We start from the raw sequence: 144,179 nt of genomic DNA on the forward strand, positions 1-144,179 counted from the left end.
TATGTGTGGGAATTATAAGATTCGGTGCTGTGTGGTTACTGTAGATGTGATATGTGTAGGAATGATAAGATTTGGTGCCGTGTGGTGTCTGTAGATGTGATATGTGTATGAATGAGAAGATTCGGTGCCGTGTGGTTACTGTAGATGTGATATGTGTATGAATGAGAAGATTCAGTGCCGTGTGGTTACTGTAGATGTGATATGTGTATGAATGATAAGATTCGGTGCCGTGTGGTTACTGTAGATGTGATATGTGTATGAATGAGAAGATTCGGTGCCGTATGGTTACTGTAGATGTGATATGTGTATGAATTATAAGATTCGGTGCTGTATGGTTACTGTAGATGTGATATGTGTAGGAATAAGAAGATTCAGTGCTGTGTGGTTACTGTAGATGTGATATGTGTATGAATGATAAGATTCGGTGCTGTGTGGTTACTGTAGATGTGATATGTGTATGAATGAGAAGATTCGGTGCCGTGTAATTACTGTAGATGTGATATGTGTATGAATGATAAGATTCGGTGCTGTGTGGTTACTGTAGCTGTGATATGTGTAGTAATAAGAAGATTCGGTGCCGTGTGGTTACTGTAGATGTGATATGTGTATGAATGATAAGATTCGGTGCTGTGTGGTTACTGTAGATGTGATATGTGTATGAATGATAAGATTCGGTGCCGTGTGGTTACTGTAGATGTGATATGTGTAGGAATAAGAAGATTCGGTGCTGTGTGGTTACTGTAGATGTGATATGTGTAGGAATAAGAAGATTCGGTGCCGTGTGGTTACTGTAGATGTGATATATGTATGAATGATAAGATTCGGTGCTGTGTGGTTACTGTAGATGTGATAAGTGTATGAATGATAAGATTCGGTGCCGTGTGGTTACTGTAGATGTGATATGTGTAGGGATGATAAGATTTGGTGCTGTGTGGTAACTGTAGATGTGATGTTTATGAATGAGAAGATTCGGTGCCGTGTGGTTACTGTAGATGTGATATGTGTGGGAATTATAAGATTCGGTGCTGTGTGGTTACTGTAGATGTGATATGTGTAGGAATGATAAGATTTGGTGCCGTGTGGTGTCTGTAGATGTGATATGTGTATGAATGAGAAGATTCGGTGCTGTGTGGTTACTGTAGATGTGATATGTGTATAAATCAGAAGATTTGGTGCCGTGTGGTTACTGTAGATGTGATATGTGTATGAAAGATAAGATTCGGTGCTGTGTGGTTACTGTAGATGTGATATGTGTATGAATGATAAGATTCGGTGCTGTGTGGTTACTGTAGATGTGATATGTGTATGAATGATAAGATTCGGTGCTGTGTGGTTACTGTAGATGTGATAAGTGTATGAATGATAAGATTCGGTGCTGTGTGGTTACTGTAGATGTGATATGTGTAGGAATGATAAGATTTGGTGCCGTGTGGTGTCTGTAGATGTGATATGTGTATGAATGAGAAGATTCGGTGCCGTGTGGTTACTGTAGATGTGATATGTGTATAAATCAGAAGATTCGGTGCCGTGTGGTTACTGTAGATGTGATATGTGTATGAAAGATAAGATTCGGTGCTGTGTTGTTACTGTAGATGTGATATGTGTATGAATGATAAGATTCGGTGCTGTGTGGTTACTGTAGATGTGATATGTGTATGAATGATAAGATTCGGTGCTGTGTGGTTACTGTAGATGTGATATGTGTATGAATGATAAGATTCGGTGCTGTGTGGTTACTGTAGATGTTATGTGTGTATGTATGATAAGATTCGGTGCTGTGTGGTTACTGTAGATGTGATATGTGTATGAATGATAAGATTCGGTGCTGTGTGGTTACTGTAGATGTGATATGTGTATGAATGATAAGATTCGGTGCCGTGTGGTTACTGTAGATGTGATATGTGTAGGAATAAGAAGATTCGGTGCTGTGTGGTTACTGTAGATGTGATATGTGTATGAATGATAAGATTCGGTGCTGTGTGGTTACTGTAGATGTGATATGTGTAGGAATGATAAGATTCGGTGCTGTGTGGTTACTGTAGATGTTATGTGTGTATGTATGATAAGATTCGGTGCTGTGTGGTTACTGTAGATGTGATATGTGTATGAATGATAAGATTCGGTGCTGTGTGGTTACTGTAGATGTGATATGTGTATGAATGATAAGATTCGGTGCCGTGTGGTTACTGTAGATGTGATATGTGTAGGAATAAGAAGATTCGGTGCTGTGTGGTTACTGTAGATGTGATATGTGTAGGAATAAGAAGATTCGGTGCCGTGTGGTTACTGTAGATGTGATATGTGTATGAATGATAAGATTCGGTGCTGTGTGGTTACTGTAGATGTGATAAGTGTATGAATGATAAGATTCGGTGCCGTGTGGTTACTGTAGATGTGATATGTGTAGGGATGATAAGATTTGGTGCTGTGTGGTAACTGTAGATGTGATGTTTATGAATGAGAAGATTCGGTGCCGTGTGGTTACTGTAGATGTGATATGTGTGGGAATTATAAGATTCGGTGCTGTGTGGTTACTGTAGATGTGATATGTGTAGGAATGATAAGATTTGGTGCCGTGTGGTGTCTGTAGATGTGATATGTGTATGAATGAGAAGATTCGGTGCCGTGTGGTTACTGTAGATGTGATATGTGTATGAATGAGAAGATTCAGTGCCGTGTGGTTACTGTAGATGTGATATGTGTATGAATGATAAGATTCGGTGCCGTGTGGTTACTGTAGATGTGATATGTGTATGAATGAGAAGATTCGGTGCCGTATGGTTACTGTAGATGTGATATGTGTATGAATTATAAGATTCGGTGCTGTATGGTTACTGTAGATGTGATATGTGTAGGAATAAGAAGATTCAGTGCTGTGTGGTTACTGTAGATGTGATATGTGTATGAATGATAAGATTCGGTGCCGTGTGGTTACTGTAGATGTGATATGTGTATGAATGAGAAGATTCGGTGCTGTGTGGTTACTGTAGATGTGATAGGTGGATGAATGAGAAGATTCGGTGCTGTGTGGTTACTGTAGCTGTGATATGTGTATGAATGATAAGATTCGGTGCTGTTTGGTTACTGTAGATGTGATAAGTGTAGGAATGATAAGATTCGGTGCTGTGTGGTTACTGTAGATGTGATATGTGTATGAATAATAAGATTCGGTGCTGTGTGGTTACTGTAGATGTGATAAGTGTAGGGATGATAAGATTCTGTGCTGTGTGGTTACTGTAGTTGTGATAAGTGTATGAATGATAAGATTCGGTGCTGTGTGGTTACTGTAGATGTGATAAGTGTAGGAATGATAAGATTCGGTGCTGTGTGGTTACTGTAGATGTGATATGTGTAGGGATGATAAGATTCTGTGCTGTGTGGTTACTGTAGTTGTGATAAGTGTATGAATGATAAGATTCGGTGCTGTGTGGTTACTGTAGATGTAATAAGTGTATGAATGATAAGATTCGGTGCTGTGTGGTTACTGTAGATGTGATATGTGTATGAATGATAAGATTCGGTGCTGTGTGGTTACTGTAGATGTAATAAGTGTATGAATGATAAGATTCGGTGCCGTGTGGTTACTGTAGATGTAATAAGTGTATGAATGATAAGATTCGGTGCTGTGTTGTTACTGTAGATGTGATATGTGTAGGAATAAGAAGATTCAGTGCCGTGTGGTTACTGTAGATGTAATAAGTGTATGAATGATAAGATTCGGTGCTGTGTGGTTACTGTAGATGTGATAAGTGTATGAATGATAAGATTCGGTGCTGTGTGGTTACTGTAGATGTGATATGTGTATGAATGATAAGATTCGGTGCTGTGTGGTTACTGTAGATGTGATATGTGTAGGGATGATAAGATTCGGTGCCGTGTGGTTATTGTAGATGTGATATGTGTATGAATGTTAAGATTCGGTGCTGTGTGGTTACTGTATATGTGATATGTGTATGAATGATAAGATTCGGTGCTGTGTGGTTACTGTAGATGTGATATGTGTAGGAATGATAAGATTCGGTGCTGTGTGGTTACTGTAGATGTGAATAGTGTAGGAATGATAAGTTTCGGTGCTGTGTGGTTACTGTAGATGTGATATGTGTGGGAATGATAAGATTCGGTGCTGTGTGGTTACTGTAGATGTGATATGTGTAGGGATGATAAGATTCGGTGCTGTGTGGTTACTGTAGATGTGATATGTGTAGGAATTATAAGATTCGGTGCCGTGTGGTTACTGTAGATGTGATAAGTGTAGGAATGATAAGATTTGGTGCCGTGTGGTTACTGTAGATGTGATATGTGTATGAATGATAAGATTCGGTGCTGTGTGGTTACTGTAGATGTGATATGTTTGAATGATAAGATTCGGTGCCGTGTGGTTACTGTAGATGTGATATGTGTATGAATGATAAGATTCGGTGCCGTGTGGTTACTGTAGATTTGATATGTGTATGAATGAGAAGATTCGGTGCTGTGTGGTTACTGTAGATGTGATGTGTGTAGGAATGATAAGATTCGGTGCTGTGTGGTTACTGTAGATGTGATATGTGTAGGAATGATAAGATTCGGTGCTGTGTGGTTACTGTAGATGTGAATAGTGTAGGAATGATAATATTCGGTGCTGTGTGGTTACTGTAGATGTGATATGTGTAGGAATGATAAGATTCGGTGCTGTGTGGTTACTGTAGATGTGATATGTGTATGAATGAGAAGATTCGGTGCTGTGTGGTTACTGTAGATGTGATATGTGTAGGAATGATAAGATTCGGTGCTGTGTGGTTACTGTAGATGTGATGTGTGTATGTATGATAAGATTCGGTGCTGTGTGGTTACTGTAGATGTGATGTGTGTAGGAATGATAAGATTCGGTGCTGTGTGGTTACTGTAGATGTGATGTGTGTATGTATGATAAGATTCGGTGCCGTGTGGTTACTGTATATGTGATGTGTGTATGTATGATAAGATTCGGTGCTGTGTGGTTACTGTAGATGTGATATGTGTAGGAATGATAAGATTCGGTGCTGTGTGGTTACTGTAGATGTGATGTGTGTAGGAATGATAAGATTCGGTGCTGTGTGGTTACTGTAGATGTGATATGTGTAGGAATGATACGATTCGGTGCTGTGTGGTTACTGTAGATGTGAATAGTGTAGGAATGATAAGATTCGGTGCTGTGTGGTTACTGTAGATGTGATATGTGTAGGAATGATAAGATTCGGTGCTGTGTGGTTACTGTAGATGTGATATGTGTATGAATGATAAGATTCGGTGCTGTGTGGTTACTGTAGATGTGATATGTGTATGAATGATAAGATTCGGTGCTGTGTGGTTACTGTAGATGTGATGTGTGTATGTATGATAAGATTCGGTGCTGTGTGGTTACTGTAGATGTGATGTGTGTATGAATGATAAGATTCGGTGCTGTGTGGTTACTGTATATGTGATGTGTGTATGTATGATAAGATTCGGTGTTGTGTGGTTACTGTATATGTGATGTGTGTATGTATGATAAGATTCGGTGCTGTGTGGTTACTGTAGATGTGATATGTGTATGAATGATAAGATTCAGTGCTGTGTGGTTACTGTAGATGTGATATGTGTAGGAATGATAAGATTCGGTGCTGTGTGGTTACTGTAGATGTGAATAGTGTAGGAATGATAAGATTCGGTGCTGTGTGGTTACTGTAGATGTGATATGTGTAGGAATGATAAGATTCGGTGCTGTGTGGTTACTGTAGATGTGATATGTGTATGAATGATAAGATTCGGTGCTGTGTGGTTACTGTAGATGTGATATGTGTAGGAATGATAAGATTCGGTGCTGTGTGGTTACTGTAGATGTGATGTGTGTATGTATGATAAGATTTGGTGCTGTGTGGTTACTGTAGATGTGATGTGTGTATGAATGATAAGATTCGGTGCTGTGTGGTTACTGTATATGTGATGTGTGTATGTATGATAAGATTCGGTGCCGTGTGGTTACTGTGTATGTGATGTGTGTATGTATGATAAGATTCGGTGCTGTGTGGTTACTGTAGATGTGATGTGTGTAGGAATGATAAGATTCGGTGCTGTGTGGTTACTGTAGATGTGATGTGTGTATGTATGATAAGATTCGGTGCCGTGTGGTTACTGTATATGTGATGTGTGTATGTATGATAAGATTCGGTGCTGTGTGGTTACTGTAGATGTGATATGTGTAGGAATGATAAGATTCGGTGCTGTGTGGTTACTGTAGATGTGATGTGTGTAGGAATGATAAGATTCGGTGCTGTGTGGTTACTGTTGATGTGATATGTGTAGGAATGATACGATTCGGTGCTGTGTGGTTACTGTAGATGTGAATAGTGTAGGAATGATAAGATTCGGTGCTGTGTGGTTACTGTAGATGTGATATGTGTAGGAATGATAAGATTCGGTGCTGTGTGGTTACTGTAGATGTGATATGTGTATGAATGATAAGATTCGGTGCTGTGTGGTTACTGTAGATGTGATATGTGTATGAATGATAAGATTCGGTGCTGTGTGGTTACTGTAGATGTGATGTGTGTATGTATGATAAGATTCGGTGCTGTGTGGTTACTGTAGATGTGATGTGTGTATGAATGATAAGATTCGGTGCTGTGTGGTTACTGTATATGTGATGTGTGTATGTATGATAAGATTCGGTGTTGTGTGGTTACTGTATATGTGATGTGTGTATGTATGATAAGATTCGGTGCTGTGTGGTTACTGTAGATGTGATATGTGTATGAATGATAAGATTCGGTGCTGTGTGGTTACTGTAGATGTTATGTGTGTATGTATGATAAGATTCGGTGCTGTGTGGTTACTGTAGATGTGATATGTGTATGAATGATAAGATTCGGTGCTGTGTGGTTACTGTAGCTGCTGCTGGGTGGCAGCGTGTGGGTGCCAGTCCCGGTGTTTTTGTTGAGGTCCCGTCCTGTACGTTTAACCCAGCGATGTCGCTCTTACGTAACGATCTGGAGGTACGACCTCGACTAGAGCGCCACGGGGTGCCCGATAAAAGAACACGGTAACCATGGCAACGGGAGTTCTGGCTCGTTGCTCATAAAGGCTTTTCCTGTGACGCCACGGTGCGGCCCTGCCTAAACGTGAGCGCGTTATCCAGCTCCCCCGCTGTGCTCTTCTGTATGGGGTGGGGGGGGGGCAGCTAATTTACCAAGCTTCACCCGCTGCATGCTTCACAGTAATAAACATCTATCGTTACAGAACCGCCGAGCTGCGATCAGAGCTGATCAGACTTCAGGAGACACAGTCTTCTCTTCACTTCTCTTCACTTCTCCTCTGTTTCTTTTCTTCTCTTCACTTCTTTTCATCTTTGTTATCTTCTCTTTACTTCTCTTCTCTTTACTCCACCTCACTTCTCTTTACTTTACTTCTCTTCTCTTTACTTCTCTTCTCTTTACTTCACCTCACTTCTATTTACTTCTCTTCTCTTTACTTCACCTCACTTTTCTTTACTTCTCTTCTTTTTACTCCACCTCAGTTCTCTTCTCTTTACTTCACCTCACTTCTCTTTACTTCACTTCTCTTCTCCTCACTTGTCTTTACTTCTCTTCACTTCTCCTCTGTTTCTTTTCTTTTCTTCACTTCTCTTCATCTATGTTATCTTCTCTTCTCTTTACTTCACTTCTCTTCACTTCACCTCACTTTACTTCTCTTCACTTCTCTTTACTTCTCTTCTCTTTACTTCTCTTCTCTTCACTTCTCTTTATTTCTTTTCACTTCTCTTTACTTCTTCACTTCTCGTCTCAGAACTGTTGTACACTGTGGTCAGAAGTAATCAGTCTTCAGGAGTTTTAGACATACCCAGTGCTGACAGGTTTATAAAATCAGGTATATATCAGGTCTCATCTCAACCCTGCTAACACCCTTGGGATGCATTGGAATGATCTGCTGCACTCTATTGTTACACCATGTGTTTTTTTTACACTGACAACATGTGGGAAGTTGTAGCCTAGTGGTTAAGATATTGGACTATTAATCAAAAGTTTGCTGGTTCAAGTCCCATCACTGCCAGGTTGGCACTGTGGGGCCATACAAACATTTTACAAAACGAAGCTTAACGTGACGTATTGTAGTAAAACAGCGAGTGAGGAATGTGATTAGTGGAGGAACTTATGAGCAGTAATAATGAAGAGAAGTTTAGTGCTCCTGTCTCCTTCTTTTACTACATTAAACCACGTTAAGCTTTATTTTGAAGCAGAAGCGTTTTAGACTCTGGGAGAAGCTGATTCTAATTCTCACCATTTCTCAGAAGCTGGAGCTGTAACACAAGTTTAAAAGTGAAACAGGGAGGAAAATCCAGATAAACACAGATACATGTGGAGCTGTAACACTGGATCTGACGCTTATTCCACACTAATGCAGATCGTAACTAGAGGAGCGTCTGTACTGTAAAACCTTACTAACAACTCGGTCCTAAAGTGTAAGGTCAGGACCACCACCTTCACTTCATGGGGCAGCTGTAGCCGAGTGGGTAAGGTACTGGTCCAGTAATTAGAAGGTTGCCGGTTCAAGCCTTACCACTGCTAGGTTGCCACTGTTGGACTCTTGAGCAAGGCCCTTAACCCTCAATTAATTAGATTGTATATTGTCACAGTACTGTAAGTTGCTTTGGATAAAGGCATCCGCTAAATGCTGAAAATGTAAATGAAATGTGAATGGGTGAGAAAAGACGGGAGTGTGTACGAGTGTCACTGATTACGTTTCAATCTCAGCAAACATGAATAATTGAAGCGCCCGGAGATGTTGGTTTGTTTGTATGTTTGTTTGTTTTGCTCGGTAAACAAAACACCTTCAGGATTCGTTAAACACATTCAGGGTTTAAATGAGAAAGAGGAAACGAGAGTGAAAATATGCAGCTCGGAATTACAGCCTGGGACCGAGCGCTGGTTCTCCTCCTTATCTCCTCCATCCATAAGCTTCTCCTAAACCCTCAGATCGGATTTGCTGTTGGGCGTGAGCGCTCCAGTGCCGAGTCGGAGATGTGAGAACGGAGTGGCTTCATCATATCCAGGACGATTCTGTCCTACACGATGAGCTCTCCAGGTTTTTATCAGCGTGGTTCATCAGCCGGGATTAAAAATGAGTTCAGGGTGGAAAGAATGAAATCTACATTCAGTACATGACCAAAAGTATAAATACACCACTGATAATTGTTGAGTTTGGTTGTCTCAACTTAAATCCTCAGCAGAGAGGATTCTAATGAGACATGGAGCTCATAAGGCAGATTATTTAGACGCACTACTTAGACAGAGCTAGCATGCCAGCTAGCGTCTCCCTCCGTGTACCGAAAACGGTTAAACTGTCCCTGACGCCCCAATTTACAAATAAACGACACTCGTATAATTACACCTTTATACAGATTAAACATCAATGAGAATTTATTTACATGTGAAAAGAACTTCGTTGGTTGCTCCACATTTCATTCGTCCGCCACGTTTGTAGTTTTCGTGAGAAAAGTCGTGCCGCACTGGCGCTCCTTCGTCATTCGTTCAGATCATCACTCAGAATTAAGGCGCCTCAGTAGGAGCATTTTAAGGGATCTAGACACGCCCTCTTCTCGGGAGGGTAGGATGACGTATAATGTGTCTGTGTAGAGAGAGAGCTAGGCTTTCAGACAGACCCTGTTAACTCAAATTCAGAGTGGACAGACTCCAGATTCCTGATGAAGGCCAGGCCTTCTCGTCCACCACCTGAAACGTTCTTTTGACATGCGCACAAGTTCCCACAGACACACTACATCTTCTTGTGGAAGATGGCTGATATGCGTTATTATGCCAATAGTTGGAATGAGAAGTCTAACAAGGTCACGGTCGGCTGTCCACATACTTTTGGTCACATAGTGTAGCTAGCACTAGGTGCCAAACATGACAACTTCATCTTTTCAGGTTCGATTCTGATATTATAATAATTGTACAGTTTTTATTGTGGTGTGGGGCTGAAATTTGAATGGCATATATCGGGCATGACATAGATTCTACCACGTCTCTATGTTATAACGTGTGGCCATGTATGAGGGAGGGAAGGTCGGACAGAGACTTCTCCCTCTGCCTCCAGGATATGTGATCCCTGGGACTGGTCTTGGCACTGTAAGTCAAGTCGTCAACTTTATTTATATAGTGCTTTTTACAATAGACATTGTCTCAAAGCAACTTTACAGAATCCAGGACCAACAGATACAAAACCCCCTGTTGAGCAAGCCGAGGGCGACTGTGGCAAGGAAAAACTCCCTGCAAATTACAGGAAGAAACCTTGAGAGGAACCAGACTCAGCAGGGCCCATCCTTCTTGGGTGGTCTGGAGGAAACTTTAAATAAATACACGATTTACACAAAGCATATAAACACAGAATTAAATGAACTAAAAGTTATAACTGGCAATAAATATATAAATAATAATAGAGTTATTAATAATTATTATTTTTCAGTTCAAAATGTAATAAAGTCTGTAGTGAGTTCTTGGTGCAAATACTCCAGGCTCGTCACATCCGGCAGGAGCAGCATCGTTTGCATGGTCGTCTCGACTTCAATCCTTAACCTCGGGCGGGTAAACAGGTTTCCATCAGAACCACCTCGGGGTAAAACAACAGAAACTGTAGTTAAAAATGTACAATGCTAGTTGAAAGAATCTAAGTTTTACAGAGAGTTTTAGTGTGTGTGGGGGGGGTTTACATGGAGCTTAGCGTGACTCTCCGTTCACTGTACCGCTTAGTGTGAGAAACCCAACACTGGCGGGTGATAAGTAGCGCAGATTGGACATGTGTTGGAGGGGCTGAGTGTTGATCCGGCTCTCCTGGGTCAGATCAGGTCATGTGCAAATGGTAGCGGATTTACTATCTGGGAACTGGAGATGACTAGAGGGGAAAATACTAGTAATATTAGTAATACTAGTAATTATGATGTTTTTAGGGCTTGAACGAGCAGTTTTGAGGCACTAAAAGGGTTTTAAAATAAAATTGTTGCTAAATTGAAGCCTTCGCTAGCCAGAGCTGCGATAGTCGTGACGGACGCAGGAATAAACTTCACCTCTCCGAGTCCCCGCGGAGAGAAAACAGAGAGAACCAGACAAATCGACAGCTAGATGAAGGTGACGGAAGTCTGGCCGTCTGATTACACTAGCTCATGCTGTTAGCATTTAGCCGTGTCGATACAGACGCTACAGGATAAGAAAGCAAAACAGCTAGCAGCGCTGGCAGTGCTAATCACCTCAGAGTCTCCAGATAGCGCCACATTCTGGTGAAACAGCTCCACTGATGAACTATATTATTTGTTGTTATTATTGTTTAGGACCGAACGCTCAGCTGAAAGTAATAAGATCATCTGACCATAAATGCATTTATTTAGTTAGTTCTCTTGTTAGAAAGTTGTTTGGTTATTGATGCATTTGTCCAATATTTAAACCTCTATCTTATACACATTACCATGGTGCAACCCCCCCCCCCCCCCCCAAATGTCCTCCAAAATATTCTCACCCTAATTTACCTGTTTTTAAGTGTTTGAATTTTTATTTAAAGATGAAACGTGAGCAAAATGTTTCTAAGACTCTTAGTGCTAAATGGATGGAAGTGGGTGGATATGAATGGATGATTGGATGGTTGGATAGTTAGATGGATGAAAGGATGGATGGGACGGACAAACAGATATATGGATGGATGGATGAATATGGACGGACTGATGGATGGATGGATGAGCAGACAAACAGACAGATGGATGGAAAGATGAACAGACGGATGGATGTATAGATGGATGTATGGATGGATGGATGGTTGGACAATGGGATGGATGGATGAACAGACAAACAGACGGATGGATGGATGGAAAGATGAACAGATGGATGTATGGAGGGATGGTTGGACAATGGGATGAATGGATGGATGAATGGATGAACGATTGGATGGATGGATGGAAAGATGAACGAACAAACAGATAGATGGACAAATGAAAAGATTAACAGACGGATGTGTGGATGGATGGATGGATGAACGATTGGATGGATGGATGGATGGATGGATGAACGATTGGATGGAGGGATGGATGGATGGATGGATGACAGATAGATGGACAAATGAAAAGATTAACAGACGGATGTGTGGATGGACAGATGGACAGATTTATAGATGGATGAATGGACAAACAGTCGGACAGAATGACAGTCGGATGAATATGGGTGGATGGATAGATGGATGAACGATTGGATGGATGGATGGACGGATGGATGGTTGGACAATGGGATGGATGGATGAACAGACAAACAGACGGACAGATGGATGGATGGAAAGATGAACAGATGGATGTATGAGGGATGGTTGGACAATGGGATGGATGGATGGATGGATGGATGGATGGATGAACGATTGGATGGATGGATGGATGGATGGATGAACGATTGGATGGATGGATGGAAAGATGAACGAACAAACAGATAGATGGACAAATGAAAAGATTAACAGACGGATGTGTGGATGGATGGATGAATGAACGATTGGATGGATGGATGGATGGATGAATGTTTGGATGGATGGATGGATGGATGAACGATTGGATGGATGGATGGATGGATGGATGGATGGATGAACGTTTGGATGGATGAATGGATGGATGGATGACAGTCCATGGACAGATAGATGGACAAATGAAAAGACTAACAGACGGATGTGTGGATGGATGGTTGGACGGATGGACAGATTTATAGATGGATGAATGGACAAACAGTCGGACAGATGGATGAATATGGGTGGATGGATAGATGGATGAACGATTGGATGGATGGACGGATGGAAGGACGGATGGATCGCTGGACAATGGGATGGATGGCTGAACGTACAAACTGACGGACAGATGGATGGATGGAAAGATGAACAGATGGACGGATGGATGAAAGGATGGATGGAGGAATGGATGGATGGATGGATGGATGGATGTATGGACGGATGTGTTTGAATGTTTATGTAAAGATGGTAAAGGCAGACGTCTGTCTAGGAGTGTGTTGCTCATTTAAAATAATAGCAGTAAACAAGGGTGACCATATATTGGTTGGATGGCAGCATGGGGCAGACGGATACCTGCACTGGGTGGAAATTAATTTCATATAATTGGTGGCACCATGGTAATGTGTATGGGTAGAGGTTTAAATACGACAAATGCATCAATAATTACACGACTATGTTTTTAAACTGTCATTAATAAGCAGCTACTTTTAAACATGACTAATAAATGCATTTATGGTCAGATCATCTTATTACTTTAGCTTTTAGTCCTGAACAATAATAATAACAAATAAAATAGTTAATCAGTGGAGCTGTTTCACCAAAATGTGGCGCTATCCCGGCGTGGACAAGAACCTCTATATTAGTACGAGCATGTGGACTTATTTTTAATTAACGGGCCGAGTCTAAGTTAGGCTAGGTTAGATGGCGTTTCTCAGTTTCTCCATTGCTGGCGCAACAGCGACTCCTGCTGGCTGGTCGAGGTAGTATCACAAGTAGTGGCGGAACATATGGAGTATAATGTGACTCTCCAAATTGAGAATCCACCACTGACTGGTGTAAAGAAGCAGCCAAGGACTTGAAACTAGGTGCTAGCAGCAGACAGTTTTAATAGGGAAGTGGAAATGACTAAATTGAGGGGGGAAAAAACAAGAAAAACCAACATGTGTCCAGTTAAACATGATATATATAAAATATTCTGGATGTTTCTGGATAAAGTGCTTCGTCTATTCTTCCCACTTTCAACAAACATCAAAGCTAAACATGCTAACATGACAAAAACGAAACACTAGCGTTTTATAAACTGCTAGCGTAGTGTTATTAGCTTTTATTTAAAGACATTTTCTACCATAAACTTTCCTTAATTTCTGTTTTTAGAAATGCTAGCTTAGCTTCTTTCAGTGCACCACCGTCTCTGAGGCTCTAATTATTAACGATTGATAAAGATTAGCGTAAGATGGCGCTAATTAAACGATCAGCTTGCACCTGAGCTTTTCTGGCTTTTTATAGAAAGGTCAAGTGCTCTATTATTCCGTCCACACGCCCTGGGGAACGTTTAATCCAAACAAGCTAACGTCGCTTAAAACAGACGAGAGCTGTTGTGCAAATGCAATTCGCTCCTGCTAACGTTTATTCCTCGCTGTTTAAAATTTTCTATATATTAGCAAGTTCAGAAATGCTAACTTGGTGCTAAACCTCTTGTCTGTGCCAGCGTTGGGTGTTTATGAAAGCAGCATCAAACGTGTGGTACCGCTAATTATGTTTTGGGCCAAAATGACGTTCCCCAATGTTCACAGGAACACTAGATATGCTAACATTGCTAATAACAAGCGATAGCTCATTTGTAAACATAGTAGCCCCTGCTGATGTGTGTTATTAGTCAGCACTGTTCACATGAAGTCACTTTTGTAAAAACGGTTGGTTATTAGTTTCTGATCTTCTGTTAGCGATCTCAGGGCCGTTAGCTTTGTTCTAGCGCAAGAGCCAGAAGGTAAATTGATGTTTCCTCTTTACTCTGCTACTCTCTAAGCCGGAGCCAAAAACTGAACCTGGGAGGCATGTTTTGGGTCAGTTGGGATGTTCCTGAACCCAGTAGTTAGCTCTTACTATCCTGTATTCATGTTTAGTGATTTGGAAATAAGCTCCAAATGAGCCATGATTAGCTTAAAATCCCATACCGACTTTTTGATTTATTGTGTTTTCATTCATTCACTTTATTTTAATCAGGGACTTTTTATTTAAATATTTTCTTTTAATTCTTTTATTGGAATTGTTGTATTTGTTCTGTTCCCATAAAAAAGCACTTTGAACTCCTGCTGTATGAAGGGTGCCATATAAATAAGGATGATTATTTTTATTATTACTTTTATTACTGTTATTTTTATTAATATTATTATTAATGTTATTATTAATACTATTATTAATATTATTATTATTATTATAGCTGTAATTATATATGTCTTTATTATATTATATGTTTATTGTTTTTTTTGTTTTACAATTATTTATTATTATTATTATTGTTATTAATTTTATTATTATATTATTAGTAGTAGTATTAGTATTATTAGTAGTATTATTATTATTGTTTTTTATTTATTATTATTTTTATTATTTATCTTTTTTTATTATTTAGTTATTAGTATTTTTATTATTTTTTATCATTTTTTAAATATTTATTATTAGTATTAATATTAGTTTTATTATTATATTATAAGTATTATTATTTTTATTTTTTATCTATTGCTGTTATTATTGATATTATCACTGTTATTATTATTATTATTATTATTTTATTATTGTTAGTAGTAGTAGTAATATTATTATAGTATTATTATTACTACTATTATTATTATTACTATTAATTATTAATATTACTATTAATTATTAATATTATTATTATTATTATTAATATTATTATTATTACTATTATTAATAATAATATTAATATTATTATTATTATTATTATTATTATTATTATTATTATTATCATTAAAGGGCACAAATTTCCATACACAGACGTACTTCAAAGTCTTGTGAGAAACCGTTTTAAAAGAGGAAGTTGAAAAAGTGTCACACAGAGATCACTCTGTGAAATGGGACAACCGACAAGCTCATGGTCAGGTGTTCGAATACTTCTGGTTTGATAGTGGACGTTCTTGCTGACATTTTTAGTCGATGTTTTATCAGCACTGTTTAAAAGAAATAAATATGGAGTTACAGATTCAGCTCTGGATTTTTGGCCGTGACCCTTACACCCTTCTCCTGGTGAGCCTCTCACTGATGCCTGCTAGCTGACTGGGCGCTCCAGGATGGAGACTTGATCTTCTAATAACCCGTCATCGCACCACGTCTGTAATATTTTGTCTGAAGAAGCGGGTCCATGAGCGCTCAGGCGCCGCTGGACACGAGCGCTTTATCTACTAAGCCGGACTTAAATCCAATCATGTGTTCCGGCCGCCGGTGCTTCCCCGCAGGCTCGGGGGGCGCGGTTCACCCGCTTTGATTCTGTAATAAAGGTTTCTCTGGGAGAGCGGCGCTTAACCTTTAGGGAGGACAATAATCAACCCTCGTTATTGATCCATTTGTTTACTGAACACGATGGTTGTGAGTTTGGACAAAGCTGAGGTCAGAAGAACATACACTGGACTACTTGACCAGAACTGGTAGAATTTACTGGTTTTCTGGGACAGACTCGACCATTCAGGGTTCTTTGGCTGCTCCTGTATATAGGTGAACAGATGGATGGATAAATGGATATACAGACGGACAGACAGATGGATGGATAGAAAGATAAATGGATAAACAGATGGACGGATGGATAGAGGGATGGATGGATGAATGAACAAATAAATGAATAAATAGATACATGGATATTGGACAGACCAGATGGATATGGGTGGATGGATGAATGAATAAATGAATAGATATGAATAGATGAATGGACCAAAGGCTATAAGGATGGGTGGATGTAAGCGGATGACAAATGAACAGATGGATGATGGACGGACGCATGGGCGGTTGGATGAATGCATGGACGGATGGATGGATGGATAAACGGATAAACGGATGGATGGATGAACTGATGTATGGATAAACAAATAGATGGATGAGTAGCTAGGTAAATGTATAGATAGATTGGATGCTGAGTGGATGGGTGTATGGATGAATGGATGGACGGATGGACGGACGAACGAATATATGGATAGACAGATATACAGATGAATGGACTGATGTACAGATGGACTGATGGATGGATGGATGTATGGACTGATGGATGGATGGACGCATGTACAGATGGATGGATGGATGTACAGATGGATGGATGGACTGATGGATGGATGGATGGACTGATGGATGGATGGACGCATGTACAGATGGATGGATGGATGTACAGATGGATGGATGGATGGATGGATGGACGCATGTACAGATGGATGGATGAATGGATGAATAGACAGATTTATGGATAGACAGATGGGTGGATGGACAGATGCTCGGGTGGTTGGATGGATGGATGGACTAATGGATGAAATGATGGATGGACAGATAGCTGGATGAATGGATGGACAGATGAATAGATGGACGGATGGACAGATAAACGAATAGATGAATGGACTGATATACAGATGAATGAACAGATGGATACTTTATTGATCCTGAAGGAAATTAAGGATAAAATCTCACCACCACTGACAGTTTTTATTTTTTTGGAGCCCGATTTGCTGAATTCAGTGTTTGTATTATTATGTACCTCATGATTTTGTCTCCTGGCTGGAGCTTCACATGAAATGATGCGTCACATTAATTCAGAAGAAGACTTTTGCATGGTGGAAGATCTCCCAGATAACAGAGAGGATCCAGATAAAGAAGCTGACGTCTCAGCATGATTCAGATCTGCTGTTGTTCAAGCTTCATCTCTGTCCTGATTTCCTCCTGCTGCTGCTTCTGGTTCTGCTTCTGCAGATGCTTATCAGGGCAGAAAAACACAAACAGATCCACAAACCTTCTGAGATCTTAAACCATCAGCAAATCCAGGTTCTGCAGACGCTGAGGGTTCTATTATTGAGCTCTGAAAGCAGCTCTCAGCTTAATTATCTATAAACTTTAGTTTGGAAGTCCTGTAATGTGGGAGGAGTTTGGGTTATGATGTAATATAGTGGGAGGGGTTTGGTTTATGATGCAATATAGTGGGAGGAGTTTGGGTTATGATGTAATGTAATGGGAGGAGTTTGGGTTATGATGTGATATAGTGGGAGGAGTTTGGGTTATGATGTTATATAGTGGGAGGAGTTTGGGTTATGATGTGATATAGTGGGAGGGGTTTGGGTTATGATGTGATATAGTGGGAGGGGTTTGGGTTATGATGTAATATAGTGGGAGGAGTTTGGGTTATCTTGTAATGTAGTGGGAGGAGTTTGGGTTATGATGTAATGTAATGGGAGGAGTTTGGGTTATGATGTGATATAGTGGGAGGAGTTTGGGTTATGATGTTATATAGTGGGAGGAGTTTGGGTTATCTTGTAATGTAGTGGGAGGAGTTTGGGTTATGATGTAATGTAATGGGAGGAGTTTGGGTTATGATGTGATATAGTGGGAGGAATTTGGGTTATGATGTTATATAGTGGGAGGAGTTTGGGTTATGATGTTATATAGTGGGAGGAGTTTATTAATAATTACATGTGCAGTATCGTGGTTAGAATTGAGATCTTGATGTTTCGTGACAGACTCTGACTTCAGCTGCTCTTCTTCACTCGGTCTGAAGCATCTGAAGCATCTGAAGCATGACAGGTGAAGCGTGACGGGTGAAGCGGACGCATGATAAGACACGCGACAGCAGCTACGTTTCCTCTCTATTAAGTTACAGCTCTGTCCCCGCGCCCGTCCCTGCGCCCGTCCTCGCCGAACGCAGTTTTAATCTCACAGCGACTCCTCTGAAGGACGGATCCTGCCGTTCCTCAGACGTCCTCCGCCGGCCGCGGCTCTGACAGATGGGACAGCGACGAGGAAATGATAGGCTATTATTTTACTTTGCATCGGGTAAATGGAAACACTAACCGCTAGTGATTCCCCCACCTGCCTCACAGAGAGGAGATTACATCACAGTGGGTCATTATAGAATGTCGTTTTTTTGCTTGTTAGGATTCGAACCCCTGACCATAAGCTTGTCTGACATCTCTGAGAGGGTTAACGGCCTTGCTTAAGTTGTGGACCTTCCAGTTGTGGGTTCGAATCTGGCGGCAATAACTACGTGACCAATCTGAGCTGTTATTTACATTAAAACCACCTCCTTGTTTCTACACTCACTGTCCATTTGATCAATTACTGACTGTAGTCCATCTGTTTCTCTGCATGCTTTGTTAGCCTTCTTTCATGCTGTTCTTCAATGGTCAGGACCCCCACAGGACCACCACAGAGCAGGTATTATTTAGGTGGTGGATGATTCTCACCACTGCAGTGACACTGACATGGTGGTGGTGTGTTAGTGTGTGTTGTGCTGGTATGAGTGGATCAGACACAGCAGCACTGCTGGAGATTTTAAACACTGTGTCCACTCTATTAGACACTCCTACATAGTTGGTCCACCTTGTAGATGTAAAGTCAGAGACGATCGCTCATCTATTGCTGCTGTTTGAGTCGGTCATCTTCTAGACCTTCATCATGTCGGCTGGATATTTTTGGTTGGTGGACTATTCTCAGTCCAGCAGTGACAGTGAGGTGTTTAAAAACTCCAGCAGCGCTGCTGTGTCTGATCCACTCATACCAGCACAACACACACTAACACACCACCACCATGTCAGTGTCACTGCAGTGCTGAGAATCATCCACCACCTAAATAATACCTGCTCTGTGGTGGTCCTGTGGGGGTAGAACTACAAAGTGCTTCTATATGGTAAGTGGAGCTGATAAAATGGATTTTAATGTTATGGCTGATCCATATTGTGGTTATAAGCGGTGAGGGTGTAGTAGAGAATAATCGGTCGTGTCTGAGAGATCGGGAGAAGCTTATAGCTCCATCTGATTTCCACCTTTTTGATCGCTCAAGGAAGCTTTAAGGGGAAGAAGATTCTCATGTGATGATGATGTGGTAGCAGCAGCATTTTTTGCTTAAAGAAGGTGACGATGTAGTAAAGTGATGTTGTTTGTTTTTGATATTCTCAATAACCCGCGTATTCGGACTGTAAACGACGGCTTTGAATCATCACTTCAAAATATGTAATATTTAATCATCATGTTGCCCCTAACACTAGCAAACGGAATTATCTAGCGTATCATCATGTTTCCCCGGAGCCCACTTTGCGAAGGCTTCTCTTATAAAATCCCACCTTGTGCTTTAATCTGACTGAAGCAGGACGATTAAACTCTGCAGGTATTCGATTCCAGAATGCCCCCGGACGCCTGATGGATCTAATTAGCTGTGCGGCGGTTAGCAAATATAAATAATAAAGTCCGGGACGATGCTGACACTCCGTCTTTGTCGCTTCTTGTCTTCCACAGACCAGCTGTATTCATGGTCCCCCGTCCAGTACGTCGATGAAGACAGCTGCCCCTCCCCTCCCAGGAATATGAAAGGACTATCGGGCGGCCGTCCCCAGCTAAACATCACGACCGGACACTCGTACGGCCTGGCGGACTGCGACCACTCCCTCGACCACCTGCAGCATGGCGCTCCGGAGTCCCGCTCGCCGTCCTACCTTCTCAGCCCAACGGAGAGTTGCCCCCTGGACCACCACCGCTGCTCCCCACGAAGCTCCATCCACTCGGAGTGCATGGTGATGCCCGTCTCCATGGCCTCCGACCACGTCTCCAGCAGCACTTTTCCCAGGATGCACTACAGCTCACATCACGAGAGTTCTCGGGAAGACGGGACCACCGGACACCCCGGCGGCGTCGGCGTCTGCATGGGCGGAGGCATGGGGGGCGGAGGATCCGGCTCGGGAAGCGTTTCCGGTTCGGGAAAGATGAACCGAATCCCCGCCAACCTCCTGGATCAGTTCGAGAAGCAGCTGCCCATCCATCGAGATGGTTTCCACACGCTGCAGTACCAGCGGACGTCCACGGCCACCACCACCAGCGAGCAGCGGAACGAGAGTCCGGGCCGGATACGCCACCTGGTGCATTCGGTGCAGAAGCTCTTCACCAAGTCGCATTCTCTGGAAGGTTCGTCCAAGATGAACGGAACCAAGGGAGACTCGCGCTCGGAGAGCGGGCACCATCATCACGGACACCATCACGGCCACCACAAACACAGCAAGAGAAGCAAGAGCAAGGAGCGCAAGGCCGACTCCAAACACCGCTCAGGGATCGCCGGATGGTGGAGCTCCGATGACAACCTAGACAGCGACAGCACTTACCGGACTCCCAGCGTCATGAGTCGCCACCACATCGACCACATAAGCCACTGCTACCCGGAATCGGTCCCGAGCCACTTCGGAGATCTTTCGCTCAAGACCTCCAAGAGCAACAACGACGTCAAGTGCTCCGCTTGCGAGGGCATGGCCATGGCTCCTGAGGGCAAGTTCATGAAACGGAGCTCTTGGTCCACGCTGACTGTTAGCCAGGCCAAGGAGGCTTATCGCAAGTCTTCGCTCAACCTGGAGAAGCCCATGATGCCTCAAGATCTGAAGTCCCCCATGAGGCCATGTCATTTTCTCCAGGTAAGTCCTGCAGCATGTTTCATGGCCTCTTATCAAGGGATTTTTTCTGTTGTGGGGTTTTTCATGGATGGACCTTCAAAGGAACCTTTTGAAGGACGTTGTGGTTAGTTGAGTGGATGTTTGTCCTGTTTACTTTGATTTGAGACCTTAATACAACAACAACGACGTCTTGAAGGCAGCACATGTTGCTCTAAAATCTCAGTGTACTTTCCTACATTAATGCTGCATCACAGAGTGTAAATGACCTTTACCAAGGGTACTGACACTCCTCCATACCATGACAGACCCTGGTACTGACACACCCCCATACCATGACAGACCCTGGTACTGACACACCCCCATACCATGACAGACCCTGGTACTGACACACCCCCATACCATGACAGACCCTGGCACTGACACACCCCCATACCATGACAGACCCTGGTACTGACACACCCCCATACCATGACAGACCCTGGTACTGACACACCCCCATACCATGACAGACCCTGGTACTGACACTCCCCCATACCATGACAGACCCTGGTACTGACACTCCCCCATACCATGACAGACCCTGGTACTGACACACCCCCATACCATGACAGACCCTGGTACTGACACTCCCCCATACCATGACAGACCCTGGTACTGACACTCCCCCATACCATGACAGACCCTGGTACTGACACACCCCATACCATGACAGACCCTGGTACTGACACACCCCTTACCATGACAGACCCTGGTACTGACACTCCCCCATACCATGACAGACCCTGGTACTGACACTCCCCCATACCATGACAGACCCTGGTACTGACACTCCCCCATACCATGACAGACCCTGGTACTGACACGCCCCATACCATGACAGACCCTGGTACTGACACTCCCCCATACCATGACAGACCCTGGTACTGACACTCCCCCATACCATGACAGACCCTGGTACTGACACACCCCATACCATGACAGACCCTGGTACTGACACACCCCCATACCATGACACACCCTGGTACTGACACCCCCCCATACCATGATACACCCTGGTACTGACACACCCCATACCATGACAGACCCTGGTACTGACACACCCCCATACCATGACAGACCCTGGTACTGACACACCCCATACCATGACAGACCCTGGTACTGACACACTCCCATACCATGAAAGACCCTGGTACTGACACGCCCCCATACCATGACAGACCCTGGTACTGACACACCCCATACCATGACACACCCTGGTACTGACACGCCCCCATACCATGACAGACCCTGGTACTGACACACCCCATACCATGACAGACCCTGGTACTGACACGCCCCCATACCATGACAGACCCTGGTACTGACACGCCCTCATACCATGACAGACCCTAGTACTGACACACCCCATACCATGACACACCCTGGTACTGACACCCCCCATACCATGACAGACCCTGGTACTGACACGCCCCCATACCATGACAGACCCTGGTACTGACACACCCCATACCATGACAGACCCTGGTACTGACACACCCCATACCATGATACACCCTGGTACTGACACACCCCCATACCATGACAGACCCTGGTACTGACACACCCCATACCATGACAGACCCTGGTACTGACACACCCCCATACCATGACACACCCTGGTACTGACACACCCCATACCATGACACACCCTGGTACTGACACACCCCCATACCATGACAGACCCTGGTACTGACACACCCCATACCATGACAGACCCTGGTACTGACACACCCCCATACCATGACAGACCCTGGTACTGACACACCCCATACCATGACAGACCCTGGTACTGACACACCCCCATACCATGACACACCCTGGTACTGACACGCCCCCATACCATGACACACCCTGGTACTGACACACCCCATACCATGACACACCCTGGTACTGACACACCCCCATACCATGACAGACCCTGGTACTGACACACCCCATACCATGACAGACCCTGGTACTGACACACCCCCATACCATGACAGACCCTGGTACTGACACACCCCATACCATGACAGACCCTGGTACTGACACACCCCCATACCATGACACACCCTGGTACTGACACACCCCATACCATGACACACCCTGGTACTGACACACCCCCATACCATGACAGACCCTGGTACTGACACACCCCATACCATGACAGACCCTGGTACTGACACACCCCCATACCATGACAGACCCTGGTACTGACACTCCCCCATACCATGACAGACCCTGGTACTGACACTCCCCCATACCATGACAGACCCTGGTACTGACACACCCCATACCATGACAGACCCTGGTACTGACACACCCCTTACCATGACAGACCCTGGTACTGACACACCCCATACCATGACAGACCCTGGTACTGACACTCCCCCATACCATGACAGACCCTGGTACTGACACTCCCCCATACCATGACAGACCCTGGTACTGACACTCCCCCATACCATGACAGACCCTGGTACTGACACTCCCCCATACCATGACAGACCCTGGTACTGACACTCCCCCATACCATGACAGACCCTGGTACTGACACTCCCCCATACCATGACAGACCCTGGTACTGACACACCCCCATACCATGACAGACCCTGGTACTGACACACCCCCATACCATGACAGACCCTGGTACTGACACTCCCCCATACCATGACAGACCCTGGTACTGACACTCCCCCATACCATGACAGACCCTGGTACTGACACTCCCCCATACCATGACAGACCCTGGTACTGACACTCCCCCATACCATGACAGACCCTGGTACTGACACTCCCCCATACCATGACAGACCCTGGTACTGACACGCCCCATACCATGACAGACCCTGGTACTGACACTCCCCCATACCATGACAGACCCTGGTACTGACACTCCCCCATACCATGACAGACCCTGGTACTGACACACCCCATACCATGACAGACCCTGGTACTGACACACCCCCATACCATGACACACCCTGGTACTGACACCCCCCCATACCATGATACACCCTGGTACTGACACACCCCATACCATGACAGACCCTGGTACTGACACACCCCCATACCATGACAGACCCTGGTACTGACACACCCCATACCATGACAGACCCTGGTACTGACACACTCCCATGGAAGATCACGAGCGTTCAGATTAAGCTTGCACCCTCGACCTTTATGCACTGAAATTCCTCCTGATTCCTTGAATGGTTTAATGATATTCTGCACTGTAGAATCCCTTCATTGTTTTTAAACATTTCAATCATTTTCTCACACATTTGTGGACAAACTGTATCCTCTGATCATCTTCACTCATCAGAGACTCTCAGCCTTTCCTGGATGCTGCTTTTGTACCAAACCATGATCACAATCACCTGTTCAGATCACATCATTATTTATTTTTTTCACCTCATTACTCGCCCTAAATTGCCTCCGTCCCAACTTTTTTTGGAATGTGTTGCAGGCCTGAAATGCAGGAATGGATGTTTATTAATAAATGAAATTTTATCTGCATTTTCCATGCTGTCCCAACTTTTTCTGATTTGGGGTTGTAAATAAAGAACCCTGGAACAGGAAAGACTCCAGGTTGAAGCTGTTGAAATGCTGTTTTGTGGCTGCATTGACCACTGGAGAAGCAAAGAACATCTGTAGGTGTAAATTCTTCTCCTTTGGACCATCATCTTTTCAGACAAGGTTGGTTGAAGTTTTAGTTGGTTACCAACCTCTGCTGGGTGGCTGGTTAAGCTGGTCAGACTGGTCTGGTTTGATGGTTTTCCAAGAGTTTTGGATGCTGGACACCAAGCTGGACCATCAAATATTAAAGCAGGTTCTTGTCGGTCCTGCTGTTCTGCTGTTTATATGAAGGATTAAAGTTTTACACGTTTTTCTTCAGACTGGAACTTCGGGGCTGAATTTGGATGGAACGATTTATTAGCATCAGCAGAACTCGAGGGCTGGAGACCCTGAGGAGCTTTGTTAATGTTTAGCAATATTGCTAACAGAGAGTAATGTTGATTAGCATCGATTGTGCTAAAATGCGCTAATGCATCACTGTTGACGTGTCATTATTCAGCCGGCGCTCGAGACGGACGGTTGGAGGCCTGGCGTTGTGGCTGGTAGGAAGCTACCAGGGTGTCACCGGGGTGCTAGGCTCATCATGACCTTATATACAGCCCTAATAACCACAAGTGAGGAGAAACCAGGATTCAGCCATGTTTGTTGTTGTTGTTTAAACCTTTAGTGTGTATTACTGTATTCCAAAAGTATATAGACACTCTAATCCCAAACTATTGGCATTAGTATACCCCCCCTTACTTAAAGTCACAATTTGTGACTTTAACAGACTCCATTCTTCTGGAATCTAATTATTAAAATGGATGTCAACATACTTTTGGCCAGACATAGGCTATTACTATCACTTAAATAATAATAATAAAAATAAAATAATTATAATTCTAATAATAATAATAGTAATAGTAATAATAATAACAATAATAATAATAACAATAAAATAATAATAATGAAATAATAATATAATAATGATAATAATAATAATAATAATAACAATAAAATAATAATAATAATAACAATAATAACAATAATAATAATAATAACAATAAAATGTATAATAATAATAACAAAAAAATAATATTAACAATACAATTAAATAAAAATAATAATAATAACAGTTATAATGATAATAATAATAAAAATAGTAATAATAATAATAAAATAAGAATAAGAAAAGAATAATGTTTATAATGATAATAATATTATTAGTAATAATAATAATAATAGTAATAGTAATAATAATAATGATAATTATAATAATAGTAATAATAATAATAATAAAATAACAATAAAATAATAATAACAACAATAATAATAATAATGAATAATAATAATAATAATAACAACAACAAAAATAATAATAACAATAAAAAAATTAAAAATAATAAAAATAATAATAATAATAAAATACAAATGATAATAATAATAATAATGATAATAATGACAATAATAATAATAGTAATAATTTAATAGTAATTAATAATAATAATAATGATAATTATAATAATAGTAATAATAATAATAATAACAAAAAACTAATAATAATAATAATAACAATAAATTAATAATAATAATAATAACAATACAATAATAATAATAATAATAATAATAATGATAGTAATAATAATAATAATTATTATTATAACAATAAAATAATAATAATAATAACAAAACATTAATAATAATAATATTCATTGTAATTCTAAAAATATACTTAAAAAATACAGATATAAAAATCCCATGGATGTTCTGAGCATAATTTGAAGCTTTTATCTCGGCCGCTCTTGAGGAACCAAACGCAGTAAAAAATGAAAGTCGTGATTCAGCATTTTCTGCGATGTTGCGAGGACGAGAAGCTGAACTTTATCAAGTGTTTTTTATGTGCAGCTCAAAGCTAAGCTAGGTGATGGTTGGAATAACCTCGACGTTATGAACTTAACAATCACACCGTTAACATCCAGACCACGATTCTCACGGCTTCTCACAGATGATTGATTATTTTTGATCGGCCGGACACGGTCCTCGAGGAGAAAGACTTGGGTGGCATGGCAGAAGGATGCCCTCTGTCTGGGGGGCGATTATTGGCGGGATCGGTACAAACCAGAGCCAGAGGAGCGGGAGATTAACGCCGTAACGTCGGCCGCTGGCAGGCGTGAGCTCCGTCCCCGGGACCTTCGGTTGAACTGCTGAGTCGGAGGAAAACTCGCCAGCTCATGACCCGCGGTTATTTAGTGTCCGGCGCGGGCAGAGGTGGGGGAGTAGATCCGCTCCATCAATCTTAAGTGCAGCCGCAGGATGGATGAGGGCCACTCGAGGGGAGCTGTTAATTAGTGGGGTGCGTGGTGCAGCCGGGACGGGCGGCGCTGAGGTCAGATCTGTTTTGTCTGAGCGGAGATGAACGGCGGTTAGAAATGTTACAGAAGGCGACACGAATGATTAGTTCACGGACCTGTGAGGACCTGTGAGGACCTGTGGGCCAGACGTTCTCAACATATTTTCCACCCACACTCCCAATTGGAAAACTGGTGGGAAGCACGACACCTAAATGAAGTGGGTTTGTTTCCGAAGGCGACACGAATGATTAGTTCACAGACCTGTGAGGACCTGTGAGGACCTGTGAGGACCCGTGGGCCAGACGTTCTCAACATTTCTTCCACCAACGCTCCCAGTTGTGAAACTGGTGGAAAACACGACACCTGAATAAATTGGGTTTGTTTCCAAAGGCTGATTATTTTACAGACCTGCAAGGACCTGTGAGGACCTGTGGGCCAGACATTTCTCCCACCAACGCTCCCAGTTGGGAAACTGGTGGGAACCATGACACCTAAATGAAGTGGGTTTGTTTCCAATGGTGACACGAATGATTAGTTAGCGGACTTGCAAGGACCTGCACGGACCTGTGAGGACCTGCGAGGACCTGTGAGGACCTGTGGGCCAGTTGTTCTCAACATTTCTTCCACCAACGCTCCCAGTTGGGAAACTGGTGGAAAACACGACACCTGAATGAAGTGGGTTTGTTTCCGAAGGCATCACAAATGATTAGTTCACGGACCTGAGAGGACCTGCAAGGACCTGTGAGGACCTGTGATGACTTGTGATGACCTGTGAGGACCTGTGGGGACCTGTGAGGCCCTATCAACATTTCTTCCACCAACGCTCCCAGTTGGGAAACTGGTGGGAAACACGACACCTGCAGTGGGTTTGTTTCCGAAGGCGACACGAATGACCTCGGCTGTCTGTTTGCGGTGTAGACAGGAGGAACGCAGGGACTAGTGCTACTCTCTGTACGCGGTGCGGCTCTCTGAGTTTAAACTGGAGCAGCTTGTTTGTTTACATTGCTGTAATGTTTACAGTTTCAAAATCCTCAGCTCAACGTTCCATCTGGAACTGAATAATTAACGTGTGTTACGTCACAGCAACATTCATTCATTCATTCATAGTCCGTTTACCAACACTTTATCCTGGTCAGGGTCACAGTGGGTCTGAAACACTAGGCTAAATGCAGGAAACACCCCAGATAGGTCGCCAGTCTATCACAAAGAAGACACACACAATTAATCTGACTGCACATCCTTGGTCTGTGGGAGGAAACCGGAGCACCTGGAGGAAACCTCACACAGACAGGGGGAGAACGTGCAAACCACACAGAAAGGATCCTAATTGCTCCACCTGGGAATCGAACCCAGGACCTTCTGTTCACTCATTTGATTACCTGGATCAGCTCGTTATCGTTCCGATGAACTGTCGGGACGCGTCGCCGTGACCCGGTCCGCCCGTGTATTTTGGGGCGTGACAGCCTCCTTCACACGCCGCCCGAAAATAGAACACTCATCCATCCGGCTGCTGTTTGTGGCAGCAGTTGTGAACGCGGACCCGGGGGACGCGCCCCGCCCGGGGGGATTTATGTCCCTATGTTGTGAAACAAATCGAGCGAAAGGTCGCGGCCGCTTCACCAAACGCTGGCTGTTGTGGGGCGGGGGTGTTGTGTGTGTGTGTGGGGGGGGGGGGGGGGGGGTTAATAAGGGAGCTATTTTTGGGGTGTGTTCATCAGAAAGGTCAGTGGAGTGAAGGAGACGGATCGTTTGTTTCTGAGCTGAATCGATGTTAAAAAGATTTGCCGTATCGGTATAGATTTTCTCTCTCTAGCTCAGAGGGGACACGGGTGACTCGGTTAGTAATGAAACAGAAAAAGACGTGAAGTGTTACATGCACCACCAAAAGTATCTGGACGCCCCCTTATTTATTTAACTAGTTCATTTCTGCATTTTCTTCCAATTTATAGCTGATTCCTCTGCTGGAGACCCCGATGGTGTACGTGAATGTGTGACTAAGTGAGTGATTATGTGAGTAAGTGAGTGAGTGAATAATTGAGTGAGTGAATGAGTAGGTAAGTGTGTGAATGAGTGAGTGATTGAGTGAGTGAATCAGTGAGTGTGTGACTGAGTGAGTGAGTGAGTAAATGATTGAGTAAGTAAGTAAGTGAATGAGTGACCGAGTGAGTGAGAGAATGGAGTAAGTGAGTGAGTAAGGGAGTAAATGAGTGAATGAGTGAATGAGTGAGTGTGTGAATGACTGAGTGTGTGAGTGAGTAGGTGAGTGAATAAATGAGTGAGTAAATGAGTGAGTGAGTAAATGAGTGTGTGAATGGGTGAGTGAGAGTGAATCAGTGAGTAAATGAGTGAACGTGTGTGTGTGAGTGAGTAAATGAGTGAGTGAGCGAGTAGGTGAGTGAGTAAATGAGTGAGTGAATGAGTAAGTGAGTGAGTAGGTGAGTGAGTGAGTAAATGAGAGAGTGAATGAGTGAGTGAGTGAGTAAATGAGTGAGTGAGTGGGTGAGTGAGTGAGTAAATGAGTGAGTGGGTGAGTGAGTGATTGAGTGGGTGAGTGAGTGGGTGAGTAAATGAGTGAGTAAATGAGTGAGTGAGTGAATAAGTGAGTGAATAAATGAATGAGTGACTCAGTAAATATAAGTATATATAAATACTTTGCAGTAACAGTTTAGGGAAGGTCCTGTCCTGTTCCAGCATTAACGAGCTCTATAAAGACATGAAGAAAAGCTCAGTTTAAAGAAACAGAAGGTTTGTTTCATGTTCGTGGTCAGGGTTGCGGTGGGTCCAGCATCCCTGGAAGCACTGAGTGCAATGCGGTAACACGCCCACGCACAGCCACCAGTCCATCACAGGGCCTCTGGCTGATAGCAGCTCTTGGGATATACATACACACTAACATAAACACACAGACATATACACACTAATATACACATACACACATACACACACACGTATATACACACACACTAACATAAACACACAGACATATACACACTAATATACATACACATATACACACTAATATACACCTACACACATAAACACACACAAACACATATATACACACACACGTATATACACACACTAACATAAACACACAGACATATACACACTAATATACACATACACAATAATATACATATACAGTATACACTAATATATATATACACACACCTACTTACACATAAACACACACAAACACATATATACACACACACGTATATACACACACTAATATAAACACACAGACATATACACACTAATATACACATACACAATAATATACATATACAGTATACACTAATATATATATACACACACCTACTTACACATAAACACACACAAACACATATATACACACACACGTATATACACACACTAACATAAACACACAGACATATACACACTAATATACACATACACAATAATATACATATACAGTATACACTAATATATATATACACACACCTACTTACACATAAACACACACAAACACATACAGTATATACACACACACGTATATACACACACTAACATAAACACACAGACATATACACACTAATATACACATACACAATAATATACATATACAGTATACACTAATATATATATACACACACCTACTTACACATAAACACACACAAACACATATATACACACACACGTATATACACACACTAATATAAACACACAGACATATACACACTAATATACACATAAACACACACAAACACATATATACACACACACATATTACATACAGCACGAGTGATTAGTGAAAACGAAGATATTAAATGTGATTTTTAATCTCCGGCGCTCCGCCGCACTCCGCCGCGTCCCGTCATGTTTTCTTGATCGTTTATTTACCCTCCTGCTCCCTGAAGAGCGGCGGGGAGTGAGCGCCGGACTCTCTGAGCTAGTCTTGCTAACAGGTCGCTGTCGGCCGCTTTAACGCTCCGGCTAACGAGCGTGTTGACGGGCTGATCAGCAACAGGAAGAGAAATAAAGGGAGAACCAGCTGGTGTGGCGTCCCACTGTGGGACTCGGTTATATCCTGTAATCTGGCGCCCCCTGTTGTGAAGCCGGTGACCACATGGTCCAACGGTCAGCGCCAGATTCTTATCACTCACTCAAGATCACGATTTTTCACCTCTTATTCACGGTCAAGGACGCAGTGGGTCCGCTGCAGTGCCAACCCCCCCCCCGGACAGGACACCAATCCATCACTGGGCCTCGGTCATCCCCACCCCCCCTCAGACACAGCCAATCATGTCTGTATGTAGGATTCGAACCCTCTACTTGCCTAGCTGCTACTCAGTCATTCATTTCTTTCCTGGTCAAGATCACAGTGGATCCAGAACACCACCAACCCCCCCCACCATACATATACACACTACTACATACACACAAACACACACATATGCACACACATACACACAAACACACACATATACACACTAATACACACACATACACACTAATATACACACACAACACACATACATATGCACACACTAATACACACACATACACATATAAAAACACATACACACACACATATGTACACACTAATACACACACACATACATATACACACACATACACACATACATATGCACATTAATACACACACATACACATATAAAACACACATGTACACACTAATATACACACACATACATATACACACATACACACACACATACATACACATATACACACACACATATGCACACACATACGGTATACCAGTGGCGGCTGCTGGTCTTTCAAAGAGGGGAAGCTCATTGTCGGCTTACATCATAAAATTTGTCAATTTATTTATACATAAATTCTGCCCTCCGTTCCTTTTCAAGAAAATGTCCTGAAATGGGTTGCAGTTTGTCTTTCGACTTCACTCGCAAAATCCACGATGGGACTGAAGCTCCCAGTGATTAAGTGATGGTGTAGATCTCAAAATAGCTGTCAATCAAAACGGGATTCAGCCTTGCGACTGATCCTCCAATCATCTTGCAGAAGCTCAGCGTCCAGACCCGCCCACAGCTCCATTCACCCCCAGAGACGCTCAGCGTCCGGGGGCGGGACAAATTCGTGGCATTTATCCAATGACCGGCGAGTTTCGAAGCAATGAAAAAAAACGTTCCATGCAGCCCCGTTGAAGTGAATAGACGCTCAGCTTCTGTGGGCAAATGCATTGACGCTCCGGGAATGTATGAGAAGTTGGAGTCAGTCGATTTGTGATGAGTAGCTGATTCTGACCGAACTCGTCTTCGAGATGAACGTGTTCTAACGCATTTGTAGTCAATGAAATGTTAACACAACTGGACATATTTGACCATTTAATTTTTGACATTTTAGGGGAAGCTGAGCTTCCCTTGCAGTCTTAGAGAAATCGCCACTGACATATACACACACATACATATACATATACACAAATACACACACATACATATACATATACACAGACACACATATAAATACACACACATACATATGCATATACACACACATACACACTAATATACACACACATACATATACATATACATGCACATACATATACACACTATTATACACACATATATACACACATACACACTAAAATACACACACATACATACACATATACACACACACATATACACACACATATGCACACACACACACACACACATATATGCATATACACACATACACACACTAATATACACACACATACATATACATATACACACATACACATATACACACTAAAACACACACACATAAAAACACACTAATACACACATACAGTGTATCACAAAAGTGAGTACACCCCTCACATTTCTGCAGATATTTAAGTATATCTTTTCATGGGACAACACTGACAAAATGACACTTTGACACAATGAAAAGTAGTCTGTGTGCAGCTTATATAACAGTGTAAATTTATTCTTCCCTCAAAATAACTCAATGTACAGCCATTAATGTCTAAACCACCGGCAACAAAAGTGAGTACACCCCTAAGACACTACACCCCTAAATGTCCAAATTGAGCACTGCTTGTCATTTTCCCTCCAAAATGTCATGTGATTTGTAAGTGTTACTAGGTCTCAGGTGTGCATAGGGAGCAGGTGTGTTCAATTTAGTAGTGAGAGCTTCACACTCTCTCATACTGGTCACTGAAAGTTCCAACATGGCACCTCATGGCAAAGAACTCTCTGAGGATCTTAAAAGACGAATTGTTGCGCTACATGAAGATGGCCAAGGCTACAAGAAGATTGCCAACACCCTGAAACTGAGCTGCAGCACAGTGGCCAAGATCATCCAGCGTTTTAAAAGAGCAGGGTCCACTTAGAACAGACCTCGCGTTGGTCGTCCAAAGAAGCTGAGTGCACGTGCTCAGCGTCACATCCAACTGCTGTCTTTGAAAGATAGGCGCAGGAGTGCTGTCAGCATTGCTGCAGAGATTGAAAAGGTGGGGGGTCAGCCTGTCAGTGCTCAGACCATACGCCGCACACTACATCAAATTGGTCTGCATGGCTGTCACCCCAGAAGGAAGCCTCTTCTGAAGTCTCTACACAAGAAAGCCCGCAAACAGTTTGCTGAAGACATGTCAACAAAGGACATGGATTACTGGAACCATGTCCTATGGTCTGATGAGACCAAGATTAATTTGTTTGGTTCAGATGGTCTCAAGCATGTGTGGCGGCAATCAGGTGAGGAGTACAAAGATAAGTGTGTCATGCCTACAGTCAAGCATGGTGGTGGGAATGCCATGGTCTGGGGCTGCATGAGTGCAGCAGGTGTTGGGGAGTTACATTTCATTGAGAGACACATGAACTCCAATATGTACTGTGAAATACTGAAGCAGAGCATGATCCCCTCCCTCCGGAAACTGGGTCACAGGGCAGTGTTCCAGCATGATAATGACCCCAAACACACCTCTAAGACGACCACTGCTTTATTGAAGAGGCTAAGGGTAAAGGTGATGGACTGGCCAAGCATGTCTCCAGACCTAAACCCAATAGAACATCTTTGGGGCATCCTCAAGCGGAAGGTGGAGGAGCGCAAAGTCTCGAATATCCGCCAGCTCCGTGATTTCGTCATGGAGGAGTGGAAAAGCATTCCAGTGGCAACCTGTGAAGCTCTGGTAAACTCCATGCCCAGGAGAGTTAAGGCAGTTCTGGGAAATAATGGTGGCCACACAAAATATTGACACTTCAGGAACTTTCACTAAGGGGTGTACTCACTTTTGTTGCCGGTGGTTTAGACATTAATGGCTGTATATTGAGTTATTTTGAGGGAAGAATAAATTTACACTGTTATATAAGCTGCACACAGACTACTTTTCATTGTGTCAAAGTGTCATTTTGTCAGTGTTGTCCCATGAAAAGATATACTTAAATATCTGCAGAAATGTGAGGGGTGTACTCACTTTTGTGATACACTGTATATATATATATACATACACACACACACATACATATACACACTAATACACACATACATATACACACTAATACACACATACATACACACACACATACACATATACACAGACACATATATAAATACACACACATACATATACATACATAAACATAAACACATACACATATATTCATACCAGGGGTCGCAAGCCCAAAAACGATACTAAATGAACTAGTATACATACGCCTCCTTGTGGAGGCTTTACGTTGCACCTTGTAAACCATAGTGGGACCAGATTGCTCCCGTTTTTATTAATTAAGTATATTTTGTGTTTTGTTTTCATGAATTTTATGTTTTGATGTGTTGCCAGGTCAGGCATCCAAATACTTTTGACCACATAGTGTACATGTTAAACATGATCGTTAATCAGAATGAGTAAATGAGTAAACGTGAACCCACCTGCTCCTCCGCCCGGCTCGGTCCTGCCCTCGGGCTCTCGCTCATAATTACACTTCTAAAAATACCGACGCCCTCTAAGATCTAATTAACCCCAAACCTTCAGCCGTGATGGGCGGCAGTAGATGGATGGACCACGCTGACATTTACAGAATTCCAATGAAAAGTTGTTTCCTTGAGATGAAAGCAAATGTGTCCGTTGTTTTGCTGAATATCTGAATTACACCTCAGCTGCAGCTCACAGACGGATGACGTTACATTCTCCACTAGAACACTGTGCTGGTGAGAGGAATTTATACACTATACGGACAGAAGTATTGGGGTGTGTTTCAGCCACAACGGTTGCTAACATCTATAAAGGAAATCACATGCTTCCAACTTCGCGGCAACAGTTTAGGGAAGGTCCTTTCCTCTTCCGGCATGAGCGAACTCTATAAAGACGTGAAGAAAAGCTCCAGCGTCCTGCACAGAGTCCTGAGCTCAGCCCCACTCAACAGCTCTGGAGTGAACTTTTGACTAAATCGGCACAAATTCCCACAGACGTACATAGGTGGACGTTTGAACAACAGTGATAAATACATGGATGAGTGTGAATAGATGGATGTATGGATAAATGGATGGATGTATAGATGGATGCATAGATGGACGGATGGATGTGTAGATGGACAGATGAATGTATAGAGGGATGGATGAATAAATAGATGGATATATTTTTAGACAGTTGTCTGTTTGTACTACAGTGATAAATACATGGATGAATCGGTTTTTGTATAGATGATGGATAGATGAATAGATGGACGGATGAATAGATGGACGGATGAATAGATGGATGGGTGGATAGATTGAATAGATGATGGATGGATGGATAGATGAATAGATGATGGGTGGATGAATAGATGGATGGATGAATAGATGGATGGATAGATGAATAGATGGATGGATGGATAGATCAATAGATGATGGATGGATGGATAGATGAATAGATGAATGGATGGATAGATGAATAGATAATGGATGGATGGATAGATGAATAGATGGATGGATGGATAGATGAATAGATGATGGATAGATGAATAGAGGATGGATGGATAGATAGATGAATAGATGATGGATGGATGGATAGATGAATAGATGATGGATGGATGGATAGATGAATAGATGATGGGTGGATGAATAGATGGATGGATGAATAGATGGATGGATAGATGAATAGATGGATGGATGGATAGATGAATAGATGATGGATAGATGAATAGAGGATGGATGGATAGATAGATGAATAGATGATGGATGGATGGATAGATGAATAGATGATGGATGGATGGATAGATGAATAGATGATGGGTGGATGAATAGATGGATGGATAGATGAATAGATGGATGGATGGATAGATGAAAAGATGATGGATGCATGGACGGATGAATAGATGGATGGATGGATAGATGAATAGATAATGGATGGATGGATAGATGAATAGATGATGGATAGATGAATAGATGGACGGATAAATAGATGGATGGATGGATAGATGAATAGATGATGGATGGATGGATGGATGGATAGATGAATAGATGATGGATGGATGGATGGATGAATGGATAGATAGATGATGGATGGATGGATAGATGAATAGATGATGGGTGGATGAATAGATGGATGGATGAATAGATGGATGGATAGATGAATGGATGGATGGATGGATAGATGAATAGATGATGGATGGATGGATAGATGAATAGATGATGGATAGATGAATAGATGGATGGATGGATAGATGAATAGATGATGGATAGATGAATAGATGGATGGATGGATAGATGAATAGATGATGGATAGATGAATAGATGGATGGATGGATAGATGAATAGATGATGGATAGATGAATAGATGGATGGATGGATAGATGAATAGATGATGGATAGATGAATAGAGGATGGATGGATAGATAGATGAATAGATGATGGATGGATGGATAGATGAATAGATGATGGATGGATGGATAGATGAATAGATGGATGGATGGATAGATGAATAGATGATGGATAGATGAATAGAGGATGGATGGATAGATAGATGAATAGATGATGGATGGATGGATAGATGAATAGATGATGGATGGATGGATAGATGAATAGATGATGGGTGGATGAATAGATGGATGGATGAATAGATGGATGGATAGATGAATAGATGGATGGATGGATAGATGAATAGATGATGGATGCATGGACGGATGAATAGATGGATGGATGGATAGATGAATAGATAATGGATGGATGGATAGATGAATAGATGATGGATAGATGAATAGATGGACGGATAAATAGATGGATGGATGGATAGATGAATAGATAATGGATGGATGGATAGATGAATAGATGATGGATAGATGAATAGATGGACGGATAAATAGATGGATGGATGGATAGATGAATAGATGATGGAAGGATGGATAGATGAATAGATGATGGATGGATGGATAGATGAATAGATGATGGATGGATGGATGGATGGATAGATGAATAGATGATGGATGGATGGATAGATGAATAGATGATGGGTGGATGAATAGATGGATGGATGAATAGATGGATGGATAGATGAATGGATGGATGGATGGATAGATGATGGATGGATGGATAGATGAATAGATGATGGATAGATGAATAGATGGATGGATAGATGAATAGATGGATGGATGGATAGATGAATAGATGATGGATGGATGGATAGATGAATAGATGGATGGATGGATAGATGAATAGATGATGGATGGATGGATGAATAGATGATGGATAGATGAATAGAGGATGGATGGATAGATAGATGAATAGATGATGGATGGATGGATAGATGAATAGATGGACGGATGAATAGATGAATAGATGAATAGATGGATGGATGAATAGGTTGACAGCTGCACTTATTTTATTATTTTGTGATCAGTAACTTAGACATTAAAATAAAATACATGGAAAGTTTCGTGAAGTTTTTGCTGAACTGTGATTGGCTGACCCAGTGTGTGTGTGTGTGTGTGTGTAGGTCCCTCAGGACGAGTGGGGCGGGTACCCCGGAGGGAAGGACGACGAGATCCCGTGTCGGCGGATGAGGAGCAGCAGTTACGTGAAGGCCATGGGCGACGAAGAGAGTGGCGACTCGGACGGCAGCCCCAAAAACTCACCGCAGAAGAGCGCTCGACCCGGAGGCCTCATCAGAAACGTGCTGCAGAGGCAGCTATCAGACCAGAGGTGAGATTAAAGCACCCTCAGCGCCCCCTGGAGTTTAAATATGCACTGCACATGATGGGTGACATAGATGAGCTCTGTTAATGCTCTTACGTGTTTCTAATACTGCATCATCAAGGAATTTCTGAAAGCACCGGACTCCAAATTATATGTGTTTTAGCTTCAGTGTTAATACAGAGCGGTGAGAAATGATACGACACAGCGTCAGTCCTGTTACAGAGATGATTCAGCCCACAAATGTGTTACCATCCTGTTACAGAGATGATTCAGCCCACAAATGTGTTACCATCCTGTTACAGAGATGATTCAGTCCATAAATGTGTTACCAACCTGTTACAGAGATGAATCAATCCACAAATGTGTTACCATGCTGTTACAGAGATGATTCAGTCCATAAATGTGTTACCAACCTGTTACAGAGATGAATCAGTCCATAAATGTGTTACCAACCTGTTACAAAGATGAATCAGTCCACAAATGTGTTCCAGTAATGACAGTACAGTCCTGATACAGTAATGTTACAGTCTATAATAGTGTTACAGTATGAAGGTTCAGTCCTGTTACAGTAATGTTAAAGTCTACAATAGTGTTACAATAATGTTACAGTCTACAATAGTGTTACAATAATGTTACAGTCTACAATAGTGTTACAGTAATGATGGTTTAGTCCTGTTATAGTAATGTTACAGTCTACAATAGTGTTACATTAATGATGGTTTAGTCCTGTTTCTGTAATGTTACAGTCTACAATAGTGTTACAGTATTGATGGTTTAGTCCTGTTACAGTAATGTTACAGTCTACAATAGTGTTACAGTATGAAGGTTCAGTCCTGTTACAGTAATGTTACAGTCTACAATAGTGTTACAATAATGTCACAGTCTACAATAGTGTTACAGTAATGAAGGTTCAGTCCTGTTACAGTAATGTTACAGTCTACAATAGTGTTACAGTTTATAATGGTGTTATGGTCTTAAAGTTTCAGTCTATGATAGTGTTACAGTCTACAGTAGTGTTACAATAATTTCACAGTCTATAATAGTGTTACAATATATAATAGTGTTACAATAATGTCACAGTCTATAACAGTGTTACAGTCTATAATAGTGTTACAGTCTGTAGTAGTGTTACAATATATAATAGTTTTACAGTCTATAAAAGTGTTACAGCCTATAAAAGTGTTACAGTCTATAATAGTGTTACAGTCTGTAGTAGTGTTACAATATATAATAGTGTTACAGTCTATAATAGTGTTACAGTCTGTAATAGTGTTACAATCTATAATAGTTTTACAGTCTATAAAAGTGTTACAGTCTATAATAGTGTTACAGTCTGTAGTAGTGTTACAATATATAATAGTGTTACAGTCTGTAGTAGTGTTACAATATGTAATAGTGTTACAGTCTGTAGTAGTGTTACAATATATAATAGTGTTACAGTTTATAATGGTGTTATGGTCTTAACGTTTCAGTCTATGATAGTGTTACAGTCTACAGTAGTGTTACATTAATGTCACAGTCTATAATAGTGTTACAATATATAATAGTGTCACAGTTTATAAAAGTGTTACAGTCTATAATAGTGTTACAGTCTATAATAGTGTTACAATATATAATAGTGTCACAGTTTATAAAAGTGTTACAGTCTATAATAGTGTTACAGTCTATAATAGTGTTACAATATATAATAGTGTCACAGTTTATAAAAGTGTTACAGTCTATAATAGTGTTACAGTCTATAATAGTGTTAGTCTGTAGTAGTGTTACAATCTATAATAGTGTTAGTCTATAATAGTGTTAGTCTGTAGTAGTGTTACAGTCTGTAGTAGTGTTACAATCTATAATAGTGTTAGTCTGTAGTAGTGTTAGTCTGTAATAGTGTTACAGTCTATAATAGTGTTACAATCTATAGTAGTGTTACAGTCTGTAATAGTGTTACAATCTATAATAGTGTTACAGTCTATAATAGTGTTACAGTCTATAATAGTGTTAGTCTGTAGTAGTGTTAGTCTGTAATAGTGTTACAATCTATAATAGTGTAGTGTTAGTCTATAATAGTGTTACAATCTATAATAGTGTTACAGTCTATAATAGTGTTAGTCTGTAGTAGTGTTAGTCTGTAATAGTGTTACAATCTATAATACTGTAGTGTTACAGTCTATAATAGTGTTACAGTCTATAATAGTGTTAGTCTGTAGTAGTGTTAGTCTGTAATAGTGTTACAATCTATAATAGTGTTACAGTCTATAATAGTGTTACAGTCTATAATAGTGTTAGTCTGTAGTAGTGTTAGTCTGTAATAGTGTTACAATCTATAATAGTGTTACAGTCTATAATAGTGTTACAATCTATAATAGTGTTACAGTCTGTAGTAGTGTTACAGTCTGTAATAGTGTTACAATCTATAATAGTGTTACAGTCTATAATAGTGTTACAATCTATAAGTGTTACAGTCTATAATAGTGTTAGTCTGTAGTAGTGTTACAGTCTGTAATAGTGTTACAATCTATGTGTTAGTCTGCAATAGTGTTAGTCTTTAGTAGTGTTACAGTCTGTAATAGTGTTACAATCTATAATAGTGTTAGTCTATAATAGTGTTACAGTCTATAATAGTGTTACAGTTCTAAAGGTGCAGTTCTGTTACAGTAATGTTACAGTCTTGAATTTCCCCCATGTGGATCAATAAAGGAATCTTACAATAGTGTTAGTCTATAATTGTGTTACAATCTATAATAGTGTTACAATCTATAATAGTATTAGTCTATAATAGTGTTACAATCTGTAATAGTGTTACAATCTATAATAGTGTTAGTCTATAATAGTGTTACAATCTGTAATAGTGTTACAATATATAATAGTGTTAGTCTATAATAGTGTTACAATCTATAATAATGTTAGTCTATAATAGTGTTACAATCTGTAATAGTGTTACAATCTATAATAGTGTTAGTCTATAATAGTGTTACAGGTTTAAAGGTGCAGTTCTGTTACAGTAATGTTACAGTCTATAATAGTGTTAGTCTTAAAGGTGCAGTCCTGTTACAGTGGTGTGGGCGTGTTACAAAATACTGGATGAATGATGTATAATGTACAGACTAAAACAACACATGTTTTTTTTACAAGCTTATTGTGACAGTTCACATTTATTCATCCTGCATGTTGCCTGGCAACAGCGCACTCTAATTATGATGTAATAACAGCATGATGACATCACATCAATCGTTTCTATGGGTGTTTGGAAAGGGATCCGTCATACGCATCGATCTTCTCACGGTCCATCCTCGGGGGTCTGGCTAGTTTATGTTCGTATCTATACAGGACCTGCAGGCGTAATAAAGACTTACGTTCTAAAAGATGGACGAGACGGAGCCGGGAGGAAATTCCTCACACTGATCTGTATTAAATCTCAGGTGCAGTTTTGTCGAGTCAGCGTTAGCCAGCGCCGCAGAACATGCTAAAACAATTCATTCCCATTATGAAGAACGTCTCTCAGAATTTATAACAGCCTCCTATAAAACCCAGAGAGGGTTTGGTTTACATTTCAGCCGGGTGTCTTGTTCTCACGCCTTTAGCTCATCGTCAGGTACCTGTCCACCTCTAGTCGCTTGAATATACAATAACGAAGTGGTTCTGAGCTTTGCTGTCTGCTGCTGTGCTGCATTATAAACCCTGTAACGCTTGCTCGGCTGAGGCAGTAAGATGTAAGCACTGATGATTGTTATTTCAAATCCTGTTGTATATTCAGAGGTCAAAGTGAAATACATATTCCCTAATGCTCAACTTTGTATTTGTTTAGATGTCGATTGTGAAATTACGAGTAGATAAAATTAGGACTGAACACTTTTAACTAGGGCTGTCACACGATTAAAATTATTAATCGAGATTAATCACGATTACAGAAACAAATTAATCGTGATTAATCGACTGCAAAAATAACTAAGCAAAATTTGAAGTTATGCACATTTTTATTGCAATAAAAAAATGACGCAAAACAAGGCAAGCTTATTTGTGTAGCACCTTTCAAACACAGTGGCAATTTAAAGTGCTTTACTTACAGTGCCTATATAAAGTTGTTAACATAACAACTCATAACCCTGTCATAACCCTGCCACTGAAAACAGGCGCTCAGGGTACTACAATCAACCATTTCTGGATGCAACACATATAACATCATGTCGACCCACATCGTTAACTATGTTAAAGCGTCTACAGTCCATTGGGATCCATTTCACACCGGTGTTTGTAATGTTCCGTGTACACTTCATGAGCTTTACATCCAAATTCCTCTGAAATACAGTCAGACTGAGTCTGAGCTCATGCGCGCAGACGAGACAAATGCGGCTCTGACCAAAGATGATATTAAAGTGTCAATTAATAACTGTAATTTTGTCTAGTGATGATTTCTCACGCTTTTTGAAAACAAAAATTACTCTATACCCTATGTTTCACAATATGTAGCAGCAGCAGCAGCTTAATAAACCTTGATTTGATTTGATTTGATTTTTGAACTCACGACCGTAAACCGTAGACCGAAAGACCGGTGTTATCAATATACAGTATAAACACAATGTTACTGTGTTAAAGCAGCACAAATTACCACAGTAATTTATGTTTAAAGTGACACAAACACAGACCAATAAAAATTGTTTGATTAAACATTTTATTCTTGATTAATAATTTTTTTAATCGTGATTAAAATTTGAATGTGTTAATCGCGTTAATTAACGCAATTAACGACAGCCCTACTTTTAACAAATTATTTTTGGAATATGTCTACCTCTCTGATGATGTAGACCCCCCCTCCCCTCCATAAACTATATGGCCAAAAGTATTTGGACGCCTGACCAGGAGCTTGTTGGACGTCAGCCGCTCTTCTGATGTATATGTGTGGGAATTTGTGCCCATTTAGTCAAAATATGACAGAATTTGTATGGATGGGCAAATTAACTATATGGCCAAAAGTATTTGTACGCCTGACCATGAGCTTGTTGGATGTCCCATTTAAAAAAGAAACAGTATTAAAACAGAGTGACCCCTATGTGATCTTTTCAGCTAAAACAACTGATGTCTATGTATGTCTATGTGTGGGAATTTGTGCCCATTTAGTCAAAAAAAGACAGTATTTGTATGGTTGGGTGCTGATTGATGTTAATGTTGATGTTCCAGTTCATTCCAGAGCTGTTGAGTGGTGCTGAGGTCAGGGCTCTGTGCAGGACACCAGAGTTTCTGTATGTCTGTGGGAATTTGTGTCCATTTACTCAAAAGATGACAGCATATTAATGGCTGGGCACTGATGCTGGTCAAGAAAGCCTCAGCTGATGGGGTTGATGGGGCTGAGGTCAGGGCTCTGTGCAGGAAGCTTTTCTTCCTGTCTTTATAGAGCTCGCTTATGCTGGAACAGGGAAGGACCTTCCCTAAACTGTTGCTGCAAAGTTGGAAGCTATAATTTCCTTCATATAACTCTCTTCATATTATTTACCCCCGTTAGCAACTGTTTCGGCGTCTGTAGACTCACGTCTCTCTCTGTGAGATCCGTCGCTTCGTCATAACTCCTACAATCAAATCCAATCAGGCGTATTTATTTCCTGGGCTTTTTAAAATAGCTGCCGTCGTCTGAGATTCTCCACCCGCGTTCTTCACCAGCACGCAAATTACTCCCAATTAATTTAGAAGTGGGAGCCATTAATTGTTATTGTGGCACTCGGCAATTATTCACGCTGATAAGGTGGTCGCGTTCGGGAGAGACGCTCGGGCTCCGAGTTAAGAGCAAGAACGACCGGATTCGCTTTCAACTCCGTCGCTCTGGTTTTTATTATTTATAGAACGAATCAAACGTGTTTTTAATAATCTAACGTACAAATAAATAAATCAGTGTTGAGGACGATATGTCTGTCTATAACATCTACTGTATATATCTATCTATATATCTATCTAACTATCTATCTGTCTGTCTGTCTATATATATATATATACTGTATATATATATATATATGTCTGTCTATATCTGTTTATCTATTTATCTATCTATCTATAATATATATATATCTGTCTATCTGTCTACACACCCACACTAACATGCTTTCCTCCCTCCTCTGTAACACTGTTGTATTTTCTCTCTCCACTTGCAGCTCGTACCGGTTGGATAAATCCAGCAGTGATGTGGTTAAGTACCTCACCAACTTCGCCGCAGACTTAAGGTGAATAGTGCACACACACACACACACACACACACACACACACACACACACACACCTACTACAGAACCTGGAATACCAAGAAAAAATTATTATTATTTTCAGCCATGTCAGAATAGGTGTAACCGGTCATCACTGATCCTGGCCTATCAAGAACCCATCATCCATCCTGGGATCCCTCAGTGAACCCAGGCATTCATAAACTGCTTAGTTAACCTGGTAATGCAATAATTAATAGCAAGAACCCATCAAGAACCCATCAATGAACCTGGAATACAAGTAACCCGTCAATGAACTTGTAATATCAAGAAGCCATCAATGAACTTGTAATATCAAGAAGCCATCAATGAACTTGTAATATCAAGAAGCCATCAATGAACCTGTAATATCAAGAACCCATCAATGAACTTGTAATATCAAGAAACCATCAATGAACTTGTAATATCAAGAACCCATTAATGAACCTTTAATAGCAAGAACCCATTAATGAACCTGGAATACCAAGAACCCATCAATGAACCTGGAAAACCATGAACCCATCAATGAACGTGGAATACTAATAACCCATCAATAAACCTGGCATAACAACATTCATTAACTCTCCATACAAAAAAAGCCTTAATAAACCTGACATTCCAAAAACCCATCAATAAACCTGGCATAACAGAACCCATCAATGAACCTAAAATACCAAGAATCAATGAACCTGGAATACAAATAACCCATCAGTGTACCTGGCATCTCAGGAACCCACCAATTAACCTGGAATACCAAGAACCCATTAATGAACTTGTAATATGAAGAACCCATCAATGAACTTGGAATATCAAGAACCCATCAATGAACCTGGAATACAAAGAACCCATCAATGGACTTGTAATATCAAGAACCCATCAATGAACCTGGAATACAAAGAACCCATCAATGAACTTGTAATATCAAGAAGCCATCAATGAACTTGTAATATCAAGAACCCATCAATGAACTTGTAATATCAAGAACCCATCAATGAACTTGTAATATCAAGAACCCATCAATGAACCTGGAATACCAAGAACCCATCAATGAACTTGTAATACCAAGAACCCATCAATGAACTTGTAATATCAAGAACCCATCAATAAACTTGTAATATCAAGAAGCCATCAATAAACTTGTAATATCAAGAAGCCATCAATAAACTTGTAATATCAAGAACCCATCAATAAACTTGTAATATCAAGATTCCATCAATGAACCTGGAATACCAAGAACCCATCAATTAACCTGGAATACCAAGAACCCATCAATGAACCTGGAATAACAAGAACCCATCAATGAACCTGGAATACAAAGAACCCATCAATGAACCTAAAATACCAAGAACCCATCAATGAACTTGGAATACAAAGAACCCATCAATGAACCTGTAATATCAAAAAGCCATCAATGAACCTGGAATATCAAGAAGCCATCAATGAACTTGTAATATCAAGAAGCCATCAATGAACCTGGAATATCAAGAACCCATTAATGAACCTGGAATACCAAGAACCCATCAATGAACCTGGAAAACCATGAACCCATCAATGAACGTGGAATACTTAGAACTCATCAATAAAACTGGCATAACAACATTCATTAACTCTCCATACAAAAAAAGCCTTAATAAACCTGACATTCCAAAAACCCATCAATAAACCTGGCATAACAGAACCCATCAATGAACCTAAAATACCAAGAATCAATGAACCTGGAATACAAATAACCCATCAGTGTACCTGGCATCTCAGGAACCCACCAATTAACCTGGAATACCAAGAACCCATTAATGAACTTGTAATATCAAGAACCCATCAATGAACCTGGAATACCAAGAACCCATCAATGAACCTGGAATATGAAGAACCCATCAATGAACCTGGAATACCAATAAACCATCAATGACCTTGACATTCTGAGAACCCACCAATGAACCTGGAATAATAAATACTTACTAATAGACCTGATGTACTAAGAACCATCACAGAACTAATAACCAGCTTATGAACCGTTAGTTCTACCTGTCACACCAAGAACCCATCAGTTAATGTAGACCATCACGTACCTGTCACTAATCATGACCTGACCACGAGACCTGGATCACCACACTATATCATCCCAAATAATCTGTACAGTCTGGAATGCCCTGTGGTCTGACGAGACCAAGATAAACTTGTTTGGCTCAGATGGTGTCCAGCATGTGTGGCGGCACCCTGGTGAGAAGTACCAAGACAACTGTATCTTGCCTACAGTCAAGCATGGTGGTGGTAGCATCATGGTCTTGGGCTGCATGAGTGTTGCTGGCACTGGGGAGCTGCAGTTCATTGAGGGAAACATGAATTCCAACATGTACTGTGACATTCTGAAACAGAGCATGATCCCCTCCCTTCGAAAACTGGGCCTCATGGCAGTTTTCCAACAGGATAACGACCCCAAACACAACCTCCAAGATGACAACTGCCTTGCTGAGGAAGCTGAAGGTAAAGGTGATGGACTAAACCCAATTGAGCACCTGTGGCGCATCCTCAAGTGGAAGGTGGAGGAGTTCAAGGTGTCTAACATCCACCAGCTCCGTGATGTCATCATGGAGGAGTGGAAGAGGATTCCAGTAGCAACCTGTGCAGCTCTGGTGAATTCCATGCCCAGGAGGGTTAAGGCAGTGCTGGATAATAATGGTGGTCACACAAAATATTGACACTTTGGGCACAATTTGGACATGTTCACTGTGGGGTGTACTCACTTATGTTGCAGCTATTTAGACATTAATGGCTGTGTGTTGAGTTATTTTCAGAAGACAGTAAATCTACACTGCTATACAAGCTGTACACTGACTACTCTAAGTTATATCCAAGTTTTATTTCTATAGTGTTGTCCCATGAAAAGATATAATAAAATATTTGCAGAAATGTGAGGGGTGTACTCACTTTTGTGATACACTGTATAATTATTAATCGTGTCTCCCAGAGCACAAAACGTTCTTATTAATTAAAGCCACTTGATGCGACCGGATCCTAAACAAAAGCTTCGTGGCAGCTACGTGAGGATCCTCGTTTGCTCGGCCAGCAATTAGCCGTCTGTCCAGCTGGCATCGGAACGCTCGGACGCTATCGAGCGGGATTTCTCAGCCACTCTCGGCGTGATTGGCTCACTAACAAGCCGCTCGATTTGCATTTTCATTTGGCACTATTGATCTGGAGGTTTAGGAGAGCGACCAATCGAAAGAATGTCCAGCTTCTGGTTAGCGTGTCAGTAATTTAACGGACAGAAGAAAACAGACGGAGCTGTTCGACTCTCGGTGTCCTGCAGGGACTTTCGCTCCAGGCTGAGATTTGTTGGGTTTAAAAGTTTAATTCTTGGCTTGGCGGGAACACGAGAGTCCAAACGTCCGAAAGTTCAGTACAAATGTTCCTCTTTTATTAGTTATAATAATTAAAATAAATCTACAATGTTTGGACAAGTATTTTTTTATTTATGTGTTTCAGCCATGACAGTTGCTAACAGGTGTAATATATATATATATACTGTATATGTTCATATAAAAACATAACAAATACACCGATCAGCCATAACATTAAAACCACCTCCTTGTTTCTACACTCACTGTCCATTTTATCAGCTCCACTTACCATATAGAAGCACTTTGTAGTTCTACAATTACTGACTGTAGTCCATCTGTTTCTCTGCATGCTTTGTTGCCCCCTTTCATGCTGTTCTTCAATGGTCAGGACCCCCACAGGACCACCACAGAGCAGGTATTATTTAGGTGGTGGATCATTCTCAGCACTGCAGTGACACTGACATGGTGGTGGTGTGCTAGTGTGTGTTGTGCTGGTATAAGTGGATCAGACACAGCAGCGCTGCTGGAGTTTTTAAACATCTCACTGTCACTGCTGGACTGAGAATCGTCCACCAACCAAAAATATCCAGCCAACAGCGCCCCGTGGGCAGCGTCCTGTGTCCACTGATGAAGGTCTAGAAGATGACCGACTCAAACAGCACCAATAGATGAGCGATCGTCTCTGACTTTACATCTACAAGGTGGACCAACTAGGTAGGAGTGTCTAATAGAGTGGATAGTGAGTGGACACGGTATTTAAAAACTCCAGCAGCGCTGCTGTGTCTGATCCACTCATACCAGCACAACACACACTAACACACCACCACCATGTCAGTGTCACTGCAGTGCTGAGAATGATCCACCACCTAAATAATACCTGCTCTGTGGGGGTCCTGTGGGGGTCCTGACCATTGAAGAACAGGGTAGAAACAGATGGACTACAGTCAGTAATTGTAGAACTACAAAGTGCTTCTATATGGTAAGTGGAGCTGATAAAATGGACAGTGAGTGTAGAAACACACTTTAATTTTATGGCTGATCGGTGTAAAGTATCTGTCTGTCTGTCTGTCTGTCACACTCTGTTATTGTTAGCTAGCATTTGGACTTGTTGTCCTCTAACGTACCACGTTCCAGAACCTTTCATGATCTCCTGTTCTCGTTCTTTGTTCAGTCAGAGCTACCATCTTCAGACGACCAGGGACGTCCACCCCAGCATCACGCTGGACCCCTCACCCAATTACAACTCGCCCAAGTTCCGCTCCAGGAACCAGAGCTACATGAGGGCAGTGAGCACTCTGAGCCAGGCCAGCTGTGTTAGCCAAGTCAGCCAGGTGAGTTACTGTTCTCCAGTCACGTGACCTGGAGGCCACGCCTCCTTTACTAAAGCTGAAAGGTACTTAGGTTACACCTCCTTTACTGGAACTGACAGATACTAAGGCCACGCCTTCTTTACTGGGACTGACAGGTACAGAGGCCATACCCTTTCTACTAGTACTGGCAGGTACTTAGGTTACACTTTCTTTACTGGGACTGACAGGTACAGAGGCCACACCCTTTTTACTGGGACTGACAGGTACTTGGGTTACACCTTCTTTACTGGGACTGACAGGTACTTAAGTTACACCTTCTTTACCAGGACTGACAGGTACTTAGGTTACACCTTCTTTACTGGGACTGACAGGTACTTAGGTTACACCTTCTTTACTGGGACTGACAGGTACTTAGGTTACACTTAATTTACAGGGACTGACAGGTACTAAGGCCACGCCTTCTTTACTGGGACTGACAGGTACAGAGGCCATACCCTTTCTACTGGGACTGGCAGGTACTTAGGTTACACTTTCTTTACTGGGACTGACAGGTACAGAGGCCACACCCTTTTTACTGGGACTGACAGGTACAGAGGCCACACCTTCTTTACTGGGACTAACAGGTACTTAGGTTACACCTTCTTTACTGGGACTGACAGGTACTTAGGTTACACCTTCTTTACTGGGACTGACAGGTACTTAGGTTACACTTAATTTACTGGGACTGGCAGGTACTTAAGTTACACCTTCTTTACTGGGACTGACAGGTACTTAGGTTACACCTTCTTTACTGGGACTGACAGGTACTTAGGTTACACCTTCTTTACTGGGACTGACAGGTACTTAGGTTACACCTTCTTTACTGGGACTGACAGGTACTTAGGTTACACCTTCTTTACTGGGACTGACAGGTGCTTAGGTTACACCTTCTTTACTGGGACTGACAGGTACTTGGGTTACACCTTCTTTACTGGGACTGACAGGTACTTGGGTTACACTTTCTTTACTGGGACTGACAGGTACAGAGGCCACACCCTTTTTACTGGGACTGACAGGTACTTGGGTTACACCTTCTTTACTGGGACTGACAGGTACTTAAGTTACACCTTCTTTACCAGGACTGACAGGTACTTAGGTTACACCTTCTTTACTGGGACTGACAGGTACTTGGGTTACACCTTCTTTACTGGGACTGACAGGTACTTGGGTTACACTTTCTTTACTGGGACTGACAGGTACAGAGGCCACACCCTTTTTACTGGGACTGACAGGTACTTGGGTTACACCTTCTTTACTGGGACTGACAGGTACTTAAGTTACACCTTCTTTACCAGGACTGACAGGTACTTAGGTTACACCTTCTTTACTGGGACTGACAGGTACTTAGGTTACACCTTCTTTACTGGGACTGACAGGTACTTAGGTTACACTTAATTTACTGGGACTGACAGGTACTAAGGCCACGCCTTCTTTACTGGGACTGACAGGTACTAAGGCCACGCCTTCTTTACTGGGACTGACAGGTACAGAGGCCATACCCTTTCTACTGGGACTGGCAGGTACTTAGGTTACACTTTCTTTACTGGGACTGACTGGTACAGAGGCCACACCCTTTTTACTGGGACTGACAGGTACAGAGGCCACACCTTCTTTACTGGGACTAACAGGTACTTAGGTTACACCTTCTTTACTGGGACTGACAGGTACTTAGGTTACACTTTCTTTACTGGGACTGACTGGTACAGAGGCCACACCCTTTTTACTGGGACTGACAGGTACTTGGGTTACACCTTCTTTACTGGGACTGACAGGTACTTAAGTTACACCTTCTTTACCAGGACTGACAGGTACTTAGGTTACACCTTCTTTACTGGGACTGACAGGTACTTAGGTTACACCTTCTTTACTGGGACTGACAGGTACTTAGGTTACACTTAATTTACAGGGACTGACAGGTACTAAGGCCACGCCTTCTTTACTGGGACTGACAGGTAAAGAGGCCATACCCTTTCTACTGGGACTGGCAGGTACTTTGGTTACACTTTCTTTACTGGGACTGACAGGTACAGAGGCCACACCCTTTTTACTGGGACTGACAGGTACAGAGGCCACACCTTCTTTACTGGGACTAACAGGTACTTAGGTTACACCTTCTTTACTGGGACTGACAGGTACTTAGGTTACACCTTCTTTACTGGGACTGACAGGTACTTAGGTTACACTTAATTTACTGGGACTGACAGGTACTTAAGTTACACCTTCTTTACTGGGACTGACAGGTACTTAGGTTACACCTTCTTTACTGGGACTGACAGGTACTTAGGTTACACCTTCTTTACTGGGACTGACAGGTACTTAGGTTACACCTTCTTTACTGGGACTGACAGGTGCTTAGGTTACACCTTCTTTACTGGGACTGACAGGTACTTGGGTTACACCTTCTTTACTGGGACTGACAGGTACTTGGGTTACACTTTCTTTACTGGGACTGACAGGTACAGAGGCCACACCCTTTTTACTGGGACTGACAGGTACTTGGGTTACACCTTCTTTACTGGGACTGACAGGTACTTAAGTTACACCTTCTTTACCAGGACTGACAGGTACTTAGGTTACACCTTTTTTACTGGGACTGACAGGTACTTGGGTTACACCTTCTTTACTGGGACTGACAGGTACTTGGGTTACACTTTCTTTACTGGGACTGACAGGTACAGAGGCCACACCCTTTTTACTGGGACTGACAGGTACTTGGGTTACACCTTCTTTACTGGGACTGACAGGTACTTAAGTTACACCTTCTTTACCAGGACTGACAGGTACTTAGGTTACACCTTCTTTACTGGGACTGACAGGTACTTAGGTTACACCTTCTTTACTGGGACTGACAGGTACTTAGGTTACACTTAATTTACTGGGACTGACAGGTACTAAGGCCACGCCTTCTTTACTGGGACTGACAGGTACTAAGGCCACGCCTTCTTTACTGGGACTGACAGGTACAGAGGCCATACCCTTTCTACTGGGACTGGCAGGTACTTAGGTTACACTTTCTTTACTGGGACTGACTGGTACAGAGGCCACACCCTTTTTACTGGGACTGACAGGTACAGAGGCCACACCTTCTTTACTGGGACTAACAGGTACTTAGGTTACACCTTCTTTACTGGGACTGACAGGTACTTAGGTTACACCTTCTTTACTGGGACTGACAGGTACTTAGGTTACACTTAATTTACTGGGACTGACAGGTACTTAAGTTACACCTTCTTTACTGGGACTGACAGGTACTTAGGTTACACCTTCTTTACTGGGACTGACAGGTACTTAGGTTACACCTTCTTTACTGGGACTGACAGGTACTTAGGTTACACCTTCTTTACTGGGACTGACAGGTACTTAGGTTACACCTTTTTTACTGGGACTGACAGGTACTTGGGTTACACTTTCTTTACTTGGACTGACAGGTACAGAGGCCACACCCTTTTTACTGGGACTGACAGGTACTTGGGTTACACCTTCTTTACTGGGACTGACAGGTACTTAAGTTACACCTTCTTTACCAGGACTGACAGGTACTTAGGTTACACCTTCTTTACTGGGACTGACAGGTACTTAGGTTACACCTTCTTTACTGGGACTGACAGGTACTTAGGTTACACTTAATTTACTGGGACTGACAGGTACTAAGGCCACGCCTTCTTTACTGGGACTGACAGGTACTAAGGCCACGCCTTCTTTACTGGGACTGACAGGTACAGAGGCCATACCCTTTCTACTGGGACTGGCAGGTACTTAGGTTACACTTTCTTTACTGGGACTGACTGGTACAGAGGCCACACCCTTTTTACTGGGACTGACAGGTACAGAGGCCACACCTTCTTTACTGGGACTAACAGGTACTTAGGTTACACCTTCTTTACTGGGACTGACAGGTACTAAGGCCACGCCTTTTTTACTGGGACTGACAGGTACAGAGGCCATACCCTTTCTACTGGGACTGGCAGGTACTTAGGTTACACTTTCTTTACTGGGACTGACAGGTACTTAGGTTACACTTAATTTACTGGGACTGACAGGTACTTAAGTTACACCTTCTTTACTGGGACTGACAGGTACTTAGGTTACACCTTCTTTACTGGGACTGACAGGTACTTAGGTTACACCTTCTTTACTGGGACTGACAGGTACTTAGGTTACACCTTCTTTACTGGGACTGACAGGTACTTAGGTTACACCTTCTTTACTGGGACTGACAGGTACTTGGGTTACACCTTCTTTACTGGGACTGACAGGTACTTGGGTTACACTTTCTTTACTTGGACTGACAGGTACAGAGGCCACACCCTTTTTACTGGGACTGACAGGTACTTGGGTTACACCTTCTTTACTGGGACTGACAGGTACTTAAGTTACACCTTCTTTACCAGGACTGACAGGTCCTTAGGTTACACCTTCTTTACTGGGACTGACAGGTACTTAGGTTACACCTTCTTTACTGGGACTGACAGGTACTTAGGTTACACTTAATTTACTGGGACTGACAGGTACTAAGGCCACGCCTTCTTTACTGGGACTGACAGGTACTAAGGCCACGCCTTCTTTACTGGGACTGACAGGTACAGAGGCCATACCCTTTCTACTGGGACTGGCAGGTACTTAGGTTACACTTTCTTTACTGGGACTGACTGGTACAGAGGCCACACCTTTTTTTCTGGGACTGACAGGTACAGAGGCCACACCTTCTTTACTGGGACTAACAGGTACTTAGGTTACACCTTCTTTACTGGGACTGACAGGTACTAAGGCCACGCCTTCTTTACTGGGACTGACAGGTACAGAGGCCATACCCTTTCTACTGGGACTGGCAGGTACTTAGGTTACACTTTCTTTACTGGTACTGACTGGTACAGAGGCCACACCCTTTTTACTGGGACTGACAGGTACAGAGGCCACACCTTCTTTACTGGGACTAACAGGTACTTAGGTTACACCTTCTTTACTGGGACTGACAGGTACTTAGGTTACACCTTCTTTACTGGGACTGACAGGTACTTAGGTTACACTTAATTTACTGGGACTGACAGGTACTTAAGTTACACCTTCTTTACTGGGACTGACAGGTACTTAGGTTACACCTTCTTTACTGGGACTGACAGGTACTTAGGTTACACCTTCTTTACTGGGACTGACAGGTACTTAGGTTACACCTTCTTTACTGGGACTGACAGGTACTTAGGTTACACCTTCTTTACTGGGACTGACAGGTACTTGGGTTACACCTTCTTTACTGGGACTGACAGGTACTTGGCTTACACTTTCTTTACTTGGACTGACAGGTACAGAGGCCACACCCTTTTTACTGGGACTGACAGGTACTTGGGTTACACCTTCTTTACTGGGACTGACAGGTACTTAAGTTACACCTTCTTTACCAGGACTGACAGGTACTTAGGTTACACCTTCTTTACTGGGACTGACAGGTACTTAGGTTACACCTTCTTTACTGGGACTGACAGGTACTTAGGTTACACTTAATTTACTGGGACTGACAGGTACTAAGGCCACGCCTTCTTTACTGGGACTGACAGGTACTAAGGCCACGCCTTCTTTACTGGGACTGACAGGTACAGAGGCCATACCCTTTCTACTGGGACTGGCAGGTACTTAGGTTACACTTTCTTTACTGGGACTGACTGGTACAGAGGCCACACCCTTTTTACTGGGACTGACAGGTACAGAGGCCACACCTTCTTTACTGGGACTAACAGGTACTTAGGTTACACCTTCTTTACTGGGACTGACAGGTACTTAGGTTACACCTTCTTTACTGGGACTGACAGGTACTTAGGTTACACTTAATTTACTGGGACTGACAGGTACTTAAGTTACACCTTCTTTACTGGGACTGACAGGTACTTAGGTTACACCTTCTTTACTGGGACTGACAGGTACTTAGGTTACACCTTCTTTACTGGGACTGACAGTTACTTAGGTTACACCTTCTTTACTGGGACTGACAGGTACTTAGGTTACACCTTCTTTACTGGGACTGACAGGTACTTAGGTTACACCTTCTTTACTGGGACTGACAGGTGCTTAGGTTACACCTTCTTTACTGGGACTGACAGGTACTTGGGTTACACCTTCTTTACTGGGACTGACAGGTACTTGGGTTACACTTTCTTTACTGGGACTGACAGGTACAGAGGCCACACCCTTTTTACTGGGACTGACAGGTACTTGGGTTACACCTTCTTTACTGGGACTGACAGGTACTTAAGTTACACCTTCTTTACCAGGACTGACAGGTACTTAGGTTACACCTTCTTTACTGGGACTGACAGGTACTTAGGTTACACCTTCTTTACTGGGACTGACAGGTACTTAGGTTACACTTAATTTACTGGGACTGACAGGTACTAAGGCCACGCCTTCTTTACTGGGACTGACAGGTACTTAGGTTACACCTTCTTTACTGGGACTGACAGGTACTTAGGTTACACCTTCTTTACTGGGACTGACAGGTACAGAGGCCACACCCTTTTTACTGGGACTGACAGGTACAGAGGCCACACCTTCTTTACTGGGACTAACAGGTACTTAGGTTACACCTTCTTTACTGGGACTGACAGGTACTTAGGTTACACCTTCTTTACTGGGACTGACAGGTACTTAGGTTACACTTAATTTACTGGGACTGACAGGTACTTAAGTTACACCTTCTTTACTGGGACTTACAGGTACTTAGGTTACACCTTCTTTACTGGGACTGACAGGTACTTAGGTTACACCTTCTTTACTGGGACTGACAGGTACTTAGGTTACACCTTCTTTACTGGGACTGACAGGTACTTGGGTTACACCTTCTTTACTGGGACTGACAGGTACTTGGGTTACACCTTCTTTACTGGGACTGACAGGTACTTGGGTTACACCTTCTTTACTGGGACTGACAGGTACTTAGGTTACACCTTCTTTACTGGGACTGACAGGTACTTGGGTTACACCTTCTTTACTGGGACTGACAGGTACTTAGGTTACATCTTCTTTACTGGGACTGACAGGTACTTAGGTTACACCTTCTTTACTGGGACTGACAGGTGCTTAGGTTACACCTTCTTTACTGGGACTGACAGGTACTTGGGTTACACCTTCTTTACTGGGACTGACAGGTACTTGGGTTACACTTTCTTTACTGGGACTGACAGGTACAGAGGCCACACCCTTTTTACTGGGACTGACAGGTACTTGGGTTACACCTTCTTTACTGGGACTGACAGGTACTTAAGTTACACCTTCTTTACCAGGACTGACAGGTACTTAGGTTACACCTTCTTTACTGGGACTGACAGGTACTTAGGTTACACTTAATTTACTGGGACTTACAGGTACTAAGGCCACGCCTTCTTTACTGGGACTGACAGGTACAGAGGCCATACCCTTTCTACTGGGACTGGCAGGTACTTAGGTTACACCTTCTTTACTGGGACTGACAGGTACTTAGGTTACACTTTCTTTACTGGGACTGACAGGTATTTAAGTTACACCTTCTTTACTGGGACTGACAGGTACTTAGGTTACACTTTCTTTACTGGGACTAACAGGTACTTAGGTTACACCTTCTTTATTGGGACTGACAGGTACTTGGGTTACACCTTCTTTACTGGGCCTGACAGGTACTTAGGTTACACCTTCTTTACTGGGACTGACAGGTACTTGGGTTACACCTTCTTTACTGGGACTGACAGGTACTTAGGTTACACCTTCTTTACTGGGACTGACAGGTACTTGGGTTACACCTTCTTTACTGGGCCTGACAGGTACTTGGGTTACACTTTCTTTACTGGGACTGACAGGTACTTAGGTTACACCTTCTTTACTGGGACTGACATGTACTTACAGGGGTTGGACAAAATAACTGAAACACCTGGTTTTAGACCACAATAATTTATTAGTATGGTGTAGGGCCTCCTTTTGCGGCCAATACAGCGTCAATTCGTCTTGGAAATGACATATACAAGTCCTGCACAGTGGTCAGAGGGATTTTAAGCCATTCTTCTTGCAGGATAGTGGCCAGGTCACTACGTGATGCTGGTGGAGGAAAACGTTTCCTGACTCGCTTCTCCAAAACACCCCAAAGTGGCTCAATAATATTTAGATCTGGTGACTGTGCAGGCCATGGGAGATGTTCAACTTCACTTTCATGTTCATCAAACCAATCTTTCACCAGTCTTGCTGTGTGTATTGGTGCATTGTCATCCTGATACACGGCACCGCCATTGGATGCACATGGTCCTCCAGAATGGTTCGGTAGTCCTTGGCAGTGATGCGCCCATCTAGCACAAGTATTGTATTGGGCCAAGGGAATGCCATGATATGGCAGCCCAAACCATCACTGAGCCACCCCCATGCTTCACTCTTGGCATGCAACAGTCTGGGTGGTACGCTTCCTTGGGGCTTCTCCACACCGTAACTCTCCCGGATGTGGGGAAAACAGTAAAGGTGGACTCATCAGAGAACAATACATGTTTCACATTGTCCACAGCCCAAGATTTGCGCTCCTTGCACCATTGAAACCGACGTTTGGCATTGGCACGAGTGACCAAAGGTTTGGCTATAGCAGCCCGGCCGTGTATATTGACCCTGTGGAGCTCCCGATGGACAGTTCTGGTGGAAACAGGAGAGTTGAGGTGCACATTTAATTCTGCCGTGATTTGGGCAGCCGTGGTTTTATGTTTTTTGGATACAATCCGGGTTAGCACCCGAACATCCCTTTCAGACAGCTTCCTCTTGCGTCCACAGTTAATCCTGTTGGATGTGGTTTGTCCTTCTTGGTGGTATGCTGACATTACCCTAAATACCGTGGCTCTTGATACATCACAAAGACTTGCTGTCTTGGTCACAGATGCGCCAGCAAGACGTGCACCAACAATTTGTCCTTTTTTGAACTCTGGTATGTCACCCATAATGTTGTGTGCATTGCAATATTTTGAGCAAAACTGTGCTCTTACCCTGCTAATTGAACCTTCACACTCTGCTCTTACTGGTGCAATGTGCAATTAATGAAGATTGGCCACCAGACTGGTCCAATTTAGCCATGAAACCTCCCACACTAAAATGACAGGTGTTTCAGTTATTTTGTCCAACCCCTGTATGTTACACTTTCTTTACTGGGACTGACAGGTACTTAGGTTACACCTTCTTTACTGGGACTGACAGGTACTTAGGTTACACCTTCTTTACTGGGACTGACAGGTACTTAGGTTACACCTTCTTTACTGGGCCTGACAGGTACTTAGGTTACACCTTCTTTACTGGGACTGACAGGTACTTAGGTTACACCTTCTTTACTGGGCCTGACAGGTACTTGGGTTACACCTTCTTTACTGGGCCTGACAGGTACTTAGGTTACACCTTCTTTACTGGGACTGACAGGTACTTAGGGTACACCTTGTTTACTGGGACTGACTTGTACAGAGGCCACGCCTTCTTTACTGAAACTGGTCTAAATTTAAGGGACACCTCCTTCTTTGTGACTGACAGGTACAGAGGCCACACCTCCTTCATTAGGTCTGACAGGTACAGAGGCCACACCTCCTTCATTAGTACTGACTGGTGCTGAAGCCACACCTTTTTTACTGGGACTGACAGGTACTTAGGTTACACCTCCTTTACTGAGACTAACAAGTTCTAAGGCCACACCTTCTTTACTAGAACTGAAAGATACTGAGGCCACACCTCCTTCATTAGGGCTGACAGGTACAGAAGCCACACCTCCTTTAGTAGGGCTGACAGGTACAGAGGCCCCACCTCTTTCATTAGGGCTGACAAGAACAGAGGCCACACCTCCTTCATTAGTAATGACAGGTACAGAGGCCACACCTCTTTTATTAGGGCTGACAGGTACAAAAGCCACACCTCCTTTATTAGGGCTGACAGGTACAAAAGCCAAGCCTAACGTAATCATCCTTCGTGATGTTTCAGGTGAGCGAGGCCGAGATGAACGGCCAGTTCGAGTCGGTCAACGAGTCGGTGTTCGGCGAGGTGGAGTCGCACGCCGTGGAGGCACTGGACCTTCCCGGCTGCTTTCGGACGCGCAGTCACAGCTACCTGCGCGCCATACAGGCCGGATACTCGCAGGACGACGAGTGCGTGCCCTCCATGAGCTCGTCCACCGTCGCCTCCACCATCAGGTCCACGGCCGGTGAGTCTCCTCGTGCTGCGATGTGTTTTGGATAAGTTACAAACCAGTATCAGCAGGCGTGGCCGGCAGGTGACGGTGACATAAAAGAATATGAACAATTTAGGGTGGAATGTTGCCCCGAATTAGGTTTAGGGTCAAATTATGGACCTATTTTGGCGGTTTCTGCATGTTCTTATAAAATATACAAACATGGTGTACACTCTTCGACCGCAAACATGCCAACCTTAAATATTTATCAGAGGAACCTTCAGAACCTTACACTTACACTAAAGTTACACTATATGGACAAAAGTATTGGGACGCCCCCAGTTTAGGGAAGGCCCTTTCCTCTTCCAGCATGAGCGAGCTCTACAAACACATGAAGAAAATCTCAGTTTAAAGGAACTGACCTCAGCCCCACTCAACAACTCTGGAATGAACCGGAACATCAACATCAGTGCCCGGCCATCCAAATGCTGCCATCTTATGGCTGAATGGGCACAAATTCCCACACACAGACATACTTTTTGTTCATAAGTCTTGTGAGAAGCCTTCTCAGAAGATCAACTGTTGTTCTAGCTGAAAAGATGACACTCTGAAATGGGACGTCCAGCAAGCTCAAGGCCAGACGTGCAAATACTTTTGGTCGCATAGTGTAAGTAAGTACAAAGTGAGGAAGAAGAAAGGTCGTCTGTCCAGATAAGAGCCTGAATGCTCATCTTCCTTGAGTCCTGAGGGTTGGTCAGTTCAGGTCAGGATTGTAGCTTAAATGATCCAAAGTACACAGTAGGTCTTCACTAGGACTAGGAAGGAAGACGGTCTGGTGGTTGCTCAGTGGTTAAGGTTCTGGACTAGTTATCAGAAGATGGTTGGTTCACCATCACCACCATCGCCAAGTTGCCACTGTTGAGCCCCTGAGCAAGACCTCCAGTCCTCACTTTGGATTAAAAAGTCCAGAAAATGCCCATGAGGACGACAGGAGGTCAAACAAGCACCTGAGTAGCTTCCACAGAGAGAAATAAGGAGAAATTTTGGACCTTGTACGATTGGCAGCATCAACTGAGAATGACAGACGTTCTCCAGGAGGGTGGCAAGACCATGACGTGTGGAAATTTTTCCAAGTATGTCAGTCTGCTGGGGTTTAGCTACAAGTGATGAGTTGACTCCCATGATATAATCGGCAAGACGTGCTGAGATGCGTTCCTCGGCATTACCACCCTCTAGGTAGTATGAGAACTACTGTCATGCTGAGCCAGAATATCCAAGGCCGGAGCTTCTCAACCACAGGTCTTTCTGAAGGTCTTCCTGAAGGTCCTTCTGGCTAAGAAGGATAAACAGCTGATTGTAACTCTTGGTCTTACATATCTGACGTGGTTTTGGATGAATGGAGCAGAACTCGTCTATAGTACTAAGTACTAAACAAGTTCAACAAGGTCACACCCATTACAGACATCTGCTTTGCTTGTAGCCTCAGAGAAGTGGGATTCCAGCTTAAAAGGAAGCCCTGCAGGTTCTGTCTTCATGTACAACCATTTCTGAAATGAGAGGAGCTTTACAGAAGTAAATACCTAGAACTGATATCCATCCAAAGAAAGGACCTCCATCCATCCCACATCCACTTGTATCTAAACCCCGGGAGACTGACATATTGGGGATAAAATGTCCACGTCATGGTGTTGCCACGCCCCTGGAAAACTCACTAGAGCTAATCGTAACTCCTTGGAAGCTCCTTGGACGCTCCTTGAAAGCTAATTGGGGGCATGGTTAATCTCCTGCCACCATTACAGACATTTTCTGGACATTTATGACATTTAGCAGATGCTTTTAATCCAGAGTGAGGACTTGAGGACCTCACTCAGTGGCCCAACAGTGGCAACCTGGCGATGGAGAGACATGAACCAACCAACCAACAATCTTCTGATATCTAGACCAGAACCTTAACCTTAAAACTGGACTACTGCACCTCTTCTTGTCATTTTTTTCCCATGCGACCCTTGGAACTTTCTCAAAATGTAGATGCTCCACGTTATGTTGAGGAACCAAGAGTGTACATCTGTCCCCAAATTGTTCTATTGCGACTTTACATTTACACCGATCAGCCATAACACTCCGATCAGCTCCACTTACCATATAGAAGCACTTTGTAGTTCTACAATTACTGACTGTAGTCCATCTGTTACTCTGCATGCTTTGTTAGCCCCTTTCATGCTGTTCTTCAATGGTCAGGACCCCCACAGGACCCCCACAGAGCAGGTATTATTTAGGTGGTGGATCATTCTCAGCACTGCAGTGACACTGACATGGTGGTGGTGTGTTAGTGTGTGTTGTGCTGGTATAAGTGGATCAGACACAGCAGTGCTGCTGGAGTTTTTAAACACCTCACTGTCACTGCTGGACTGAGAATCGTCCACCAACCAAAAATATCTAGCCAACAGCGCCCGGTGGGCAGCGTCCTGTGACCACTGATGAAGGTGACACTGACATGGTGGTGGTGTGTTAGTGTGTGTTGTGCTGGTACGAGTGGATCAGACACAGCAGCGCTGCTGGAGTTTCTAAACACCTCACTGTCACTGCTGGACTGAGAATAGTCCACCAACCAAAAATATACAGCCGACAGCGCCCCGTGGGCAGCGTCCTGTGACCACTGATGAAGGTCTAGAAGATGACCGACTCAAACAGCAGCAATAGATGAGCGATCGTCTCTGACTTTACATCTACAAGGTGGACCGACTAGGTAGGAGTGTCTAATAGAGTGGACAGTGAGTGGACACGGTATTTAAAAACTCCAGCAGCGCTGCTGTGTCTGATCCACTCATACCAGCACAACACACACTAACACACCACCACCATGTCAGTGTCACTGCAGTGCTGAGAATGATCCACCACCTAAATAATACCTGCTCTGTGGGGGTCCTGACCATTGAAGAACAGGGTGAAAGCAGGTTAAAAAAGTATGTAGAGAAACAGATGGACTACAGTCAGTAATTGTAGAACTATAAAGTGCTTCTATATGGTAAGTGGAGCTGATAAAATGGACAGTGAGTGTAGAAACACGGATGATCAGTGTATAGTCCTATATAAATGTTTTTGCTCCTTGTACCATTAAGTGCCGCATGGATGTACTGTGTTTGGCGTGGCATGTGTGCATGAAAGCTGCATTGCAAGAAATCTGTCTGTGTATTTTTCCGTCCTCATAAAGAACCAGCAGGTAAGTTCTGGTGTGCCTTAGAGAGCCAGGCAATGAACCCTATTGAAATCGAACGCTCAGGGGGAAACGAAAGCATCCGACTTGTTTTCCTCTTCAAATCAAGGGGGAAAAAATTAGCTTCTGTATCATTCCACTGTGTGTGTCCAGATTCTGTTCCATTTTCCAACCCAGTTGTTTCTCAGGCAGGGAGGGTTTAAGGGGCGATTGTGGAGAAACGAAGTGGATTCTAATGGCATCTCCAAATGCTCCCCGGTTCAATGCTTCTCACCTAGCAGGCTTCGTATCTGTAGTTTGTTTTCATTTCCTCTCTCTACTCTTCCTTTCTTCCTTTCGTTATTTATTTTTATCCTGTGATGTGCAGCTGTTGAAACCAACAAAACCATTTCAGTGTTGAGTTCTCTCTCCCACAGGGCCTGTGACTGGCTGAATGTTTTCAGGGACTTTCAGAGCTCTCAGAGACTCTTAACAATGAAGCCGCATACCGGGAACTTGTACCGGGGACGAGTACGATGATCGTTATGAGGCTCTCGGATACGGGCGGCTTCCCGTAATTGGCTGTTTAGGAGACAGGGCTAGGGACGGCTGGAGAGACTTTGGGTCTGTCGATGCGCTCCTGTATGTTTACACTGCCTTCTCACTGAAACGAATTTGCAATTGTTTTGGTAAGCGTGCCATACGTGCATTGGTACGAACAGTACCCTAAGTGGTTCCGCTCGATGAGTCCTGGTCTTTTTTTTTGTTTGTTTGTTTGTTTGTTTATTTATTTTTTCGATATCTTTGTGCGGGCCTTTCATGTTCAATAGGGTTCATACCTGCTCTGCTGAGACACACAGAAAGATTAGGCTAAAAGCTTTGCTCGCATTTGTCTCTTTTCGATGCACAAAACACGGAGCTCCCGCCAGCCGGAAGGATTTGATGATGTTTTCTCGAGACGTGGCGGTTATTACTCTCTCCAGGTTCCCCTCCGGGGGTAGGACTCTCTGTTTTGTGCTTTGAGACGGGAGGCGAAATAAAACACATGCAAATCAATGTTTGAGTGAGAAGGCAGAGTAACAGCATGAAACAAACCCGAGATAATGTGAGTCAAAATAAGCCCATTTGCCTGTAATAACTCAGCATTAGCATCTGCCATCACCCAACGCTGATGAAACAGCGGCCGCGATGCCGTGTTGTCGCACGCCAGACGAAATTGGCTCGATTTTTACTATCCGATGAGACTAGGAAACAAAATTACCCATGTCCCGCGATCGCTGCATTTGTTTGGAGCCCAAAAAATCAACTCTACGTTTCTAAACTTACTACACACTTTCTGCACCCCAAACACGTCAAGCCACTGCGTCGAAGGGTGCGCCACATTCCAGGGACCCACGTTTGCTCTTGGGGCTCTTGGGGTATTTGGATTTAACCCCACCTTCCACTGCCCAGAGCTACAGAGCTTCTCCTGCAAGGTCGTGTGCCAGAAAAGTGGGGTCCCCTGACAGGTAGAGGTATTGCTCCCTTCTCTAATTGTGGTCCATGGATCCCATTGGACTGACCTCTCTGAGCCCTCTAAGAAGGGTGCGCCACATACCAGGGACCCACTTTTGCTCTTGGGGCTCTTGGGGTATTTGGATTCAACCCCACCTTCCTTTGCCCAGAGCTACAGACACAGTTGCTAATTATGATCTCTGCAATGTAGAGCGCCTGAAAGGTGGGGTCCCCTGACAGTAGAGGTATTGCTCCCTTTGCTCATTTTGGCCCATGGATCCATGGCCAAGTCAGCCAAAAAAGGCAAACAGTCACCGCAATTCAAGAGTACCTCTACAAGAGAGGGGTGCCAGTAGAAATGTGGGTACCCCATAGAGGTGAGCACTGTCCCTACTTCCATTAGTACCTCTACAAGAGAGGGGTGCCGGTAGAAATGTGGGTACCCCATAGAGGCATAGAGGTGAGCAAATTCTCTATTTCCAGTAGTACCTCTACAAGAGAGGGGTGCCGGTAGAAATGTGGGTACCCCATAGAGGCATAGAGGTGAGCAAATTCTCTATTTCCAGTAGTACCTCTACAAGAGAGGAGTGCCAGTAGAAATGTGGGTACCCCATAGTGGCGTAGAGGTGAGCAAAGTCCCAACTTCCAGTGGTACCTCTACAAGAGAGGGGGGGCTGGGAGAAATGTGGGTACCCCATAGAGGTGAGCAAAGTCCCCACCTCCAGTAGTACCTCTACAAGAGAGGGGTGCCAGTAAAATGTGGGTACCCCATAGAGGTGAGCTAAGTCTCTACTTCCAGTAGTACCTCTACAAGAGAGGGGTGCTGGTAGAAGTGTGGGTACCCCATAGAGGTGAGCAAAGTCCCCACTTCCAGTAGTACCCCTATAAGAGAGGGGTGCCAGTAGAAATGTGGGTACCCCATAGAGGTGAGCAAAGTCCCCACTTCCAGTAGTACCCCTATAAGAGAGGGGTGCCAGTAGAAATGTGGGTACCCCATAGAGGTGAGCAAAGTCCCTACCTCCACACTTCCCCTTGACTGTTTTTCTCCTTTGACCCCATGTCGAATCACATTCACCTTTCTTAACCCAAACTTTTGTATGCACAACAAACACAACTGTCTTAAATTGGGCTCAGATTCTCAGAAGTCCACCTGGGTCCCTAATTCAGTCTTCGTTACTGCTCATCCCCACTAATTCCCCCATTTGATCTCAGCCTTGATGTGAGGTTTCCTGCTGAAATGTTGCTTCAAACCATTATTATGCCATCAAAGAGTCATTAAGAACCTCCTCCCTCATTAAGGCAGAACCCACAGGGCACTAAAGCTTAATTTGACTCACGTGTTTGTTTCAGGCTCTGCAGACAGATCTTGTAGAGTGTCTCTGGCTGTCCTAACCTGTCAGAACATTACATCCTCTCCCGGTTGTGTATGTTTGTCTTCCAGAGGGAAATGAATTGCTTGAGGGCACTGGTTTGCTCAATGAGGACAATTTACTCGACAAGGAGGCAGACATGTCCTCGGTGGCCCGGAGGAACGTGGGCCATTCTGAGACCGAAACCAAATTGAGGAGCTTGTACAGCAGTCGCTCCGCCACCGCGGTTCCCTCGCTGTCACCACACCAGAGCAGCATTCCGGTTAGACCGCGCCCCGTCCCTTCGAGCGTACAGGAGACGGCTGACCTAGCCCTAGCGATCAGCCAGCAGTGGAGGGAGGATGTTTCGGCCATGCGTAAGGAGCTGGCTGAGCTCAGACGGGATCTCTGCACCGAGCTCCGAGCCTTTAACAGTAACTTCTCAACCTTTGCACAGCGCTACAACACCTGGTCACCAAGATGGGCAAAGACGACCCAACATCCTTCTGACCAGGTATCCGTCAGCACCCAGGCTGGGAGCAAGACTCTGGTTCGACAGAACACTGCGGACGCCGCTGTAAACTGCCCCTCACCCGTGGATCCTAACGTATTATCCATGCAAGTCCCCGGACCTGTGGATAAAAATGTCCTACACGTCTCAGCGTACAGACCTCTGTTTCGAACAGACCCGAACTCCCAGCTTGCTGATCTCGATGATCCAACCTTCGCCAACTTGACCCCTCCAGAACCTGTTGACCTGTCATCATTGTGCTGGCCTGAGCTCGATCCAGATCCCATGACCCCTCCAGACCCTCCGGAACCTTTAGAATCTGCGTATTGTTTACAGGCATCATCTTTGGACAGGGTGGATTCAATCGTGCTGGATTTTACAAACCTCGAACCTGTGAATTTGGCCGATCTACACTGGCCGAAACTGGATCCTGAGATTAAAAGCCCACCAGAGGCGTCATTACCCCATGAGTCTTTAGATGAAGCAACTCCAAGTCAGGAATCTTTTGATATTCATATTGGAACTGAGCAAGAGCAGTCATTGACAGAATCAGGTAAAGATGCTATAGATCCAAACATAGTGGACTATACACTCCAAGAACAAGGTGACTTTGTTGTATTGAGCCCACTCACCCCAGAATCTATGGACCTTAATGACTTAAAATGGCCAAGTCTGGAATCCTTGGACCAAGGGTTACCTAGTCCAGGATTTCTTCCAGACCCCCCAACACCAGAACCAGCATACTATGATGAACCAGCTTACCACGGAGATCTTGAAGATCCACCCTTCCCTGAACTTCTGGATACCATTTTCTTACAACCAGCAACTCCAGAACCAGTCGATTTGGATTCACCTAACCAGCTGTCTCCAGAACCTTTATCTCCAGGAGTTCAGAGTTCACCAACATTTGAGCCAGAGGCGCATTCTGTTGTCTTGTGGTCCAAGAGAAAAACTATCGATTTGACTCAATCAGCCCCTATAAACAAGGAACCTGTTGATGATGGAACATTGACCTGGTCAGATGGAGATCCTGAAAGCTCATCAGGAATAACCTGCATGAAATCCAGGATTACCCACACGGCTGAATCTTCTGACACTGATGGCTCAGGTGATCAGTTTACAACGTACCCACTTAAGCCAGACACCCTTGACTCGGCTACCATTGACCTCCTCGATTCTGGGGCGCTCTTTTCCGCCATCCTGTGCTCGGTCGAGCCGGACGTTTCTGACTTTGAGATTCCGGCTACGCGTCAGAGCAGGGACGTACAGAATCTGGGTAACAGCTCCCCTGCGACTATAGACCCAGCTACTGTGCACCCATTCAACTTATCGCTTCTTGAGCTCCAGGCCGCTTTAGACGTGTCCAAGAGCGGGACGACCGACAACGGGTCGCCGAAGGGAACCTTGGCATCCGGCTTGGCATCCGGCTTGGCATCCCGCGGTCCGTCTCCGTCCTGCAGAGACTTCCTGTGGATCCGATGGCAACGGAGGATACGTGGACGTCTGCCCATGTCCAGAAGTGCCAGTATGGAGATCTACCACAAGAGCTACTCCAATAACTCAGAGATGTCTTACATGTCCTTGTCGATCTGAGCGTTTGAGAGCTCGCGCGAGGTTGCACTGGGAGTTTTAGAGCCAGCGAGTGGTAATAAAGCAAATGTTTACAGGTGTGTTAGTGAAAGCGTGAGGGAATGGATGGAAAAACAGGGAAAATATGTCAGCCAAGAAGCCATTAGAGATGTTTTGGTCTATTAGGAAACCTTTTTCAGACGTGACGAGGCCCTGAGAGGGTTTGTAGCTAAAAGCAGCCCTGCTGCTGGCAAATATGTTGCATTAGTGTCCATGAGACACTCAGCACTTATCTAACACTGATCAGCAATGACTTATCCATGAACCAAAGTCTCATTTTGGCAAAAAATAACACCCCGTTTCCATTATTAACCAGCCTGCTTTGCCTGTTACTTTAAAAAATATTTAGTATTTTGGTACAGACCGCGATCGCTTAGTCTGCCTGCGGACACGATCTCCCCGCCGTGCGTCCGAGAGCCTCTACGTTCGATAACTTAAGACTATTAGAGACGTTTTTAGGTGTTGAAGCATCAACTCACGGCCAGAAACAGAATGTAAAGATCCCTCTCTCATCCGAATGGCTTTTGGAAGGATGAGACCTGAACGTCCACCAAAGACCGCTCCAGAGATCTCCGTATCTTCGATACGAAGCATTTTGTTGGCTTTTGATGTTGCGTTTCTCATCGGACCAGTGAAACGTATCAAGAAGTCACGTCATAGCCAATTACAGGTCTTCTAAATGAAAAAAAAGCCAAAGCCTCGCTGTGAAACGGGCGAGCGGATTCAGTATTGTGAAACTTGAAGACACGATAAAATGGCTGGATAGTGGAAGAGCCGCAGTTTGCACAGTGACCTTTTGAATGAATTCTGTACTTTACTGTTCAACATAAATATATATAAATATATATATAAATATATATAAACAACCACAAATATATATTGTACATAGATACACAGGATATATGGTTATAAATCTTACTCCATGGAGCACCGTTTTATATTAACGTTGCCTAATTTACCGTAGGTAGAGTTCATGTGTTCTGTTTTTCTCCTGCAGCGACCTTAGTAACATACTGTATAGTCTCGCAAGGCCCAGTCTGATAGGACTGTCATCTGGGGAACCAGTAGGGTCGATAGGGTTCGAATCCCTGTTCTGCCATGCTGCCAAGACTCTTGACCTTCTTGACACCAGGGGTGCCAGACAATGACCAGAAGAATATACACCAATCAGCCATAACATTAAAACCATTGTCCATTTTATCAGCTCCACTTACCATATAGAAGCACTTTGTAGTTCTACAATTACTGACTGTAGTCCGTCTGTTTTCACCCTGTTCTTCAATGGTCAGGACCCCCACAGGACCACCACAGAGCAGGTATTATTTGGGTGGTGGATCATTCTCAGCACTGCAGTAACACTGACATGGTGGTGGTGTGTTAGTGTGTGTTGTGTTGGTATGAGTAAATCAGACACAGCAGCGCTGCTGGAGTTTTTTAACACCTCACTGTCACTGCTGGACTGAGAATAATCCACCAACCAAATATATCCAGCCAACAGCGCCCCGTGGGCAGCGTCCTGTGACCACTGATGAAGGTCTAGAAGATGAGCGACTCAAACAGCAGCAATAGATGAGCGATCGTCTCTGACTTTACATCTACAAGGTGGACCGACTAGGTAGGAGTGTCTAATGAGTGGACAGTGAGTGGACACAGTATTTAAAAACTCCAGCAGCGCTGCTGTGTCTGATCCACTCATACCAGCACAACACACACTAACACACCACCACCATGTCAGTGTCACTGCAGCGCTGAGAATGATCCACCACCTAAATAATAGCTGCTCTGTGGTGGTCCTGTGGGGGTCCTGACCATTGAAGAATGGCATGAAAGGGGGGTAAAAGCATGCAGAGAAAGAGATGGACTACAGTCAGTAATTGTAGAACTACAAAGTGCTTCTGTATGGTAAGTGGAGCTCGGTGTATAAGCTCAATTCTTAATACAATAAACTGGAAGCTCACTCACTGATGCGTCTCCTCCCGCGTGCACTCAGGTTTTGCTTCTTCTCTCAGATCAGCAAATGAGACTGAAGTAGAAGATCTGAGCAGCCAGATTTCTTTAAGATCTCTGGATGTTCTAACATACCCTTGATACCAGACAACCACGGTTCAAAACAGCGTAATATTAACACAAAAGGAGGAACAGAACTGGTGACTGAGACCGAATAAACAATATCAGCGCTCTGCTTGTCGCCACACTTCGGTGACGTCTTAGTGGTGCGTCTAAATAATCTGATTATGAGCTCCATGTCTTATTAGAATCCTCTCTACTGAGGCAGCCGATCAGGTATGCAGTAGGGAGCAGGGCGGGGCACTAGGTTTTCAGACAGACCCCACATATTACCTCCTGAAGGAAGGGTTCTGGTTAGCGCAGGATTCCAAGTGGTTGTGTCCCAAATCACACACTGTTAGTCACGCTGGAATGGTTTAGTTACACACTATGTAGGATGTAATTTGGTATGCAGCCTGAAATCAGGTCTTAAAAGTGAGGAGGAACAATAAAGAGGTTCACTAGGGCTTTAGAAAAACTCCCGTGGAGTTTTAGACGTAACTGTGTCCAGGTTTAGCGCCGTTCGAACCCAAAATGATGGACAACGTTCATCAGATGCAAATCTCGTTAGGAGTACGATGGCTGGCCTTGCGAGACTAACAGAGTCAAAAAATGAGGAAACTTTAAGTCATTAAAAAAGGGCCACTGATTAGTTTTAGTCATTCTGGAAGTTCTAGAAGAAACTTTCACTATGTAAACAAAAGTATTGGGACGCATCTTCTAATTTTTTCTAAGTGTTTCAGCCACAACAGTTGCTATGCTATGCTTCCAACTTTGCAGCAACAGTTTAGGGAAGACCCTTATAAAGACATGAAGAAAAGCTCCAGTGTCCTGCACAGAGCCCTGACCTCAGCCCCACCAACTGAGGCTTTCTTGACCAAATTCCCACAGATATACTTTAAAGTCTCGTGAGAAGCCTGCTCAGAAGTGCGGCTGCTGTCATGGACAAAAGGATGACATAGAGGTCATTCTATCTTTAATGCCGTTAGTTTATGAAACGGGACGTCCAACAAGCTCACAGTCAGGCGTCCAAATACTTTTGGTCATATAGTGTAAAGCCTAAGTAAAAAAAAAAAACTCTGCACTTTAATATATTTATCATTCACTTTATATGATTCATGTTGTGATGTAGAAAGTATCATTTAACGCTGTATCATGGCCTCTTAATTCTGTGGTCGGTGATTATGATTGGTGGGAGCTGCTATCGTAACTTCTCTAGGCCCGTATAAATAATGCTTGCTTAACCAGAGTAACTACACCAGCAAGAGACTTTTAACTCCTCGTAAATCACTAACCAGGAATAAAACCTGTTTATAATAGAATATAAATACACAATATGGCCAAAAGTACTGGGACACCCAATTTTAAAAACAATTGCTATTAAAATAGAGTGACCTCTATGGTTGACCCTGACTAGGATTAAGTGGTGGGAAAACAGACAACGAATGAATGAATGAATGAACGAAGAAATGAAACAAACAAATGAATGAATGAAACTAATTAATAAATGAAACAAATGAGTGAGTGAAACAAACAAATGAATGAATGAAACAAACAAATGAATGAATGAAACAAATAAAACAAAAGAACTAAGGAATGAATACATTAAACAATTTTAAAAAAAAATGAAAGGAATGAATGAACAAATTAATTAAATTAATGAATGAAGCAAATGAATGATTGAAACAAATGAATGAGTGAATAAAGGAAGGAATGAAATGAATTAACAAATGAACTAATGAATTAATGCGTTGAATAAATGAATGAAGCGAATGAATAAAGGAAGAAATGAATGAATGAATGAATGAATGAATGAGACAAATTGATTAATGAATGAATGCATTAAATGAATGAATGAATGAAACGAATGAGTAAATTAATTAAGGAATTAATTCATTAAACAAATAAATGAATGAAACAAATTAATGAATTAATAAAACGAATAAAGGAATTAAACAAATGAATGACTGAACGAATGAATGAATGAATTAATAAAACAAATAAACAAATGAACTAATAAATGAGTGCATTAAATGAATGAATTAAATGAATGAATGAACCAAATGAAACAAATGAATGAAAGAGACAAATTGATTATTGAATGTGTGCATTAAACAAATGAATGAATGAATGAAACGAATGACAGAATGAATGAATGAAATGAATGAGTGAATTAATCAAATGAATAAATGAATTAAACAAATAAATGAATAAAGAAATGAATTAAACAAATTAATGAATTAATCAAATGAATAAAGGAATTAAACAAATGAATGACTGAACGAATGAATGAATGAACAAAACAAATGAACTAACAAAATGAGTGCATTAAACAAATCAATAAACAAATGAATGAATAATGATTGAATGAATGAATCAAACAAATGAGTGAAACAAATAAACAAATTTATGAATGAATAAATTAATAAAACGGGTGAATGAATGAAATGAACAAATTAATTAAACAAATTAATAAAACGAATAAACAAATGAATAAATGAATTAATTAATTGATCAAATGAACAAATAAACGAATAAATGAACGAAACAAATTAATGAATTAATAAAACGAATAAAGGAATTAAACAAATGAATGACTGAACGAATGAATGAATGAACGAATGAATGAATGAATGAATGAATGAATGAATGACACTTTCTGAAACGTGACCAAAAGTATTTGGACGCCCCGTTTCAAAAACAAATGGTAATAAAACAGAGTGACGTCTGTGTGATCTCTTCAGCTAGAATAACAGCCGCTCTTTTGAGAAGCTTCTCACTAGACTTTGAAGTATGTCTGTGGGAATTTATGGCCAAAAGATGACAGTATGTGTGTGGTTCCGATTCATCCCAGAGCTGTTGAGTGGGGCTGAGGTCAGGGCTCTGTGCAGGACACTGGAGCTTCTCTATACGGAGATTTTCTTCATGTCTTTATAGAGCTTCACCTGGTCGTGTTCCTGCCGCCGCTCGGCTTAACGTTTCCTCTTTGTGGTGATGAGACGTGGGGCAGACGTTGGGACAGACGTTGGGACGAACCCTCTGGTGCTCTGACGTACAGCTCACTCTGTACAGTAGCGTTAAAATCAGAAACGTGATGGTTATGGGCGGCTCCATGTTCCAGATTATCGTCGTACCACAGAAACTCCAGAATTAAACCTAAACGTTCACAAGCTGAAGGTTTATTTTGTTGAAGGACGCTGGGACTGATGTACCGTATTTCCTGGAGAATAAGAAGCTCGACTGTTAGAGAAGAATTAATGAATGAATGAATAAATGTAGCATCATTCGTTTAAACTTAGCATCATCCTGGTTGGGGTTGCAGTGGATCAGGTACCACCCAGAAACCCTGTTTGCACTTTTCCCCAGCTTGGTGCTGGTACTGGTGCCAAAATTCTGAACGGTTCCAATACAGACTGGCACTTTTGCACCAGGGCCCGGGGATTAAGGGCCTTGCTTAAGGGCCCAACAGTGGCAACCTTGCTGTGATGGGGCTTAAACCAGCAACCTTTTAATTACTAAACCAGTACCTTAACCGCTAGGATACAACTGCCCATAATCTCAGTCTGGAAGCACCAAACCTGTGATTGGGCAGTGGTAGCTCAGCGGTTAAATACAGGACTAGTAACTGGAAGGTCACTGGTTCAAGACCCACATCGGTCAGGTTGCCACTGTTGGGCCCTTGAGGAAGGCCCTTAACTCTTAATTGCTTGCAGTCTGTGTGTAGAGTCTCAATTGTAAGGATGAAGGATGAAGGCGTCTGCTAAATGCTGAACATGTAAATGTAATTCCAGCAGCCAAAGGGCGGGGTGGAGACAGAAAGCGGGAGATGAGGGGAATAAATGAAAGAATAAATGAATGAATGAATTAATTAATTATTTAAACGAATAATTAAATAAATGAATGATTAAATAAATGAATGAATGAATAAATGAATGAAAGAATAAATGAAAGAATGAAACGAAAGAATGAATGAATTAATGAAACGAATGATAACATGAATGAAACGAATGAATAAATGAATGAAAGAATGAATGAATGAAAGAATAAATGAATGAATGAATGAATGAATAAATGAATGAATGAATGAATGAATAAATGAATGAAAGAATAAATGAATGATTAAATAAATGAGTGAATGAAAGAATAAATGAATGAATGAATGATTAAATAAATGAATGAATGAAAGAATAAATGAATGAATGATTAATTAAATGAATGAATGAATGAATAAATGAATGAAAGAATAAATGAATGATTAAGTAAATGAATGAATAAATGAATGAATGATTAAATAAATGAATGAATAAATGAATGAATGATTAAATAAATGAATGAAGGAATAAATGAATGAATAAATAAATGAATGAATAAATGAATGAATGAATAAATGAATGAATGAATGAAAGAAGAAATGAATGAATAAATGAATGAATAAATGAATGAATAAATAAATGAATGAATAAATAAATTAATGAATAAATGAATGAATAAATGAATGAATAAATGAAAATGAATAAATGAATGAATGAATGAAAGAAGAAATGAAACGAATGATTATATGAATGAATGAAAGAAGAAATGAAACGAATGATTAAATGAATGAATGAATGAAAGAAGAAATGAAACGAATGATTAAATGAATGAATGATTAAATAAATGAATGAATGAATGAAAGAATGAAGGGGCGGGAGAGGAGGGGCTTCCAAATTTCTTATCAGTTTAGGGAAGTCCCTCGTTACTTCTAACATGACTGTTAGGATTTAGGATGAATTGGAACTCTCGTTATAACCCAGGCGTTGTCATCATACATCAGTGCCTGATATTATTCTAACGATGGCCCAAAATTCCCACAGATACGATCCAAAATCTCGTGCTTGTATTATTGTTATGGTAATTCTCCACAGGTCAGACTCTTACTCTCCGGGGAATACGAGAGGTTCAGCTGCTCTCTCTGAGGTTCAGGTGGATGTTCTTGTGCTTCCTGTTGGTTCTTTTGTTTCTCCTGTCCGATCACTGTGAGCTTCGGGACGACGTTTGGATTTTTTACTGTAGTATTTAAACATGTTCTTTATTTTCACCATGATTTGCCTCTTATGGATCTGTTCTGAGTATCTGTGAGCTGAAGACTCTGCCCGGTCGGCTCCGGTGTTCATGCCGTTAGATGTGTTTGTGTTTGCGTTGCAGGTTCATCATTTGTTTCCTGAATGATCTGAATGCTACGAATATTAACGCGTAATAAAAACGCTCTTACTGTGACTCTTACTCTTGCTGAAGCTTTTGTGCTTTTGTTGGAGGTGGGAAGATTTTACAAGATTTTAAATACAGGGCGGCGAGGTGTTTCCTGCCTTTCGCCCATGAATTGTACCCACCGTGACCCTGACCAGGATAAAACAGTGGTAAACAAACAACAAATTAATAAATGAATTAATTAATTAACAAGTAAATCAACGAATGAATGAATGTTTTAAAAGAATGAATGTTTTAAAAAATGAATGAATGAATGTTTCAAAAGAATGAATGAATGAATGAATGAATAAATGAATGTTTCAAAAGAATGAATGAATGAATAAATGAATGAATGAATGTTTCAAAAGAATGAATGAATAAATAAATAAATAAATGTTTCACAAGGATGAATAAATGAATGAATGAATGTTTCAAAAGAATAAATGAATGAATGTTTTAAAAGAATAAATGAATGAATGAATGTTTCAAAAGAATGAATGAACAAATTAATGAATGAATAAACAAATGAATGTTTCAAATGAATGAATGAATGAATAAATGAATGAATGTTTCAAAAGAATGAATGAATAAATGAATAAATAAATGTTTCACAAGGATGAATAAATGAATGAATGAATGTTTCAAAAGAATAAATAAATGAATGTTTTAAAAGAATAAATGAATGAATGAATGTTTCAAAAGAATAAATGAATGAATGAATGTTTTAAAAGAATAAATGAATGAATGAATGTTTCAAAAGAATGAATGAACAAATTAATGAATGAATAAACAAATGAATGTTTCAAATGAATGAATGAATGAATGTTTCAAAAGAATGAATGAATAAATGAATGAATGTTTCAAAAGAATGAATGAATAAGTGAATGAATGAATGAATGATAAAAACACAAACGAAGGTTAACATTAACTTATCAGTCAGTCTTGAGGTTTCAGTATTTGGGGAAACATCCTCTATATGGTCGAAAGTTTATGCACACCTCCTGATTCTCATGATTATTATTTTTTATTATTTGTATACTTTGCTATCTGATCAGGGTCACAGTGGGTCCGGTTTTCCTGGGAATCACAGTGCAGAAACACACCTCAGCCATAACATTAAAACCACCTACTTGTTTCTACACTCACTGTCCATTTTATCAGCTCCACTTACCATATAGAAGCACTTTGTAGTTCTACAATTACTGACTGTAGTCCATCTATTTCTCTGCATGCTTTGTTGCCCCCTTTCATGCTGTTCTTCAATGGTCAGGACCCCCACAGAGCAGGTATTATTTAGGTGGTGGATCATTCTCAGCACTGCAGTGACACTGACATGGTGGTGGTGTGTTAGTGTGTGTTGTGCTGGTATGAGTGGATCAGACACAGCAGCGCTGATGGACTTTTTAAACACCTCACTGTCACTGCTGGACTGAGAATAGTCCACCAACCAAAAAATATCCAGCCAACAGCGCCCTGTGAGCACTGATGAAGGTCTAGAAGATGACCGACTCAAACAGCAGCAATAGATGAGCGATCGTCTCTGACTTTACATCTACAAGGTGGACCGACTAGGTAGGAGTGTCTAATAGAGTGGACGGTGAGTGGACACGGTGTTTAAAAACTCCAGCAGCGCTGCTGTGTCTGATCCACTCATACCAGCACAACACACACTAACACACCACCACCATGTCAGTGTCACTGCAGTGCTGAGAATCATCCACCACCTAAATAATACCTGCTCTGTGGGGGGCCTGACCATTGAAGAACAGGGTGAAAGGGGGCTAACAAAGCATGTAGAGAAACAGATGGACTACAGTCAGTAATTGTAGAACTACAAAGTGCTTCTAAATGGTAAGTGGAGCTGATAAAATGGACAGTGAGTGTAGAAACAAGGAGGTTTTAATGTTATGGCTGATCAGTGTGTATATATGATCTTAGTCACAAGAAAAATACAGATCCTACAGAGACCCAGACAGTAGTGTGTCTGTGTAGGCACCCGGATCTCAGCACTGGTGGGCTAGCGGCAGCGATGCGACGAAGCAGCCGGATGTCATTTATTTTCAGAGGCGGAGCTTTCATTTGCGATGCGAAGTGGGCGGAGTCTGTGACACAAAAAAAATGAGCCAGATGCAGAAAAGCAGGTTGCCACCAGAGGAGCCGGCAAGTCTGTAAAAGAGAGACCGCGGTAAATAGAAACACGCCCACCTGGAGCAGATTAAAGCCCAACGAGGCGTCGGTGACTGTAAGTAAAGTGGCTTCTAGAACACGTGTGACTCTCCACAGTCGAGCAAGCTTTACGTTGTCATGAGCTTTGACGCCTCTGGGGAAGAAAGAAGCACAAACTGGTCATAACCGGTCACTGGTCAGCGCTCAGCAGCCACACCCTTTTTAACCCTGTGTTCTGCCTGTCTGGGTCGTGCTTTATGTGTGTTAGCATGATGTGTAGAGCTGAAACGCTGTGTGTTAGCATAACGTGTGTCGTTTCCTCGCAGGGATCCAGTTCCGCCTTCCATCATCAGGCAGCGTGGACCGACCCCCCCAACAACCACCAGGTAAAGCCACGCCCGCTTTATTCTCTCAACTGTATGAGTCTATTCTTTTATATTGAGCATCCTGCACCGCAACCGACGTACAGAAACAGTAGCGACGCTAACGGTGGTGTGCTAATTTGCTGCGCTGTAATGTGGATTGGGACGCAGCCGTAGGTGCATGGAAACTACAGACTCCCAATATACTGGGCGCCAGTGCAGGAACTGGAAATGAACCCAGTCTGCAGGATGCTAAAACAAGCTAGGACGACGCTGTGGCTAAAAAGCCGCTAACCAAAAGCGGACAAGTGGGGACGATAATCCTACTCATTGTCCTCCTCATAGTCCTCATCATCCTCCTCATCATCCTCCTCATCATCCTCCTCGTCATCCTCATCGTCCTCCTCATCGTCCTCCTCATAGTCCTCCTCATCGTCCTCCTCATCATCCTCCTCATCGTCCTCCTCATCATCCTACTCATTGTCCTCCTCATAGTCCTCATAGTCCTCCTCATCGTCCTCCTCATCATCCTCCTCATCCTCCTCATCATCCTCCTCATCATCCTCCTCGTCATCCTCATCGTCCTCCTCATCGTCCTCCTCATAGTCCTCCTCATCGTCCTCCTCATCATCCTCCTCATCGTCCTCCTCATCATCCTACTCATTGTCCTCCTCATAGTCCTCATAGTCCTCCTTATACTCCTCCTTATCATCATCCTCCTTATCGTCCTGCTTATCATCCTGTTCATACTCCTCATACTTCTCCTCATCGTCCTCATTGTTCTCATTGTTCTCATTGTTATCCTCATCATCCCCCTCATCATCCTTTTTATACTCCTCCTTTTAATCCTGCTCATCCTCTTCCTCATCGTCCTCCTCATTGTTCTCCTCATAATCCTACTTATTGTCCTCCTCATCATCCTCCTGATCGTCCCCTTCATCGTCCTTCTCATTGTTCTCTTCATCATCCTCCTCATCGTTTTGTTCATACTCCTTCTCATACTCCTCATCATTGTCCTTCTCATACTCCACCTCATTGTCCTCCTGATCGTCCTTCTCATCGATCTCCTCATAGTCATCATCATCCTCCTTATCCTCCTCATCAGAGAGACCGCGGTAAATAGAAACACGCCCACCTGGAGCAGATTAAAGCCCAACGAGGCGTCGGTGACTGTAAGTAAAGTGGCTTCTAGAACACGTGTGACTCTCCACAGTCGAGCAAGCTTTACGTTGTCATGAGCTTTGACGCCTCTGGGGAAGAAAGAAGCACAAACTGGTCATAACCGGTCACTGGTCAGCGCTCAGCAGCCACACCCTTTTTAACCCTGTGTTCTGCCTGTCTGGGTCGTGCTTTATGTGTGTTAGCATGATGTGTAGAGCTGAAACGCTGTGTGTTAGCATAACGTGTGTCGTTTCCTCGCAGGGATCCAGTTCCGCCTTCCATCATCAGGCAGCGTGGACCGACCCCCCCAACAACCACCAGGTAAAGCCACGCCCGCTTTATTCTCTCAACTGTATGAGTCTATTCTTTTATATTGAGCATCCTGCACCGCAACCGACGTACAGAAACAGTAGCGACGCTAACGGTGGTGTGCTAATTTGCTGCGCTGTAATGTGGATTGGGACGCAGCCGTAGGTGCATGGAAACTACAGACTCCCAATATACTGGGCGCCAGTGCAGGAACTGGAAATGAACCCAGTCTGCAGGATGCTAAAACAAGCTAGGACGACGCTGTGGCTAAAAAGCCGCTAACCAAAAGCGGACAAGTGGGGACGATAATCCTACTCATTGTCCTCCTCATAGTCCTCATCATCCTCCTCATCATCCTCCTCATCATCCTCCTCGTCATCCTCATCGTCCTCCTCATCGTCCTCCTCATAGTCCTCATCATCCTCCTCATCATCCTCCTCATCATCCTCCTCGTCATCCTCATCGTCCTCCTCATCGTCCTCCTCATAGTCCTCCTCATCGTCCTCCTCATCATCCTCCTCATCGTCCTCCTCATCATCCTACTCATTGTCCTCCTCATAGTCCTCATAGTCCTCCTCATCGTCCTCCTCATCATCCTCCTCATCCTCCTCATCATCCTCCTCATCATCCTCCTCGTCATCCTCATCGTCCTCCTCATCGTCCTCCTCATAGTCCTCCTCATCGTCCTCCTCATCATCCTCCTCATCGTCCTCCTCATCATCCTACTCATTGTCCTCCTCATAGTCCTCATAGTCCTCCTCATCGTCCTCCTCATCATCCTCCTCATCCTCCTCATCATCCTCCTCATCATCCTCCTCCTGATCATCCTTCTCATACTCATCCTCGTCCTCCTCATCATCCTACTCATTGTCCTCCTCATAGTCCTCATAGTCCTCCTTATACTCCTCCTTATCATCATCCTCCTTATCGTCCTGCTTATCATCCTGTTCATACTCCTCATACTTCTCCTCATCGTCCTCATTGTTCTCATTGTTCTCATTGTTATCCTCATCATCCCCCTCATCATCCTTTTTATACTCCTCCTTTTAATCCTGCTCATCCTCTTCCTCATCGTCCTCCTCATTGTTCTCCTCATAATCCTACTTATTGTCCTCCTCATCATCCTCCTGATCGTCCCCTTCATCGTCCTTCTCATTGTTCTCTTCATCATCCTCCTCATCGTTTTGTTCATACTCCTTCTCATACTCCTCATCATTGTCCTTCTCATACTCCACCTCATTGTCCTCCTGATCGTCCTTCTCATCGATCTCCTCATAGTCATCATCATCCTCCTTATCCTCCTCATCGTCGTCCTGATCATCCTTCTCATCGTCCTCTTCATTGTCCCCCTGATCATCCTTCTTATCATACTCCTGATCATCCTTCTCATCGTCCTCCTCATACTCCTCCGTATACTCCTCCTCCTCAGCATCCTCCTCCTTATCGTCCTTCTTATCATCCTGTTCATACTCCTCCTCATTGTTCTCCTGATCATCCTCCTTATCGTCCCCCTCATTGTCCTCCTCATCGTTATCTTCATCATCCCCCTCATCGTCCTTTTCATACTTCTCATCTCCTTATCTTCCTTCTCATACTCTTCCTCATCGTTCTCCTCATCGTTTTCCTCATTGTCCTGCTCATACTTCTCCCCATACTCCCCCTCATCACCCCCTCATCGTCCCCCTCATTGTCTTCCTCATACTCCTCCTTATATTCCTCATCTTCCTCATACTCCCCCATCATTCTCCTTATAGTCCTCCTCATACTCCTCATCTCCTCATCTTCCTTCTTATACTACTCCTCATTGTCCTCCTCATCCTCCTTCACATTGTCCTCCTTATTGTTCTCCTCATCGATCTCCTCATACTTCTCCTTTTACTCCTCAAACTCCTCATCGCCCCCTCATTGTCCTCCTTATACTCCTCCTCATACTCCTCCTGATCATCCTCCACATCCACCTCGCTGTCCTCCTCATCCTTCTCCTCATCCTTCTTCACTTCATCTTTCTCATCTTACATCTCATACTTATCATCCTCCACATCCTCCTTCTTACTGTCCTCCTTATCCTTCTCCTTATCATTTTTCTCATCGTCCTCCTCATCGTCCTCCTCATCATTCTCATCATCGTCCTCCTCATTGTTCTCCTCATCTTTCTCCTCATACTCCTCCTCATTGCCATCCTCCTCCTCATTGTCCTCCTGATCGTCCTCCTCATACTCCTCATCATTCTCATTGTTCTCCTTATACTCTTCCTCATACTCCTCCTCATCTTCAAACTATATTAAAACAGAGTGACCTTGATGTGACTTTTCAGCTACAACAACAGCCGCTCTTCTGAGAAGCTTCTCACCAGACTTTGAAGTACGTCTGTGTGTGGGAATTTGTGCCACTTTGGTCAAGGGATGGTTCCGGTTCAGTCCAGAGCTGTTGAGTGAGGCTGAGGTCGGGACTCTGTGCAGGACTGTGCTGTGTGCTGGAGTTTCTTGTTTTTTAAACCGAGATTTTCTTCATGCCAGAACAGGAGAGGGCCTTCCCTAAACTGCTGCTGAAAAGTTAGAAGCTATAATTTCCTTTAAATAATTGAAAAATGAGACCATGTAGTGTATATAATGAGAAAAAAAATCAGCCTGATGGGATTTCCACTCTGGTTTTTTCAGAACCAGTTAAACACTCTTTAACTCTGGCGACTTCATTATAGCACAGACGTGTGGGACGATTTTCCCAGCATCCCCTCTGTCCCATTCAGAAACGCGAGTCGTAGCGCTGAAGGACTCGGCCGTGATTCCCGAGTAACGGTTTTCCGAGCGACGTTCTCGTTCCACTCGGCTCATTATGATGAAAACGACTCGTCCTCTGTTTAATATCAGAGCTGATGGGTGAGGGTGTTACCTCACGGAGGGGGGAGTTCTCACCCCACTGCAGATCTGGAGCTCAGATCTGTGTTTGTACCGCCCCCCTCTGCTGCCCCCCATAGGGGTGACAAATGGTTGATTCATGGGGTGCTGATACTTCTGGTGGTGTAGTATTAACAGTGCAATGTTAAATAACTCCTCATCCTGCTCCTCATCATCCTCCTTATCATCCTCCTCATACTCCTCCTTATTGTTCTCCTTATCATCCCCCTTATCGTCCTCCTCATACTCCTCCTCATCATCCACCTCATACTCCTCCTGATCGTCCTCATCTTCCTCCTTATCGTTCTCCTCATACTCATACAGCAATAGATGAGCGATCGTCTCTGACTTTACATCTACAAGGTGGACCGACTAGGTAGGAGTGTCTAATAGAGTGGACGGTGAGTGGACACGGTGTTTAAAAACTCCAGCAGCGCTGCTGTGTCTGATCCACTCATACCAGCACAACACACACTAACACACCACCACCATGTCAGTGTCACTGCAGTGCTGAGAATCATCCACCACCTAAATAATACCTGCTCTGTGGGGGGCCTGTGGGGGTCCTGACCATTGAAGAACAGGGTGAAAGGGGGCTAACAAAGCATGTAGAGAAACAGATGGACTACAGTCAGTAATTGTAGAACTACAAAGTGCTTCTAAATGGTAAGTGGAGCTGATAAAATGGACAGTGAGTGTAGAAACAAGGAGGTTTTAATGTTATGGCTGATCAGTGTGTATATATGATCTTAGTCACAAGAAAAATACAGATCCTACAGAGACCCAGACAGTAGTGTGTCTGTGTAGGCACCCGGATCTCAGCACTGGTGGGCTAGTGGCAGCGATGCGACGAAGCAGCCGGATGTCATTTATTTTCAGAGGCGGAGCTTTCATTTGCGATGCGAAGTGGGCGGAGTCTGTGACACAAAAAAATTTAGCCAGATGCAGAAAAGCAGGTTGCCACCAGAGGAGCCGGCAAGTCTGTAAAAGAGAGACCGCGGTAAATAGAAACACGCCCACCTGGAGCAGATTAAAGCCCAACGAGGCGTCGGTGACTGTAAGTAAAGTGGCTTCTAGAACACGTGTGACTCTCCACAGTCGAGCAAGCTTTACGTTGTCATGAGCTTTTTTACGCCTCTGGGGAAGAAAGAAGCACAAACTGGTCATAACCGGTCACTGGTCAGCGCTCAGCAGCCACACCCTTTTTAACCCTGTGTTCTGCCTGTCTGGGTCGTGCTTTATGTGTGTTAGCATGATGTGTAGAGCTGAAACGCTGTGTGTTAGCATAACGTGTGTCGTTTCCTCGCAGGGATCCAGTTCCGCCTTCCATCATCAGGCAGCGTGGACCGACCCCCCCAACAACCACCAGGTAAAGCCACGCCCGCTTTATTCTCTCAACTGTATGAGTCTATTCTTTTATATTGAGCATCCTGCACCGCAACCGACGTACAGAAACAGTAGCGACGCTAACGGTGGTGTGCTAATTTGCTGCGCTGTAATGTGGATTGGGACGCAGCCGTAGGTGCATGGAAACTACAGACTCCCAATATACTGGGCGCCAGTGCAGGAACTGGAAATGAACCCAGTCTGCAGGATGCTAAAACAAGCTAGGACGACGCTGTGGCTAAAAAGCCGCTAACCAAAAGCGGACAAGTGGGGACGATAATCCTACTCATTGTCCTCCTCATTGTCCTCCTCATCATCCTCCTCATCGTCCTCCTCATCATCCTACTCATTGTCCTCCTCATAGTCCTCATAGTCCTCCTCATCGTCCTCCTCATCATCCTCCTCATCGTACTCCTCATCATCCTCCTCATCATCCTCCTCATCATCCTCCTCATCGTCCTCCTCATCATCCTACTCATTGTCCTCCTCATAGTCCTCATCATCCTCCTCATCATCCTCCTCATCATCCTACTCATTGTCCTCCTCATAGTCCTCATAGTCCTCCTCATCGTCCTCCTCATCATCCTCCTCAGCATCCTCCTCCTGATCATCCTTCTCATACTCCTCCTCATACTTCTCATCATCCTACTTATTGTCCTCCTCATAGTCCTCATAATCCTCCTTATACTCCTCCTCATCATCCTCCTTATCGTCCTGCTTATCATCCTGTTCATACTCCTCATACTTCTCCTCATCGTCCTCCTCATTGTTCTCATTGTTATTCTCATTGTTATCCTCATCATCCCCCTCATCATCCTTTTTATACTCCTCCTTTTAATCCTGCTCATCCTCATCCCCCTTATCGTCCTCCTCATACTCCTCCTCATCATCCTCCTCATACTCCTCCTGATCGTCCTCATCTTCCTCCTTATTGTCCTCCTTATTGTTCTCCTTATCATCCCCCTTATCGTCCTCCTCCTCATCCTCCTTATCGTCCTCCTCATACTCCTGATCGTCCTCATCTTCCTCCTTATCGTTCTCCTCATACTCCTCATACTCCTCCTGATCGTCCTCATCTTCCTCATTTCCTCCTTATTGTCCTCCTTATTGTTCTCCTTATCATCCCCCTTATCATCCTCCTCATACTCCTCCTGATAGTCCTCCTCATCCTCCTTATCGTCCTCCTCATACTCCTTATCGATCTCCTCATCATCCCCCTTATCGTTCTCCTGATCATCCTCCTCATACTCCTCCTGATCGTCCTCCTCATCCTCCTTATCATCCTCCTAATTCTTTTTATCGTTCTCCTCATCTCCTCTAGCTCACCAGCGCTGGGATTCTGAACTCTCTGAGAACCCCGAACCCTTATCCCCACTTCTTTGAGTAAAAGGGCTCAACATAGTTGTGGATGAGTGGACGCTGGTACATCTAAGGGGGTGGGGTGGGGGGCATTATTTGTTATTTAACGTTTCATCCTGGGCATGGTCACTGCAGGTCAGATGCCACCTGGAAACTCTAGGTTCAGGGACAGAACTGCAGCCAATCCACCTTCTACATGCTGGGGAAATGCAGACGTTTACAAAACTACTTGGAACTGAACCTAAGTTCTCAGGACCCGGGTTGCCATGCTGCACCCACTTTAAATTTTAATCTATCCCCCCCCCGGGTTCACGCCTTTACCACAGCGCAGCTATGTTTTCATCTCGCAGCGTCACGCCACCCGTCCCTGTAGGCTGTTTTGTCTTCACCCGTGATGTTTTAGCAATCCCGGTCCTGTCACTCAGAGTGGCATCGTTCACGGTCCATCGCTGGCACTGCCCGCATTCATTACAGTCCATCACACACACACACACACACACACACACACACACACACACACACAGACTTTGTGGGAGGAAACCGGAGCCCCAATCTTTACTCTGACTTTCTCTTATATACACACACAAATGTGATCAAAAGTGTGGACACACGTCTTCATCTTCCTCCTCATCGTCCTCCTCATTGTCCTCCTCATCTTCATCTTCCTCATCGTCCTCCTCATCTTCCTCCTCATCTTCCTTTTCATCTTCCTCCTTATCGTCTTCCTCATCCTCTTCATGCTCCTCCACATCATCCTTCTCTTGATCATCCTTCTCATGTTCCTCACGATAATCCTCCTCATTATTCTTCGCATACTCCACCTGATCATTCTCCTTATCGTCTCCCTGATCCTCCTCTTTATCCTCCTCCTGATCGTCCTCCTTAAGTATTTCATTATCTTCCTCCTCATCCTCTTCCTCATCCTCCTCCTCCTCTTCCTCATTGTTCTCCTCATCGTTCACCTTATACTCCTTATCTTCCTCCTCATCATTCTCCTCATCATATTCCTAATCATTCTTCTCATCTTCCTTCTCATCATATTCCTCATCATTCTCCTCATCTTCCTCTTCATTTACCTCCTCATATTCCTTATCGTTCTCCTCATCTTCCTCTTCATCTTCCTCCTCATCGTCCTCCTCATCCTCTTCATGTTCCTCATTATTCTTCTCGTACTTCTCCTGATCATCCTCCTTATCGTCTCCCTGATCCTCCTCTTCATCCTCCTCCTGATCGTCCTCCTTAAGTATTTCATTGTCTTCCTCCTTATCCTCTTCCTCATTGTCCTCCTCCTCCTCATCGTCCTCCTCATCACCTCCTCCTCCTCATCGTCCTAATGCTCTCTACAAGATTTTGGAGATGTCTGTGGGAACTGGTGCTCATCCAGTCAAAAGAGCATTGACTCAGGGAGGTTTAATGAGGTAGATAAGGAGGTAGGGTGTCCACATACTTCTGGCCCTATAGTTGGCGTAGAATTGTAAGCTGACTCAGCGAGCAGTGACCTTTAAGTGCCAGATCTCATAAAGGACGCCGATTTCGCCGCAGTAAATCGATTGGATGAGGAACCGTGTGAGACGTTTGATCTGATTTAGCTGTGAAACCTCTCAGATCGTCCCCGTTAATGATTTAATCTCCTGCTTCATTTACCCACAGGGGCTTTAACAGCTAAATCAGATCAACGGGACCGAGGTGGCACCAAACCCACCTGACAGAGAACAATCCTACAACTTTGGCGGTCTGTTCTTGACCAATGTTCTGACCAGAACAAGTCGAGTCATTTTGATTTATTTATAAAGCACCTTCAACAGCTTTGAGTGACGATCAAGGTGCTGTATAATAAAATCAAGACAATAATAAAACACATCAAGACATAAAATAGTAATTAAAGATTTTTTTTTTTAAATGACAATGAGGGGTTCTTAATACGGCTAGGATACACAGTGGCCCCATCTTGTTGCCTGCTGTTGTGGTGGCGTTGGTATGGTTGAGTATGAAGACTTCAGTTCAGTCATTGTTTAACTGATTGAAGTTTTTTGACATCCAACACTTAACATCCATGAGACAGTCCAGGACATGGCTGACGGTGTTGTTGTTGGTAGCTTTTAAAGGAAGGTACAGCTGTGTGTGTCCTCTGCGTAGCGGTGATAAGAGATCTGGGGTCTGTCTGAAAACCTAGTGAGCTGCCCTGCTGCCTTCATTCTACCTGATCAGCTGCCTCAGTAGACAGGATTCTAATAAGACATTAAACTTTTAAGGCAGATTATTTAGACGCTCTACTTAGCGATTACAGGAGGCACGGTGGCTCAGTGGGTAGCACTGTCACCTCATAGCAAGAAGGTCCTGGGTTCGATCCCCAGGTGGGGAGTTTGATCCCCTTTCTGTGTGGAGTTTGCATGTTCTCCCCATGTCTGCATGGGTTTCCTCCCACAGTCCAAAGACGTGCAAGTGAGGTGAACTGGAGACACAAAATTGACCATGACTGTGTTTGATATAACCTTGTGTAATGAGTAACTACTGTTTCTGTCATGAATGTAACCAAAGTGTAAAACATGACGTTAAAATCCTAATAAATAATAAACAGTGATTACATCAACGGGTTTTAGCTCACTAAGCTAACACAGTTAGCCTCAGACCATTCAAACCAGCTAGCACGCCAGCTAAGGTCTCCCTCCGTGTACCAGAAACGGTTAAACCGTCCCTCACAAGCCTGAATCTACAAATAAATGACACTCGTATAATTACACCTTTATACAGATTAAACATCGATGAGAATTTATTTACATGTGAAAGGAACTCCGTTGGTTGCTCCACTTTTATTCGTCCACCATGTTTGTTGTTTTTTGTGAGAAAAGTCGTGCCACACTGAATGCTGGGATTGCCTTCAGCGCTAAGAAGGCGTCGGGCGCTCCCTCGTCATTCAGTCAGATTATCACTCAGAATTAAGGCGCCTCAGTAGGAGCACAGTGTGTGTGTGTGTGTGTTTATAGTGTGTGTTTGTGTATAGTGTGTGTATAGTGTTTGTGTATATAGTGTTTGTGTGTGTATAGTGTGTATGTATAGTGTGTGTGTGTTTGTTTGTGTGTGTGTATAGTGTGTGTTTGTGTGTGTATAGTGTGTGTGTGTATAGTGTTTGTTTGTGTATAGTGTGTGTAGTTTGTGTGTGTTTAGTGTGTGTGTGTTTGTTTGTGTGTGTGTATAGTGTGTTTATGTGTGTATAGTGTGTGGGGTGTATAGTGTGTGTACAGTGTGTGTATTGTATAGTGTGCGTATAGTTTGTGTGTATAGTGTGTTTGTGTGTAGTGTGTGTTTATAGTGTGTTTGTGTGTAGTGTTTGTATAGTTTGTGTGTATAGTGTGTGTATAGTGTTTGTGTGTGTATAGTGTGTGTGTATAGTGTGTGTGTTTGTGTGTATAGTGTGTGTGTATATAGATTGTGTGTATAGTGTGTGTATAGTGTGTGTATAGTTTGTGTGTATAGTGTGTGTTTGTATAGTTTTCTGTGTCTGTATAGTGTGTGTTTGTGTGTATAGTGTGTGTGTATTGTATAGTGTGTTTGTGTGTATAGTGTGTGTTTGTGTGTATAGTGTGTGTGTATTGTATAGTGTGTTTGTGTGTATAGTTTGTGTTTGTGTCCACACACACACACACACACACACACACACACACTGCATGGTCAGTTGGCAGCCGGACCACTGCAGTACCCAGTGGAACCTATCTGGACACTGAAACAAGACATTCGATCCAAAAGATCCTAAATATTTTGATAGTGATGGTGTACATGATGGTGTTACACGATGGTGCCAGGGGAGGACGTGGGTCTCGGGTGGCACCAGGCTGGTGAAGAGCTGCTCCGCCTGAAGGGTAAAGCCGTTAGCGAGCAGTTAGACTAACGAGTCCTTTTGGCTTGTTTTCCAGACGCCCGTTAAATGATGTCATTTACCCCGGGCACCTCTATCAGCGCCACGCACTGCCATCGATTCTCCCGTTTCACCTCTTAATGTCTTTTCATGCCAGGAGAGCGCGTAATAAAGATGGAATCAATCAGCGCCGTCGCCGCGCCCCCCGTTTCTCCTTCCTGCTTATAATCTGCAGCTTGCCGAACAGATGAGAGCTACGAGCGGCGGGGATCAGTCTGGATCGGCAGGTTGGCAGGAACCCGGCGGGAAGTCCCGGTTTATTTATGGGTCGCGATCTGAAAGCCAGGTTTTGGAGAACTTGGTGCTTTATCACATGCCAGTCATGCCACGCCTGGGCTTTTAATGATTTCTGCAATTGTTCTTTTATTGTGATTGAACGATTATCACACACACACACACACTATGTGGCCAAAAATTTGTAAACATCTAAATGTATATCTGTCTATCTATCTGTCTGTCTGTCTGACACACACACACACACACACACACACACACACACATACATACTGTATATATACAGTGTATCACAAAAGTGAGTACACCCCTAACATTTCTGCAAATATTTCATTATATCTTTTCATGGGACAACACTATAGACATGAAACTTGGATATAACTTAGAGTAGTCAGTGTACAGCTTGTATAGCAGTGTAGATTTACTGTCTTCTGAAAATAACTCAACACACAGCCATTAATGTCTAAATGGCTGGCAACATAAGTGAGTACACCCCACAGTGAACATGTCCAAATTGTGCCCAAATGTGTCGTTGTCCCTCCCTGGTGTCATGTGTCAAGGTCCCAGGTGTAAATGGGGAGCAGGGATGTTAAATTTGGTGTTTTGGGTACAATTCTCTCATACTGGCCACTGGATATTCAACATGGCACCTCATGGCAAAGAACTCTCTGAGGATGTGAGAAATAGAATTGTTGCTCTCCACAAAGATGGCCTGGGTTATAAGAAGATTGCTAACACCCTGAAACTGAGCTACAGCATGGTGGCCAAGGTCATACAGCGGTTTTCCAGGACAGGTTCCACTCGGAACAGGCTTCGCCAGGGTCGACCAAAGAAGTTGAGTCCACGTGTTCGGTGTCATATCCAGAGGTTGGCTTTAAAAAATAGACACATGAGTGCTGCCAGCATTGCTGCAGAGGTTGAAGACGTGGGAGGTCAGCCTGTCAGTGCTCAGACCATACGCCGCACACTGCATCAACTCGGTCTGCATGGTCGTCATCCCAGAAGGAAGCTGACGCACAAGAAAGCCAGCAAACAGTTTGCTGAAGACAAGCAGTCCAAGAACATGGATTACTGGAATGCCCTGTGGTCTGACGAGACCAAGATAAACTTGTTTGGCTCAGATGGTGTCCAGCATGTGTGGCGGCGCCCTGGTGAGAAGTACCAAGACAACTGTATCTTGCCTACAGTCAAGCATGGTGGTGGTAGCATCATGGTCTTGGGCTGCATGAGTGTTGCTGGCACTGGGGAGCTGCAGTTCATTGAGGGAAACATGAATTCCAACATGTACTGTGACATTCTGAAACAGAGCATGATCCCCTCCCTTCGAAAACTGGGCCTCATGGCAGTTTTCCAACAGGATAACGACCCCAAACACAACCTCCAAGATGACAACTGCCTTGCTGAGGAAGCTGAAGGTAAAGGTGATGGACTAAACCCAATTCAGCACCTGTGGCGCATCCCCAAGTGGAAGGTGGAGGAGTTCAAGGTGTCTAACATCCACCAGCTCCGTGATGTCATCATGGAGGAGTGGAAGAGGATTCCAGTAGCAACCTGTGCAGCTCTGGTGAATTCCATGCCCAGGAGGGTTAAGGCAGTGCTGGATAATAATGGTGGTCACACAAAATATTGACACTTTGGGCACAATTTGGACATGTTCACTGTGGGGTGTACTCACTTATGTTGCCAGCTATTTAGACATTAATGGCTGTGTGTTGAGTTATTTTCAGAAGACAGTAAATCTACACTGCTATACAAGCTGTACACTGACTACTCTAAGTTATATCCAAGTTTCATGTCTATAGTGTTGTCCCATGAAAAGATATAATGAAATATTTGCAGAAATGTGAGGGGTGTACTCACTTTTGTGATACACTGTATCACTGTATATATATATATATATATATATATATATATATATATATACAGTATGTATGTGTGTGTGTGTGTGTCAGACAGACAGACAGATAGATAGACAGATATAGATACACAGATAGAAAGGTAGACAGAGATAGATAGACAGACTGACAAATAGACATAGATAGATAGATAGATAGATAGATAGATAGATAGATAGATAGATAGATAGATAGATAGATAGATAGAAAGACAGAAAGACAGAAAGACAGATAGCCAGACAGACAGACAGACAGACAGACAGACAGATAGATAGATAAATAGATAGACAGATAGATAGACATACAGACAGATAGAGAGGTAGACAGACAGACAGACAGACAGACAGACAGACAGACAGACAGACAGATAGATACTTTATCAATCCCGTTTTTTCCACGTATTCCAGCTTGTTTGAAAGCCGGGGTCAGAGCACAGGGTCGGCCATTGTAAATCGCCCCTGGAGTAGACAGGGTTAAGGACCTTGCCCAAGGGCCCAACAGTGGCTACAAAGGAGAGCCTGGTTTCAAACTGATAATCTTATGATTGATAGTCCGAAGATCTACCCACTAGGTTCCCACTGTCCCATTAAAGTTGAGCTTTGAAGGCAGAGATAGAGGAGCAGTCATGAAGAGATTATAGGAGAGAGTTCTGGTACGTGGGACTGACTGAAGTCCAGTGCCTGAGGATCTGACAGAGCGGGAAGGATGGTATACAGTGAAGCTGATGGAGGACGGGAGACCTGAGGACTCTGCAGGGGGGCCATTAGAAAGGGAGTTGCAGTAAACCAGGCAGGAGAGAATGACGCCATTTAGCAGCATTTTGGCATCATCATTGTTGAGTTGATGGCGGAGGCAGGAAATAAAAAGCGGTCTTGGTGATAAACTTGACGTGTGGCTCAAATGAAGGCAGTGAGTTGTACTTGTACAGCGTTCATGTGTGTAAATGTTACTGTTGGATGTGGAGGATTTATGGAACTACGTAAACTGGGGAGGCAGAATAAAGCTTGGCGCCGAAAAACATGGATAGGCGGGCAGATGGACGGACAGACAGACGAACAGATAGATATGTAAACAGACAAATAGATTTAACTTTATTGGCAATGCTCTGTACAAATATCAAGCAACAGACTGCGCTTTGTGTGGTGTGCTGGTATGAGTGGATCAGACACAGCAGCACTGCTGGAGTTTTTAAACACCTCACTGTCACTGCTGGACTGAGAATAGTCCATTAACCAAAAATATCCAGCCAACAGCGCCCCATGGGCAGCGTCCTGTGACCACTGATGAAGGTCTAGAAGATGATCGACTCAAACAGCAGCAATAGATGAGCGATCGTCTCTGACTTTACATCTACAAGGTGGACCAACTAGGTAGGAGTGTCTAATAGAGTGGATAGTGAGTGGACACGGTATTTAAAAACTCCATCATACCAGCACAACACACACTAACACACCACCACCATGTCAGTGTCACTGCAGGGCTGAGAATCATCCACCACCTAAATAATACCTGCTCTGTGGGGGTCCTGACCATTGAAGAACAGGGTGAAAGGGGGTAACAAAGCATGTAGAGAAACAGATGGACTACAGTCAGTAATTGTAGAACTACAAAGTGCTTCTATATGGTAAGTGTAGCTGCAACTGACCTGCAACCGAGCTGAGATCTGTTCACGCTTGGTTCAGATTTAGGATCAGAGCTTCTGTTCATTTTTTTTTTTAACACCCAGCTTGTGTCCCAGTCTGAGGTTTGGTGTTTCTCAGCGGGCGGGTTATATAATCGCCGGACGAGCTAATCAAGCTGTGAAACAAATGCTCCAGCATCACTGTCTAAATGTCAGCGTTATGATTTGTGTCGCAGCAGGAACCGTAAACTGTGGTTATTAACTTAAAGATCTGAAGTTACTCAATATTTGCTGGAGAGAAAAGGTTTGAGGACACTGACAGTTTCACTGCTATGCGGATGATACTCAAATTTACACAATATTGCCAAAAGTATTCACTCACCATCCAAATAATTGAATTCAGGTGTTCCAATCACTTCCATGGCCACAGGTGTATAAAATCGAGCACCTCGGCATGCAGACTGATTCTACACACATTAGTGAAAGAACGGGTCGCTCTCAGGAGCTCAGTGAATTCCAGCATGGTACCGTGATGCCACCTGTGCAACAAGTCCAGTCGTGTCATTTCCTCTCTACTAAATATTCCACAGTCGACTGTCAGTGCTATTATAACAAAATGGAAGTGATTGGGAACGACAGCAACTCAGCCACCAGGTGTTACCGCGTAAAATGACAGAGCGGGGCAGCGGATGCTGAGGAACATAGTGCGCAGAGGTCACCAACTTTCTGCAGAGTCTATCACTACAGACCTCCAAACTTCATGTGGCCTTCAGATTATCTCAGGAACAGTGTGTAGAGCTTCATGGAACGGGTTTTCATGTCCGAGCTGCATCCAAGCGCAACACAAAGCATCGGATGCAGTGGTGTAAAGCACGCCACCACTGGACTCTAGAGCAGTGGAGACGTGTTCTCTGGAGTGACGAATCACGCTTCTCCGTCTGGCGATCCGATGGACGAGTCTGGGTTTGGTGGTCACCAGGAGAACGGTACCTGTCTGACTGCATTGTGCCGAGTGTAAAGTGTGGTGGAGGGGGGATTATGGTGTGGGGGTGTTTTTCAGGAGTCGGGCTCGACCCCTTAGTTCCAGTGAAAGGAACTCTTAATGCTCCAGCACACCAAGAGATTTTGGAGTCCTGACCTCAACCTGATAGAACACCTTTGGGATGAATTAGAGAGGAGACTGTGAGCCAGACCTTCTCGTCCAACATCAGTGTCTGACCTCACAAATGCGCTTCTGGAAGAATGGTCAAAAATTCCCATAAACACACTCCTAAACCTTGTGGAAAGCCTTCCCAGAAGAGGTGAAGCTGTTATAGCTGCAGAGGGTGGGCCAACATCATAAGAATCTTGCTTAGGAATCTCGCTTAGGAATCTTGTTCAGAAATCTTGCTTTTGAATCTTGCTTAGGAATCTTGTTTAGGAATCTTGTTTAGGAATCTTGCTTAGGAATCTCATTTAGGAATCTTGTTTAGGAATCTTGCTTAGGGATCTTGCTTAGGAATCTTCTTTGGGAATCTTGCTTAGGAATCTTCTTTGGGAATCTTGCTTAGGAATCTTGTTTGGGAATCTTGTTTAGGAATCTTGTTTGGGAATCTCGTTTAGGAATCTCGTTTAGGAATCTTGCTTAGGAATCTCGCTTAGGAATCTCGCTTATGAATCTTGTTTAGAAATCCTGCTTAGGGATCTTGCTCAGGAATCTTTCTTAGGAATCTCGCTCAGGGATCTTGCTTAGGAATCTTGTTTGGGAAGCTTGTTTAGGAATCTTTCTTAGAAATCTTGCTTGGGAATCTTGCTTAGGAATCTTGCTTAGGAATCTTGTTTGGGAATCTTTCTTAGGAATCTTGCTTAGGAATCTTGTTTGGGAATCTTGTTTAGGAATCTTGCTTAGGAATCTTGCTTAAGAATATTGCTTAGGAATCTTGCTTGGATCTTGTTTAGAAATCTTGTTTATGAATCTTGTTTATGAATCTTGTTTATGAATCTTGTTTAGGAGTCTCATTTAGGAATCTTGTTTGGGAATCTTGTTTAGGAATCTTGCTTAGGAGTCTTGCTTAAGAATCTTGGTTATGAATCTTGCTTAGGAATCTTGCTTAGGAATCTTGTTTGGGAATCTTGCTTAGGAATCTTGATTAGGAATCTTGTTTGGGAATCTTGTTTAGGAATCTTTTTTAGAAATCTTGATTAGGAATCTTGCTTAGAAATCTTTAGAAATCTTGCTTAGGAATCTTGTTTGGGAATCTTGTTTATGAATCTTGTTTAGGGGTCTTGCTTAGGAATCTTGTTTAGGAATCTTGTTTAGGAATATTGCTTAGGTATCTTGTGAATCTTGTTTAGGAATATTGTTTAGGAATCTTGTTTAGGAATCTTGCCTAGGAATCTTGTTTAGGAATCTTGTTTAGGAATCTTGGTTATGAATCTTGCTTAGGAATCTTGCTTAGGAATCTTGTTTGGGAATCTTGCTTAGGAATCTTGATTGGGAATCTTGTTTGGGAATCTTGTTTAGGAATCTTTTTTAGAAATCTTGCTTAGAAATCTTGCTTAGAAATCTTTAGAAATCTTGCTTAGGAATCTTGTTTGGGAATCTTGTTTATGAATCTTGTTTAGGGGTCTTGCTTAGGAATCTTGTTTAGGAATCTTGTTTAGGAATATTGCTTAGGTATCTTGTGAATCTTGCTTAGGAATCTTGTTTAGGAATCTTGTTTAGGAATCTTGCCTAGGAATCTTGTTTAGGAATCTTGTTTAGGAATCTTGGTTATGAATCTTGCTTAGGAATCTTGCTTAGGAATCTTGTTTGGGAATCTTGCTTAGGAATCTTGATTAGGAATCTTGTTTGGGAATCTTGTTTAGGAATCTTTTTTAGAAATCTTGCTTAGAAATCTTGCTTAGAAATCTTTAGAAATCTTGCTTAGGAATCTTGTTTGGGAATCTTGTTTATGAATCTTGTTTAGGGGTCTTGCTTAGGAATCTTGTTTAGGGGTCTTGCTTAGGAATCTCGCTTAGGAATCTTGTTCAGAAATCTTGCTTTTGAATCTTGCTTAGGAATCTTCTTTAGGAATCTTGCTTAGGAATCTTGTTTAGGCATCTCATTTAGGAATCTTGTTTAGGAATCTTGCTTAGGAATCTTGTTTGGGAATCTTGCTTAGGAATCTTTTTTGGGAATCTTGCTTAGGAATTTTGTTTGGGAATCTTGTTTGGGAATCTTGTTTAGGAATCTTGTTTGGGAATCTCGTTTAGGAATATTGTTTAGGAATTTCGTTTTGGAATCTTGCTTAGGAATCTTTCTTAGGAATCTTGCTTAGCAATCTCATTTAGGAATCTTGCTTAGGGATCCCGCTTAGGAGTCTCGTTTGGGAATCTCCTTTAGGAATCTTGTTTGGGAATCTTGTTTAAAAATCTTGTTTAGGTATCTTGTTTAGGAATATTGTTTAGGAATCTTGCTTAGGGATCTTGTTTAGGAATCTTGTTTAGGAATCTTGCTTAGGGATCTTGTTTAGGAATCTTGCTTAGGGATCTTGTTTAGGAATCTTGTTTAGGGATCTTGTTTAGGAATCTTGCTTAGGGATCTTGTTTAGGAATCTTGCTTAGGAATCTTGTTTAGGAATTTTGTTTAGGGGGTTCAGTCAGTGGTCGAGCATTTGATTGCGGTTCCAGGAAGCCAAAAAATGAAACAAGGCCCTTAACTTTGAATTGCTCAAATTCAGTCATAATTGTAAGTCGCTAAATGTCGCTAATTTAAATGTGAACGTTTTAGAGCAGTGATTCAATTTTATTTAGACAGAGATGAAGCTAAACAAGATTTAAAACATGCAGATAAAGCGCTAACCAGAATTTAAATGAAACATTGTGCTGAAATATACATTAAAACATTTTTACAACTCAAAACCTTCTTTTTATTGTAACTTACCCTTTACCAGAGTAAAAAAATAACTGTACACGTCTCTGCCAGGCGGACAGAAACAGCACTGAAGGAAACGAAGGACGTGGAATTTTCCCTCACTGAATATTTTATATTTTTTTGAGCACAGAATGGGTTTAAAATAGAAAAAGAACACGATGTTCCCAGAAAGCCATTTCGAGGTCCGTCAGGGGTGGATTAGAGGGCCACTTTCATTTATGCCCGAAAGGCGTTTTTTTTAGGCTAATCCCTCGCTCTCGCTCCGAGCGGGACGGGCGATGATAAGCGTCGGGAGACTTTCTCACGCGCTCGTACGTCCGCGCTTTATCAGAGGAGAGACGTTTTAGACTCGGAGAGAATCCACGGCGGTTTTAGAAGCTCCTTCAGAGCAGAGTGACGTGTGGACGTGGAGGAAAAGCTCATTTTCCTTAGTGCTAACTGGACAAAGCTCCAGTGTGTTTTTATTAGATACTCTGGGGTCCACCAGCACCCCAAAAAACCCAAAATGTGCCTCGTTTGATGGACGGTCCACTCTCACCGCAAAAATCCCAGGATCCCAAAATTAATCAGAGTTCAGGTCAGGTAGCTAATTTTGGGTGTAACTCTAACGCACATTTTTTTGTTGTCTCTTTACTTGCAGCGGTCACTTACACGCCCAGCACCCCCACTTACAAGCGGACGCCCCCTCCAGTGCCCCCCCGCAGCACCTCCAAACCCCTCATTTCCATCACGGCACAGAGCAGCACCGAGTCCACGCAAGATGCCTACCACGAGGGACGCCTGGCCAGAGCAGGTACACCCAGCATGACTGTTACACACCAACTGACTATTACACACCACCTGACCATCTGACCATCACACACCACCTGACCATCTGACCATTACACACCATCTCACCATCTGACCATTACACACCACCTAACCATCTGACCATTACACACCATCTGATCATCAGACCATTACACACCACCCGACCATCTGACCATCAGACCATTACACACCACCTGACCATCTGACCATTACACATCACCTGACCATTACCCATCACCTGACCACCTGACCATCGCACAACCTGACCATTACACACCATCTGACCATCACATACCACCTGACTGTTACACATCACCTGACCATCACATACCACCTGAACAACACACCACCTGACCATCTGACCATTACACACCACCTGACCATCACACACCATATGACTATGACACATCTGATCATCACACACCACCTGACCATTACACATAACCTGACTATCACAACCTGAACATCACACACCATCTGACCATCACACATCTGCTGACCATTACACACCATCTGATCATATGACCATTACACACCACCTGACCATTACACACCATCTGATCATCTGACCATTACACACCACCTGACAATTACACACCATTTGATCATCTGACTATTACACCAGACCATCAAACACCTGACCATCACAACCTGAACATCACACACCACCTGACCATCTAACCATTACACATCACCTGACCATTACACACCACCTGACCATTACACACCACCTGACCTTCACACACCTCCTGAACATTACACACCACCTGACCATCACACACCACCGGAACATTACACACCACCTGACCATCACACACCACCTAACCATCACACACCACCTTACCATTTCACACCATCTGACCATAACACACACCATCTGATCATCTGACTATTACACATAACCAGACCATCACACACCTGACCATCACAACCTGAACATCACACACCACCTGACCATCTGAACATTACACACCAACTGACCACCTAACTATTACATACCACCTGACCATCTGATTATTCCTGACCACCTGACCATCGCACAACCTGACCGTTACACAACATCTGACCATCACATACCACCTGACTGTTACACATCACCTGACCATCGCACACCTGATCATCATACACCACCTGACCATCACACACCACCTGACCATCACACATCACCTATCACTGATGGTCTGGTTTATTACACCCAGAAGGGGTGTCCCAATACTTTTGTCCACATGGAGTACCTCACATGACGAGGATTGCGTAATATTCCAGGTTGTCACCACCTTCTCTCTTTTATTAGGTTTATGGGGTACAGAGGGCATGGGTCTGGGTTTGGGCCGCGCCCTCTACAACTCCACGGACAGCCTGGACAGCGCCAAAGCCGTCACCATCGCCATGGAAGCCGCGGCCATAGCCATGGCGGGAAAAAGACACCCGTCCACGGACTCCCACAGTTCGGTGCTGACCTGTGATAAAGCCGTACTGGTGTCCAAAGCTGAGGAGTACCTGAAGACACCCCGCTCCTCTATAGGGATACAGGTGAGACCCGTAACGTCCGAAACCTCGCCCTCTTCATGAGCAGTAAAGTACCAGGGAGTTCAGGTTTGGTTACATGATGAAGAACATCCAGTTTACTCATGAAATCAGGTCGAGGGATTAAATCTCTGCTCTGTTGGACCCTTGAGCAAGGCTCTTAAATCTCTCGGCTTTAGGAGTGACCCTGCACTGACCCCACCTACCAAACAAAGGCGGTGGTAGCTCAGCTGGACTAGTAATTTAAGGGTTGTTGGTTTAAACCCCACCACTGCCAAGTTGTCACTGTTACTGTCACTGTTATTATTATTATTATTATCATTATTATTATTATTATTATTATTATTACTATTATTATTATTATTTTCATTATTATTATCATTATTGCTATTATTATTATTATTGTTTTAATTATTATTATCATTATTATTTTTATTATTATTTTCATTATTATTTTTATTATTATTATTATCATTATTATTACTATTATTATTATTATCACTATTATTATTATCATTCTAATTATTATTATTGTTATTATTATTATAATTATTATTATTCTTATCATTCTAATTATTATTATTAGTTTATTATCATTATTATCATTATTATTATCATTATTATTATCATTATTATCATTATTATTATTATTATTATGACTATAATTATTTTCATTATTATTATTATTTTCATTATTATGATTATTATTATTATTGTTTTTTTTGTTTGTTTGTTTTTTTGCTATTTTATTTATGCATCACGCTTGTTTTCTCCCAGTTAATCATAGCCAATAGTGAGGTCGGTCTTGCACACGGAGAGTCACGCACTGATCTCCACGTTCCTCCACTTCTGTGCAGGGGCCTCGGTCTACTAACCAGGGTCCTTACACTGCATCGAAGACCCCGCCCACTTTTTGGTCCCGTCTTTTCCTACCCAGCCAATAAGCGGCTGGTTTTGTCTGCTGCTAGGGGGCGCCCAACCGACCGGTAGCACAGCTGAGATTTGACTGCTTTATTTGCATTTTTTACTACCGTCCCAACAGCTTTGTACAAATAATCTCTCAGTTGAGACACTTTGTCAAACTATTGCAGATTGTTGGCCACAGATGTTCAGTCGCAAACACACACACACACACACACACACACACACACGGATAAAAGTACCCCCCCTTCCCACACACACACACACATACACAGACACACTCCGAATGCACCACTGTGCTAAAAATAGCTGGTAGTGAGTCATCGTAGTGCAATCTATTCATTAAAATTCGACTCAGTCTCTCTCCTCGTCTCCTTCTCTCCCTCCTCACCTCCACATTCTCACTCCGAGCTCCATCAGCCCCGCCGCCCGCTCTCCGACAGCTCCGTCCAAACCACGTTTTGTACTGTGGAGCTGTATGTGCTCTCTGGCTCATCAGTTTTGGTTTGATTCGGCGCTCGGTGCACCTCGGTCCCTCCCTCCCTCGTCCCCTCGGCCCCTCGCTCCTCTCCGCCTGTCGTCCTTCTGCTCTTCCTCCATCTCTCTTCGGCCCAGGCGGGTCTGGCACGAGCAGCGTCGTTTTTCAGTGCCATCTGAAATGTCAGCGCAGTGCTGGAGGCAAACAGACGTACAATAATAGCATGGTGTGTGTGAATGTGTGTGTGTGTGTGTGTGTGTGTGTGTGTCTCATCCACCATCTCATCACCATGACTCCAGCAACTTTCCTCCGACTCCCACTCTGAAAACCTGCTGCTGCTCGAGAGAGAGAAAAAAAACAAGAAAACAACATAACAGGGGCGGCACTGACGCCTCTCAGCGAGAAGGTCCTGGGTTCGATTCCCAGGTGGATCCGTCCAGGTCCTTTCTGTGTAAAGCTTGCATGTTCTCCCCGTGTCCGTGTGGCTTTCCTCCGGGAAAATCCAGTTTTGTCCACAGTCAGGGCGCATTCACATAAGAAGCGGCAAAACCACTTTTGTGCTGCTGTGCCGTTGTTTCCTATGAAGTGTGATGATTTTTGCTCACCTGTTTGCCGCTCAGTTTGCCGCTGACTTTTTCAAAGCTCCTCCAATGAGACAAACTGTTTGATACGACGCGGTAAAAGCGACTCATAAAATTGCCGTACCAACGGCTGCTCAGGTGGCGCAGCGGTAAAAACACACACTGGAACCAGAGCTGGGATCTCGAATACATCGTATCGAGTCTCAGCTCTGCCTGCCGGCTGAGGCTGAGCGGCCACATGAACAACGATTGGCCTGTTGTTCAGATGGGCGGGACTAAGTCGGACGGGGTCTGTCTCTCATGACTGGTGCAGTTACGACCTCTGCTGGCTGATTGATGGCGCCTGCACAGAGATGAGGAAAGAGTGCTCTCAGGGTGTGTCTCTCCGTACACAACGCTAAGCTGCACTGCACTCGTCAAAGTGCAGGTGATAAAATGCATACGACATGCTGCCCACGTGTCGGAGGGGGCGTTGGTTAGCTTCGTTCTCCTCAATCAGAGCGGGGATCTTGTGATGGCTAGACGACTGGGTCAGAGCATCTCCAAAACTGCAGCTCTTGTGGGGTGTTCCCGGTCTGCAGGGGTCAGTATCTATCAGGATCAGTGGTAAACCGACGACAGGGTCATGGGCGGCCAAGGCTCATTGATGCACGTGGGGAGCGAAGGCTGGCCCGTGTGGTCCGATCCAACAGACGAGCTCCTGTAGTTCAAACTGCTGAAGAAGTTCATGCTGGTTCTGATAGAAAGGTGTCAGAATGCATGCCTTGACGGGTCAGCAAAAGGGGGACCAACACAATATTAGGAAGGTGGTCATAATGTTATGCCTGATCGGTGTATGCATCGTGTGGTGTTGGATGAGTAAAGCCTGTGGTGAATCATGGCTGGATTGTGGTTTTACTCAGAGAGGAGATAAATCAGCGCTGGGAGAGGAGCAGGTTACTCACTGTATCTGACTGATCATGATGGTAATTAGCGGTGTTGCTACGTGCTGTGTGTGGTGTGTGAGTGCTGCACTTGTGTTAGCCTGCTGCTAACTCACACACACACACACACTCAACAAACCTGTGTGTGTGTGTGTGTGTGTGTGTGTGTGTGTGTGTTTTATTATTAGAGCCTCCTGCTGTGTTTCGCTTTTCAACCGCTAGGTCTCAGCCGTAATGTGTAGCTTAGCAAAATGCTAATATAAAAACGTATACAGTATGCTAATCATGCTAACTCCTGTGCTGCTATATTGCTAAATTCTACAAATTTACAGTTTGCATCCAAACACTTGGACTTCCAGATGTTAAAGCATAATGTGACGCTCCAAAGAATGCTCAACAACCAACCAGTGCTGTGCTCTATACCACTCCAGCTAACGTTCGGTGTCTGATGATGTTCTGTAGTGTCTGGTAAGGTTCTAATGAGGTTCTTTAGTGTCTGATGAGGTTCTAATGAGGTTCTTTAGTGTCTGATGAGGTTATTTAATATCTGATGAGGTTCTTTAGTGCCTGATGAGGGCAGTTGTAGCCTAGCGGTTAAGGTACTGGATTAGTAAGCAGAAGGTCACTGGTTCAAACCCCACCACTGTCAGGTTGCAACTGTTGGGCCCTTGAGCAAGGCCCTTAACCCTGAATTGCTTAGACTGTAAGTCGCTGTGAATAAAAAGCGTCTGCTAAATGCTGAAAATGTAAATGATGAGGTTCTTTAGTGCCGAATAAGGATCTTTAGTGTCTGATAAGATTATTTAATATTTGCTAAAGTTCTTTAGTCCCTGGTAAGGTTCCTTGGTACCTGACAAGGTTCTTTAGTACCTGACGAGGTTCTTTTGTATCTGACAAGGTTCTTTAGTCTCTAATGAGGTTCTTTAGTATCTGACAAGGTTCTTTAGTCTCTAATGAGGTTCTTTAGTGCCTGATGAGGTTATTTAATGTCTGATTAAGTTCTTTAGTGTCTGATGAGGTTCTTTAGTCTCTGGTAAGGTTCCTTGGTACCTGACAAGGTTCTTTAGTGTCTGATGAGGTTCTTTAGTATCTGACGAGGTTCAGTGCCTGATGAGGTTCTTTAGTATCTGATGAGGTTCTTTACTGCCTGATGAGGTTATTTAATGTCTGATGAGGTTCTTTAGTATCTGACGAGGTTCTTTTGTATCTGACAAGGTTCTTTAGTCTCCAATGAGGTTCTTTGGTGTCTGATGAGTTTCTTTAGTGCCTGATGAGGTTATTTAATGTCTGACAAGGTTCTTTAGTATTTGATGAAGTTCTTTAGTATCTGATGAGGTTCTTTAGTGCCTAATGAGGTTCTTTAGTGTCTGATGAGGTTCTTTAGTCCCTAGTTAGGTTCCTTGGTACCTGACAAGGTTCTTTAGTATCTGACGAGGTTCTTTTGTATCTGACAAGGTTCTTTAGTCTCTAATGAGGTTCTTTAGTATCTGACAAGGTTCTTTAGTCTCTAATGAGGTTCTTTAGTGCCTGATGAGGTTATTTAATGTCTGATGAGGTTCTTTAGTGTCTGATGAGGTTCTTTAGTCTCTGGTAAGGTTCCTTGGTACCTGACAAGGTTCTTTAGTGTCTGATGAGGTTCTTTAGTATCTGATGAGGTTCTTTACTGCCTGATGAGGTTATTTAATGTCTGATGAGGTTCTTTAGTATCTGACGAGGTTCTTTTGTATCTGACAAGGTTCTTTAGTCTCCAATGAGGTTCTTTAGTGTCTGATGAGTTTCTTTAGTGCCTGATGAGGTTATTTAATGTCTGATGAGGTTCTTTAGTGTCTGATGAGTTTCTTTAGAGCCTGATGAGGTTATTTAATGTCTGACAAGGTTCTTTAGTATTTGATGAAGTTCTTTAGTATCTGACGAGGTTCTTTAGTGCCTGATGAGGTTCTTTAGTGATGAGGTTTGTGTGTGGCGGTTTGTACTTGTACTTTTAAACCCAGTCCACAGAGCTCCTGATGAACACCTCTAGAGCTCGTTCTGTAGGCCAGGCTGGCTGAGCTGTTGTTGATTCAGAAGTTTCCACTTTAAAATGTTGACTGTGAGCAAAGCCTTCATGTTTGAAGAGGCATAAATTCCCACAGGCACACGTCTAAATCTTGTGGAAATCCTGCCTAAAAGAGTAAAGGCTGTCACTGCTTTAAAAAAAGATGATGGTGCCAACATAATAATGCCCATGGTTATACGATGTCCTAATACAGGTGTGGGGATTCGCCTCGCTCTCTCTTGAGAGAGGCGCGTCCCCCCCAAATCGCTCTCAGTTATGCGTTTGGTGTGTTTTATGTTCTTGGGACTTTGGGAATGTGGAGTTCTGGGATTGTAAGACAGTGTGAACACAGGACGATCAAACTGTGTGTCCTTGAAAATCTGAAGCCCTGAAATCTGAAGCCCTGGAATACAAGGTCCGGGAATAAAGGACCTCTCGGGATCTTTCTAGAACCTGCTACCTGTTAAAGCTCTTAATTATCTTCATTATAAATAGATTTTCCTTTTTTTTGTCCACAGAATCTTGACTTATCTTTGTAGAATGTAGGTGTATGTGTAGGTGTAGGTGTGTTACTGTCTACTTCTCGCGGTTCCAGCTTTAGCGAGGCTAATCAGCTCCGTTATTGATCGATCAGTCGATTTGCTCTTCAGTCTCCATTAATTCTTTTCTGCTGCAAATACGCGACAGGGACAAAAGTATCGGGACGCCCCTTCTAATTATTCACTTTATTTGTTTCAGCATCAGTAATTGCTAACAGGTGTAATAAATCAGTTATTTAAAGTAAAAAGTTATTTAGTGTCTGATGAGGTTCTTTAGTATCTGATGAGGTTCTTTAGTGTCTGATGAGGTTTTTTAGTATCTGATGAGGTTCTTTAGTATCTGATGAGGTTCTTTAGTGTCTGATGAGGTTTTTTAGTATCTGATGAGGTTCTTTAGTATCTGATGAGGTTCTTTAGTGTCTGATGAGGTTTTTTAGTATCTGATTAGGTTCTTTAGTATCTAATGAGGTTATTGAATGTCTGATGAGGTCCTTTGGTGTCTGATGAGGTTCTTTAGTGTCTGATGAGGTTCTTTAGTGTTTGATGGGGTTATTTAGTGTCTAATAAGGTTTTTCAGTGTTTGATGAGGTACTTTAGTGCTTGATGAGGTTCTTTAGTGCCTGACGAGGTTCTAATGAAATTCTTTAGTGCCAGTTGAGGTTTTGATGAGGTTCTTTAGTGTCTGACGAGGTTCTTTAGTGTCTGATGAGGTTCTTTAGTGTTTGATGAGGTTCTTTAGTGTCTGATAAAATTATTTAGTACTTGATGAAGTTATTTAGTGCTTGATGAGGTTATTTAGTGCCTGACGAGGTTTTTTGGTGCTTGATAAAGTTCTTTAGTGTCTGATGAGGTTCTTTAGTGTCTGATGAGGTTCTTTAGTGTCTGATGAGGTTCTTTATTATCTGATGAGGTTATTCAGTGCTTGATAAAGTTCTTTAGTGCTTGATAAAGTTCTTTAATGTGTGATGAGGTTCTTTAGTGTCTGATGAGGTTCTTTAGTGCCTGACGAGGTTTTTTAGTTTCTAATAAGGTTCTTTAATGCGTGATGAGGTTCTAATGAGATTCTTTAGTGCGTGATGAAGTTTTGATGAGGTTCTTTAGTGCCAGTTGAGGGTATTTGGTGCCTGATTAAGTTCTTTGGTGCGTAATTAAGTTTTTTATTGTCACTGCAGGGGCGCCCTCTGCTGGTCGGATGACATATCATGACTCTATAAGCATAATTGATCTAAGAGGCTTAAAGATTGCTAGGTAATTGATGGGGGTGTGATCTGGTCGGCAGCTCTCCTCGGTCAGACCAGGGGGAACATGAGGTGGAGGCGCTGCAGTCAGGAATGGACAGGAGTAGATCAGGAGAGAAATGGAGGAAATTTGATATGTTTTTAATAGTAGTGTTCCCCGAGCGTAGCCTGAGAGAACATTACAGTCTGGTCGCTCATGATGGGGTGAATTTACTCCCGAATTGAGGGGGGCGTTCCGGGGGTGTTCCGGGGGTGTTCTGTATGCACGCTGATGTTCCTCTGCACCCGTTCCACTCAGGAACTTCTGAAAGATTTAAGATTCAGCTCTGCCGCCGTCTCTCTTATCGCAGTAAATCAGACTGTGCTTTCTGCAGCTCTGAACCCGCCGCTGCGAGTGTCTGCATCGTCCGCCACTACATATACCACACGCCCAAAAGTATTCGGACACCTGAGCAGGTCGGACGTCCTGCTCCAAAGCCACGTGCATTTATATTACATTGCTCCGCCTTTCTTCTGGGAATCCTTCTATCTATCTATCTACAAGACTTTGGAGTATGTCTGTGGGGATTTGTGCCCATTCTGGCAACAGAGTCAGAAGGGTCAGGCGCTCATGCTCACCAGGGCTCTGTGTAGAGCAACTGGAGCTCCTTGGTACACAACCAGTCAATCCACGTCTTTATAGAGCTCGCTTAATCATGCTGAAAGAAAAAAGGGGACTTCCCCAAACTGTTGGCACAATATTTAAAGCCTATCATTTACCTTATATCATTTTTATACACCTGTTAGCAACAAATGTGTCAAAAACAACTACATTAAATCGTTAGGAGTGGTGTCCACATACTTTTGACTATATAGGGTATATGTAACAATGGTAAAGTTGGTAGTGTGGGTGCCTCACAGCACCAGGGACCTGGGGACCAGGGTTTGATCCGGACCTCACACATAGCAAGGTACACTATATGGCCAAAAGAATTTGGACGCCTGACCATAAGCTTGTTCTCGGTTCTAACAACGCCCGCCGTGTGTTTCTCCTCACCCAGGTGGAGGCGGCGACGGATTCGGAGTCGGAGAGTAAAGGATCGAGAGAGTACCATTCTGTAGGGATCCAGGTGGAGGACGATAAACGGTGAGTGATGGATCCGTCACATCTTTGCATCAAAAAAAGATTTATGAGAATTCAGCTGAAACATGGAGCTGCTGATGCTGATTTTCCTACCGACTGTTTCTTTAAATCTCTATTTAATCTGGAATTAATTAATTAATTAATTGTTTATTCACTTATTTATTCATTTACTAATTTAATAATTTGTTTATTTATTTATTTAACTTCTCATTAGACTTTTAGAATGATCAGTCTGTGCTGTTAATATAATAATTATTAATTATTAATATTGTGTAATAATTATTTGTTTATTCGTTTACTAATTAAATCATTTATTTATTTAGTTATTAATTTATTTTGTATTAATTAATTAATTATTTTATTTATTTTTGTATACATTTATTAATTTATTATTTTTATTCATTTAATGAATTAATAAATGTATTTATTTATTATTCATTTAGTTAATTTAATGAATAATTGTTAATAATATATAATAATTATTTATTTATTTATTTTGTATTGATTTATTTATGTTTTTTTTATTTATTTATTAATCTATTTTGCATTAATGTATTGATTTATTTATTCATTTTGTATCCATTTATTGATTTAGTTATTTATTTTTGTAATTAATTTATTTATTCATTTTGTATTAATTAATTAATTTATTATTTTTTATTCATTTAATTAATTCATTTATTTATTATTAATTTAATTAATTAATAATTACTAATAATATATAATAATTATGTGTTTATTAATTCATTTATTTTGAATTCATTTATTGTTTTTTTTGTATCAGTTGATTTATGGATTTATTTTTGTATTATTAATTTATTTATTATTTTTATTCATTTAATGATTTAATTAATGTATTTATTTGTTATTTATTAAATTAATTCAATTATTAATAATATATAATAATGATTTATTTATTAATGTATTTATTTTGTATTCATCTATTTATTAATTATTTTTATTCATTTATTTATTTATATTTTTATTTATTATTTTTATTCATTTATTTATTTATTTATTATTATTTTATTTTCCATGAGGCTGTTAGAATGATCAGTCTATGCTGTAAATGTGTGAGTGAAAAAGCAGCTTTTGTTACTTTAGATTGACCTGCACTACATGGACAAAAGTATTGGGACGCCCCTTCTAACTATTGACTTCCTGTGTTTCAGCCACAACTATTGCTGACAAATGTAATCAATCAGTTATATAAAGCAAAAGATATGCTTTCTACTTTGCAGCAACAGTTTAGGGAAGGTCCTGTCCTGTTCCAGCATGACTGTGCACAAAGCGAGTCATGACCTCAGCACCACTCAACAGCTCTGGGATGAACCGGAACGCCGACATCAGACCCCGGCCGTACAAATGCTGTCACTTTTTGCTGTCACTGAATGGGCACAAATTCCCACAGACATACTTCTAAGTCTTGTGAGAAGCCTTCTCTGAAGAGACACTGTTCTAACTGAAAGGATCACATGGTCAGGGTTCATGGTCAGGTGGCCAGAGAGTGTATTTGTTGGCATAGCGCACAGTGTGGATGCCACACGGCACCAAGTTCCCGGGGACCTGGGTTTAAACCTCGCTGTTTTTTCCACACTTAATAATTATGAGGGGCGTCCAAATACTTTTGTCCATATAGAGTAGGGGTAGCTTACTAACTACAACCCTAAGGATTTGGGTTCAAATCTCTCTCTCTCTCTCTCAGCATGGGCCGGTTCAAGCGCTCCAACAGCGTGACGGCGGCGGTGCAGGCCGACCTGGAGCTGGAGGGCTTCCCGGCCATGGAGGACAAGGGCCTGCAGTTCGGCGGCGGCGGCCTCCAGCGGCACAGCGAGCCGAGCACGCCCACGCAGTACGGCGCCGTGCGCACCGTCCGGACGCAGGGTCTGTTCAGTTACCGCGACGACTACCGCTCGGCCAACGAGCCCTCCAGCCCGCAGCGCACGCCCGAGCCCTGGCGTGAACCCTCCGCGCCCGCCGTGCCCACGGTGGCCGTCACGGTGACCCCACCTCAGGCGTCGGACTCGGGTCGGGCTTCGCCCTCCGTCAGGAGGGACGGGGCGTGGTTCATGCAGCTGCTGCACTCCGAGACCAAGAGGATGGAGGGATGGTGTAAAGAGATGGAGGGAGAGGCCGAGGAGAACGACCTGTCGGAGGAAAGTGAGTCCGGGTCGCTCGGCTTTGAAGAACCGGCGGGTGCTAGTCTGCAGCTCTCCTCGGCCAGCGTGGGGCGGTGCAGGCTGCAGGAGAAAATGACTATGATAAAAATAATAATAATTATAAAGGCCGGACGGCTACACGCAGATTTGATTGGCTGACGTCTGATGGGTGGGCGGGGATAAAGAAGTTCCTCATCACTGCAGCAGTTACGACCTCTGCTGGCCGGTCGAGGCACTGCAGAGATGGTGAATAACGGAGAGCAGTGTGTGATACTGATCCCCGGAGAAGCAGTTGGCGACCTTCTCTGTCAGGGTTTGAATCTGCAGCATTGAAGGAGAGACACAACCAGGGGAATTGGATATGACTCGATTGTAAACAATTAAAAACAATAAAAATGTGATTATTATTAATAATAATTAATGGACAGGAGATATTTTAGGTGGGTCTGTGTACCTTTGGTCATTCGTTTTTCACTTCAAATCCCAAAGTTGAAAAACAAGAAAACGAATCGTATTTTAATTTTCCGAAATCAAAATTTTTTTTATCAGTTCAACCGGAAGTAAACACATATAGAGAGTGTAAATCAGGCACAAGTGTTGAGAAGACGGAGCGAACAGTAATAATAACGTTACGCCGCGTCCCCTGTCCTGACTTTTGTGTCTGCGGTACTTTTTCCTGCCCTTGTAATTCACACAGGAACTATTTTTCCTAAATAAAACGGCTTTTCTAAGAATTCTGTTTACTAACGTCTCACCGTCGTCACAATATTTACATTCATATTTCTTTACTGTATAAACTTAATTCTGTAATACAGGCAGAACTAATCGTACACGTCACTGTGTCACTATTACAACATTTAATGCAGTTTCATCAGCGTTCTGCTTCATGCACTTTTAAAAAACAGCTTTAACTAAAAATGAACCAAATAACTTTTTGAAATATATTTGATTGTTGTTGCTCCTCGTTTACTGCAGTTCGTTTGTGCAATTTTATTAATTTTTGGATGTTTATTGGACCGAGAACAAGAAATACTATAATACAAGATAAATAAATAAATAAATGAGTCTCGGACATCAGACGATCATCCAGTATAAACTAACTTGATCACGGCGGTGAACAACGTCCAGTACAGAAATCACTTCCCCATAATGTTTGTTTTCTGCAGATCAAATATCTACTGTATATATACACGTCAAATATACAAACACAAAAGTCAGAAGAACAGGAGACGCGTCGTTACGTTATTATTACGGTTTCAACACTTGTGCTTGATTTACACTCTCTATATGTGAAATATACACGCATGTTAGCATGTGCACACGCTTGTGTGTTTATTCACGGTTGAACTGATAGAAAATGCTGATTTCAGAAAATTAAAATATGATTCGTTTTTCATTTTCTGCTTGTTTGTTATTTGATTTTTTATTTTAAAACGAGAAACGAATAACGCCCCGTTTTCTTGTTTTTTAACTTTGGGATTTGAAGTGAAAAACGAATGAGCAAAGGTAAACGGACCCAGGTGATATTGGGTGGATCCCTTTTGTCTTGCTAACAAGAGTGTGTGTGTGTGTGTGTGTGTGTGTGCAGTCCTAGGTAAAATTCGGAGTGCAGTGGGCAGCGCTCAGCTTCTCATGTCCCAGAAATTCCAGCAGTTTTATTGGCTGTGCCAGCAAAATCTGGTAGGTCTGATGTCTCCTGTGTGTGTAACTGTGGGTCTGTCTGAACACCTGGTGCCCCGCCCTGCTCCCCTACTGCCTACATGATCAGCTGCCTCGGTAGAGAGGGTTCTAATGCGACATGGAGCTCATAAGGCAGATTATTCAGTCAGATCATCACTCAGAATTAAGGCGCCTCATTAGGAGCATTTTAATGAATCTAAGAATTTAGACACGCCCTCTTCTCGGGGGTGTAGGGTGACGTAAAATGCGGTTCTATCTATGTAGAGAGATCATGAGGTTTTCAGACAGACCCACGTCTCAGAATTTCTGGAACTGGGTGTGTATGAGGATAAACGGATCAGAAATGTGTGTGTGTGTGTTGAGTACCTGCTTCACACACACACACACACACACTCGCACAAATCTAATACACAGATAACCACATTAGGTGCAGCACAGCTCTTCCTTTGTGGTTTGATCCGTTTTCCTCCAGGCTCCAATTACCGTCGCTCTCGCCGCATCACAACCGCACTTTTTCTTTTTTTTCTTTTTTTTAACCAAACGTTACACATGATGCTCTACACCCTCCTTATATCCATTCCGTGGTTTCGCTACCAGGCGTTCATGAATTTTATGGTGCTTTTATCTCAAGATAATTAACGACATTTTCTGGTGAACCAATGTACAGGCCAGATGGTGTAGGTTCAGCAAGAACAGTCCAAAATCAAAGCCAGAGAAAGTGGCCAGTGGTCAGAAGGTTTGCAGTCAGGCTAATTTGGGCTAGGTGTAATCACACGCACAACATCATCTCAACTGTGAAAACAAGAACTGTGATTTATTCAAACAAACACACTGTGTGGGAGAAAACTCACAAAGATACAGGGAGAACATGCAAACTCCACACAGAAAGGACCAGGTCCGCTCCACCTGGTAATCGAACCCAGGACCTTCTTGCTGTGAGGTGACAGTGCTACCCACCGTGCCGCCTTTTAGTGCAATATATATTTATTTATTCTACCAGCATCAAGCTCAATAACTGTTCTGTGTAATATCACTCCAACACCACTCCTGGTACCACTGTATTATCCTTATGGACACTTTATTTTTATTTATTTATTGTTATTACTTTGTTAGATGTAGTAGTTTAACTGTTTTACTTTTTTTATATAATTTACCCTCATTAAGCATCTACAGACTCCTAACAACTCCTCATGTACTTGTACATTGACAATAAAGAAATCCATTTTATTTCATCTAATATAATCTCATGTCATATAATCTCATTTCATCTCATTTCATCTCATTTTGTTTAATCTTATCATCTCATCTCATCTTATTTTATCATCTAATTTCATCTCGTCTTATCTCATCTCGTTATCTTATCATCTCATTTCATCTCTTATTTCATCTAATCTCATCTTATCTCATTTTATCTCATCTTATTTCATCTCATCTTATCTTTACTTGTCGTAGTATATTATTTAATTTCATCTTCTCATCTTATCTCATCTCATTTTATCTAATCTTATTTAATCTCATTTTCGCACATCTCATCTCATCGTATTTCATTTCAACTCATCTCATCATTTGATTTCATTTCATCTAATCTTATCTTATCTCATCATCTTATTTTATCTCTGAATCCTATCTTATTTCATCTCATCTTATCATCTTATCATTTCATCTCATCTTATTTCATCTCATCTTATTTTATCATCTAATTTCATCTCATCTCATTTCATCTTATTTCATCTCATTTTATCTCATCTCATGTTATCTTCTCATCTCATTCCATCTTATCTCATCTTATCTGTTCTCATCCTATTTCATCTTGTCTCATCTCATTTAATCTTATCTCATCTTATCTTATTATCTTATTTCATCTCATCTCATCTTATTATTTCATCTCATCTTATTTTATCTAATCTCATTTTATTTCATCTCGTCTCATCTTATCTTATCATCTCATCACATTTCATCTCATCTTATCTCATCTCATCTTATTTCATCTCATAGTACTTGTACAAAGACGATATCTGTGTTGTCTCATCTCATGTCATCTTATTTCATTTTATCTCATCTCATCTTATCATCTTATCATATTTTATCTCATCTTAACATCTTATTTTATATTATCTCATCTTACCTTATTTTATCTTGTTATTTCATTGTATCTTATCTCATCTTGAGCTGTGGTCACTACACAATATCAGATATGCGAATGGCTTGACAACAGAATTGAGAGCAACAAAAACGTGGGAACCGAACTAAAACTCTGAGGACTGAGGATGGGTGGGAACTGGAGGCGGGTATCTGGTGCGTGTGTTCAGGATCTGGGTACAGCATTATGTACGAACAGTACGGGGCATTTTGAAGTTGACTCACATTTAATTCTGATTCAATTTGCTGAAAATCAACAGCAAAATATTATATTATTATATTTGCTCCGGAAACGAACACATCAGCGCATCAACTTCCATCCAAACTGGTTATTATTTTTCACTGTTTTTTAACAATATTCTATTAGGACCAAAACCCAAAAGATAGAACCATATTCTCCTGCTGAAATGTCTTAAATACTGACCCCTGCAGGACCCAAGTGCCATGCCGCGGCCCACCTCTCAGGACCTCACTGGATTCTGGGACCTGCTGCAACTGTCCATCGATGACGTCACCTCCAAGTTCGACGAGCTGCAGAAGATCAAGGGCAACGACTGGAGGATTATTGAGAGTCCTGCGAAGAAGGTAAGAGGTGTAGAGTTGGGTTCCTAGACCCCTGTGTTACAGGGAACCATTTCTTAAGGGCCCAATGTTCCTGGAGTCAGAGGTTTATATGTGCGATTTTTCTGGCTCTCCATGGATCCCAGAGTTCTAAAATTTGGGTCCCTAAATTCTTAAATTTGTAGGAAGCCGTAAAAACCCATAGAAACCTGTAGAAACCCGTAGGAACCTGTAGCAACCTGAAGGATTCTGTAGGAACCCATAGGAACCAGTAGGAACTCTTAGGAACCTATAGAAATCTGTAGGAACCCTTGGAACCTGTAGGAACCCAAAGGAACCTGTAGGAACCCAAAGGAATCTGAAGGAACCTAAAGTAATCTGTAGGAACCCATAGGTAACTGTAGGAACCCATAGAAACCTGTAGCAACCTATAGGAACCTGTAGAAACCTATCGGAACCCCTAGTAACCTAATGGGACCTGTAAAAACCAGTAGGTACCTGTAGGAATCTGTATGAACCTAAAGGAAACCCTAGTAGTCTGTAGGAACTTGTACATTTACATTTACATTTTCTGCATGTAGCAGACGCTCTTATTCAGAGCGACTTACAGAAGTGCTTCCATAGTAAACATTTCATTTCTCAAGTTTTAGTAAACAACAGTCGAAGAACACAAATCTGCTGAAACCTGTTAGAACCAAAGTGGGGTTTTTTTTTTGGAAATGGAAAAAAAATGTTAGTAAATAAGTACAAGTCAGCTTAAGTGCTTAGTAAAAAGGTGATGAAGGTTTTTAATCGTTTTTTAAAGACAACAAGAGACTCAGATGTTCGGACAGACAGAGGAAGTTCATTCCACCACTTGGGTGCTAGAACAGAGAAGAGCCTTGATGCTCGTCTTCCTTTAGTCCTGGGTGGAGGCTCAAGTCGAGCGAGACTGGTGGCTCGGAGGTTGCGTGGTACAGAGCGGGGTTGGATTAGACCGCGAAGGTAGCTTGGGGCTGGTCCATTTTTGGCATTGTAGGCGAACATCAGTGTTTTAAACTGAATGCGAGCAGCTACAGGAAGCCAGTGAAGAGAACGCAGCAGTGAGGTGATGTGGCAGCAGTGGGGTGATGATGAGGCAGCAGTGGGGTGATGATGTGGCAGCAGTGGGGTGATGATGAGGCAGCAGTGGGGTGATGATGAGGCAGCAGTGGGGTGATGATGAGGCAGCAGTGGGGTGATGATGTGGCAGCAGTGGGGTGATGATGAGGCAGCCGTGGGGTGATGATGTGGCAGCAGTGGGGTGATGATGAGGCAGCAGTGGGGTGATGATGTGGCAGCAGTGGGGTGATGATGTGGCAGCAGTGGGGTGATGATGTGGCAGCAGTGGGGTGATGATGAGGCAGCAGTGGGGTGATGATGTGGCAGCAGTGGGGTGATGATGAGGCAGCAGTGGGGTGATGATGTGGCAGCAGTGGGGTGATGATGTGGCAGCAGTGGGGTGATGATGAGGCAGCCGTGGGGTGATGATGAGGCAGCAGTAGGATGATGATGTGGCAGCAGTGGGGTGATGATGAGGCAGCAGTGGGGTGATGATGAGGCAGCAGTGGGGTGATGATGAGGCAGCAGTGGGGTGATGATGTGGCAGCAGTGGGGTGATGATGAGGCAGCAGTGGGGTGATGATGAGGCAGCAGTGGGGTGATGATGAGGCAGCCGTGGGGTGATGATGAGGCAGCAGTAGGATGATGATGTGGCAGCAGTGGGGTGATGATGAGGCAGCAGTGGGGTGATGATGAGGCAGCAGTGGGGTGATGATGTGGCAGCAGTGGGGTGATGATGAGGCAGCAGTGGGGTGATGATGAGGCAGCAGTGGGGTGATGATGAGGCAGCAGTGGGTTAAGATGTGGCAGCAGTGGGGTGATGTGGCAGTGTTTGGGCTGGTTAAAAACCAGGTGAGCAGCTGCATTTTGAATGACACTGCATTTTTCCTACTCGCAGACATGCTGAGTAGGAAGCTATAGGAACCTGTACGAACCCTTGGAACTTTTAGTAACCCGTAGGAACTTGTAGGAACCTGTAAGAACCGTATAAATCTGTAGGAACATGTACGATCCTGTAGAAACCTGTAGTAACTTGTTGGTACCCGTAACAACCTGTAGGAATCTGTAGGAACCCATAGGAACCTGTAGGAACTCGTAGGAACATGTAGAAACTTATAGGAATCTGTTGGAACTTGTAGGAACCCGTAGGTAACCGTAGGAACCCATAGGAAACTGTTGGAACCCGTAGGAACTCGTACGAACTTGTAGGAACATGTAGAAACTTATAGGATTCTGTTGGAACCTGTAGGAACCCGTAGGTAACCATATGAACCAAAAAAATGTTGGAATCTGTTGGAACCTGTAAAAACATGTAGGAACACGTAGGAAGCCATAGGGAACTCGTAGGAACCTATAGAAACCTATAGAAACCTGTAGGAAACTTTAGGAACCTTTAGGAACCTTTAGGAACCTGTAAGAACCTGTAGGAACCTGTAAGAACCTGTAGGAACCTGTAGGAACCTGTAAGAACCTGTAGGAACCTGTAGGAACCTATAGAAACCCGTAGGAAACTTTTGGAACCTGTAGGAACCTGTAGGAACCTGTAGGAAGAATTCTGGATTCTAATCTGATCATCTAATCATCTAATCATGTGTGGTTTGTGTCCGTTTCAGCTCCCACCCGCCGTACCAAAGAAGACGCTGAAGAAGGGCGTGACGCGGGAGAAGTCCCTGGACCTTCCCGACAGGCAGCGACAGGAAGCGCGGCGGCGCCTCATGGCCGCCAAGCGGGCGGCTTCGTTCCGGCAGAACTCGGCGACCGAGCGGGCCGACAGCATCGAGATCTACATCCCCGAGGCCCAGACGAGACTCTGAGAGACTCAGCGCACCTTCATCACAGCTCCGCGCTCATCCTCATCTACCCCGGCGAGTATGGGAACACCAGAGGGCGCTAGAACAGCCTGAGACGGATGGTGAATCGTTAATAGCCACATTCGAACTGTTACAACGACGTGACAGATGTTATAACAGGTCTGAGCAGGTCGGAACAGCTCACTGACGTCTCTCATCCCAACATCATCATCAGAAATAATTCTATATAAATAATTTTCTACGAGCAACAAGAACGCTAGCCGAGGATTGCAGTTGTAGTATAGCAAACAAAAAACCAAACTCCAGGCATGTCGGCGTTAGCTGCTAAGCTACATGCCTCACGACGTATCACTAAACTAGTGTTATATAGTACGTTACGTAAGTATCGGTAAATACATTCGGCTATACTGTTCCTGAGGGGCGTGGCCCAGTGTGAAAGTGGCTCAAAGCCTCGGTGCTTTTCAGATGTTCCACATTATTATTATAAGTGCTATTACTGACACCGGGTCCAGAACCAGCGCCAGGAGGGTCTCATTCGTTCCGTTTATTGACATCGATTTTTCCGAGTACCAGATCAAACCATCCTGTGAAAACTAGTCACACCGAACACGATATGTTATGTAGGAACCTGCAGGAATCCACAGGAACCTGAAGGAACCGTAGGAACCCGTAGGATCCTTTAGAAACCTGTATGAACTTGTAGGAACACTTAGGAACCCATAGGAACCCATAGGAACCCGTAGGAACCTGTAGGAGTCTGTAGGAGTCTGTAGGAACCTAAAAGGGATACTTGGAACCAGAAGCCTGAGAACCTAACGTACTGAGAACATAGAACCTGTAGGAGCCTGTAGGAACCCGTAGGAACCTGAAGAAACTGTAGGAACCTGTAGGAATCTGTAGGAACCCATAAGATCCCAGAGGAACATGTGAGAACCTGAAGGAACCATAGCAATCTGTATGAACCTGTAGGAATTTATAGGAACCTGTAGGAACTTATAGGAACCTGTAGGAACTTGTAGGCACCTGTAGGAACCCGTAGTCACACCGAGCACGATATGTTATGTAAATTTTTTTCAGTAAATCTCTCCTATTTCTCTATTGGGACCTGCACTGAGAGCACACTGATACTGACAGAGCACCTCCCAGTGTCTAGGCTGTTTCGGCCACCCTCTATATTTGGATATCACCACCAAGATTTGAACCCTGGATTCCCAAATCTTAGCAGTAGTGTGCCGAGTCCAAAAAAAGAAACCTGTAGGAACCCATAGGAATCTGTAGGAGTCTGTAGGAACCCGTAGGAACCTGTAGGAACCCACAGGAACTTATAGGAAGCTGTAGGAACCCGTATGAACCTATAGGAACCTTTAGGACCCAGAGGAATCTGTAAGTAACCTGTAGGAACGTTAATCAGATCTCAGAAGAGTTTTGCGCTGAGAGTGTCTAGGCTGTTTCAGCCACCCCCTATCTTTGGATATCACCACTGAGATTCGAACCCTGGATCCCCAAATCTCAGCAGTAGTGTGTCGAGTGCCAAAAAAAGGAATCTGTAGGAACCCATAGGAACCCATAGGAATCTGTAGGAACCCACAGGAACCTGTAGGAACCTGTAGGAACCCACAGGAACCTGTAGGAACCTGAAGAAACCTTTAGAAACCTGTAGGAACATGTATACACCTGAAGAAACCGGTAGGAACCTGTAGAACCCCGTAGGAACCTGAAGGAACCTTTAGAAACCTGTAGAACCCCGTAGGAACCTAAAGGAATCTGTAGGAACCTATAAAAACCTGTTGGAACCCAAAAGAACCTGTGGTCAGGGCTGTCCGCAGGACACTGGATGTTCTTTACACCAAACTCCTCGCACCGTGTCTGTGGCTGGAACAGAAGAGGGTCCAGCTCAAAACTGGGGGCATGTCAGTGATATTATGGAAAGATTTCTACACCGGTCAGTAGTGGGTGCTGCTGAAACAGCTTAGGTTAATCATTAGTGTTGGGGGGGCACATACTTTTGCCCATATAGTGTACTTCTAGTGCTGCAGGGTTCTTTATTTTTCCCGTTTTGGCATCGCCCCAATTTGGACATATCTAATTTCCCTGGGCACTAAGGTGACCTCTGCTGGTTGAGGAGGGCTGCATCACACTGGCGGACTCTTACAGAGGGCCTTGGCACATACGAAGACCGAACTACTCTGTGTTCTTAGTGTATTCTTACGCCGCTTGTGCCAGCTCGTTATGCCCTAAACGTTACACCCCGTCCGTCCTTCCCTCCCTCAGACACGGCAAGGCTGGCAGCACCGCAGAGCCCTGGGTCTTCTGTTATTTTTATCTTGGTGTTTTATTTTAGGCAACTGAAACGGTTCGGTGGTTGTTAAAAGTGCCAACGTTTAAAATACCTCAAACGCGCGGCGGCCTGATTTATAGGTCCAAAGGTCAAAGGGCAGTCGAATTTCTTTTAATTCCATAACGATATTAGCGTCTCTCTTCCCGAAACCAATCGTGCAATTCAGTGCTGAGAATGATCCACCACCCAAATAATACCTGCTCTGTGGTGGTCCTGTGGGGGTCCTGACCATTGAAGAACAGGGTGAAAGGGGGCTAACAAAGCATGCAGAGAAACAGATGGACTACAGTCAGTAATTGTAGAACTACAAAGTGCTTCTATATGGTAAGTGGAGCTGATAAAATGGACAGTGAGTGTAGAAACAAGGAGGTGGTTTTAATGTTATGCCTGATCGGTGTATATTTATCATTAATAATTAGTATGATCAGCAGGAGCTCGATGTATTTAAGGTGGAACTGACGTTTCAGGAGAACAGGTCTGTCATTACGCTGGCAGGATTGGCATCCGTCTCCAATAATTTCAGCTCTCGAGCGTTTATGTGCATGTGTGTGTGTGTGTGTGTGTGTGTGTGTGTGTGTGTGTGTGTGTGTGTGTGGTCGAGAGTAAAAAAGAAAAGAAAAGATCAGTCGGTGTGACAAATTGAACAAGCATTTATCAGGAAGGTAATCTGTACCTGTCCTAAGTCGTCCGTGACCTTTCGTGGCCCGAATCTGTTATCTGCATTTCTCCTCGGTGGTGAGACGCTAATGAGACGTGAGGTTTCCTTCAGGCCCGGTGGAAACACGAGGCGGTTGAGAGTATTTATGGATTGAATCGTCGCTGCAGATGCTTCATCTGGCCTCGGTGTTGCGCTGGATCTAACGACGTTCTGTTATCGTGTATCGAGGATATGAAAGATTTAATGTTGCTATAAAGAGCATCGTGCAATCATGCTGTCTGTGGCTGGTGGTTCAGCTGAGAAATGGTTTCATTAAACCAGCCACGTCTGGTGCTGCTAACGTTCAAAACTTACGGCCAAAGAAGGAAGTTCAGCCTCCGATTCCTCCGATTGCTGTCCACTGCAACCCTGTCATTCATCCTACTGACCTGTCAGGTTTAGAAATAACCATCAGATATACGGACGTCTTTGTTTTTCTTTAGGCTGCTTCCATATTTAGGCGTGGCCACATTACGATGGCTTTAGGTTATGATATACGAGGGATCTTTTATATTTTGGTTATAAGCGGTGAGGGTGTAGTAGAGAGTAATCGGTCGTATCTGAGAGACTGAGAGAAGCTTATAGTCCGGATTTAGCTCCATCTGATTTACACCTTTTTGGACGCTCAAAGAAGCTTTAAGGGGAAGAAGATTTTCATGTGATGATGATGTGAAAGCAGCGCTGCATCAGTGGCTACGCGCTCAACCAAAAGCATTTTTTTGCTGACGGCATTAAAATTTGGCCCCATATTTATTTATCTATCTACTTATTTATCTATTTGTTTATTTATTTATTTATTTATCTGCTTATTTATGTGTCTATTTATTTATCTATTTATTTATTTATCTATTTATTTATTTATCTATTTATTTATTTATCTGTTTATTTATTTATTTATTTATCTATCTATTTATAAATTTTTTGATAGATAAATAAGTAAAATAATATATAAATATGGGGCCATATATATATATACAGTGTATCACAAAAGTGAGTACACCCCTCACATTTCTGCAAATATTTCATTATATCTTTTCATGGGACAACACTATAGACATGAAACTTGGATATAACTTAGAGTAGTCAGTGTACAACTTGTATAGCAGTGTAGATTTACTGTCTTCTGAAAATAACTCAACACACAGCCATTAATGTCTAAATAGCTGGCAACATAAGTGAGTACACCCCACAGTGAACATGTCCAAATTGTGCCCAAATGTGTCGTTGTCCCTCCCTGGTGTCATGTGTCAAGGTCCCAGGTTTAAATGGGGAGCAGGGCTGTTAAATTTGGTGTTTTGGGTACAATTCTCTCATACTGGCCACTGGATATTCAACATGGCACCTCATGGCAAAGAACTCTCTGAGGATGTGAGAAATAGAATTGTTGCTCTCCACAAAGATGGCCTGGGCTATAAGAAGATTGCTAACACCCTGAAACTGAGCTACAGCATGGTGGCCAAGGTCATACAGCGGTTTTCCAGGACAGGTTCCACTCGGAACAGGCTTCGCCAGGGTCGACCAAAGAAGTCGAGTCCACGTGTTCGGCGTCATATCCAGAGGTTGGCTTTAAAAAATAGACACATGAGTGCTGCCAGCATTGCTGCAGAGGTTGAAGACGTGGGAGGTCAGCCTGTCAGTGCTCAGACCATACGCCGCACACTGCATCAACTCGGTCTGCATGGTCGTCATCCCAGAAGGAAGCTGACGCACAAGAAAGCCCGCAAACAGTTTGCTGAAGACAAGCAGTCCAAGAACATGGATTACTGGAATGCCCTGTGGTCTGACGAGACCAAGATAAACTTGTTTGGCTCAGATGGTGTCCAGCATGTGTGGCGTCGCCCTGGTGAGAAGTACCAAGACAACTGTATCTTGCCTACAGTCAAGCATGGTGGTGGTAGCATCATGGTCTTGGGCTGCATGAGTGTTGCTGGCACTGGGGAGCTGCAGTTCATTGAGGGAAACATGAATTCCAACATGTACTGTGACATTCTGAAACAGAGCATGATCCCCTCCCTTCAAAAACTGGGCCTCATGGCAGTTTTCCAACAGGATAACGACCCCAAACACAACCTCCAAGATGACAACTGCCTTGCTGAGGAAGCTGAAGGTAAAGGTGATGGACTAAACCCAATTGAGCACCTGTGGCGCATCCTCAAGTGGAAGGTGGAGGAGTTCAAGGTGTCTAACATCCACCAGCTCCGTGATGTCATCATGGAGGAGTGGAAGAGGATTCCAGTAGCAACCTGTGCAGCTCTGGTGAATTCCATGCCCAGGAGGGTTAAGGCAGTGCTGGATAATAATGGTGGTCACACAAAATATTGACACTTTGGGCACAATTTGGACATGTTCACTGTGGGGTGTACTCACTTATGTTGCCAGCTATTTAGACATTAATGGCTGTGTGTTACTCTAAGTTATATCCAAGTTTTATTTCTATAGTGTTGTCCCATGAAAAGATATACTTAAATATCTGCAGAAATGTGAGGGGTGTACTCACTTTTGTGATACACTGTATATATATATATATATATGTTTATTTATTAATCTATTTATTTATTTGTCTATTTATCTAATTATTTATTTATCTATTTATTTATCTATTTATTTATCAAAAAAAAAAATATATATGGGGCCATATATATATATTAGGGCTGTCGAAGTTAACGCGATAATAACGCATTAACGCGACCTCAATTTAACGCGATTTTAAAAAATAGTGCCGTTAACGCAGATTCTAGTTCATGTTGACACTTGACTGGTAGAACAAACATTTTAATGTCGGACTTGCCACCGTTTTTCATTTGCGGTTTGTTAACATAATGTAACCGATCGTCGTAGTGATGTACTTGCTTAATAAAGAAATAAATACACGCTATATTCACAAATTGTCGGGAGCAGAACACTTTATTACACTTAATTAACTTCTTCTTCTGTACCGAATACCGGAAAGCTGAGTCAAGCACGTTAGTTCATGAACTATGGAAGCCCCAAAGGGTCAAAACACACTCACTTCGTGTAGAAACGTCCATCAAACCATTGTCACGATACAACCACAGAAAAGTCTGTGACAATAACTACGCCTTATCCCACCTAAAGCACCGCTGATCTACAGTGTTTGCTGATGGAGAAATTCTAACCTACAATCTGACATTTACTGCCTAATATGTGAGTGAATAAAACTCCCTTACAGTTTTCTCTTGTCCCAGCAGTTTTTAACATCAGTACATTTAGCATAAAATGTGTTCACCATTTTAATTGTAACATTTCACTTAAAAATCCTTGTTTTCTATAACATTTACACAGATTTTTTTTAATGCGATTAATCGCGATTAACTATATGAAATTCTGAGATTAATCGCGATTAAAAATTTTAATCGTTTGACAGCCCTAATATATATATATATATATACACAGTATATATATATATATATATATATATATATATATATATATATATATTTGTTTGTTTATTTATTTATTTATGTATCTATTTATTTGTTTATTTATTTATTTATTTATTTATTTATCTATTTATCTATGTATTTATTTATCTATTTGTTTATTTATTTATTCATCTATTTATTTATTTATTTATTTATGTATTTATTCATATATCTATTTATTTTTATATATATATATATTTTTTTTATTTTTTTATTTTTTTATTTTTTTATAAAATAGGGGGAGTTTTGGCTATGCTCTAGTTTAGTGGAAGGAGTTCTGGTTTTGATGGCATTTGTTAGAAGGAGGTTTAGCTATGATGTAATACACCTATCCGGCATAACATTATGACCACCTTCCTAATATTGTGTTGGTCCCCCTTTTGCTGCCCCGTACGCAACAAACTGTGATGCTCTGTGTATTCTGACACCTTTCTATCAGAACCAGCATGAACTTCTTCAGCAGTTTGAGCTACAGTAGCTCGTCTGTTGGATCGGACCACACGGACCAGCCTTCACTCCCCACGTGCATCAGTGAGCCTTGGTCGCCCATGACCCTGTCGCCGGTTTACCACTGTTCCTTCCTTGGACCACTTTTGATAGATACTGACCACTGCAGACCGGAACACACCCCACAAGAGCTGCAGTTTTAAAGATGCTCTGACCCAGTCGTCTAGCCATCACAATTCAGTCCTTGTCAAACTCACTCAAATCCTCATGCTCGCCCATTTTTCTGCTTCTAACATCAACTTTGAGGATAAAATTTTCACTTGCTGCCTAATATACCCCTCCCACTAACAGGTGCCGTGATGAAGAGATAATCAGTGTTATTCACTTCACCTGTCAGTGCTCATAATGTTATGCCTGGTCCTCATAACAGCCTGATATGACCCTCCTATTACTATCCGGGCTTGGGACCTGCACTGAGAGCGCACTGACAAGTGCACCTCTCAATAGCAAGGCTGTTTCGGACCCCCGTCCCCTCTCGGAAATTAGCCAATCATGTCCATGCACTATATGGACAAAAGTATTGGGATGCCCCTTAATTATTGAATTCATGTGTTTCAGCCACAACAGTTTCTACCAGGTGTAATAAATCGATGATATAAAATAAATTACGTGCTTCCAACTTTGCAGCAACAGTTTAGGGAAGGTCATTTCCCTGTTCCAGAACAAAGCAAAGCTCTAAAAAGACATGATGAAAAGCTCCAGTGTCCTGCACAGAGCCCTGACCTTAACCCCACTTAACAGGTCTGGGATGAACCGGAACATCGACATCAGTGGCACAATTTCCCACAGACAGACTTCATAGTCTTGTGAGAAGCTTCTCAGAGGAGCGGCTGTTGTTCTAGCTAAAAAGATCACAGAGGTCGCTCAGAAATGGGACGTCCAACAAGCTCATGGTCAGGTGTCCAGATACTTTTGGTCATATAGTTAATAACTGATGTGATTTTGTCAATAATTTATTACTGATTATCGTATCTGATCAGCTCTCATCGCCTTACATCAGAGATTCAGATGGTCGAGATGTTTCTGATATAATGAGCATATAATACTTGTGTTTTATTTATTTATCTATTTTTTTATTTTTTTTATTTATGTATGTATTTATTTATTTATTCATCTATCTATTTATTTTGTATTTATCTGTTTATTTATTAATTAATTAATTTATTTATCTATTTATTTATTTATCTATTTATTTATCTATTTATTTATCTGTTTATTTATTTATCTATTTATTTATTTATTTAACTATTTATTTATTCATTTAACTATTTATTTATTTATGTATGTATTTATTTATTAATCTATTTATTTATTTATTAATCTATTTATTTATTTATTTATCAATTTATTTATTTATCTATTTATCTTTTTATTTATTTATTTATTTGACCTTTTTCATCGTAGGATTGGTGAGCTTTAGTTTCCACACAATACAGCAAAAAAGTAAAACACACACAGTTGAATTTGCACTCGACTGTATAAAATGCAAAAACAGCAGAAGTTTACGGACGGTTAGCAGTTAGCAGTTAGCAGTCGCGCTTGTTGTTAATATTAAACGTTAATATTTTTGTGCTACATTTTTCTCACTTTTATGCATTTTTGCTTATTAAAAAAAGAAAAGTAAGAGTGGCCTGTAAACTGTCGTGGAGGTTTAGAGTGTGCTTTATGAAGAGTACTTTTGCAGTGCATTGTGGGAATGTGAAAGTGTTCTGTTCTTTCAGTAAGTGAGCGGTGACGCAGGGCAAAACTGGCATTTTAGCGCAGTACCAGATCAGACCTCATTCTGGACCAGTTACCTTCCATTCTGCTTCTGATTCTTTCTGTCCTGTTTAGATTTCGGTTTGCATTACCTGGGTTACAAATCCCCCCTGTTGCTTGTTACCCCTGCTTAATTGCTGGGGTGTGGCGACTTAAAAATGCGGTAAAACACTAGCCTACTAGTGCTGACATTTCAAACTCATAGCTGCTAGTCTGAGGGAGGGAGGGAGGGCTGTAGGGATTCCTCATAAGTGCTGCAGTTGCGACCTCTGCTGGCTGATTGATGGTGCTGCACACACAGACGGGGGATAATAGAGATCAGTGCATGACTACGGATCTCCGTACGAACCCGTCTGGTGCAGGTGAAAAGAAGTAATCGGTACTGCACGTGTCTGAGGGGGCGTGTGTTAGTCACGGCTCTCCTCGGTCAGGACTAGAGGCGGAAAAACAAATCGGGTAGTTGGGTATGACTAAATTGGGAGGTTTTAGAAAGGTTCTGACCTGGAACAGAGAGTTTTAGAATGCTAAAGTTATGCAAGTAGTTTCCTCGTTAGCCTTTATTTAGCAGGAATAATTAATGTAGGTTTGTTTGCAGGAGGTAAGTTGTGAGAGAAGCTAATCCATGCTAACTCTGCTGCTACAAATAGTTCCCTTCTCTTTCTTTAGGTCCGTGTTGACGGTCCTGTACAAACATTCGAGGCTGCGTTTTAGCTGAGATTTGCACAAATTAGCCAGAAATACACGATCAGCCATAACATTAACATTGTTTTTACACTCACTGTCCATTTTATCAGCTCCACTTACCATATAGAAGCACTTTGTAGTTCTACAATTACTGACTGTAGTCCATCTGTTTCTCTGCATGCTTTGTTAGCCTTCTTTCATGCTGTTCTTCAATGGTCAGGACCACCACAGAGCAGGTATTATTTAGGTGGTGGATCATTCTCAGCACTGCAGTGACACTGACATGGTGGTGGTGTGTTAGTGTGTGTTGTGCTGGTATGAGTGGATCAGACACAGCAGCGCTGCTGGAGTTTTTAAACACCGTGTCCACTCACTGTCCACTCTATTAGACACTCCTACCTAGGCGGTCCACCTTGTAGATGTAAAGTCAGAGACGATCGCTCATCTATTGCTGCTGTTTGAGTCGGTCATCTTCTAGACCTTCATCAGTGGTCACAGGACGCTGCCCACGGGGCGCTGTTGGCTGGATGTTTTTGGTTGGTGGACTATTCTCAGTCCAGCAGTGACAGTGAGGTGTTTAAAAACTCCAGCAGCGCTGCTGTGTCTGATCCACTCATACCAGCACAAAACACACTAGCACACCACCACCATGTCAGTGTCACTGCTTTGTTGGGGTCCTGACCATTGAAGAACAGCATGAAAGGGGGCTAACAAAGCATGCAGAGAAACAGATGGACAACAGTCAGTAATTGTAAAGATAAAATGGACAGTGAGTGTAGAAACGAGGAGGTGGTTTTAATGTTATGGCTGATCAGTGTTTATGATTATCCCATTAGCCTGTAAACTCCTGCCATTACTGGAACTGAAGAACTGTAATCGGATGAAACGTCTCTGTTGGGACGCGTCTGTAAAACGTTCATGTACAGGTTGGATGTTTTGTTTTGGAGAACGTGCAATGATCATCGAGATTCATATTCCTTATATTTTAACTCATTTTTTAATCCGATGCCACCTAAACTGACGCCGCTCCGTGTTTCATTCGCCATTCGGTGGAGTCGAGGCTGCGAGGAGGTGCTTGGTTCTCGGAATTCGAAAAAACAAAACAAAAACAAAAAAAAACATTAAATAAAGATAAATAACCAAACACAGAGATGAATATATTAAAACAGGTAGTTGTTTAGCTCCGAATATTTTCAGTGATTATACTGTATAGGCTTATATCAACACGAAGGAGGAATATAATACCAAATATTCACGATTTGTACAGAAATATATATAGATATATATAGATATATAAATATATCAATGATGCTTCATTGAAACAGAACTATTTTCTGCTCTTCCTCATGGTTTTGTTCCTTTAATATTTCGTTGCTCGGGTTGTTTTCCAGACCCTGTTATGATGGCATGCAAGGTACTGAAATTGAATGTCTGATTCGTTGCTTCATCGCTTTTTGTATTCGCATTCTTGAATGTTCATTTGTTTACATTTTATTGCACTGATGGATTCCGATATCTTGATTTCCAGTGATTCATTTGTGTTTAAAATATGCTTTTCAAGACCTTTAAGGGTCATTTGAATTATTTGGGTTTATTATAAATGAGACGTTTATTTATTTCATTTGGTCATACGGTGTAAATATTTCTGCCATTAAATTCTTTTGGAAGAAACGACTCGTGTGTTTATTTATTTATTCTCCCATCGTACACCTGATTTTCAAATCGATCTTCTATCCATTCAGATCAGATTCAACCTAAACAGAATTGGGGGTCCATAGCCCAGAATACACCCTGAACAGGGTGCGAAGCCAAAAATGAGACCTACAGAAATTCTCATGAACAGTATTCAGAGGTGAGGATTGAACCAAGGTTTCCGGGACCCTAGAGCTGGGCAGCACTCATGCTACCACATTTATTCATCTCAATAACCGCTACGTCTGATCAGAGCTGCAGTGGGTCTGGAGCTGCCCCCAGAAACACTAAGAATACACCCTGACCAACCCTCACCCACTCACTCATCTATTTACTCACATAAACACAGTGAGAACATGCCAAAACTCAAAGACTGGTACTGAATGACTCGAGGATCAAACCCAGGTCCCCAGAACCCTAAAGCTGTGCAGCACCAACACTACCTGCTGCACCACATCATTCCTTTAATTAAATAATAATAAAAGGATTATGTGTTCAGGCTGGCATTCAGTGTAGGTGCCACACTGCTCCAGTAATTCAGGTTCAGTTCTCACTGGTTACTATGTGTGTTGAGTTTTGTATGTTCTTTCCGAGCATGGGCTGCTTTTGTGAATTGTTTTATACCCAGATTGGGACAATGGACCTGTTGAATTTGGTATGTTCTCCCAGTTCTTGAGTAGTTTTTATGTATTCGTGCACAGTTCAAAAGATGCCTAAGGTGAACTGAGTGCTTTAAATTGAGGTGTACTCGATGAATGTAGCATGTAATTATGACTTGTGCCCAATAGTTGGCATCTCTGGCCGGGTCTACTGCGACCCTGACCAGGTTTAAGCGCTTAGTAAAAGAACAAATGAATTACTTTATATTAAAGTTTAACGCTTTAAGTATTAGCAGTCACAAAACACGGTTTGTATTGTTGATGGGCTTCGTCTCAAACCGCGTGCTAAAGTACTTTATAGTACGGCAAACGACTGCACTAGAAAAGGCATCGCAGGTCTTTTTTTCCTTACTATGTAGTGCTTAAGGTGTGATTTGAAATGTTGCCCAACTTATCCTGTTGTACATTTGATTGGCTGATTGTAGTTAACCGACATCCAAAGGACCAATCAAGGTTGAGAACCGCATAAGGGCGGGACTATAGTCATATACAGTCATATCACGTGATTTGAAAACCGTGTCATATGAGGAGAAGCTGTGTCTGCTGCAGAGTAAGCAGGAGTCCGAATGTATTTAATAACGCTGTTTAAATCAGGTGAGCCTTATATTCTAACTTTTATTTCTAGTATAGCATGTACATAAGGAGAATAATCTAATTTGGCGGCTTGTATAAACCTTTGTTGAGGAATTTTAGTGGTTTAGGACAAGTTAGCCCGGCTAACCTGGTGTCCAGTAGCACTAGGAGGAACGGGCTGTGTCTCAAATTGCTCGTTAGTCCTTTTATTAGTGCACTATATAGGGAATAATACAACAAATTGTACACACTGTGTATTAACTGTATTTGAGTAAATAAAGCTATTATTCTTAAGCTATAAGAGCTCTGTACAGATCTCAAAGCAGATCATGGAACAGTAGTCTCTGTGCCAAGGTAGGACAAAGCACCCAAACAGTTGGATCAAACCCTTATGTAACCCACAGTCAAACTCACTACGGGTGCCTGGACCGACCATTATCATGGATTATTTCTCTCCTGATTGGAGTGGTCTCTTTCACGATGACACTGGCACTACCTATGACCAGGGCATCATGGCTCAGGATTCAAGGATTGGTGTCCCATCCATCAGTGGATATTTGGGGACTAAAGTTGCACTTTTAACCGTTAAATAAAGAGTTTAGGACAGACCTGGTTTATAGTCCTGTCATCAGCTATCGATAAAGATTCAGAAACGTTAGCCCTCTTATTTTACCGGGCTTGGGACCTGCATTCAGGGGGAACCGACAATCTCCCCACAATGCCTAATAGTTAAGGTCACAAAATGCTGTGAACCTTTCTGTATTTGTGAGCCCAGCCAGGGATACGAACCCACACCAGCTCACACTGTAACCGTACAGGCATCAGGAACTGAAAACCAAACATCTGCTTCAAATCTACACGAGGAGCACGATGAGCGTCTGTATTTCCTCCTAGTATTGTTTAATCAGCCTGATTCCAGCCGATAGCTCATACCATAATATAGATCGATATCATTAGACAGATTGTTTGATTATGCACTACTATATATGCAATAAAATAAAACACAGAGTTTCTTACATTTACTTTGACTTTTATTTCATGTCAGACAGGATGAACCTGAGATATTTCATCTTTTATCTGCTCAACTTCATTTCATTTATTAATAAACATCCATTCCTGCATTTCAGGCCTGCAACACATTCCAAACAAAGTTGGGACGAGGGCAGTTTAGGGCTAATTTAGGTGATTGTGATCATGGTTTGGTACAAAAGCAGCATCCAGGAAAGGCTGAGAGTCTCTGATGAGTAAAGATGATCAGAGGATCCAGTTTGTCCACAAATGTGTGAGAAAATGATTGAAACGTTTAAAAACAATGAACCTCAAAGAAAGATTGGAAGGGATTTGCATGTTCTCCCTCTACAGTGCAGAATATCATTAAACCATTTAAGGAATCGGGAGGAATTTCAGTGCGTAAGGGCCAAGGGCGCAAGCTTATGCGACGACGATGAGCCCCCGTACTGTTGCACATCTTAAGACGTGTTTGCAGGAAGAACGAGACAAAATAAAAGCTGAAACACTAAATCACTTGGTCTCCTCGGTGCCAAAACCTCTTTTAAGTGGTGAAAAGGAACAGCAACATTACAAAGTGGTAAATGCTTTACTGTCCCAACTTTGTTTGGAACGTGTTGCAGACCTGAAATGCAGGAATGGATGTTTATTAATAAATGAAATGAAGTTGAGCAGATAAAAGATGAAATATCTCAGGTTCATCCTGTCTGACATCAAATAAAAGTCAAAGTCAATGTAAGAAACTCTGTGTTTTTATTTTATTCGCATGTTCCATCCTGTCCCAACTATTTTACACCAAATACAAAGACAGGAAAAAACATCCAGTGAGTTGCAGTTCTGTCTGGTTTGAAACGAAAGAAAAGGCTTGTTCGAGATGAACTGCGCCTCGCCTTGGTGGTCAGCGAGAGCTGCCGGTTGCAGTTGGGGGAGGAGGTTAAAAGAAAGCCGTCAAGTCGGACAGTCGCCACCTGCAACCCACGTGAGCTACAGCGGATCTCGCGGCGTTTGCGTTCTGCGTGGCTGATGAAGTGAATGCAGTAGAAATCGATCTGCTTTTGCGTGAAATCGAACTAAACATTCTTGATCATTGAGCAGGTTAAGCCCAGCGTTTGTTTTCCAAATCCATAGTGGTGAATTAAAGATGACCATAAAGTGTCAAATTAAGTTTCTGTAAATAAATATAGTTTTACTCATCATTCATTTATCTTGTAGATTGTAGATTGAAAAAAAAGAAAGAAAAGTTCTAACAAACATGTTATCAAACATATATTTATGTTAATGAATAGATTTAAATATCTGTCCACAACAATTTAAATAAATAGACCTAAACTAAGTAGCCTATTTTTCAAGACTATTGAAACATTTCACATGAAAACGTAAGAATACATAATTCCAAATATATGGTTTGTTCAAGGTAGAATCTGTGAATGTGATAAACAATGTAAAAGTGTTCCAAAAATAATTAGATGGAAATTATAAAGTGCACTCAATCAAACCTTAATCATTATGGTTGTGTATATGGTAAATAGACTGCAATTATATTGTGTCAAAGTGGCTTAAAGTCCAAACTGTCTATATCAGGGGTCATCAAACTACGGCCCGATGCTTTAATTTGACCGGCCCCTTTAACCACTGCAGCAATACATGTTGTCTGGCCCCTGTTCATCTTCGAACTCACAGTATTATAGCGGGGGGGGAAATAACAGAGGAAAATTGGCATGAGGGGAGTGATTGGCGCATCAATAGAGAGATGAGTGACCGCAGCCACTGAACTGTGTTGCAAAGTGGGATTTTGTTATGAAAATCCTTGTGTCCTGTGTTAATTTCATTAAAGCTAATGCTCTTAACTACAGGCAGCAAGGAATTCTTGTCTGAGCTGAAGATGTGCTTTACTGAGATCCGCTGGCTGAGTCGGGGCGAGTTTTGAAATGTTTTAACGACCTGCTCCCGGAGATCGATGCATTTATGCATCCAAAATCAAAACTCAAACACATTGTTTAATTTTTATGCTTCTCTTTCCATTGCTCCCCGATCTCAATAAAACATGCACTCAAAGTAACTACCGTTTTCGACAGCATCTACTTCTGTGAGCAGACTTTTTCGAAGTTGAAACACCTTAAATCTCCAACCAGATCCAGACTCACTGATCAACATTTATTAGCTATTATGACTGGCAGTAACAAATATGGAACCCGACGCTTACTCTCGTCAGGCAAAAGTAGGCTCACAGTTCACACTGATTTTTTAAGGAAACACTGTATGAGGTAGGATAATGGAAATTATTGAAATAAATAAAATTTCTGCATTATCATTATGAACTACAATTATACAAAGCCCAGACAATACATCCAGTATACATAGTAAATAGCTTTTTTGGGTGTGTTTACTATTTCACCTGCGGTCCGGCCCCCCGAAACACTGAAGAGCAGTAATCTGGCCCTTTGGTTAAAAAGTTTGAGGACCCCTGGTCTACATAATTATTTTGTCTACGTAAGGACTTAATCACATTTACCATTCTTTAGGCTTGTTCCAAAAACACAACATTTTGTAGAGGATGTTGTCCCCCTCTATAGGGGGACAACATCTAAATTCTCAGAATTTAGAGGTCATTTCAGACTCACCAAAGGACAAGTGGAGGTACGTAGAGTATGTGGAAGCCACATAATCATCCAGATGGTTTCAATGTTATCATGATAACCGTCTTTTCTCTCACTTACTATTTAGGATCTTATAAACACGTTTGGCCCTGTCTATATGAATCCACAGCAAACAAAATTGCCACTGACAAAGAGTGTCCTAGCCTGTCTATGGACACTGTCGAACCAGGAGTCATATAGGGGTATTTCAGACCGATTCAGTATCACAAAATCCACTCTTGCCAAACATCTCCATGAGTTTTGTACTCTGGTAAATACACACATGGCACACCACATTTCCTGTCCTTTAGGACAAACCCTGCACAATTCTTTGTTAGGCTTTCAAGCAGCTGGATTTCCAAACACTATCTGTGCAGTAGATGGATGCCACATTCATATTCAGAAGCCACACTGTGACAACCCCTTGGCATATTTTAAGAGGAAACAGTTCTATTTTATCATTCTCACTGGATTTCTGAAAGCAAAGTTTAGGAGACTCTGATGCCTGCACATGAGGAATGTCCAGTCCATCAGCTCAGCAGTGTCAGCTTGTTGCATTCTACACAATGTTTGCTTGGAGCCAGGAGACCAAGGTGATTATGTGCAGGATGAAGAGAATGATGAACAGCATTCACTACAACCTCACAACCAAGATGCAGTTTATTATAGAGACATAATAAAAAAAATGTTTTGTGTCATCTTTAACTTTATGCCTGTTGGAGATCATTTTATGTTCAACTTGCTTAACTGTTCACAGTAACAGTAATTGTGACCGGGGTGCCCAAATGTTCGCACACCACTGTATTTTATAGATGCATTGTTAAACAGTATACTTCAGTATGCTCACCGATGTGCCCAGTATGAGTCACTAATGAATAATGTGGTTAATAAGTACATTGTACAATTGTGTAGAAGTTTGTGCTTCTTCGAGCATGGACACATCAGTTATTTAGGCATTGATGATGAATAGTGGCTGTGGTTTATTGAAGATGAATCTCTTAACACAATCATCATCTGAACAAGATTGTTTTGTTCTTCCAGAACAGCTTACCTTCTGACCTTGGTTCTTGTAAAGAAACATGACACCATGCTCATCCACACATTTTTATTCATGTAGCATTTTTAAAATGTTTACAAAGTTTACAGAGAAGAATGAAAAATAAATCAAAGTGTAATAGTAATAGTGGTAATAAAACAGTTAAGATATAAAATATTACAGCAATTCAGATTGCTTTATATTAATAAAATTAGAAGACAAGAACCATCAGAAGTTCTAGAAAAACATCAAGATAAAAAGATCTGTTACATTAAAGAAATATCAGGTAGCCTACTTGAGTCTTTTCATGATATGGAATGATAATTATGACATATGTTGCAATTTGTACGAAAATAAACGGTCATGCTACTAGAAAGCATGATAGTATTTCGCACATATCGGGTCTTTAAGACAAATAAACTGAGATTCACATTTTAGAATGAAACGAAACAACCGCCAGAGGATTCAGCGGAGCTTCTAGCCAATGAGGATTAAGCTCTGTCGTCATCAAGCCGTCTCTCAGGCAGCGCAGCCCGTGGAGAGCAACTGCAGCGACCGGTTCCGCCGCCTGCAGCCGCCGCGCTCTCGCGAGATTATAACCAGTCTGTCATCGTGACGCGCAGGTGGCGCCGACGCAAGTCGGACAAAAAAAACTAACCGGCATGCACCGTACCGAGCCAGGCGGCGATCGGTCTGCGCAGCGCCGGGTTAAGTCGAACAAGCCTAAAGACTGTGTTAAAAAATGCGATACAGGCACGATCAGCAGTGCCTGCAGCAGACGGGACTAAAAAGGGGGCGGGGTTTTCGAGGCTGTGTAAGGACCCTGGTTAGTAGCAGAGATGGGGACACGCACCGACCTCGGACTCGACTCATGACTCGCTAAAAAATGACTCGTAAACAACAAGAGTCCCTAGTGTCAGCATGTGTTGACATTAGTTACATGTGACAATTATATAACCCACCCATGTCTTAACCAACAACGCACGCAATGTGTAAATGTTCCAGCCAGCTTCTGGCGTAGTGATGAAGCGTCGCTCCCTACTCCCTACACAGTCTGAAGTTCACTTCATTTGGTTACCTTTGGATTGGAATCTCACTTAAAATGGTGGAATACCCTACGTAGTGCACTTCACAGGAACAGCCGGGGTGAATGGAACGCTCCTACAGAATCGGCGCTGATGGTTGAAAGACGCTTTCTGAACCAATCAGAGCTTCTGATTGTAATTGTTAGTAAGAAATGCTGTTATTTGCATTTATTCAGTTTGCGTCACACAGATGACGTGGTAATGAAACGCTCGATCGGCTTTCTAACGACTTCCTGTTTTACTTCACCACCGGGAAAAGTTTGGAGGTTTTTAATTATAAGCACATTTACAAAATAACGGATTCTATTCCTAATGGGACGCGCGCTTATAAATGTAATAGCATCTGGAAGAACAGAAGCTAAGGTAAGCAGCGGTTATGATTGTTTTTGCCGTGTTTGGGATTTTGGCCGCTGTGCCGTGATTTATCGAGCGCTTTTGTTCTGTAATGAAAACAAAACGTATCAGTTGAAGCTTTTAACTGGAACCTTCTTGTTACAGAAATTACATTCATTTACACGATGAGGAGGAAAGTAAAGACACGAAGTAAAACGGCTAAATACACTCGCTAATCTGTTGTTGTTTTTATCCGAACGTACAGATTATTTCTTTATTTGTACTCTACATTTATAATATATGTTTTGTGTAGATTATACTGACTTGTGATTTGACTCAGATTCTAGCCTAAAGACTCGTGACTTGACTCAGATTCGTGACTTGACTCGAATTCTAGCCTAAAGACTCATGACTTGACTCGGACTTTAGTCTAAAGAGTCGTGACTTGACTCAGACTTTAGCCTAAAGACTCGTGACTTGACTCGGATTCTAGCCTAAAGACTCATGACTTGACTTGGACTCTAGCCTAAAGACTCGTGACTTGACTCAGACTCTAGCCTTAAGACTCGTGACTTGACTCAGACTTTAGCCTAAAGACTCGTGACTTGACTCGGACTCTAGCCCAAAGACTCGTGACTTGACTGACTCTAGCCTAAAGACTTGTGACTTGACTCAGACTCTAGCCTAAAGACTCGTGACTTGACTGACTCTAGCCTAAAGACTCGGACTCTAGCCTAAAGACTCGTGACTTGACTCAGATTCTAGCCTAAAGACTCGTGACTTGACTCGGACTCTAGCCTAAAGACTTGTGACTTGACTCGGACTCTAGCCTAAAGACTCGTGACTACTCGGACTCTAGCCTAAAGACTCGGACTCTAGCCTAAAGACTCATGACTTGACTCTGACTTTAGCCTAAAGACTCGTGACTTGTCTCAGACTCTAGCCTAAAGACTTGGACTCTAGCCTAAAGACTCGTGACTCGACTCGGACTTTAGCCTAAAGACTCGTGACTTGACTCAGATTCGTGACTTGACTCGGACTCTAGCCTAAAGACTCGTGACTTGACTCGGATTCTAGCCTAAAGACTCGTGACTTGACTCGGACTCTAGCCTAAAGACTCGTGACTTGACTTGGACTTTAGTCTAAAGACTTGTGACTTGACTGTCTCTAGCATAAAGACTCGTGACTTGACTCGGACTCTAGCCTAAAGACTCGTGACTTGACTCGGACTCTAGCCTAAAGACTCGTGACTTGACTCGGACTTTAGCCTAAAGACTCGTGACTTGACTCAGATTCGTGACTTGACTCGGACTCTAGCCTAAAGACTCGTGACTTGACTCGGATTCTAGCCTAAAGACTCATGACTTGACTTGGACTCTAGCCTAAAGACTCGTGACTTGACTCGGACTCTAGCCTAAAGACTCGTGACTTGACTGTCTCTAGCCTAAAGACTCGTGACTTGACTGTCTCTAGCCTAAAGACTTGTGACTTGACTGACTCTAGCCTAAAGTCTCGTGACTTGACTCGGACTCCAGCCTAAAGACTCGTGATTTAGGTTTATTTTTCTACATCAGGTGCTTGATTTGAAGTCTGTGATTGAGCTTCATGAACGTTTTTGGACGTAACGGAGGAAGTTAGTGAGGAAGGAACGATGGTGGACAGCAGCGTGTTTGATCTGGACTACTCGTCATGGACTCTGCGTGTGCAGCTCACCTGCCTGGGCTTCGTCTTCTACAGCGTCGTCTTCCTCCTGTCTCACTTCCTGTCTGTCCTGCTCTCCAGAACGTACCGAGATCTGTCTGCCCGGGAGAAGGTGCGTGAGTTTTATCCTCCTGCTTTACTGGGTGTGTTTACCCGGTTGTTAATATAATCCTGATATTTTCCTCTCTGTAGGTGTTCTGGGCACTGGCCGCGGCGCGGGCGGTCTTCGGCGTGCAGGGCGCGGCCGCCGGCCTGCGGGCGCTGATGGAGGATGGCCCCCTGTTTGCCGATAAGGTCCTGGGACAGGCGGGCTGGTCGTGGTTTAACGTCCTGACGTCCTGCGGGTTCTTCGTGTTCGAGAACCTGGCGCTGCACGGCTCCAACGCCGTGTTCAGGACCTTCGATCCGGCCCTCGCCGTTCACCACGCCTTCGCCCTGGCAGGATACGCCGGCACCGTGGTGTGGGAGGAGATGGGTCACTTCCTGCCCATGGTCACCCTGCTGCTGGAGATGAGCACGCCCTTCACCTGCGTCTCCTGGATGCTCCTCAAGGTGGGAGAAACATTTATGTTCAGTAACCACTTCATCCTGATCAGGGTCGTGCTGGGTCCTGAGCCTACACACTCAGCCTGGTTTTATCTTTTTTTTTTTCTTTCTTTATGTCTGTCTGTGTTCTTTCTGTATTTCTTTTTCATTTCTTTAGTTCTTTTCTGTCTTTCTTTTATTCTTTTTTTCTTTCTTAATTTTTCGCTTTTTTTAATCTTTCTTTTATCTTTCTATCTTTCTTTCTGTCTTTTTCAGTACTTTTCTGTATTTCTTTCTTTTTTTTCTTTTGTCTTTTTGTCTTTCTTTTCTGTCTGTCTTCTTTCTTTCTCTTTTTTTGTCTTTCTTTTTTCTTAATTTTTTTCTTTTCTTCTTTTTTCTTTTTTTTGTCTGTCTTCTGTCTCTTTTTTCTTTACTTTTTTGTTCTTTTCTTTTTTCTTTTTTTCTTCTTTCTGTCTTTCTTTTATTTATTCTTTCTTTTTTCTCTCTCTCTCGTTTCTTCTTTCTTTTTTATTTCTTTCTTTTGTATTTTTTCATTCTTTTCTTATTTTCTTTCTTTTTTATTTTTTTTTGTTTTTCTCTTATTTTTCTTTCTTTTGTTTGTCTTTCTTAGTTTTTTATTTTTTTTCTAATTTTCTTTCTTTTTTCTTATTTTTCTTTCTTTTTTCTTAATTTATTTTTTCTTTTTTTTCTTAATTCTCTTTCTTTTTTCTTATCTTTCTTTTTTTACTTTATTCATGAGATGTTTTATATAAAAGTAGAAATAAACAAACTCAACAGTGAAAAGAGATTTAACATGATTTTAGCTTCATTTACTGCTTTTATGTTTTTAATTGATGTTTAAATATATAAATGATGTTTTTATTATTTGTTCCTATTTAAAATATATATATATATATATATACAATAATTCAAAGCTAAAAATTAATTTCACATAAACCAAAACTTTAAAATAAATTCTAATTATATCCAGAATCCAGCCTCTGCTATGCAGCCACTGTTGGACCCTTGAGAAAGACCCTTAACCCTGTCTGCTCCAGGGGCGCCGTACAATGGCTGACCCTGTGCTCTGACCCCAACTTCCAAACAAGCTGGGATATGCGAAGAAAGAATTTAATTGTACTGTACATCTGTATATGTATATATGACAAATAAAGTATATCTTCTATATCTTCTTCTTATCCATATATTGTAATAAATTATAATAAATACCATTAACACTAGTACTCCATCACATAGAACATATGTAATATATAAATAATTAATAGAATTATATTTTTAATATATATAAATCCCTCTGCCCCTCAGGCCGGCTGGTCCCACACGCTCTTCTGGAGGATGAACCAGTGGATGATGATCCACATGTTCCACTGCCGCATGGTGCTCACCTACTACATGTGGTGGGTGAGCTGGTGCCACTGGGAGGGGCTGTGTACCCACGTGGCGCTGCCGCAGCTGCTCATCTTCTTCACCGGCCTGGCGCTGCTCACGCTCGTCCTCAACCCCGTCTGGACCCACAAGAAGACCATGCAGCTCCTCAACCCCGTCGACTGGAACTTCAGCAAACCGGCGCCGCAGAACGGCCCGCGCGGGGGGAAGGAGCACGCCGGCTGAGCTCGCAGCAGGGGCTTCTGGGAAATGTAGTCATCTGATAGAGACTGAGAATGTGCTTTGGTTATGAAAGCGCTTGAAACGAGGCTATTGTTGTTTATTTTTATTTATTGTGACATTTTTATGGTGGTTTAATTGACTTCTTTGGTCAGTTGATGTATTAAACGTAGCTAAACGTACGTATGCTACCGCTACGTTATCCTGCTGTACAAGTTGTAACGTACGAGTTGGAGTACCACAGTATCATGGCTGCTTTAAGATATCCTCATCTTGGGCCCCTGAGCAAGGCCCTTAACCCTTAATTGTGTTCAGTCATTAGTGTAGGTCGTTTTGGATGAAAGCGTCCGTTAAATGTGCTAATGGTTTCTCTACCATCAGTGCCGCAGATTAATAACGCGACTCCGCCGACTGCTGACTCCAACTCGCCTGCAGGCGCCCGGCTGGTCGATAGCACTGCTGAGATTGGAACTTGAGAGCTTGAGATGGTAGCTGGGCAAATACACACGTATACAGACCTACTGTATATACACACTTATACACACACACACATATACAGACCTATACACACATACACGCAAATATACACACAGACCTATACACACACAAATACACACACCTATACACACATACACGCAAATATACACACAGACCTATACACACACCTATACACACATACACACTTGTACACACATACCTATACAGACCTATACACACATTTACATTTACATTTTCGGCATTTAGCAGACGCTTTTATCCAAAGCGACTTACAGTTGTGACAGTATACAGTCTAAGCAATTGAGGGTTAAGGGCCTTGCTCAAGGGCCCAACAGTGGCAACCTGGTAGTGGTGAGGCTTGAACCGGCAACCTTCTGAATACTGGACCAGTACCTTAACCACTAGGCTACACTGCCGACACACATATATACACAAACACATACACACTTATACACACACCTATACACTCACATACATGCCCATACACACATATACAGTGTATCACAAAAGTGAGTACACCCCTCACATTTCTGCAAATATTTCATTATATCTTTTCATGGGACAACACTATAGACATGAAACTTGGATATAACTTAGAGTAGTCAGTGTACAGCTTGTATAGCAGTGTAGATTTACTGTCTTCTGAAAATAACTCAACACACAGCCATTAATGTCTAAATAGCTGGCAACATAAGTGAGTACACCGTGAACATGTCCAAATTGTGCCTAAAGTGTCAATATTTTGTGTGACCACCATTATTATCCAGCATTGCCTTAACCCTCCTGGGCATGGAATTCACCAGAGCTGCACAGGTTGCTACTGGAATCCTCTTCCACTCCTCCATGATGACATCACGGAGCTGGTGGATGTTAGACACCTTGAACTCCTCCACCTTCCACTTGAGGATGTGCCACAGGTGCTCAATTGGGTTTAGTCCATCACCTTTACCTTCAGCTTCCTCAGCAAGGCAGTTGTCATCTTGGAGGTTGTGTTTGGGGTCGTTATCCTGTTGGAAAACTGCCATGAGGCCCAGTTTTCGAAGGGAGGGGATCATGCTCTGTTTCAGAATGTCACAGTACATGTTGGAATTCATGTTTCCCTCAATGAACTGCAGCTCCCCAGTGCCAGCAACACTCATTCAGCCCAAGACCATGATGCTACCACCACCATGCTTGACTGTAGGCAAGATACAGTTGTCTTGGTACTTCTCACCAGGGCGCCGCCACACATGCTGGACACCATCTGAGCCAAACAAGTTTATCTTGGTCTCGTCAGACCACAGGGCATTCCAGTAATCCATGTTCTTGGACTGCTTGTCTTCAGCAAACTGTTTGCTGGCTTTCTTGTGCGTCAGCTTCCTTCTGGGATGACGACCATGCAGACCGAGTTGATGCAGTGTGCGGCGTATGGTCTGAGCACTGACAGGCTGACCTCCCACGTCTTCAACCTCTGCAGCAATGCTGGCAGCACTCATGTGTCTATTTTTTAAAGCCAACCTCTGGATATGACGCCGAACACGTGGACTCAACTTCTTTGGGCGACCCTGGCGAAGCCTGTTCCGAGTGGAAGCTGTCCTGGAAAACCGCTGTATGACCTTGGCCACCATGCTGTAGCTCAGTTTCAGGGTGTTAGCAATCTTCTTATAGCCCAGGCCATCTTTGTGGAGAGCAACAATTCTATTTCTCACATCCTCAGAGAGTTCTTTGCCATGAGGTGCCATGTTGAATATCCAGTGGCCAGTATGAGAGAATTGTACCCAAAACACCAAATTTAACAGCCCTGCTCCCCATTTACACCTGGGACCTTGACACATGACACCAGGGAGGGACAACGACACATTTGGGCACAATTTGGACATGTTCACTGTGGGGTGTACTCACTTATGTTGCCAGCTATTTAGACATTAATGGCTGTGTGTTGAGTTATTTTCAGAAGACAGTAAATCTACACTGCTATACAAGCTGTACACTGACTACTCTAAGTTATATCCAAGTTTCATGTCTATAGTGTTGTCCCATGAAAAGATATAATGAAATATTTGCAGAAATGTGAGGGGTGTACTCACTTTTGTGATACACTGTATATGTCTATACACACCTATACACACACATACACACTTATACACACACCTACACACATACGGACCTATACACACACACATACATACATACATACATACAGAATTATACACACCTTTCCACACATACATATACACATACAGTGCCTTGCAAAAGTATTCAGCCCCCTTGAACTTTTCAACCTTTTGCCACATTTCAGGCTTCAAACATAACGATATGAAATTGTAATTTTTTGTGAAGAATCAACAACAAGTGGGACACAATCGTGAAGTGGAACGAAATTTATTGGATATTTTAAACTTTTTTTAGAAATAAAAAACTGAAAAGTGAGGCGTGCAATATTATTCAGCCCCCTTGCGTTAATACTTTGTAGCGCCACCTTTTGCTGCGATTACAGCTGCAAGTCGCTTGGGGTATGTCTCTATCAGTTTTGCACATCGAGAGACAGAAATTTTTGCCCATTCTTCCTTGCAAAACAGTTCGAGCTCAGTGAGGTTGGATGGAGAGCGTTTGTGAACAGCAGTTTTCAGCTCTTTCCACAGATTCTCGATGGGATTCAGGTCTGGACTTTGACTTGGCCATTCTAACACCTGGATACGTTTATTTGTGAACCATTCCATTGTAGATTTTGCTTTATGTTTTGGTTCATTGTCTTGTTGGAAGATAAATCTCCGTCCCAGTCTCAGGTCTTTTGCAGACTGCAACAGGTTTTCTTCCAGAATGGTCCTGTATTTGGCTCCATCCATCTTCCCATCAATTTTAACCATCTTCCCTGTCCCTGCTGAAGAAAAGCAGGCCCAAACCATGATGCTGCCACCACCATGTTTGACAGTGGGGATGGTGTGTTCAGGGTGATGAGCTGTGTTGCTTTTACGCCAAACATAACGTTTTGCATTGTGGCCAAAAAGTTCGATTTTGGTTTCATCTGACCAGAGCACCTTCTTCCACATGTTTGGTGTGTCTCCCAGGTGACTTTTTATAGATATCTTTGAGAAATGGCTTTCTTCTTGCCACTCTTCTATAAAGGCCAGATTTGTGCAGTGTACGACTGATTGTTGTCCTATGGACAGAGTCTCCCACCTCAGCTGTAGATCTCTGCAGTTCATTCAGAGTGATCATGGGCCTCTTGGCTGCATCTCTGATCAGTCTTCTCCTTGTTTGAGCTGAAAGTTTAGAGGGACGGCCAGGTCTTGGTAGATTTGCAGTGGTCTGATACTCCTTCCATTTCAATATGATCGCTTGCACAGTGCTCCTTGAGATGTTTAAAGCTTGGGAAATCTTTTTGTATCCAAATCCGGCTTTAAACTTCTCCACAACAGTATCTCGGACCTGCCTGGTGTGTTCCTTGGTCTTCATGATGCTCTCTGCGCTTTAAACAGAACTCTGAGACTGTCACAGAGCAGGTGCATTTATACGGAGACTTGATTACACACAGGTGGATTCTATTTATCACCATCAGTCATTTAGGTCAACATTGGATCATTCAGAGATCCTCACTGAACTTCTGGAGTGAGTTTGCTGCACTGAAAGTAAAGGGGCTGAATAATATTGCACGCCCCACTTTTTAGTTTTTTATTTCTAAAAAAAGTTTAAAATATCCAATAAATTTCGTTCCACTTCACGATTGTGTCCCACTTGTTATTGATTCTTCACAAACAATTACAATTTCATATCGTTATGTTTGAAGCCTGAAATGTGGCAAAAGGTTGAAAAGTTCAAGGGGCCTGAATACTTTTGCAAGGCACTGTACACTTATACAGACCTATACACAGATACATATACTTATACACACACCTATACACACAGATATACACACATGCACACATACACGCAGATATACACACACACACCTACAGTATACACACAGATATACATATACACACACACCTATACACGCAGATATACACACACACATACACACACACATACAGACCTATACACACTTGTACACACCTACATACACTTATACACACATATACAGACCTTTTAGACCTTTACACACATACACACACACATACACACACCTATAGACAAACATCTATACACACAGTTACACAGACCTATACACACATACATACACACACTTATAGACACACGCCCGCCTATACACACAGTTACACAGACCCATACACACACCTATATACACACCTACACACCTACATACACTTAAACACACACCCATACACACACACAAATACACACATCTATATACACACACACACACACTTATAAACACTATATGGCCAAAAGTATGTGGACACCTGATCATGAGCTTGTTGAACATACAATTCCAGAACCGTGAGTATCAATTGAAGTGGTTTTTTTAGTTTTGGTTTTGTTTTTTCTGTTTGAGGTTTAAGACTAGACCGGTTACTGATGTCCTTCTCACACCTTCAGTCTGTTTTACTTCTGTTTTTTTAGAGAAGTGAAAGTTCCGCTTGAGCTAAAGACTCACGCTTCACTAATTTAACTGTGTGAACTTCTGTAGCTTGAGTGATCAGGTCGCTTTCTCAGAACAGGAAACACTTATTAAACACTTATTTTTATATATTTTATTCATCCAGATTTGTGTAAAATGAGGAGTTTTGTCCACAAACAATTTCTCAGTTGATCTGCTTAATAATTATTTTTCACAGTCCTGAACATTAAATAAATCTTTATGCTAATTAAAGTTACTCTGTTTTCTAAGTATTTTATTATTTAATTTCATGACCTGGTCAGGGTCCACCTGGAAAACAGTGGGTGCAAAGCAGAAACACCCTGATGATCTGACAGCAGGGGGGTTCTGGGAAACGTAGTGATTTGAGAAATGAGAACGCACCTGATTGGACGGTTTGGTGTTATGAAAGTGCTTGAAACGCGGCTTTTGTTTGCCATTCTTTGTATTTATTGTAACATTTTAAGGTGTGTTTAATTGACTTTCTGGTCAGTTAATGTATTAAACTCGGCTAAACTGGTCCGGGTCCACCTGGGAAACACTGGACGCCAAGCAGGAACACCCTGAACAGGGCGCTGATTCATCCCCCTTTCGGACAATATCCAATCGTGGTGACCCATATGTCTTCAGTCATTCCTTTTGTTTCCATTATTTTGTCCACCAGTTGTACATGTACCATTAAATAAATCTCTCAAATAAAAGCTTCTAAGTTTTCCAAGTATTTGTTTCCTTCATTTCATTTTTTAAACCGTTTTGACCTGGTCAGGGTTGCGACGGGTCCAGGTCCACCTAAAAGACACAGAGCACAAAGCAGGAACACCCTGAACAGGGTGCCGATCCATGCCCGCTTCAGACAATACCCAGACGGGAATAGTAATAATTAAATAAACACGGAATTAACCTGTACACGAACACCCCCTTGTGGAGGCTTTACGTTACAGTTAAACCACAGTAGGAGCAGACATTTTTATTTATTAAGTATGTTTTGTGTTTCGTTTTGATGCGTTTTTTGTGTTTGTTTGTATGTACACTATATTGCCAAAAGTATTCACTCACCATCCAAATAATTGAATTCAGGTGTTCCAATCACTTCCATGGCCACAGGTGTATAAAACCGAGCACCTCGGCATGCAGACTGATTCTACACACATTAGTGGAAGAACGGGTCGCTCTCAGGAGCTCGGTGAATTCCAGCGTGGTACCGTGATGCCACCTGTGCAACAAGTCCAGTGGTGAAATTTCCTCACTACTAAATATTCCACAGTCGACTGTCAGTGCTATTATAACAAAGTGGAAGCGATTGGGAACGACAGCAACTCATCCACCAAGTGTTACCACGTAAAATGACCGAGCTGGTCAGCGGATGCTGAGGAACATAGTACGCAGAGGTCA

General features: G+C 42.5%; 2 protein-coding genes across 2 annotated transcripts; both read left to right on the plus strand.

The window, feature by feature from the left end:
- The first annotated feature begins 20,020 nt into the window (after nucleotides 1–20,020).
- Nucleotides 20,021–115,711, plus strand: dlgap2a (discs, large (Drosophila) homolog-associated protein 2a). Its single transcript, XM_063006749.1, has 17 exons — nucleotides 20,021–21,173; nucleotides 37,989–38,194; nucleotides 44,317–44,385; nucleotides 48,912–49,071; nucleotides 59,038–59,257; nucleotides 77,165–77,224; nucleotides 78,623–78,682; nucleotides 79,004–79,251; nucleotides 82,663–82,726; nucleotides 82,874–82,933; nucleotides 96,508–96,660; nucleotides 97,972–98,210; nucleotides 105,960–106,045; nucleotides 107,748–108,202; nucleotides 109,790–109,881; nucleotides 112,453–112,605; nucleotides 115,275–115,711. Exons 1-17 carry the CDS (start codon nucleotides 20,082–20,084, stop codon nucleotides 115,473–115,475), a joined length of 3,618 nt encoding a protein of 1,205 aa, XP_062862819.1. The 5' UTR covers nucleotides 20,021–20,081; the 3' UTR covers nucleotides 115,476–115,711.
- Nucleotides 115,712–127,778: 12,067 nt separating this feature from the next.
- On the plus strand, nucleotides 127,779–137,936 carry cln8 (CLN8 transmembrane ER and ERGIC protein). The gene is made up of 4 exons (XM_063007683.1): nucleotides 127,779–127,844; nucleotides 135,496–135,734; nucleotides 135,815–136,174; nucleotides 137,474–137,936. The coding sequence occupies exons 2-4, from the start codon at nucleotides 135,573–135,575 to the stop codon at nucleotides 137,777–137,779; spliced, it is 828 nt and encodes a 275-aa protein (XP_062863753.1). The 5' UTR covers nucleotides 127,779–127,844; nucleotides 135,496–135,572; the 3' UTR covers nucleotides 137,780–137,936.
- The last annotated feature ends 6,243 nt before the right edge of the window (nucleotides 137,937–144,179 follow it).

Source organism: Trichomycterus rosablanca, chromosome 13, assembly GCF_030014385.1.
Source record: "Trichomycterus rosablanca isolate fTriRos1 chromosome 13, fTriRos1.hap1, whole genome shotgun sequence".
Taxonomy (NCBI): domain Eukaryota; kingdom Metazoa; phylum Chordata; class Actinopteri; order Siluriformes; family Trichomycteridae; genus Trichomycterus; species Trichomycterus rosablanca.

Coding starts and splice junctions, on each gene's coding strand:
- dlgap2a (XM_063006749.1), top strand. CDS start 20,082: ATGAAAGGACTATCGGGCGGCCGTCCCCAGCTAAACATCACGACCGGA. Junction 77,225..78,622: donor ACCCCCCCAACAACCACCAG/GTAAAGCCACGC, acceptor GTTTCCTCGCAG/GGATCCAGTTCCGCCTTCCA. Junction 78,683..79,003: donor ACCCCCCCAACAACCACCAG/GTAAAGCCACGC, acceptor TCCTCCTCATAG/TCCTCATCATCCTCCTCATC.
- cln8 (XM_063007683.1), top strand. CDS start 135,573: ATGGTGGACAGCAGCGTGTTTGATCTGGACTACTCGTCATGGACTCTG. Junction 135,735..135,814: donor ATCTGTCTGCCCGGGAGAAG/GTGCGTGAGTTT, acceptor TCCTCTCTGTAG/GTGTTCTGGGCACTGGCCGC. Junction 136,175..137,473: donor TCTCCTGGATGCTCCTCAAG/GTGGGAGAAACA, acceptor TCTGCCCCTCAG/GCCGGCTGGTCCCACACGCT.